The 116,476-nt window shown below is 47.8% G+C and overlaps 3 protein-coding genes across 4 annotated transcripts; 2 read left to right on the top strand and 1 right to left on the bottom strand.

Moving 5' to 3' along the window:
• The first annotated feature begins 200 nt into the window (after window positions 1–200).
• Kiaa1614 (KIAA1614 ortholog) lies at window positions 201–34,345 on the top strand. The gene is made up of 10 exons (XM_076873161.2): window positions 201–298; window positions 1,960–2,903; window positions 3,853–3,916; window positions 13,452–13,595; window positions 19,184–20,637; window positions 21,974–22,127; window positions 23,632–23,890; window positions 27,205–27,332; window positions 28,039–28,223; window positions 33,118–34,345. The coding sequence occupies exons 1-10, from the start codon at window positions 249–251 to the stop codon at window positions 33,309–33,311; spliced, it is 3,576 nt and encodes a 1,191-aa protein (XP_076729276.2). The 5' UTR covers window positions 201–248; the 3' UTR covers window positions 33,312–34,345.
• Window positions 34,346–39,468: 5,123 nt separating this feature from the next.
• Window positions 39,469–81,316, bottom strand: Stx6 (syntaxin 6). 2 transcript variants are annotated; one of them, XM_076831641.2, is made up of 8 exons: window positions 81,071–81,316; window positions 72,490–72,659; window positions 69,372–69,466; window positions 62,502–62,564; window positions 59,070–59,195; window positions 57,526–57,632; window positions 53,023–53,117; window positions 39,469–45,165 (listed from the first exon to the last, which is right to left on the bottom strand). In XM_076831641.2, exons 1-8 carry the CDS (start codon window positions 81,103–81,105, stop codon window positions 45,089–45,091), a joined length of 768 nt encoding a protein of 255 aa, XP_076687756.1. In that variant the 5' UTR covers window positions 81,106–81,316; the 3' UTR covers window positions 39,469–45,088. The 2 variants fall into 2 exon arrangements, with proteins under 2 accessions (XP_076687756.1, XP_076687757.1); XM_076831642.2 differs by having other exon boundaries at window positions 81,216–81,316.
• Window positions 81,317–94,554: 13,238 nt separating this feature from the next.
• Window positions 94,555–112,869, top strand: LOC143412223 (major histocompatibility complex class I-related protein 1). Its single transcript, XM_076873060.2, is given in 7 exon segments — window positions 94,555–94,692; window positions 105,943–106,203; window positions 106,866–107,141; window positions 109,736–109,894; window positions 109,897–110,010; window positions 110,659–110,763; window positions 111,994–112,869. Coding segments are annotated over 7 exon segments (1,029 nt in total). The 5' UTR covers window positions 94,555–94,637; the 3' UTR covers window positions 112,053–112,869.
• The last annotated feature ends 3,607 nt before the right edge of the window (window positions 112,870–116,476 follow it).

Raw genomic sequence — 116,476 nt, 5'->3', positions numbered from 1 at the left:
TCCTGGACCCAGGCCGCGGCCCGCGGGGCGGCTGCTCCGGCCCGACCCACCGGGCCCGGGGCTCCCGCGGAGCCGGGGAGAGGCCCGGCCTCGTCCTCCGGGGCCCGGGGTCGTGCGCGCCCCGAGGGGCGAGGCCTGCGGGCCGCGCTCCCGCCCGCCGCTCGGATTCGGGGCTGGAAGTCCCTCCCGAGTTCTGCAGCGGGCCTGGGAGGGAGAGAGGGCTGAGGAGGGCCTCGCCTCTCCGAGGGATGGAGGGGATGGAGGCGGCGGCGGCCAGACCTGCCAGCGGCAGCCCTCAGTGAGTATGGAGGAGGTGAGGCGCGGGAGGGGCGGGGGGCCGCCGAGTGGGGACCCGGCCGCCGCCGCCACCACGGAGCGCGCACCGAGGCCCTTCACGTCCATCTTCATTTAAGCTTCGCTGAGTTAGAGCAAATGCAAGGCTTGGGTCATAGAATCAGACGGCTGCGGCAGAACCATCTTCCCGGAAGGCTGCCCAGGTGCCTCAAGGCGAGGGCCCCTTCTTTAAGCCTAGTCTCCGGACAAGGATCATCTAGAAGGCTGTTCGAAAAGCTCTTTTAATTTAACCGAAACTGCTTGTATTAGACTCTAATCCCGTTTTCTGGATTGACTCATAGAAGAGAGGAAGAGGAGCCTGGGCCGGAGAGAGAAGCATTCTAGATTAACTGGTACAGCAAATGGTTTCTGTCCTAAAGACCGTCCCCAAACTTCACTGGCTTAAAAATAATACGAGAGTTTGCATTCTATATGTCTTTTGCTGTACAAAGCACACATTCCTGAGACGTTGTATATATGCTGAATTGTAATAAGCCACTATAGAGGGAATTGCTACTTCAGAGTATTTTGTGGCGAATTTTTAGTCCATGTGTGAAGGGAATAATTTCCTCCTAATTTGTAGTTTATGCACATAGGGATTTTCATAAATGAAGTTTACTTCAAGTGGGACACACTAGATGTATGTTGAGTAGCATTTTCAATAAAGAGCAGAGCAACTAGTAAGACTTCGTGGCATGTTTGCACACAGGTAACACTTTGAATAAAATCCTGGTGCATGTTTTCTTTCCCTGTGAAGCAGTTAACATTAGCCGTGCCACTGAGGAGCAGTGTAATGCTGGCAACTCACTTAACCTTTGTGGACTGAAGGTCTCATCTGCAGAATAACTGGAGGAGGTCGTGTGATCACTAAGTGTTTTTGAAGAGTCCTGGGCTTGGAATGAGAAACTTTTGCATTCCAAACTGGGCAGGCCCCTCTTAGCACATGTGTGATGTGATCTGTGCCTCAGTTTCCCACCTCTGTACAAGTGAGGGTCATGACATCATTCTGGCAGCATTCTGTCCAAATTATTTGAGAGAGTGCTATGAAAAGCACTCGAAAGGATTCTGCCTAGCATAGGGCAGATGCCCCCATAGGAGTTCAAGGTTGATCAAGGTCTCCCTTTGAGCACAGCCTCATCAATCCAATGCTGTGGTCTGAGGCTTGCGGGTGGGTGGTTTGGAAGGCAGCTCTTCCTGCTGGAGGGTCAACTCCAGCCTGTCATCTCCCTGAGCTCCCTCATCCACAAGGAAGAGCCTGTTGGCCATTAGCAGGCACTGATGTTCTGCACTGAGGCTACCTTTCAGAGAAGCAGGAAGGCCAGGGATTGGGGACTCACCCTGGGTTTCCCTCTGATTCACATTCGGCATAGGGTTAATTGCTGTTTGAAGCTTCATTTTGTCCACTTGTAGAATGGGGATAGAAATACTAGAATACTACTCAGACTTGAAAGTATAACCTCCCATGATTTACACTTTTCAAAGTGCTCTCACAGTGTCCAGAGGCCACCCTGCTCTGACTCCAGCTTACTTGGTGTGGATAGGACTCTAGACAAGACACTGGGGGGAGGGGGTGTTGGAGCCAGTCTGTTGCTGAATCTCAGGCTCTCTGTCTATTTTCTCCTCCAGAGGGTCCAAGACAGGAAGCAGAACAGCCAACGCCATGCAGGTGACCTCGGCTGGGGAGAGAAATGGTCCTGAGCCACAACCAGACAATGGACCTCTCCTGAGACCCTGGCCTAACCCTTGGGAAGACAGAACACCTAGCCTGATGGCCCCCAAGCCTCCCAGCACATGGAGGGTGCGGGTCCAAGGCCCCTCTGTGCTGGAGTCCAAGGTGAGGGCTTTGAAGGAGAAGATGACAGCAAGTAAACAAGGGGCCAGCTCCTGCCCCACCTCCCATGAGCAGTCATCCCCGCCCAAATCCAAATGCCAACGAGTCAAAGCTGGAGGAATTCAGGCCCCACCAGAGGGCTGTTCCCTGCCAGAGGGCATGGTGGCCTCCCATGCTCAGAACCCATCCAAGGAGCCCCTGGACAGCAGTGTCAATGAGGGGGAACCTTCCAGAAATGGGGGATCCAGGCCTCCCTGGTCACCTGCCCTTGGGCTTGAGTGCTGGAATGGGCAGAGCCTGTGGTCTCCAGAAGCAGCATGGATGTTGCCTCATGGTGAGAAGGGTCTGCCACCAGAGCCTGGCTCTTTGCAAGAGAGCCTCTCCCATGGAATTACTCCTGGCCGCCTGGGGGGCCCTGGTCCTTGTAAAGTCACCCACATGCCCAGCCTGAAGAAAGGAAGGCCATGTGCCCTTCAGGATGGTCTGGTCGAAGTGGGAGACTTGGACAGCACTCCTCTGACCTCTGAGGAGAACTATGTCCCCAGGGCAGCCCTGCTGCCAGGGCTCTGGAGACCTGGAGACCTGGAGGCTCTGGGCACTGGGAGCAGTGTCTTGTCCCTGTCTGACCGAGTGGAAAGGAATCGCCTGCTGCTGCAGGAGATGCTAAAGGTCTCAGGACAGAGCCCTCCCAAGGTGGAGACTCCAGCCTGGACTCCATCCTGGGATACAGCTGCACCAGGTGAGGCTCATTCTGCAGGTCTGGGTGGGGCGGCCGAAGGGAGTCCAGTGCGAGGGAAAAGGAAGGGGTGCTTGGTTGGGAGCAGAGAAGGAAGGAGAGCACAGTTGTCTGTCACCAAAATCATAAATGTCCTCTTGGCTTTGACATAGGTTCTTTTTTTTTTTTTTTCTTTTTTAAAATTTTTTGGTGGTTGTAGACGGACAGGATGCCTTTATTTTATTTATTTTTTATATGGTGCTGAGGATCAAATCCAGTGCCTCACATGTGCTAAGCAAGTGCTCTGCCAGTGAGCCACAGCCCTTGACATAGGTTCTTTACCAGCTCACAGGCAACCCTGCCTGGTAAAACCCCCCCTGACCCTCCAGATCAATGAGAAGCCACCCCCTGGGCTTAGGGGTAGAAGCTACTATGACTTCTTCCCTGTGTCTTTACCCCTTCTCATGGTGGCCTTTTGAACTTGCTCCAGTGACATGCCTTACCCCCTGGTGGACCACATCACCCCTCTGGGGCAAGCAGAAATGTGTATCTCACAGTTCTGGAGGCTGGGAGTCCAAGATCAAAGAACCATAGACGTCAGATTCTCACCGTGTTCTCACGTGGTAGAAGACCTTCCCAGCAAAGAGGCTGAGCGTCCTACCCGTGGGGCCCAGCTCCTGCAGTGGAGCTGCAGGGAGGTGCTAGGGTTCTGACCTAGCAGACGGCCTTCTTCATAAGCTCATGTGTCACCCCCACCTGAGGGCACATGTGGTCCTCTCAGCCCACGCCAAGCCTACCTACAGTCATCATGAAGACTGTGCCTGCATTTCTTTGACTGAGACACAGGCAAGCTGTTGGGTTTATCTGGGGCTAAATTACTGGAGAAATCTCTCTCCTTGGTGTCAGTTAGAGGCAGCTGAGAGCCCCATTTCTGCTTCTGTTCTCTTATCTCTGCTTCTATTCTGGGCCCTAGAGCGACCCTCGGGGGACGGGGACCGGGACTCGGGCATCTCTCTGCAGGACTCAGACCAGAACAGGTAAGAGTTCAGAGCCTGCATTTCTCTCCCTCCTTCTTCACTGTTGTCCCTCCATCTCCTCTGCAGCAGGACACTAGGAGACTGTGCAAAGCCAGACAGCAAACCCCATGCTGGTGGACAGTGGGTCACTGGATCATCAGCCCTGAGACCCCATAAAAAGCGTCAATTGCTCCCAGTGCCCCAGGCTGCTGCCTACCTGCTAGTTAGGCAAAACCACCAGGCACAGAGGTGTGCAAAGAGCTTTGCCTGCTGTGTGTCCTGGGGCCATTTCCCCTGCCCAGGCCTGTCTCTTTATCAGTGAAATGGGAGAATTGTAGTTGTTGGGTTACTTCATAGGATTATGATGAGACTAAAAAATGCGATAATGGCTGTGGCAATCTTAGGGAAAGTACATGAATGCAAAGCTTTCACTCCACCTGTTCTTTTCCTAATCAAGGGCATATGCAAGGGTCAAGGTCTTCACCTCCAACCTCACTATGATGCCTACAGACTTTTTTCCTAGCCTCTCCACCAGTGTTCCGTGGATTTGGATGTGCTGGAGTGTGATGGGGGAATTGGGGACACCTGTCCTTCACAGGCAGTGTCCTGAGCCAGGCAGGGTGAGAAGAGTGTGCACAAGGTGGGGCAGGGGCCACCGTAGGCCTGAGCTGCTGCTGTGCCTGTGCAGAGGTTGGCCTCAGCCTCCATCTTTGCTGGACTCTTGGTACATGAGGCTGAGAGAGGCCCTGGGGCTGGGAATGGATCCCTTTTCCCCAGCTGCACAGTGACGTCAGCTTCTCCAGGGTCTTGTGGTTTCTGCTGAGAGCAGAGGTCAGCATTGTTGCTGCCCCATGAGCGGCCGCTCCCTGCATGAGTTCTGTTAGTTTGACCAGCCCTTCAGAAAATGTGGGCAGGGCCTCTCTTAGTCCATTTGTCTTAGTCCAAATGTCTTAGTCCATTTGGGCCACTGTAACAAAATGCCATCAGCTGCATGGCTTACAACAACAGAAATGTGTATCTCACAGTTCTGGAGGCGGAAGTCCAAGATCAAAGAGCCAACAGATTCAGTGTCTGGTGAAGGCAGGTCTCCTGGCTCATAGATGTCACTTTCTCACTATATTTTCACATGATAGGAGGAGGCCAGAATGCTCTCTGGGGTCCCTTTACAAGGGCACTAATCACCTCCCAAAGGCCTCCCTTCCTAATCGCATCATACTGGGGATTGGGATTCAACATATGAATCTGGGGGGACCAGAGCAACCCCTGGCCCTGCACTCTGTTGTAACAAAGCAGGGGCTGCCCAGTCAGGTGATTTGGCTTCTGCTTGCTGAAGGGTCTGGTGGAGAGAGGGATGTCTGGCCCCTCAGTCTTCTCTCACCTCTGAGGCCATTGTTGTCAGCCTCTTGTCTCCTCCTTACCTGACCCTGCCAGCAATGAGGAGTGTGACTGCAGGAAGGACTGTGGTCCTCAGGGATGCTCTGCTCCCCCGCCCTCCTTCTGTCCTCGCCCCACCTTCCCTGTGGAGCCCTCAGAGGAGGTGACCTGGGCAGGTGCACCTGGGTCCTATGGAGAGGGCACCCCTTTCCCTGCAGCTGCTCCTCCACCCCCACCCGCCGCCCTTGATGGAGAAAGTCCCTGGGGAAGGTGCAAAGGTGCAGCCACTGGAGTTTCACTCAGAGGTGACGGTTGAAAAGAGAAGCCAGTGCTCCTGACTTGCACGTTGGATCATAGCTACTAAAGTCCTCTCCTTTTGAAGGAGGACCTTGACCATGTAGGGAGGGACTTTCCCTCAGGCCTGTGAGGAGGTGGTGTTGGTTTAGAACCCTCAGGACAGGGGCTCCTGACTATGGTCTAACCTGCCAGGCCATCTGCAGCCATGGGCTGCATTTTAGAGTTTGCGTAGGGTTGTGCACATGTGTATTGTATGATTTGTGTGTGTGTGTATGATGGGCGGTGCAAGTGCGTCAGGGATCGGGGAGGAGAGGTGACTTAGTGAACTTTAGGACCCATTCCAACACTAACAAAATGTCCCTTTAAAATGCCTAGCAGAGGGGCTGGGATTGTGGATCAGTGGTAGAGTGCTCGCCTAGCATGCTTGAGGCCCTGAGTTTGATCCTCAACACCATATAAGTGTAAAATAAAGATGTGTCCACTTAAAACTAAAAAATAAATATTTTTTTAAAAAAATGCCTAGCAGAAAGGGACACAACAAGTTGGCATGAGGGTCATGTCCCACCTAGGCAGATACCCAGGTGAAGGGCCAGGAAACATGGCCAGATTCAGGGAGGGAGAAGTACCTGCCATACCATGGCATACCCTCTGAGAGGCTCCTTATCTGGCTCCATTCTTGAGCCTTCTGGGTGGACATGAAAGTGTCCCCAAGACACCACAGGTCTCCATATCCCCCTTATGTGGTTTGCTGATGTCACTTCTATAGAGCCAGACTTCACAAGAGATCTTTGTGGTAAGGCATGCTTCCCTCAGCTCTGTATCCTGGAGGACCACAAGGTCAGGGTCCTGGACTTAGTGTCCATACTAAGTGGTTTAGGACCCCTTGCAGAGAAGTGCTCTGAGAATGGCTGATTGTCCTGGACATTCAAGGACATGCAAAAGGCAGGGCCTTTTCAGGGAGGAGTGAGAGCCTCAGCTCCTCTCAGGGTCGAGGAATGAGCAGCCCTGCCTCACACCTCCTCAAGCTCCGCATTCATGCAGCTTCTTGCTCCACTCAGAGCCATTACGACCAGGCAGCCCACCATGGACTTCATTATGTCCATACTTCCTACTACTCTATAAGGTAATGAGACAAGAAGCTCATGAAATGAGGATGACTACAAAGCCCAAATTAGCACTTGGGGTGGGGGCTGGCCCTGTTTGCTGGGGGGTAGTCCTAGGGAATCAGCCGCTGAGATGAGCCTCCAAAGATCCAGGATCTTCAATGCCAAGGGTCAGATGCAGAGGAGACCTCCATCCCCCACTTCAGTGTTGTCTTATTCTACTAAGAGGCAAGAGAAGACTCAGCCCCAGAGGACTGGACCATCCCAGTGGCCAGTCCAAAGGCCAGGCCCACAGCTGCTCTTCTCCAGCCTTATGCACAGGTGCTGTGCTAAGTTCCTGCACTTCCACTTTATCCCAGTGACAGACCTTATGTGCTGCTCCTGGGTCACTGACAGAGACCACTACATTTCAGGGCCACAAACTGTCCTTCCCATCCCTCCCCAGGCCATCCTTGGGCTAGGGGTCTGGGGATCCTGTGTGTCTCCCAGCCTGAATCTCCTCAGGTGTGGGCACTGAGGTATAGGAGACTCCATGGAATAAGCTTGTTGTCTCTCGAGTGTCCCCGAGGTGTTCAGGCTTGGAGTCTTGATGGGGGGGAGCGGATGCAGGGAGACGTGGGGCCTCAGAGAGTGTAAAGGGCTCACTGGAGAGAGGTGGGAGAGCAGGGAATGGGTGCTGTGCTTGGGGAGCCTCTGCCATCATCCACACCCGGCAGCCGATGGCTGTGCTCTCACTTGCATCCAAGGGCTTAGATCCAAAATGTTCTTCTCTATAAAATGGCCACAGCCATCTCCATCTGTCCCTTCCTGGAGGCTCTGAGAGACATAATGGGATTACAGAATGCCTGAGGATCCCACATGAATCAGCATGAATGGAATTGGTGAAACCAGAGGAGCAGCAGTCCATGCAGGGCTGGCTTCAGACCCCAGGCCACAAGGCGTCTGGCTGATGCAAGTGCCTGGGTGGCCCCAGGCCTGGGGGCCCTCCCCAACAGGCAGTCTCCACTGAGAGGCATGCTGCATGCCCAGGCTGCCCTGGTTCAAGTCTGGACCGTGTGTGTGTGTGTGTGTGTGTGTGTGTGTGTGTGTGTGTGTGTGTGTGTATGTGAAAGAGAGAGAGAGAGTGTGTCTGCAGGGGCTCTAATGATTGATCTGCCCAGTGGGAGGTGGGGAGGAGGCGGCTCTGGGTCAGGCTGTTTTCCTGCTAGAGCGCTGGAGGGGAAGAATTCCTAGGTGCCCACCTCCCCTCCCCAGGGGAAGAGATGAGTATCTTTGGAAGAGAGGTGCAGGACCAGGTGTTATGTGGGAAGAGGCGCCTTACTTTCACCCCCTCTGGGTACACCACCTGCCAGGAACCTCTGTGCGTTCAGCTGTCCGGAAGTTTTCCAAACCTTGTCCTTTTGGGGTTTGATGGAGGCTTCAGCGTGTAGGCAGGCTTGATCACATCACTGACTGATTGTGATTGGCTCAGCCTTCTCTCCCTCACCCTTTCCCTCCTGGGGACATGGAGGTGGAGCTGCAAGTCCCAACCTTCTAATCCTGCCTAGGTCTCTGTTTGGAAGCCCTCTGCCTGCAAAAGTCAAGTTGATTACTCTGGAGATTCCAAGGGTTGTAGGAGCTGTGTACTGGGAACCAGAGGCAATGACCCAATGTATATTTCTTATATCACAGTATCACAGAGACTCTTGTTTGAGTGGAGCACTGTGTGTGCATGTCAGTGTGATCTCAGGTGGAACTGCCCGTGTTTTGCTCTCACTGCCCACTGCCTGCATCGCTGCAGCCATAGCTCTTACTCTCCTCCTGGAGCTCCTGGGGGCAGAAACTGTGCTGCTTACAGAACAGGGGCTCAGAAAACTGGCAGAGGCAGGCAGGAAGGAGTGAGTGAGGGCTCACTGAGGGCTGGACCTGTGTGGGCTTGCAAGGGTCTGGATGGAAACAGGAGGGGACATTCCAGACGGGTGAGGCCTGCAGAAATGCCTGGGAGCGTCTGAGGTGGAATGTGTGGATGACCCTATTAGGATGTAGGGTGGAGGCCACTTATGGAGAACGCTTGCGATTTTTATTTTAATCAGAATGTGGAGACATTTAAGGATCTTCCTCATGTCGCCCCCCACACCCCTCAGTAGCAGGGTGATCTTAGCTCCTGGAGAGTGGGCTGGCACAGTGTCCTGGGGTCTGGTGCTGTGTCAGAGAGCCTGGTGAGGGGGTTTGAAGATCATTCTGTCAGGTTCCAGATCTTCCGGGCCCTAGTATCAGGGAGTCATAATGAATCCTGGGGTGAGCATGGGAGAAGAGACACTCCTGCCCTACCCAGGATTCCTGGTATAACTAAGGACCCCCCAGGGCAAGGGTGTCACTAAAAGAGTGGCTGAGCCCTGCCTGTCCTGCTTACATAGCCCCCAGCCATTCCTGTGCTGCCCCATGGTCTCAGACAGGTTGGCACAAAGGAGAATCCATTACCATACAGTCCCACCAAGACTAAAACGAAAAGGAAAAATAATTAGGTTTAACAGCTCAACAGTTTTTTACTACAAAACCTGCTCCCTTGGTGTCTGGTACCCACACAGCTGCGGTCAGGGAAGCTGACCCTGGAGCCCCGTACGTACAAGGCCAGCGCCACCTGGAATGCTCAGATGCAGGCTTGCCACGTGCTCACCACACACACATCAAAGCCGATCTTTACCAGAGGAAGTTCATTTACCTAAGGCCGCTCATCTGGTGGGGAGCAAGGCTGAAATTCAAGAAAAAAAGCCCTCCCCTGGCCTTCCAGAGCCTAGCAGGGGGGTGTCTCAGATACCTGATGCCATTTTGGGCCTTGTATGTCCCATCCTGAGCCCAGGCAGTGCTGACTGCAGGGGCGCCCTGGAATTCATTGGGACAGTGAGCAGGGCCGCTCTGCTCTCCCCAGAAGTGACAGTCTTGAGGAAATAGTGCAGGCCTCCACCAAGGTCTCAAAAAGATGCTAAATGAAGTGGCTCTGTCCAGCAGCCTATCTTGAGGATCCACTCTCGCTTCTGTGTTGAGAGAAGAGCTTTCCCCTCTGGGCACCGGGGTCCTTCTGCTGCTTCTGATTTCCCCTGTTCCCTGTTGCATAGATATCACCTTTCCAAGCTGCTCTGTCAAAGGCTTTCGAAGATCCAGAGCAAAACCACAATGCCCTCTCCAGGTGCAAGATATCTGTTGCTTCCACACATGCCTTTCCTCTGCAGGTGATCTTGGTGGCAGGTGACTTTAGTTCATGTTCAGGGATTCCATTGCTTAGGGAGGGGTGAGAGCAATCTATAAACAGTGGTGCTAGGGTAGAAGTGATGGTCTTCATAGCTGAGCCCTTATTTAGCAAGTGAGCAAAGTGGGGCTTCACCCTGAAGTTGCCTGCCAGGGTGGCACAGGTAGGGGGTAATCGTCCAGAGCTTGGAACTCAGGCAGTTACCCCTGGGCCACACTCTCAATCACTACTCTGGGCTCTGTCCTGTCAGGGTCCTGCATACCTGGGAGGAAGTCACCTGTGCCACTAAGCATGGCATTGTGAGTTCAAGACAAGGACTCTGGTCTTATGGAACATGCCATCCCGAATCCATTCGCTGCACGCCTGATCATCTTGCACAAAATGACAGTAGGAAAGCTCTGTCCTTGGTCATCAAAAGCTTTAAAATATACAAAAGTGGAACACACACCAAGAAAAATGTTAATCTCTGTCTGTGCACACATGAACTGGCTGCACCCTGGAATCTGGCAAGTGTGTGCTCTTTCTAGTTCCTATTATTTCCAGATTCACATGCCTGAGATGGAAGGGTTAAACCCAGACTCACTGGAACTTCTTATTTTAATCCAGGATTATGGTGGCTGTAGAAAAAGGCTGCTCTGGCCCCTTGACCTCTTTGGCTGGGAGAGGAGTGGTGGTTCTCCTGCCCACCTGGCTGCAAGGGGAGGTAAAGGCAGGGCTAAGCCTGTCCCTCCAGGAACCTGGCCTAGACCAGAAACCAGAGCTGGGGAGACATGCTGCCCTTGTCCTGGAGACACAGGAGGGCAGAGGGAGGGCTCTGGACACTAGAGGAACTCCAGTTTCCCCCCAGCAATTAGCTCTTTGTAGACTTGCTGAGGCCCAAACTCTGTGGCATGAGCACCCCAGAAGAGGATCCTCCCACCACAAACAGTAGGCAACAAGATCAAAGATCCAGACTCACAGGCTTGCAGTGAGCGCCCCCTCCCATCTCTAATCCCCTTGGTTACAGAGGAAAAACTGAGGCCCGGGAAGAACAACTCTCAGCCACCTTGTTCCCATGCCCTGTGCAGAGCTAATGGGCTCAGAAGTCTCGGCTCTCAAGACAGCAACAAAAGCTGCCTATTCTTGGGTGGGAATTGACTTTGCCTGGCCACACTGTGACTGCCCCACTCTTCAGGAGATTGCCAGGGGAACTGTGAGAGCTGGGATTGATTGTGTCCTCTAGTCCATAATAGAAGGGCTTGGCTTGGCAGCTGTGTGCCCTGGGCAGAGGCCAGGGTCAGAAAATGGAGAACTGAATGTGGCTTCCTGCAGGGTTGGTGTTCCTTTGATGTGACCGTGGGAGGTGGGCAGTTAGGGACAGGCTCTGCACCCCACAACACCACACCCACTTGCTCCCTGCTTCTCAGATGAAGACCACCTTCTCTCACCAGGGTGCACGGTGGCTGGGAGTTGCCTGCTCTGCTGACCTTGGCTTCAGTCTGAAGGTGGCTGCCGCTCTCGTCCCTGCTCAGTGTGTTACTGCATGATGCCTCCGGGCGCCTAGAAAGCCTGCTTTTCTAATCAGTGGAGAAGCCAGCTTTGTCAGCCAGACACTGCAGCTGAGCAGCTGAGGGGGGCGGGGTGGGCGAACCCAGCTTCAAATGGAGGAGCAGCACGGAAACAGCAAAGCTGGAAAATGGCTTAAAAACCTGGGGGCAAGGCTGATCCCGGCAGCATCTGGCCAGCTGCCGAGGGGCCCTCCTGCCTGCCCACCAGACCTTGTGACAAATGCCCTCCGACAGCCGGGGAACCACAGCTGTCACCGGAAGGTTCCCAGTGTGCGGGCGGGCAGCCAGAGGCCCGTGGCTGCAGGGGCACCTCTCTGGGCTGGTAGCCTCATTATCTCTGCCGTGGAGCAGGAGCCCCAGGGAGCACAGCTGCTCTCAGCCGAGTTGGAGGAGCAGCCGCCTGTTCTGGAAGCTGCGCAGGGGAGGCCTCTCCTGCCAAAGGAAGCCTCCTGGGGCAGCGGGCCTGGAGATTTACTTTCACATCGCTTCTGTGACGCCCTCCTCCTTCCAAAGCTGTGCCTGGGCCCCGCTGGGGTTCTCAAGCACTGACAGTGCCTTTGTGCCACCACTCTCTCCCCCTACGGCCCCAAAGCAGGGTTAGATGCAAAAAAAAAAAAAAAAAAAAAGGAGAAGAGAAGGAAAAGAAATTCGTGGTCTGCCTGAGCTTGCCAAGAATGGCCTGAGCAGCACCTCTCCCTGGAGGCCAGAGTCGTGCCTTTGTTCCTACACGTCTGTCATCAGGAAACTGCCTGGTTCCATCCCCCAGTCAGGATGAGGACCCTTTACCCACATGGCATATGGGGCGGGTGTGTGGGCCACAGGCCTGTCTGAGCCTCCGGCTGCCTGAGTTCTTGCTCTGTGAACCCCTCCCTGTGAGGACAGCCGGGCATATGTGACAGAATGCTGAAATTAACATCAAAGAGTGTGTCTGACTTCAGCCACTTCTCCTGGGACTCAAGGAGGGGAGAGGACAGGATGCAGGAAGGACGCGGGAGGCAGAGGGGCTGCTGTCCTCTGTTCTGCTCTGCTTGCTCTCAGTTGATGCTCGACCTTGAGCAATGTGCCAGCGTCCTCTCTGTGCTGGACACCCTCATCTGTCAAGCAGGGAGGACACCTGCCCTTGGCCAGCCTGCCTCGGGGAATGGGCTTTGCGGAGAAAACAGTCTTATCAGGAGGAGGCTGTGGGCTGCGGTTATTGCTGTCACCCCGCACAGGTGGTATGTCACCGCCTGGGAGACAGCTTTGGAAAAGGGCAGCTGTCATTTCTGCAGCTCTGGACTGGCCCGGGCAGCAGCACATCTGGTAGGTTGTGCTGCCAGAGGACCCTTATTATTATGGAAACGGAGCCATTTGCCGACTTGGTCTGAGTCCAGCTGAACCCCTCTCAGCTCAGAGCCTGTGAGCCCTGGGCTGATGTGGTGCAGGTTTGAATTAGGTCGAAGGCAAGGAAATAGCAGGATTCGTGAAAATGTCACTACCCCAAAGGACCAGAACTAGGATGGGCGATGCCTGAGTCCCGAGTCTGCGGTGGGAGCTGGCGGAGCTGTGTGTGCTTGAGTGGGTGTGCATGTGTGCACCGAGGCCAAGAGGAGACAGGAGGTGGTGCATGTCAGGACCATCTGTCTGGGCACAGGCCCAGCCCCCAACCCCAGGTCCTTTCCTCCCTCCTCCCCCAGACAGCTCCTGCTGTCTGCCCAGGGAAGGAACAATAGAATAATCTGGAGACTCCCCTACCCTTTTCTAGATCCTCCTGGGTCTTTGCCTCCAGCCCCTGAACAGATGTGCAAGACTGGGCCAACTCCCCACCCCTCATCTGGAGCTGCTCAGGGCCATTCCCTAGGCCCCAGGCCCCAGGCTGGGTTCCCCCTGGGCAGGAGCTGGAGGGAAAGGCGCACATGCAGGGCTTTTTCTGGCTGAGCTGGTGCTTGACACTGTTAAAACCCTCCTAATCTGTGTTATTTTCTTCTAATCCCTCCTCCGCCTGCCCTGGCCTATGTGCCACCCTGCAGGACCTTTGGTCCCAAGCCGGAGCCCATGCTGAGTGCCAGGCATGAGGAAGCCAAACATCTGCTGCATCGTGCCCGCATGAAGGCCAGGACCCAGCCCCTCCGTGCCAACCATGACATCGTGCCCACCATTGCTCAGGGCAGCCGGTGAGTGGGGCTGGAGCCAGGCTGGCCTGGGAGGACCGTGGCGGGGAAGCCTCCTCCCTTCTCTGTGTGTGTTTTCTACATCAGGCACTTGTGGGGATCATTTGGCCAGTCAACACCCCTTTACTGAGGGCTTAGAGTGTCATGAATTGAAACACAAAGATGAATGACCATGACCTGCGCTCCCTGGGGGCGTGGAGGTTAAGGTCTCCAGGGAGAAAGACTGCCAAACAGAGGCTCTGCTCTGTGGACTATGGTGTAGGGGAGAAAAAATGTGTGTGCCCAGCTGGAAACCTGTAACCCCACCTAGAAAGGACAGGTGAGGTTCTGAGAAGAGGTGGCTTCTCAGGACCTGAAAGAGGTCCAGATGTTCACTGGGCAGATGAGGGAGGCAGGGGTGATCATCCTAAGGGCAGAAGCCACATGCTCAGGAATTCAGCTAGACTGGAGCAGGGACACTCGCGATGCCTGGTGGGGAGGCCAGAGAGCTCACAAAGTCTAGTAGTAAGGCTGCCAGGCCTAATAAACAACTTGGATTCTCCTCTAATATCCAGGAGCCACTGAAGGACTTTGAGCAGGTGGAGAGCATGGTCATATTTGCATCTCAGTAATGCATGCTGGCTGCAGGGATGTGTTGGATCTGGTGGACGAGGGCCAACAGGAGGCTGTTAACATGATCCTGGTAGGAGGTACAGAGGAGGAGAGTGTGCAAGCCTCACAGAAATCCTCAAAAACCAGAGTGAGCCAGCTAAATAAGGCAGCAGAGAAGAGGTAACATCAGAACCAGATTAGCCAGGTTTGAATTTTGGCTCTGACTTATTAGCTGTGTGCCTTTGGGGAAGTCTGTTTGCCTTTGGGGAAGTCTCTGTTCCTTGGTTTCCTTAAGAAGGGGTTATGATAGTGCCTGTCTTTATGAGGGTCATCATGAGGAGTATATGAGCTAAAATACAAAATGTGCTTACAACAGAGCCTGGCATGCAGTGAGTGCCAGAAGACTGTTAGCTCTGACTGCCAATCATTTGATTACCTGGGGGTGGAAGGCATTCAGGACATGGCCCAGAATCTGACTTGCATCCAGGCATTTGGTGAGATCCAGCCAGGTTGATGCCCAGGTGCAGGGTTAGGCTTGGGAGGACAGGTCCTAGAGCCTCTGCTGACTACGTCCACCAGGCAGTTGCATACAGGATACTTAGAGGAGAAACTTGAGTATTTTCCCTCATTTCATGATGCTGGAGCCATGAACAGGACCTCATGTGGGATGAACAGATGGAAGAAGAGCAGGTTCTGGAACTTTCAGACATAAGTGTCTGTCCCCTGAGCAACACGCCCCACCTCCATCACTGGACCTGTTTTGTGTATGGAGCATCTTATAGAACTGCTCATACCTCAAGGAGTTCTCCAGCACCCAGTACCAGCCCTGGCAGGGCTCCTGAGCCTCCTATGGGCCATGCCAGATCTTGCCAGGCTAAGCAGGACCACCGAACCACCAGGCATGTGACTTCAATGGCATGGTGGGCACGCTGGGTCTGTCTCCATTATCATGTGACATCAGAGCGAGTGAGGACTCTAGTGAAACTGGGCCATGTATTCTTTCTTTTAAATATACTTTTTAAGATATTGATGAACCTTTGTTTTATTCATTTATTTATATGCAGTGCTGAGGATTGAACCCAGTGCCTCACAGATGCCAGGCAAGCGTTCTACCACTGAGCTACCACCCCAGCCCTGGACCATGTATTCTTTGACAGGGTGCTGAACCTGCTTAGTAGAGGCTAAGGACCAGCTGGGTGCTGTGGCATACGCCTGTAATTGCAGCGACTTGGGAGGCTGAGGCAGGAGGATCCCAAGTTCAAGGCCTCAGAAATTTAGCAAGATACTGTTTCAAAAATAAAATAAAAAGGTTGGAAATGTAGCTGTGGTAGAATGCTTCTGGGTTCAATCCCCAGTACCACCACCAAAAAATAAAAACAAGAATAAGGACCTTCAAGGACCATTGATCACTGGGAGCAGATCCTCTGTGTTTAGTGTCATTGTGTCACTGTGGCTCCTAGGAGAAGGGCTCAGGAGGCCCTAAATCCTGATAAGATGTGCCCAACAGATTACCCTTTTGTTTCCACATTTTATGCCTTTTCCTCTGGCCAGGGGGTACTTAGCATGGCTTCCTTGAGGCATCCTGTTCTTCACATATGTGTAGGGAGAAGCCTGTGACTTCCAAGGACCTCTCCTGTCCTGCTTTCCCCAGGTATTAGACTGGATGGGAAAGCCACAGAAGAGACTATCTGTAAAGCAGACTTCCTGCGCACATATCCTCCTGGGCACTCCCTCTTCTCCAGATGACTCCAGCCACTCACGATGACCCCAGTCCTAACCTAAAGTAGGCTCCCTTTTCCCCAGCCCTGGAAATGCTATAGAAATGCAAGGTGACCCACTTTAGCAGCTGCTGCATCCAAAAAAGAATGATTGTGACTTGGCAGCACTGGGGAATCCTCCCAGGGTATAGCTGCAAACTCCGAGCCAGATGGCTTGCCACGGCTGCTGCTAAAGGTTACGCTCTGTCAGAGGGCCCTGGAGGGCCAGCAGAGTCAACACTGGATGCTGCACAGACCCCAGGCCTCAGCTAGAGGTAGCAGGCCCTGGCCCCGGCCCCGGCGCATTGCTGTTTCCCCGAGCAGCTTGGCGAGAATTGCTGGAAGAGGAGGGGTGCCCAGAGCATCTCCAGGAGGCCTTTATCCTGGGTCTGGCTGGAAGCACAGGGCGATCCTGAGCACACGAGCTTTTCTGGGAGGTGAAGACGGGGAAGCAGCTACATTTTTTAGAAGTAAATTGACATAGAAATTAAGCAGCCCCTGGAAGCAAAAACTCTTGCCATTCTTGGAAGAGGCACCTAGATTGGTGTTCTTAATCCCAAAAGGGCAGCACATGTCGGCAGAAGGCACACTGGGTAGTGGCACTGTGCTGTCCTGTAAATGGTGGCTACATAAGACTCTGTAGAGCTTGACACAACACATCGCTCATGTGGCTAGGACAGCATCATTATAGCAATTGCCCCAGAGGGTCTCCTCACAGAGGCCACACAACTCCAGGGTTACAGCAGAGGCACAGAGCTCAGACCAGAAGCCTGTTCTGGAGGGATGGCTGCTGGGGTCTCTGCCAGCCTCGTCTTGGGATGGCAGCTGCCATGGGATTTGCTTGCTGTGTGCCTATGCTATCTGCACTTAAAGGCCTCTCCCTACGTTTTCACACTGTTGCTACCACTGCGTTGGGGTGGGGGACTCTGGGTTTGAAAAACACCTCACATGACTCAACTCGCCTCACTCCTCCTTTTAAAACAAAAATGTTTCTCCCTCAGTTTGCCATCTTGTATGTAGAAGTTAAGGACCCTGATGGGGGGCTCCCTTGTTGGGTTAGGACTGTGCTGCCTTGAAAGCTGGGGTCTTATTTTGTTTTTGCCAGAGTTTACAGCCCACATCCCTTCAGCAGAGCAGGGCCTTGGCCCTGGGGTCTTTACAGGGGTGGTTTCCCAAGCCATGCCCAGGATCCCCACCATTTACAGGACAGCACAGTGTTGCCTGTGTTGGGTGGACTGGCTGGGGAGGGTGTCCACCTGTGTCCTGGGGGTAGGGTGACTCTTCTCTCTAGAGGCTGAGGTTGCTGTTTCTCAGTGGTCACTCTCAGCCTCAGCATCTTCTCAGTCTGTGGGGGAAGATGAGTGGTGCAGGTGTTCGGGGAAGGGAGACACCAGTATGGGGTGTCTCTAATCAGGGTTCTCCAGAGAAACATAACCAACGGGACAAACCATACAGAGAGGGTTATTTTAAGGAATTGGCCTCCCTGTGGGGGAGCCTGCAAAACCTGCAGGGGATGCCAGCAGGCTGGAGACCAGGGCAATGCTATGTCTGTGTCCAGAGGCAGCCGGCAGAATCCTCTTGCTCAGGGGAAGTTGGTCTTTGTTTTCTTAAGGCCCTTTGTTGGGTGAGGCCCACCCACACTATGGAGAGTTACTGCTTTATTTAAAGTCCTTTGATTTAAACGTTAGTCTTCTCAGAAACATGGAGGATAGTGTTTGGCCAGGTGTCTGGGCACTGTGGCCCAGCCAGACTGACACATTGAATTAACCATCACACATGGTTTGTATGCAGAGAGAAATGTAGAAAGGTAGGAGCCAAACGCGAGCTAAGAAGGACGACTCCAGGGTCGATGGCAGGAGGATTGTGGGGGTGAAGGGGCAGGAGCCTGGAGGCCCTGCCAGTGGGAGGGGGCCATTGAACTGGAGAAGAAGGCGGGGAGGAAGAGGAGGACCATATTTTCACCTCAAAGACCATCAGCTGGAACCTGTGTCCTACTGTGGTGTGTGAAGAAAGCTGGGCTCTGAGGGCCACAGACAGGAGGCAGGTGGAGAGTCCAGAGGTGGCCACTAAGGTGTGAGAAGTGGTACGTGAGAGACGCAGGGTGGCTCCCACACACTCAGCGGTGGATTGGCGGGAGGGTGGGAAGGGAAGGGAGAGTGTGGCCCTCACAGGTGCCTCTGATAGGAGAAAAGCCAGGGGTCTGGGCCCACTTGCACAGTGGCCTGAAACTCGGGCTACCTGGCTCCTGGGGCCTGGTGTGAGACAGGGAGGGCCGTTTCTGTTGCTGAGCAGGACCCGACCCCAAGCCAAAGCTGATGGCTGTGACGACTCTCCCCAGCACTTAAAACACCCTTTCCCCATAAGGGCTTCACCACATGTGCCGTGAATGTACCCTTGGGGTGTCCATGGGGGACTGGCTCCAGGACCTCCCGCAGATACCAAAACCTCGATGCTCAAGCCCCTGATGTAAAATGGCATAGCATTTGGATATAATCTAGGGCTGGGATGTTGCTCAGTGGTGGGGCACTTAGCTGGTATGCAGGAGGTCCTGGTTTGATCCCCAGCACCACACACACACACACACACACACACACACACACCCCACATATAACTTGTGCACATACTCCTTCCAACCATCTGTTGGTTGCTTATAACACTTAATACAATGTGAAAAGTCATTGGGGGTTGTCTAGGGGGTTGTGACAAGAAAAAAGATCTCTACGTGTGCGGTAGAGATGCAGGTGTTCTTTCCAAATGCTTTTGATATGCAGCTGGTTGATCCACAGACTCGAGCCTGTGAATATAGAGGACTGGTTGTCCATATTTCCACAGCTCACCACTACCAGAAACGCACGATGACCACTTCCTCTCCCGAACACACACACACACACACACACACGCGCACGCACACACACACCTCACACAGAAGGACTTTGGTGTCTTCCTTCCATGAGTTTAATGACATTTCCTCTCAGCTCAGGCCCAACCAGGCCACAGAGGGAACATGGGGCTTCTGTTTGGTGCTGGGCATCAGAATCAGAATGGGCCTGTGATACAGTGCTTCGCCTTGAAGCCCCAGGAAGCTGATTTGGGGTAACTTTGTGGGTTACAGAAATCCCAGAGCATCGTGGAGACTGTTCCCCTGGTTGTGTGGTGAGGGTCGGGCCAGGGTGTACCCAGGGAGGGACCATCTTCCCCACACCCACCCTTCTACCTGTGACCTCTCTCCTGTCTCTTCTTTAGAGATGGCCAGAGAGGCCCAGCCCCAGACCCCAGGATGACCTTTGCCTGCAGAGACAGTCTCCAGAATGGGAACGTGAGTGCCTCCTCCAGTGGGGAGTCCAGCAGCGGGCAGTGGCCTAAGCAGGGCGCGTCCCCTTCGCATGTTCGCTTTCAGGACGAGACTGCCCGTGAGGCTGAGTCCCGCTACCTGGAGCGGCTGCAGCAGCGCCAGCGCCAGGTGCTGAGCACAGTGCTACCAGCCTCAGGCCAGGGGCCACTGCGCTCCAAGCCCCATGTCACCCACTACATTAACCGGGACATGGGCGAGGGCACGTTCCCCAGGCCCCTGGGTGGCCTAGACCGCAGGGGCCTCCTGGCACCCCCAGCGCCATGGGGCAGTGAGGGGAAGTGCAGAGCCTGTGGCCACTGTCTTCAGGACGGACGCCCTGCTGAGGGGAAGGTGCCTCCCAGCCCTGGGGTCGCCCAGGGACTCGTGGCTGCTTGTGGAGTGGAGGGGGTGATGCTGGAGCCCCAAACCTCCTGTGGCCCCAGCTCCCCACTCCAGCTCTTCCCTGCTGAGCCAGGGCTCCACTCAGAATGGGTCCGGGAAACACACATTGGAGACACCACCATGTGCCCTGAGGAGGGGGACTCTGCCCTGGACAGCACGGACACCTCAGACAGCTGCCGGACAGACAGTGAGGAACCTGGGGCCTCTCAGCCCAGAAGGACAGGCGGGCGGCCCCGAGGCAGCAGCCTCCGACAGCGAGGCTCCAGGCCTCAAGGAGGCCACAGGTGGTCCAAGAAAGCTGAGATGGAGTCGTCCTGGGCCCCTGAGGCCCAGGATGGGGTTCATGATGTGGAGGAGGGAGATGAGGTGAAGGAAGGCAGGGGACATACACCTGATGGGACTCTGTTTCTGAGAGAAGATGCTGTCCCTAAGCCTCCTGCCCTGGAATCTGAGAGGTCTTCCCTGGGGTCCGAGAAACAACCTGAACAAGAACTGAAAAGTCACTGGGACCCTGTGGACTCCTGGGCTCCTTGCAGGACAGCCTATGTCACAACATCCTCCACAAAGCTTGGGCCCTCGGGGCCAGGCAGAACAGACCAAGTTATAGAAGGCCACGAGTCTCCCGAAATTGTCTGCACTTCCTCCCTGCAACAGAGCCATGCAGAGCCCTCTGCTCACGGCCCAGCCCGGCAGCCAGATGCTTCTCTCTCCCCTGAAGGCTGGGTGCCAACACCTCCCACTTCAAGGAAAACCACCTCCCCTGTGCCTCACAGGAAGGCAGCGCTGGCTCGGCCCTGCAGTCCCCAAGTCAGGCACCCACTGTTGGCCCTGTCCACCAACAACTGCAACAACTGTTCCCCCCTGGGGCTGCAGGAGCCCTGGGGAGCAGCTATCCACAACGGCAGGGCAGACAGGGGTCCCTGTGGCCAGGAGCCGGATCTGCCCCTGGAGAGCAGCGGAGACGGTAAGGACTGCCCTTGCTCAGACTCAGCCTCAGGCCAGGTCGGTGACACTCTGGGCGTTCAGTCTTCACTTGCTTTTCTTCTCAGTGGTCAGGTAACACAGCCACACACTCCCAGCAGCCTTTCAGAGTGACGAGAGGTGTCAGGGGAGCTGGTGGCCTGTGGGTTGGAGGCAGGCTTCGGCTTAGCCCAGAGTGGAGGCAGAACCATGGGAAGGCCGTGGTTCCCAGCAGCAAGCTCCATGGCTGCGGGCAGCAGGCAGCCTGGGCTTTGTGGGAATCAGGCTCCCATAAAGCAGGAAGAGGCAGCAGCTCCAGGATCTGCTATTGGAATCCCAGGGCAGAAACCTTCCATGTCACGTACTCACTGGCTCTGTCACTCAATGGTGTTGAGCACTGTGCTAGGGGCTGTGGGGAACATGTAAGTGAGCTGCTTCAACAAGAGACCTGCCCTTGTGACTTTCTGTAGCCAGGCAGACCTGCTTCCCAGGGGGCACAGTGACCAGCAGGCAGAGCTCCTGTAGGGTGTGGTAGGGCTGCCCTCTGGCCCTGCTGGGCTGGCTGGTGGTTTCAGCGGGCAGGCTGCTGAAGTGGGTAGGTAGCACCTCTTTGTCCTTGGGAGGGGTCCCCCCCCTCCGGGGCAGATCCTGGGTGTTGCAGTCTCTTCCCTCAGGGGGCTCTAAGCTATCGGCTGGTTTGCCCCTGACCACTTCCCATGGGGCTTCTATCTTGAGCCCTTTCTGGGCATCCTTCAAGGGCTGGAGCAGAGAGCCAGGGGAGGCCTTCGCTGTAAGACCTGGGCAAGTCACCTACTCCCCCATGCTCCAGGCTCCTCTGTAAAGGACAATAATGGAACCTCCCAGGAACCCCCTGGGGGCTCAGCAGGGGGATTTAACTCACTGCCTATTGCATACAGATGCTCCCCAAATGGCGGCAGTTGTCAAAGCTGTGAGAAATCGTAGATGACAAATTGTTTTCTATCCCAGGAATATAAAATGTCCCCATTTCCAACTATGTCCCATGATATAGAAGGGGCATGACTTATCACAAGCAACACCGTCACTTAAACACTTATTAATCATCTACTGTGTACCAGCTGCTGGCCTGGGTGATGAACTTATAGCAGGCCTCAAGACCCCGTCCATGACTCCCCTGGCCCATCCTCCGAGAGCCGCCCCCTCCATCTGCTGCTCCCTCCGCTGCCTCCACTGCTCTGCTGAGGCTCCCACCCCTCTTCCGCCCTCCTGCTCTCCAGCCTCTGAGGCTGGGCCTGTCCTCTCCCCACCTTGGCCTGGGGAATGGTCAGCCTGATACAGGAGGGATGCTATGGCCTTTGCAGGAGGATTCCAGGGCTCTCTCAGCTTGGCAGACACCGTCGTCAACTCCATGGGCATTACCCTCTCCCTGGCCTCAGAGGAGCTGGAGTCCAGCCAGGACCTGGAAGAAGGTCTGCAGAGGACAGAGTCCAGTTCTGGAGGGCACATGCCACCTGGGTAAGTGGCAGGAGTAGGAGCCCTGATTGCAGGAGAGGGTGCTGGGTGGGAAGGAGACTCCCAGGATGGTAGCATGACTGGCCTCATTGCCCCCAGATCCTTGGAGTCCCTAGACCATGCCCTAGCCTGGCGGCCCTGACACTCCTTTTCAGTTCTTTTTAGTCTGATGTACCTTGTTGTTCATTTGCTAAACATCCCCTGAATGGCCTCCAGCCCCAGCCACTGAGCTGGTCACAGACCCAGCTGACAGAGTCCCAGCCCTCTGGGTACTGTCTGGAAGGACTTGCTCCTGACCCAGGGCTTGGATGCTGAGGAAAACTGTTTCTCTACTCTTCTTCAGCTGTGGGTCTGAGTCATTGCCTGGGGCACCTCTGTGGACTGACCTCAAAGCTGTGGTGAGCCTAGTGCTCTGGCCAGGGCCCTCTGTCCCGTGCCACACACACACACCTTGCCTGGTGACTGCATGCAACTCCAGGCCTCCCACATACCCGGAGCCAGCTCCCCGTCTCCGGCCCTCTGTGCACTCCAGAACTCAGCCTGTCTGGCCAGTCCCAAGAACTCAACATCCAGTGCCTACTACCATGCTGCCTGCCCCACCGTGCTCAAGCCCTAAATCTGCTCTACCGGCAGCAAGTCTTCCCCCTCCAACATCCCCCTGGCCGTTTCTCCTGGTCTCAGCTGTGGGATCTCCTTTTTGTGAACCTACAGGAGCCCTGGCCTGCTCCACCTTCTCTCTTGTTCCTTCTGGTTCCTTCTTCACACGTGATAGTCAGAAGCATCTTTTAAAAACCGTAATTAAATGGCATTATTTTACCATTTAAAAACCTAAAATGGCTATTTCTCCTACTTGGAACAGAATTCAGACCCCTCACCATGGCCGGCTGTGCTCCAGGTCATCCTCCTGGGCCTGCCTGCCTGACCTCACCTGGCCTCTCTGCCCGCCTCCCATTCCCTGCACCCACACCCTGTGTCCTGGACTCTGTGGTTCCTGAGCCCACGCCTCTTCCCGTCTTGGCCCAGGCACCTCCAGCATGGCAGCCTGGTTCCTGCTTGGCATTCAGATTGCAGTGTAAAGACCATCTTCTCAAAAAGACTTTCCCTGGCCACTATTTCAACCAAACACCTGGTCACTCTGCTGCACTCAGCAGTCACTCATGGTTTTCCTCTTGGCTTAGTGGTCCGCTGTTGATAAGCTCTGAGAGAAGGACCTTGTTTGTCTTATACACCACATAGCCAGGGTCTGGAAGAGGCCTACACAAAGGAAGTCCTCAGAAATAAGGAATGGACGAGGGGCTGAACCCTAGCTGCCTTTTGTGTGTGTGTGTGGGGGGCTCGCCTAAGCTCCTCCCCCGGGGCAGAGCACCCAGCACAGTCTACTTTCTCAACTCATTGCCAGTTCCCCTCATGAGGCATTGGTGCTGTGGCCTGGGACCCTAAGGTGCGGCCTGCCTTGCCTCCACCCCAGGTCTCTGCAGCCCGCCTCATCTCCACTCTTGTGTTTCAGAGCATCACCAGAGGCCAGTGCAGGGCCCAGGGTGCCCCCAGCTGCTACTTCTGAAGCCAACAAGAAAAGGAGCAGCGGCCTGGCCTCCACCCTGGGGCTGAAGAAGCTCCTCTCGGTTCTCGGCCAGACTTCCCGGCCCAAGTTGAGCAAGTCCCGTAGCTACAGTGTGGAGCAGCTGCAGCCTGCTGTGCCTAGCCCAGCTTCACACACCAGCACCTCCAAAGTGAAGAGAGCCCCGTCGCTACAGTCCCTGCATCTGGTGAGTCCATGGCCCCAGCGGGGGTTGTGAGGCTGGTGGTGGAATGAAGGATGAAAGGAGAAAGATGTGCCCAGTGGAGCCCACAGTGGAGAAAGGGGAGCCACTGGCTTCCCACAGCCTATCCGGGCACAGGACAGGTAGGCATCACCCCAAAGTTCTGTTCTTCTGCCCAGGCCTAGGCTCATCCTAGACTTCTCCTTCTCCCTCAACTTTGCTAACTCTGACAAGTCTTTGGAAGTGCATGGGCTGGTTATTCTGGAACCTTCTCTGTGGCCACAATGACTCTCTTAATCCAGGCACAAATCACTCCTGGATTCCTTTACGCCTCTTGACTGGCCTCCTTGCTGTGGCCCTTCTCCACATGGCTTCCAAAAATGATCTTTCAGATGTGCAAATTGGAAAGACAGCACCACCCCCTTTGAACATCTGTCCTTCATCACTTATGCCCAAGATAAAGTAGAGACAGCTCTGTGTCACTGGAGGGTTTCTGTGATCTGTCTGCTTTCGTCTCTTATCACACTCAACCCCAGTTACAATGGGGTGTGTTATGCTAGACCTCCTTGCACTTCTGTGGTAAGATCACACACGGAGGGATTGAGTCTTCACCTAAACTGAGGCTCCCCTTCTCCACCTGCTGACGCAGCTCACCCATCAGTACTTCAGGCCCATCTCCCAGGAAGCCATTACGGTTAATCCTCTGGCGGAGCAGGGCCTCTGCTGGGTGCTGCCACCTTCATGGCTGTTCTGCTTTCTCCCCTCACTCCCCTCGCTGAGTGCACTGAGGAAACACCATTTGATCTTTGCACTGCCAAGGCCTCTCGTGATGGTGAACACAGCTCAGCCCTCAGCGCGTGCTGAGGGCGTGGACTCAGGTGGCTAACGGCAGCCTTCCCCCATGCCACAATCTTAGCATGCCAAGCGCGGCTCACTAGCTCCCGACCAGGCTCTGGAAGCCCAGCCCTGTTCCTAGCAGTGTCCAGTGTTGTTTCTCCTCTTACCTCTACCTCTCCTGGACAGACTGCGGTAGGTGGCTTGGTCATGGCATGGGAGCCTTTCATTTCTCAGGCTGCAGGGGAAGAGGATGCCAGCTGAATGGAAATTCCACCCGGTTTCTTTCACCAAGGACAGTACTAGGTACGCGGTTGGCACTCAGAAGATATCTTCTGGCCAAGTGACTGGAAGGCAGAGAATCAGAGGCAGAGAGGGCAAGCAGGGGAGAGGGCCACCGCAGGGCCCTTGTGCTTGAGAAACTCATTTGTGGGACCAGATTAGCGGCCATCAGAGCTTCCATCTCTGTAAAGTCCTCAAGGGAAATGATGAACCATTAGTGAAATAGAGGGGTTTAAGCCGAACCCACAAACAGAAAGCAGCCTGGCCGGGACAGAGCAGGCTGACGTGCAGGAGGACAGTGCAGGAGAAAGCTACATTCCAGAAAAGAAAAAAAGGAGATAAAAGAGGAGTCTGTCTCACCCAGAAGTATTTATGACATGTCTCAGGGAAGACACCGCCAGTTAGCATGTTGGGCCGGCTCACTCGTGTTCGGTGGTCGGGTGGTGGCTGCTTCTCTGTGTGGTGCTGGGGATGGAACCCAGGGCACTGCACACGCTGGGCAAGTGCTCCCACTAAGCTACCTCCCAGCCTCTTGTTTTTTGAGACAGAGTCTGCCCAAGTTGCTGAGGCTGGTCTTGAACTTGTAATTCTCTTGCCTCAGAGTGGACAGCCGCCTGCCCTCATACCTAAACACACCAGCTGCTTCCACCCCTCCGATGGACTGTGGCTCCTCTCAGGGCCCTTGGAGCTAGTGTCTGGAAACTTTCCCTTCCTCCTCCCTGTTCCCTAGGAAATGTCTGCTTGTCCTCCCAGGAGGACTTGAGCCTGCCTCTTAGGCGTCTTGATAATAGGTCTGCCATCTTTAGATCACTTAGTCCATTCAGCCTGCTCCAACAAATCCCATAGACCAGGCTGTTGATACCACAGAAATGTGTTTCTTGCAGTTCTGGAGGCTGGGAGTCTGAGGTCAAGGCTGAGGCCCAGTGGGTGACGAGGAGAGCTGCTTTCTCAGATGACTATAAACTCCCCTATAAAGCCCAAAGGCTGTCTGGGGGCCCACCAGGTTCTGCCTTCACAACCCAGGCACCTCCCTAAGGCCTCCTTCCAAGTGAATGGAGGGAGCACAGACATTCAGATCCTAGCAACATAGATTCCAAATGTAATAAATGTGTGACATTCACTTAAAAGGCTGCTTCTCTGCTGGCTCCATCAGCCCAGCCCCACCCCCACCTTCAGAAGGGTCTCCTCATTGTGTCACTTTCTTTTTGTTGTATTTTTTTTTTTGTTTTGGGGGGTACTGAGAATGTAACTCAGGGGTGTTTTATCACTGGGCCACATCCCCATCCCTTTTTATTTTTATTTGGGACAAGATCTTGCTAAATCGCTTAAGGCCTTAAATTGCTGAGGCTGGTCTTGAACTTACCATCCTCCTGCCTCAGCCTCCTGAGTCGCTGGGATTGCAGGTATGCCCCACTGTGCTGGGCCTCACTGGGTCATTTTCTAGAATGCAGATCTGATCTCCTTCTAATTAACATCATGCTGCCATTCCTTAGCAGCGTGTTCTGGCCCATCTCCTACAAACTCTGTGGCCTCCCCTCCCAGACCACACATATGTTCTAGAACCCGCCAAGCTTTCTCACGTCTGTCCATGTCTTCACTCATGCTATTTTTCTTCTTTCTGGGGCTTTCAGTCCTTTCTCTACGTAGACAGCTCTTGCTTCCCAGCTCCCCCAGCGACCCCAGACCCCTAAGATGAAGCCCTCTTGACTCCCTACACATCACCCTTGCTTTGCACCCAGCACTCACTACACACCCAGAGCTTCCAACCTGTCTCATCCCCACTCCCAACATTTTGTGGGCTCTTGAGGGATCATTGCCTTGTTTTACTGTAAATAAAGAGCAAATTTTTGAACAAAAGTGATCATAAAAGGGATACTAAAGAATTGTAAAATATTTGGCTTTAACTCTTAAAATATGATTTAATTGTATTGTTAAACTTTCCCTTTGTTGCTAATCAGTGAGAAAATTAGATTGTCTTAATGAGATAACTAATGGTATAAAACTGAATTGTTATTTCAGTTGTTATATCCAACCTTGATGCTTCAGTGTAGGCCCATCTGCAGGAGTGAGTTCTGGTGGGTCCTACTGAGCACTTGGAAGTAGAGAGCAAAGTTTGCACATCACTTTCTTAAGAGGACCTCAATCCTCTGTCAACCCATGCCCAAGTGGTTTTCTCACCTGCAATATTGGGCCTTCTCCACCAGGTGTCACCCTCCCACCAACATCGGAAAGCTTCCTCCTTTCAGAACCTCCATTCTTTGCTGAGTGGCAAGGGGGACCGGTCCAGCCTGTACCTGGTAGAGGGGCCAGGAGATTCCAGTGCACGAGGCAGGTAAGCGTGGACACAGATGGTCTAGAGAGTAAACTCAGAGATGGCCAGTGGAGCTGTAAGCTCAATTCCTTCCTGCCTCAGCATCACGGTCCCTTTAAGAGGCTGCCAGTGCCTCCCCGTTAACAAACCCTGTATGGAGAGGCCAGGTGGAGCAATAGCACCTCTACCTTCATCCTGTGCAGGGGGCGCTGAGAAGGTGTGAGATTCCAGAAGGGGTAAGCTGCCAGGTTAGATTCCTCTCTCCTTCTGCTGTCTGACAACATCTTGGAATCAGATGTTCTAGAGTTTTCTTAGCCTAGCAAAGATCTGACTAAACCTCCAGAGACAGGGGCCCCCAGAGAGGCCCTTGGCCCACACGTACCTCTTTGCCGAGGCCCTGTAGGCTAGGTGCTCTCACCCAGTGCCCGCTCTGTTAACTCCTAGAAATGTCATATGAAATTACAGCTTTCGTTGGCTTCTCGGCTTCTCAGAAGTCTCTACCTAAAAGTCCAGACATCACCGCTGGGTGGGGAAGCTTTTTGGTTCTGCAGAGGCACTGAGAGCCCGGGGCAGGTGTGGTCTCCACCCCAGGCTGCTCTTTCTGCCCTTGTGGTCAGTGGGGCCCCAGCCTTCAGTCCCGGACTCTGAAGTCTGAGACGCCTTGGTCAACTTAAAGCCAGGGAAGGGCTGGGCCCTTGTCCTCACTGTGTCTCTGGTTCCCTCGCAGGCTGGCCAAAGCCCCTCCCCGGCGGGCCCTCAGTGTGGAACATGTGGGTGCCCCCAGCCTGCCTCGCACCGTGGGCCGCGTGGTGGAGGTGTTCCCAGATGGCACAAACCAGCTGCAGCTGCAGCGCTCCTCAGAGGGCACTTTTGGCTTCTTTGTGGCCTCTGGGAATGGGCGCCGGGACTCAGGTATGCCTCTCCCCTTCCTCAGCAAACCCAGTCTTGCCTCTTGGCTCCTGTTGGGTTGCTTCTGGCCTTTGGCTGAGCAGCGGAGCTTTGCAGATTCAAAATCTGCAGGACTGGAGTTCGCAGGAGTCCGCACCTGCAGACCCTGCCGGCAGCTGTGCAGCCCTGAGGGGTGAAGTGCCCAGGGGTGGGGCTGCCAGGTTTGACTCGCTGTCCCTGCTGCTACCTAATGACATCTTGAAATCAGAATCTTGAAGGACATCTTTTCATAGGAGAGCGGAGGAAATCGTCCGTGCTTGCCAGGTTCCAGCTATCCCTTTGATGTGGTTGATGTGTTTCAGCAGCTCCCTTCTCCCTCCGGGTCTGTCTGGGCATGTGGAGCCTGCCCGCCTGCCCGCCTGCCTGCCCGCCTGCCTGCCCGCCTGCCCGTGCCACTCTCCAGGTTCCTCCCTTAGGGCTGGCTTCTGTGGGTCATGGTCAGGTGGACCCTGGCTCCAGACTCCTCCTGGCTGGGGCCTGCTGGGTCTTGATTCCACACTGGCCATCGGGAGACCTGGCCCTCACCTTCCCCTGGCCATTGCTCAGTACCAGCCATCCATGAGTCTTTCAGAGCAACTCAATTCGTGTGGGCCTTTGCCCAAGGTCTGTGGTCCAGAATGCTGCCAAGGCAAGGGAAAGCTCAAAGCTCTTCCCCAGGTGAGGTGAGGAGGGAAGGAGGACAGGTACACGGAGGAAGGGGAAGGAGGGGAGGGAAAGGGAGCAATGACCCAGAAAGACATTCTCAGGGCCTGTGTCGTGGGGCCCTGCCAGGGAGGGTTAGTGCTTGCTTTATCTCAAAGTTGTTTAGCCTGGAAAAAAATCTGCCTGCTCCCAAGTCTGCACGAGCCCCGGCACCTGTCCCATCCTTCATTATTTCAGCAGCTACATATTGAACACCTGCCAGGGCGGGTTCCAGCAGTACGTGGAGCAGACAGAACCCGACCTCTGAGCTCACATCCCAGTGAGGGAGTTGGGCTGTGTTCACAAAAGGTCTGCCTTGTGAATCACGGATGTGGGATGTGTATGTGTGTGACCTTACAGGCCTCACGTACCTTAGTGAAAAATGTAAGAGACAAACACAAACAAAGCTAGCGTAGACACGCTTTATAAAGAGGACACTGGAGCAGAGACAGGAGCAGCACACTGGTGTCAGGGGAGAAGCCTTCGAGGCAGAGAGAACAGCAAGTGCCAAGTCCTCAGGAGGGGGAGTGTGGGCTGCTGGAGGAGCTGCCAGGGGGTCAGGCTGGGGCCCAGCTCCGAAAGGTGGCGGCTGTGCTGCCCTAAGTGACTTTGGCTCTCCCACTGCGTGAGACGGGAGCCACTGGAGGGCTTCAAGCAGAAGGGCAAAATTCTCAGGTTTGCCCTTGAGTAGGGCCTAGAGCCTCTGTGTTGAGAATAGAGCCTGGTGGGACAAAGGCTGTCCTGGAGACCAGTTTCAGAGATGGTGGTGGCCCGGACTGGGGTGACACCAGACGGAGAGGGTTACAAGAGGTGGATTCTGGGAGACCTGCAGGTAGTTTTGACTAAGTTCACTGATGGATTGGACGTGAGCATGAGGACAAGTCCTCCCTACTCTAGACCTGGGGGGGGGGGTGCCAGTCCTCACGGGGCGATGGCATTTGTGAGCACAGACTGAGCCTCATCCAGCCCTCTCCAAGCCCTCGGCTGCTCCACCTTCCTTGTACCCCCTCTCCTTAGATGAACCCAGCAAGGCTCCCAGCAGGCCCTGCGGAGCCAGAGAGTCCTGGCCTGGGTGTACTTCAGGGCCCCTGCTGGGAGGTGACCTGGAGCAAGCAACCTTCCCCTCTGAGCTCAGGTCTCTAACTTGGGGATGAGGATAACAGAACCAATCTGGAAGAGTCCGAGGGGCATTCAGTAAGGCTGGGAGGAAAGTGTCTCTCACTCTTCTTCTCTTCCCTCTGCAGAAAGAGAAGGTATATTTGGAGAACAGAACCCCAGACAGGGACCAGCATGCTCTGCATTCAGGTGTCAATGTGCCCACGGTAAACACAGTGGGCACGGTGGCTCTCGGCAATCCCAGCCCCTCAGGGGGCTATGGCAGGGGGATTTTAAGTTCAAGACCAGATGGGGCAACTGAGGGAGATCCTGTCTCAAAATTAAAAAAAAAAAAAATTAATAAAAAGGACTGGAATGTGGCTCAGTGATAGGGCACCCCTAGGCTCGATCCCCAGCACCAAACATGAAACAGAGAGCCCACAAAAGGGCATGCCCCCCTACCCCCTCCAAAGTCTCTTTGGCCCCTTTGTAGGTGGAGAGAGCCCTTCCCCCACTTCCTGTCCTTGAGCGGTGATGGGCAGGGTCTGTAACCACCAAGGGCTCCTTGGGCTCCTCCTGGCCCGCTCCCCTTACCACACTAGTCCTCCCAGGTGTGCCCTGCTCCTGCTGCTCAGTTGGCCCCTGGTGTCACACAGGGATCCCTGAGCACAGGGAACGTGGCAGGTCTGGTGCTCCTGGCCTTCTCCAGCAGCAGTTACTTCCCTCAGAGGGCCGTGAGCTGGGGCTGGTCTGGCTCCTTGCTAAAAATGTCAGGATGCCGATGTTAACTTGCTGGCTGTCACCTCCCATTCTACACCAGCCCGTGAGGACAGCTGGCTTTGCCTCTGCTTATTACTGCTGTAACAGAGACCCGCATCCTCAACAAAAGCCACCTCCAGCAGACAACAAATGCCTACAAGGGCGGCCTCTGTCACGTTGGTTATGACTGAGTTGGGACACCTACCCGTCTCCCCCAAATGCCAGAGTACGGTCAGCATTCTTCTGGGGTCTATCCTTACTCCCCACCTGCTTCTCCCACTGCGCATCAGACGCTTCCCCAGAGTCACTGGGGTTCCCTCCTATCCCTCCCCCATGACACAGGTGTGGAGAAGAGCAAGCAAGCTGCTCAGATGCCATAGAGAGGAAGCAAAGAGAGGGCAAGGCTGCAGCCAGGAGGGCAGACGTGCTTTGAGGAGGGGTGACGGAGCCTTGCTGGGAAGGTTCAGCCTGTCCAAGAAGCAACCAAAGGGAGCGCCAGACCCCAGGCCGGGGAACGTGTGCAGAGCCCTGTGTGCGGAGCAGAGCCCAGACCCCCCGTGCTGCGAGCAGGAGCAGGGGCAGGGGCTCCTGCAGACCCCAGGCTCAGAGGCCGGCTCTGAAAAGCCAGACTGAGGCCGAGCTGGACCCGGCTCCTCCAGGCCACTAATCCAAGGGGCCATAGATGGTTTCAAACCAGACCCTGAAGAACGAGCCAGATGCCCCTTCGGGTTCTTGCTGTGCACCTGGTTCTAGAAGAGGAAATGGAGACGGCCGTGTGTGGGCAGCTGTTCACGTCTCCCATGTGCAGCCAGCTGGGCAGGGCTGGCAGTGGGAGGGGTGGAGGCTGCACTAGGCTGCCCAGGGAATTCCAGTGTGGTCAGCTCCACAAATGTTGTCCCCTAAGGTCATCTCCTGTAGTCCTCCAGCAGGTTGGGCTAGGCCCTTAGACCCCTGTGGTCACTCAGTACAGAAAATGGGTAGTGGGATCCAGCTTTCCCTGAAAAAGCTGTGCCTCATTTAATCTCAGATGGAGCAGCTGATGGTAAATTTGAGAGGGTGTCCAGCCCTCAGCTGGATGCTTTTGTGCCACTTGGCCAGCAGAGGACAGGGGAAGCCAGCCCAAGTCTTGCAGGCCTGCCTCAGCAACATGGGCTCCCTGAGAATCCGCGGCAGAGAATAGGCAGAGAAGCACGGTCCCCTGTGCTTGCTGGGCACCTTCTAGACACAGGCAATAATCATGCTGGCCAGGCGGGGCCTCTTCACATGGAGGGGAAGGGAGGGGGTGTGTGAAACAGAAGAGTAAGCCATCAAGGCTTCTGAAGTATTTTTCCTGGGCTTTTGCCCAGATGCCTCCAAATCCCAAGTGAGGAACTGTATGTGAGTAGGACAGAGGCTGGGTCAGTCCCGGAGGTACCATGTGGCAAACAACTGGGCCTCAGCTATTTCCACTAACACCCTGGCCATTGTGCTGGTCCTGTGCCACTCAGGGTAGCAACTGGATCTATTTATGAGTCCCACTGAGTTCCAAGAACCCAGTAGGCATTTTAAAAAAATTATTTTCTTCTTTATTTTACATCTTGGAAAAAGATAAGATTAATTCAGTCACACTGGGATGTGGATGAACAACACCATCCTTGCCGCAGTCTCTGGCTGGGCACAAATCACGAGTCTCCACACAGCTTGTAGATTCAAACAGCAATTCTTTATTCCCGAACTCACACCGGCCGTCTACAAACACGTTCTGGGGGAATCCATGTTCTCTGCCCAAATCCACACTCTGCCCAAATCCCTACTCCTGGGCTTCTGTCTCCCAAAATATACTGTCTGACCCTAAGAACTCAAGAGGAACTCAGCAGCAGGATACGCCCTATTCTAAAGGGGGAACACCCTAATCTCCTATTATGCTAAACTGCCCTATTCTAAAGGGGGAACACCCTAAACACGGATCCTGCCCTGGTCCTTGAGCAAGGTCACCTTTCAGAAGTCCTTCCACTAGACAGCATGGGAGTAAGCTGGCAAGGAGATTGTCATACCTACTTGGCTGATGGCTCCCAGCAATCCTCAAGTGTTTTCACTTTGAAAGAGACGTAGAAATGGGCTTATGCCGTGGGCTTATATTTCAGTATAAAGCCAGTTGTTGCAAGATAGAAGCAGGTGTGTGTGCATGTGTGTGCATGCGTGTGTGTGCACGCGCTTGTGCGTGCGCGTGCGTGCACGTGGCCGTGCCCCACACCAGCCCTCTCCCCCCTGCACTTGGACAGTACCTGCAGCGCTGCCAGCTCTGATGCAGGTCTCACTTGCTGCATTCTGCCTTGTTTTGCAGGGCTCTACGTGCAGGAGATGGCTGACCTGGACACTGCCAAGCTGTACTCAGGGCTGCTCGGGGTCGGGGACGAGATCCTTGAGGTGAATGGGGCCAAGGTTGCTGGGCTGGGCCTGGCTCACGTCCAGGAGCTTCTGGCCCACTCAGAGAGTTTGTCACTACGTGTCCTGCGGCAGAGGCCTGTCCCACGGTGACCCAGAAGTGCAGCTGGAAGCTCTGAACTGCCCGGAGATTGAATGGCTGGAATGCACTGCAGAGATACTCTGTGGACCGTTTTAAACCACAGATGATGGTGACATGTAGCCCCTCGGGCCATGGCAGGGCTTCTGTGATTGACTCCCCTAGGGCCAGAAATCTGTTCAAAATCATTAATTTATGCAGAACTGGGGAAAGAAAATCCTGATGTCCTTTTATGCTTGAGGTGATGGCAACATTGACTTGCCCCATGTTGGGGCATATTGGAGAGATTCCATGGGTCCTTTATTGGCCCTTGAGAATTGGTCCCATTCCCCTTCAAAGGTGCCCCTAGTCCCCAACACTGCAGAACCAAAGATGGAGGCCATATCAGCCGTGTCTCTCCTGGCTCCCACTCGCCACCTTTGCTCCTCATCCAGAAAGGGACACAGCATCCTGGAGTAATAGCCAGCCAGCCAGCAGATACCCCAAGCCAAACCCCCAAACCTGTGGCCTGATGAAGTACTCCACCCCCCGTCAGGGTGTGAGAGTATTTGGAAGACGTTATCTGGTACCCAGAACATTAAGAATTTCTAGGAATTTTTTTTTTAATGATATGTAAGAGGATATGTAGGGGGAAAAGTGAAATCAAGGCCAAGTTCAGGGAAGTACAGCTGAGGTGGGCAGAAGCTGGCCCATGGGTCCGCCCCGCCCCCCGCCTCTGCTTCAGTTGCTGCAGCCAGGCCGGGAAGGCCGCCGGCTTTGTTCTCCTGTCCAGCGTGCAGCGTGCAGACAGGGCTGCAGCTGGTGTCCCACTGCCCCCAGCTGCAAGCTCCCTATCCAGACCTCCCTGGTGGCAGCCGTGGGTGGGCAGGCAGGCAGCAGGGAGGCTGCAGAGAACAGGGGTGGCCATTCCACCTGGGTGCTTCCTACACTGGGATTGTATACGGCCAGAAGGGTTGGGGTTCTGCCCGTGTGTGGCCATGCGTCAGTCTTAAATTATTAAAATGCAAGCTGAAACTTCTCTGGGCTCACTCGGCTTTCACTAGCCCTTGGAGGCCTGGGACTGGGCAGAGGCAGGAGGGCACAGGGGTGGCCAGTGAGCATGCCAGAGGCGAAGGCGGGGTAGGCCCCCAGGGTTAAAGTCACAGACAATGTAGATGCAGAAGCCTCCGGGGAGAGGCCTAGGGCTGGAAGAGGAGCCCTGGGTAAGGTTGAAGATGGGGAGAGACAGCCCAGGGGTGTGGCTAGGTGCCGCTGGGGAGTGGGCTAGGCAGCCTAGAGCCATTTTGGAACTTGCCTGGTGTTAACTGTGGTAAATAATAATAATAATAATAATAACACAAAACCACACACCATCAGCAGGCTGAAGTGAGTGTCCCAGGCAGCTTTCAGGGGCACAGGGAGGCTAAAGAAGACTGTGAGTGAGGAAGGGCCCTGGTGTGGGGAAGCAAGCCTGAGGGGTGATGACAGGTGGCCCAGGGCCTCAGCAGCAGAGCCAGTTAAAGTCCCTCTCACAGTGGCCTGGAGGCTGGGGCTGAGATTCCACCAGAGCACACAGGCTCAGGGAAGGGGTGAGGGAGGAAGAGCAACAAGCTTTAGGGGCTGGGGCACCTCGAGACAAACTAGGCCCCCTCCCCACCCAAAACAGCCCCACAGTCGGAAACTACAGCCGAGGAAACCCTGGCAGCTCTGGCACCCCCCAGGGTCATGAAGCAGGAGAAATTTCACCTTGAAAAGGACTTCAGGGCTGGGGTGAGCTGGTGGTAGGGTGCTTGCCTAGCATATGCAAGGCCCTGGGTTCCATCCGAGCATGGCAAAGGGCAGGGGAGGGTCTCAGGGTCCAGAAGCACCCTGGGTCTTCTGGATGGGAAGGGCCACCTGCCATCCTGCCCGAGGAGCTACGGTGGCTTTGGGAGGAGACGGGGAAAGTCTCTGGGGAGGAGCTCCTGCAGCGGCCACCCACCAGGGGCGGGCCAGGCCTTGCCATGTTACCCAGTCTTTATTACTATTATTACTTTTACAGTATTGGAGATGGAATCCACGGTGCTTTACTACTGGGCTAAATCTCCAGTCCTTTTTATTTTTTTTATTTTGAGACGAGGTCCTACGTTGTTGAGTCTGGCCTTGAACCTGCAATCCTTCTGCCTCAGCCTCCGGGGTGGCTGGGATTACAAGTGTGTGCCACCATGCCTGGCTTAGTCTCTAAGATAATTCTGCCAGGTAGGTCTTACTTACTGCCTTCATTTCACAGGGATGGAGAACCAAGTTCAGGGGCAATGGCCAGGCTCTCCTCCCCTACCCCTGTAATTTGGGACCTATTCTTCCCACTGCTGTGCCCCCTCCCCATTGCCAGAATAGCCTAGAAGGAAGGGGAAAGGCACCCAGGACAGTGGGTGGGAGGCACCAACTTTGCTTCAGTGACCCCTCAGGGTGAAATAATGCCTGGCCTGATTGTATGCCGGGAGGGACTCGGGTTCTTCCAACCTCCCGTCTGCCGCCGCCATTTGCTCTGCTTGGGGAGCTGCTGAGGCGGAGGCCCAAGGCCTCCTCACAAACAGGACCATCAGAACCTTCCTGGTTTATCACCAGGAGCCAGGCCTGGTGCCAGGCGAGAATGGGGCCCTGCCAAAGACACCCAGTCAAGCACAACATGGCCACACAGCCTGGGCTGGCAGCAGAGGTCCTGGCGCCCTGTGGCCCTGAGGGAGGGCCTGCAAAGGGCAGGTGGTTTGGGGGGTGGTGCGGGTCTTGTGAGGGGAGTGGGAACTTACCTGCAAGGACAAGGCCTCAGGACAGAAAATCCAGAGCCTGTGTGAAATTGTGGTTTCCCCACATAGGGAGACCCATGTCCCCAGAGGCTCACAGGATGCACCTGATATTGGGACTACACAGAACAGAGAGGCACCAACGTTAGCCTCAGACCTGTCAGTCTTCGGATGTGAGCGATGGGAAGGAAGCAGTTCAAAAGCCACCAGGAGAAGCCGCCTGTGTCTCCTGGCACCGGGTACAGCGGGAGGGAGGAGGGAGTTCTGCTGAGGCCTTGCTACCAGGAGGGGACTGTACAGGAGGGGACTGTACAGGCGGCAGCAATCCCATCCTCCCTCCCGAGGCAACTGTGAGTCACATTGGCACAGCAGTGTTGCCATGAGCCTGGGCAGGACGAAGGACGCAGGACGCACCGCCGCCTCCAGCCTTTGTCCACACCACGCTCAGCAACTTCGCCTCTAGCGGGTGGCAGAGAATGCCGTGGCCTTTGTGACAAGGCCACTTCCTTGAGGCGGCATCTGGGCACAGGCTAGCTTGAGCCGCTGAAGTCGCAGAGGGCGGGCTCTCGTGGGTTTTGCACGCCCTTGATCACCAGCAGCACTGCGGATGCCCAGGCCCGGATGAAGAGGACCCCCCTTTGTCCTGGAGGAAGGCACAGCTGGGGGCAAGAAAGGGACAGACGACCCCAGCACGGTGCCTGGGTATTGCTGAAAAGCACTGGAGCCAGGCGCAGAGCCAGGCTGGGAGGACGCAGCTGGCCTGGGATGGGAAGGTTAATGGGGCGACCTCAGGCCCTATGTTTGTGTGGCAGGAGCCCGGGGACCCAAGAATGAGCTTTAGTGCATGCAGTGTCCCCATATTTCAGGCAAGAGAGGGAGCCACAGGCATGGCTTGAATTTTGGAAACCAAACTAAACCTGGGAATCCAGGGATTGTGCAGTCGCCGCCCACCCCACCCACTGCCTGCCAGCCTGCTTCAGGCTGCTGGGACACAGCCCTGAATCCCTAGGGCAACTCTGGGGGTGAGGGCAATACAGTACTTACCTTGGAGTTAGTCTGAAGAAGGAATCTGAGACACAAAGGTTAAATCACTACGCAAGATCCAAGATCCACAGCAAATAATTGCGGAGGCAAGATTCAAACCCAGTGGATTGCACCTCAACGGGAGGATCGCAGAACACTGCCTCCCTCCACCTCCTTAGCCTGACAAACCCACGTGTGGATGGGCCATAAGAGCAATGCTGGAGGAGACTAGCATTTGACCAAAAGAAAAAAAAGGGTGGACACAGGCTGCAGAACAGAGCAGCTGGCCTAAGGCAAGGGCAGGTTCCACCCACTCTGGTTGAGCTGCTGGGGAGCTGAGGAAACCTCCCAGGCCTGGTTCCTAGGGAAAGACAGCCTTGATTCCCATCACCAAGAAGAGGTGAGGGACTCAGGAGTGGTGCAATGTCATGCCTGTGGACTTCCTAGTCCTCTGAGTGGGCCCAGGTTGGGGATTACCAAGTGGGCATTTGGGGGCAGGGCTTCATCTCACCGCACCTTCATTCACTTACTGTTCCCTTAAATGCTTATTGGGGGGGGGGGGTCTTTGCTGGGGTGTCCTTCCCCTTGTCTACCCACCACAACCTGGCAGCCTTCAAAGAGATTATGCTTCCTGTCTCGGGGAGCACCCAAGCATGCCGACTCTGGACCCCTCTCATTAATTTCCATAAAATCTTGCCCAGGGCTCTGTATGGTGACTCTCTTTAGGTCAAACTTACCTGCCAACACCTGGACTTCCCTGGTCCATCGGCCCAACCCATTTTCACCGCTCCCCCAATCCCCAGGAGAATTCTAGAGCTATTCAAAAGGCCCCGCTGTCATTGAATCCCCTTCCCTCCCTTTCCCCTCCATCCTCCGTGAAGCTTCTTTCCCACAGAGCCAGAGCACCTGCTTAGAAATGGCACCGCCTTCCCTGGCAAGCAGCTCTGCTCAGCTCTCTCAGGCTGTGGGTTTGGCCAGGTCGGAGTGCGGCCCCTGAGGAAGGGGCTGCTGGAACTGGCTCGGATACTCAGCCTGTAAAGCCAGGGCTTAACAGCTGCCTGCCAGTCCTGGAGGGTACTGCCGGCTGTCCTGTGGATGCCTGGCCACCCGCTGAGCCTGCCTTTGTCTCAGCCTTCTGCAACCTGGGCTCAGGCCCCTACTCACAATGTGGAACTGCCCTGAGGGCTCTGGCCAGGTGCCAGGCCTGGGGAGCGGACTGCTTTGCTCTGGGGTGCCCCCATCCCTAGCTACAGCTACAGCTGTGAGAAAAAGGCAAGCCGGCATGCCCCGGGCCACAATGGAGGAGGCCTCACTCTACTGGGGACAGAAAGGCTTCCCTGAAGAGCCAGCTCTACGCCCTGTGGCCCCCAAGCTCACCAGCCTCCACCCGCTCCAGAGTTAACTAGGAACAAGGAATGCTGGCAGGAGCCGAGCTTCTGGCAGCCTTCAGATGCCAGTTTTGGTTCTCATCCTGGGCACCCAAGACGTCTCTAGGCTTTTCTGGGTTTATACAATAGTTTGGCTCACTTATTTTGCTTAATTCTAGCCAAATAAATAAAAGCTTCAAAATGTGTTATCAGGATGACCTGCCCAAGATCCTGGACCAGGTCAGCAGATTTCTTGACTCTACAATGGACTTAAAAAAATTGAGACATGGTCAAGTCCAAGGCAACCGGTATCCATGCTATATCCCGGCACTGCTGAGTTCAACACCTTAATCCTCCACTAATGTGCACAGTGTCTTTGATGCCTCCTCCCTCTCGGCTCTGTGCAACCACTGCTCAAGTTAGAAGGATGGCTGAGAACCGCCCCCCACCACTGAAATCAGTCTCAAGGTCTGACCTGGGTTCCAAGTCTCTCTTGTGCTTTCTGTTGTTTCTTAGTAGTTACTTCACACCTTACTTTTCAGGTGTAAAACAGGTCTCAACAGTGTGTACCTCATAGGTTGTGAGAATTAAGGGGAAACTATAGCCTTGCTGAAAAGACCTGCCAGGTCACCAAGTGCCACCCAGAAGTACTAGCTCTTTAGATAGAAAATCTGAGAAACTAGCTCCTAAAAAAGACTGACGAGCTCTTCCCAGAGGCCAGCACTCCAGTAAGGGGGAAAGGGGACCTGAGTCTCTTTTGTTCTAGTCTCTGTGCTCCCCACACTTTGTCCTACAGAAACCCCATTCTGGCACATCCTGAATGTGTGGTGTGGCTGGAGTCCCAAGCTTGGCCAGAGGAAGTTCCTACTTCCCATCTTCCTGCAGCCATCCACTGCCTGCCCCCGCAGCACAAGTGGGTGTTCATCAATGGGGGCTGGAGAACAGAGGCCTGTGCTTGGATATGAAAAAAAAAACTAAGAACAAAAATGAGAAATAACGACAGAACACCTGAGACAAAGTTTAAGGTCTCTCCATTTCTCTTTAATACTGAACAGTATTTTTCATACAGTTGTAACATGATCTCAAGAGAAGTAAGAAATATTACCGATAGACTTCGGGATGTAAAAATATCACTCTTAAGGGTGGCTAGCTGAGTTTTTGTTTTACCCAAGTATATTTTTTCAAGTTTTCCAAGTTTGCAGTGTCATAAATTTTAGGATTACAATCAAAGCTGTAGATGATGTTTTATTTTGCAGGGATGCTTTCCTGTAGCCCGAAGTCCGAGATGCTGTGGCAGTGGTTCTCAAACTCAAGCATGCATTGGAACCCTCTGGACAGCTTGTTAAGACAGTACTGACCTCCAGACTTGCCGACTGCGCAGGTCAGAGAGGGGTCTGGGAATGTGCATTTCTAACAAGTTCCTGGGTGATGCTGTAGCCACCCTGGTCCCATACCACCTCGGAGGGCCACATATAAAGGAAACAAATCTAGCTGTGGTCGAGGCTGGGTAAACTTCCAGCCTCTGGCTCTGGCCCCTTCTCACCATCTCAAGGGAAGCTGCTCAGGTGTCTGTAGTTCTAACCTGACCCCCCATTCCCTTAGTGTGCACCTTCTAGTTACTTAAAACTAAAATGCTGCAAGGTTATTTATGTGTGGATAATATATAATGATTGATTTCTGCTGAGCTTTGCCTAGCTCTAAATCATACTTACTTCTAATAACAAATAAGCCAAGGAAAAGCCCATTTCCACTTACAAACTTGGAACCCATCATCATTTAGGGCTGGGGTCCCTTGGTCCTCCCCTCAGTGGCTTCTCGGCCCCCTCACCCTGGGTACTCTCTCAAGTCTGTCCGTGGAGAGCTGGGCCCACTCTTGGCCAGTTATGAAGTCATCGCAGGAGCTTAAAAGCAGTTCCAAAAGCTTCTCTGGGGTCCTGGTTGTCCTCTCCTCATCCCAGAGGACAGGACAAGCACTGTTTGCTGGGGATAGAGACATCGGCCTCTCCCAAGCTGGACCTCAGCTCGGGGACACACCTCCCACTCACAAACGGCGTCTCGGCGGGATCTACGTTCTGTGGAGCTGGGCGAACAGCCCTGAGCTTGATCCCACCCCAGGGCTGCAGCTGCCACCAAGGCAAAGGAGCAGGGCCTGAGAGCAAATGAGGAAGCTGACTGGCCTTATTTTAACATCCCCTGAATAACCAAGTGGCTCTGAGTTTGACAGCTCATGTCCTTAAAAGAAAACCTGATACCATGCACTGTTCTCAGGAAGGTCTGGCTACAGTTGGCAAACCAGGGCCATGAGACGTTCACGTGAAGCCCAAGCAACAGGCAGGTGTTCAGGACAACACGGTCTCAGCACAGTGAACATCTACACAGCACAGGGAGGGCATCTCTGGACAAAGGTCACATCCAGAGGAAAAGAGCACCACATGTTAGTTTATGGCAGAGGGAAACAAGGATTTTTCCTCTCCAACCACTTCCCCAACAGCTGAATTAGTGAAGAGACTGCAGTATACAAAGAGCTCCCAAATATGTCTAGGTCACTACAACCTGGCCTAGGTGCACTGGAACTTTCAGAGCTTCTGTATTCAAAAGGAAAAAAAAAAAAAATCACATAGTCTACAGCGAAGTGTTGTGCACAAGTCAGTATCCAATGACCTCTGTCACCGAAGTCAGCCTCAAGTGCCGTAACTTGTTCCACAAGCTGTGCGGGCGCCTGGGGGCCAAGTCCAGAATGCAGTGCACCCCCATGCACACTGGGGTGAGCTGTTATTGTTCATCTGCAACAAGATCACACTCAGTGATCCCAGGTCCCTCTGAGTTGACCCTCTAGAGGGTACAAGGCAGGTCTGCTCTGTTGGCATTTCTCTGCCTGAGTCACCAAGCACCAGGCACAAGGCTCACTCAGGGCTGCCTGGGGCTGAGGGGCAGCTCTACTCCCTATAAAACTCTTGCTTTTTGGATCCAACACCAGAAGCAATTCCCAGTGAGCATTACCAAGAAAACAGGCGACAGTGGCACCCATGTTTACAAACAGCTGACCAATGTGGCCACACCAGAATCAGACCATTTAAGCATATTTTCTGAAGACTAGGAGTTAGGGCAACTGGACATTAAAAGGAAGACCACCTCCTCTTACCAGGCTATCCGGGGACTCAACTTGCCCGACTGGGAAGGAAGGCCCAGGAGGAGCAAGGTGCCTAGCAAGGCCTCTCATCGGGTCCCATCTTTAGTGCTCTCTCCACGGCAATGGAGGGGGAGATACATCTGAGAAGCCTTTGGTTCACCTTCTCTCTAGGCAAAGAACATTCCTTTGGGAAAAAAATATTCTTGAAAACTTGGGAGGGAAAGAAATGCCGGTGAGAAAAAGAGAACTATAGGCTGCACATTCCATGTTTTAGCGCGTGGTTTCCAGACAGCCACTTGTTTTGCTTACAAATTCACCTTGTGGTACCAGGTGGAGCTGAACAGTGCACCATCCACACAGCTGAAATGCAACTCACAGTCGTCATTTGATTTCTTGATCTTCATATGCTCCAAATTCTTCAAAAAAGTAACAGGCAATAGATGTCCCTCTGGTCTCACTTTATAGCCAGGGAAATTACCAAAAGAAAAATCTTGGCTCCACCACTTTTACTTACAGAAGGTAAAATACTTAACAGAGACAGATTTCTGTTGGAGTTAGACTCGATTTCTTTTCACAGCCCTTAATCTCACGAGGTGAGAAGGCATGGAAGTTGCCAAGTTGTTGGCTACCAGACCCATCAGTCTGTTTAACTCTGGCTAAGAGCAGAGAATAATGGGCAAGTTACCAAGTTTCCCCCCTTCAGCTCTGGTGTGAATTCTGAGTTGTGCAAGATCCTCATGTAACACACACATACACACACACACACACACACACACACACCCCACTGCAATTCCATTTGCCACACAGTCCAAAGCAAACGTAGCATTGTGATTTTCACAGTCCTCACAAAGACAGGAACACAAATTAGAGGACTAGAAACTGAAGGTGTTTGGTATTCCAGCTGACTCCCACTCGGGCCAACTCTCGGTGGTCCATTCGCACCTGGCCTCCAGATCGGTCATGTAAATGTTCTTCTCACAAACATAGATGTTTATGAGCTCTTTGAGCTCCTTCTCTCTGATCCACTGCATTCTGCCAGTTCTTTAAAAATGACGACTGAGCCTCAGTGTGGAGGCTGAAGGGAAAGAGCCCGGGCTGCCAGCAGGCGGCACTCACAAGCAGCAAGGGTGTCCCTATCGCCTCCCCCTCCCCCTGACTCTGGGTGAAGGGAACACTTGGGTTATCTCCATCTCTGGGGAAGAAATATTTGTCCTTGAAAATAAATGTAGGCCCCTGGCCTCTGCACTTCACTGCCAGTTTAGGAGTCTGTGTGGAGGCCCTTCCAAGGAAGGCTGTTCTGCGGTGACTCTCAGCCGGCATAGCAGGGTCAGGCTGGCTCTAGGTCAGTCTGAGGTGGGAGTGGGAGTGCCTTGCAGGGGGAACCTGTATTTAAGTTGATTCTCCCTCTCAACGTTCCCTACTCAGATTCACCCCATCACATGTCAGCCACTGTTCAGCAATCACCTTCCAACAGTGAGGTCAAAATGCCAATGCAAAAGAACGGAACATGCTGCCCGGGGCCACCACACTTGGCCCTAAACTAACGGGAGTGTCTTACTCATTAAATGACCAGGCGTGTTCGACACAGGCCTTACTGTACTGACCAGGGTCTGGTGACAGCAGGAGAATAGCAAGGCTTTTGAACAGGGGACCTTGTCATTCTCTGAGGTGCTACTTCTCATAATGAGGAGTGAGCAGAACGGCGCTTAGACAAGGTCCCACTTATTTTTAACAAAAGACTTCTTAATGCAAACCTAAGGACCATCCCTGGTCTAAGTTTATAGAAGACTATCTGAATAAGTCTTAAAACTTTTAAAACATAAATAACCTGATATCCTACCTTTGAAGCCCTTTGTAACAGTCTCTTTTTTTCCTAATTTAAAAAGAAATAACTTATTTATATATCAAAATTTGAGTTGAGTGTAAACATGGATGCCAACCACCCTTTCAGTTTTATAAATTTGCTTTTAGCTTTCATTAACAGGCAGATTTCCTTACCTACCATGCTGCTAAACAAGATAGAATATCCTTCTTTAAAAATTGTTACAAATATTTATTAAAAAGTGCAATTCAAAAGTTAGCTGGGCAAGCGCACTTGTTGCAAAAAATCACAAAAAAGGGGAACCTCCCCCCACCCAAACCAATCCACAAGAAATATAAACAAAACAAGAAAAGTAAGAAAAAAGTTAGGGTGCCGAGGAAAGCACGAAAAGACAAGGAAAGGAGGAGGCCAGGCTTCGACTCTGCTCTTTCCAAGTGCAAAGGCAGTGGCGCCCAGAGGCCAGCAGCCCCCAGGGCCCAGCTGTGGCTCTGGGTCCAGCTGCTACTCTAACATCAGCTTATGCATCGGGGAAGCTATAAAAAATATCCTATATACATGTGCGCATTTGAGGCCTTTAAAGCCATCAGAAGCTTGAAGTGTAGTGTCTCAGCAGCTTCAGCTACTTAAGCTCAATTAAAGCATCTATCATTACATCTGGATTGGCTCAGTTATTAGAATGGATGATCCAGTCAAGCTGACATCTTCAGGAAGAAAAGAGTCAGGTTCACTTACCCGTCTTGCCATTACTCACAGGGTAAGGGAAATCGGGCCCAGAAGTAGCCTTTTTGGGTCAAGATGGTTTCTGCGTAAATGTAATAAATGTACTAACCACTCCAACCCCATCCCCCAATGGAGAGTGCCACCAGAATAAAATAAGTGTCAGTGAGGACAAGCCAGCATCCTAATCCATTTGAGTGCGCTTCTGCACTGTTCAGCAATGATGTATTCAAGGGTTCCCCTAAAAATGTAAGTTGCACCTCTGGGAAAGAAGCCCCGGGACAGCAGCGTGCGAAGAGCAGGTCTGGCCCCCCCTCTGGAGACACCATCACCCCTTCCCTGGGCGGCGCCAGAGCAGGTCCTGCTGAGCCTTTTAATTGCTCTTGTCCATTAAAGCCAAAGGCTGTTAGCCACCCCAAGCCCCAGGGTGTCTCACTGTTTCTATTAGTTTTCCCACCACACAAAAAAAGCACCTGGAAAAGCAATTTTATCTCAGCTCTGATCCCTGAAAAATGAAATACGGCATTTGCAGTCACAAACTGCTTCTGAGCCTTCTGTCCTAGTCAACAACCAGCTCTCGGGGAGTGAGAAATGCTCTAGCGATGGGAAACGGCCCGCCCAGGCTGCCTCCTGGCCCAGGCCGCCTCCTCGACAGGGATCTTTTGATGGACAGCAGAAGAAAGGAGCTGCCAGAGACGGGCGAAACGGGCTCTGCCGACCCTTCCGGGCGACTCAGTCCCTCCTCAGGGAGTGGGGTCCAGCAAGGCAAAGCAGTGGCTAGTGGCCCCCAAACAGGACGGGCAGCAGGGGTGTCGTCCGACAGGAGTGCAGTCCCTCTTCCTCTTCTCGCCAGTCCTGCCAGCGCGGGAGGGAGGGGCGTCTGGCGGTGGAGTCGGGAGGAGTGTGTGCCCAGGGCACTGCCCCTGCCCCGGCTCCCGTGCAGGAGGAACCCGGGCCACGGGCGCCACCGTCACAGCACCAAGAAGAGGACCAGCACAACCAGCAGGATGGCGAAGAGGACAGCGATGGCACACCACTGGCGCCGATCTGAAAGGCAGGGCAGGAAGATTAGCCCTCCTGGGGCTGTGTGTCCCCAGACACGGGTGCAGGGATTAAGGCAACGGGGCAGAGGACCTGGACCCTGCCTGGGTGCCTGGGATGCTAACAGTGCTCTGGCCTCGGGCTGCACTTAAGGCTCGTCCACAGCTCTGCCAGTCCCCTGAACATGGGCCTGGTAATAAGTACGTGCTCTGAGTCCAAGTCTTCAATTAAAATCCGTGGCTCTTAGCTTTTTTCTGGGGGTTAGTGTGTCCCTGGAAAAGGTGCTGGATTGGCATTACAGATCAAAGCCTGTCTGCTTTAATCTCCCACCAAAGTCAAGTCATTTAATTCAACAATGATCATGCTCTTTTCTCAATGAGAGGGTGGAAGGGAGATGAAAGCTACTGCTGGTCACTTCAGGAAATGGACAGCTGAAAAAGCTGCTCTCCAGTGAGAGAGTAGGATTGATTTCACACCATACCAGTCAAGGAAGACGTAAGATTACTTGCCAGTAACTGTGATAAAGTAATTTATATGGCTCATCTGCAAGGGCAAGTGGAATGCCTTTTCTGAAACCTTCTACACTGCCAATAGGTTAGAACTGCAGGCACAGAACATGGACCCGAGTCCCTCTCAATGGCCGAGAGCAGGGAGGGCAGCAGGTCAGAAGAACCCGGGCAGGTCTAGGGAGGCAGCAGTGCCGCTTGTGGTCCATAACCCCCACCAGCTGTAGCTACAAGGGGACAGTCACACAGTGCGCAAGCATGGAACACAGGAGATGCCATCATCATCAGGAGGCTTCCTTACCAGGGGAGAACCAGCTGGCCCTCCCAGGTGAGCCCTGCTATCTTCTACAAAGGGTCTGAATGATGGAGAAGAATTTCACTAGGCCATGAAGAGGCAGCTCAACCACAGGAATAAGAGTTCCAGCTGAACAGCAGGATAAGGTACACGGATTCAGTAAGTTTACTGGGAAGCCTACAGGCCTTAGCACACCAGAGACCTAGGCTGTGATGAGGGCTGGATCTAGGAAAACAGAGGGCAAATGGCAAACATCGCCACAAAGCAAAACATGCACTTAAAGTCATTTTAAATGTCATAGATATAAAAGTCTTAGAACTGGCCAAGAGAACTGCCAAAGACACTAGGTAAACACTAGAAAGACACTGGTATTGTCTTAGTGTGCAAACCCTGTCTACCTCAGCCGCGCCAGGACCCACTAAGTAACCCTGGGATCAGGACCAAGATCCCAGGTCACCCACGTCTGTGCTGAAGTCATGCTGCTCCAAAGGATGCGGGAGCAGGTTCGGCCTCCCACAGCCTGTCAATGTGCTCAACTAACACATCCATGGTCAGGAAGGCTTGTGTATTCACTTACTTTCTTCTCTCTAAAGAGTTGAACTTCCAGTTTCCAGTCCAGCATGGAGGGAGCTTAGAAGTTAGCACTTTTTGTCCCATCAAGTAAAAAGCTGAACTGAAAACTGAGTAACTTCTTAGATCCATCAGACAAATAAGGTCACAGGGTAGAAGGCTGCCTCCAACACTGAGAAATCTATGGTAAACACACAAAATCACAACAGAACAGAAATCCACCAGCAGCAGCCTCCACTGGAAGCGGTGCCCCGAGGGAAAGCTGGGGCATGGTCATCACTAGAAGCTCGGGGTGGCTAAGTCGCAGATGGAGGAGCCCCAGGGAGTCTCCTGAAAAGGACCCCCGCACTCCTCTGAGTTTTACCTCCTGAAGCTCAACCAGATTCTCACAGAAAATGTGGAGTTGCTTCTGAAAGATGAAGGGGTGAAAAACCATTTTGCAATAAGCCAGAGAATTCTGTGCTTCACAGGACCATTCCATTTTTTTCTGCATAAACTGTTTTACCAGAGCCTAACCTGTTGGGGTTTATCAGAATCTAATTACCAGGGAGATGGGAAATGACCAACTCCAATTCTAACCTAGGCTTTCTCAGAGCCTAACTATAATTTTCCTGAGGCACCTGGATAACCCCAAGTGTGGAAATGAGTTAAGATACAACAGCAAAGAATGCTATCCAAGAAAGAAAGAATTGATACGGGACTTCACTAAAATTAAAAACTTCTGCTCTGCGAAAGACACTGTCAAGAGAATGAGACAAGCCACAGACTTGGGATAAAAAGTTTGCATAAGACACATCTGGTAAAGGATTGTTATCCAAAATGCACAAAGAGGGCTGGGGTTGTGGCTCAGCAGTAGAGCACTCAGCTAGCACATGTGAGGCCCTGGGTTCGATCCTTAGCACCACATAAAAATAAATAAATAAAATAAAGGTGCTGTGTCCAACTACATCTAAAAAATTTAAAAATGCACAAAGAACTTCTAAAAGTCAACAATAAGGAAACAGTGTGGTTAAAAAAAAAAAGCAATAGACCTCAACAGGCACTTCACCAAAGAAGATAACTGGATGTCTTTTCATTCAACATCAGCTGTTATAAGGCAACATGGCAAATCTAGACAACAATGAGAAACCGCAACCCCATGTCAGAATGGCCAAAACCAAAACATGAGAATACCAAATGCTGGTGAGGCTGCAGAGCAACAGGAGTGCCTGGTGGAAACGCAAACTCAGGCTGCCACTCTGGAAGACTGTTCACTGACTTCCCACAAAACCAAACATACTCCTGCCATAACCATGAAGCAGTGATGCTCCCCATTATTTACTCAATGAACTACAAGTCCCTACAAAAATCTGCACATGGATATGGCAGCTTTATTCATAACTGCCAAACTTGGAAGTAAGCAAGACGTCCTACAGCAGGTGATGCCTAAGTCAAATTAGTGCCCCATTATCCATAGTTTTGCTTTCCACAAATTCAGTTACCTCAAGTCAACTGTGGCCTGACAACCTTAAATGGAAAATCAAAGACATGAATAATTCATAAGTTTTAAACTACTGCCAGGTACAGTGGCACACTCCTGTAATATCCCAAGGACTCGGGAGGCTGAGGCAAAACGATTCCAAGTTTGAGGGTAGCCACAGCAATTTAGTGAGACCCCAACTCAAAATAAAAAATAAAAAGGACTAAGGACACAACTCAGTGATAAAGCAAAGAGTTCAATCTCTAGTACCAAAAACAAAAACAAAACAAACCAGTTTTAAATTCCACTGTTCTGATTTCGTGATGAAACCTCATGCCATCCTGCTGTATCTCTTGCCCAGGGAAGTGCCTTATTCCTTTGTCCATCATATCCACACTGTATATGCTACCCTCCTTTAGTCACGTAATAGCCATTTTGGTTATCAGAACTGTAGTATCTCAGTACTTGTGTTCAAATAACCCTCCTCGTAGCAGCCTCATGTTGTGTCACCTCACTTCATCGATCACATAGGCCTGTATCATCTCACATCACTGTAAAAATGGTGAAAACCATACAGAAAATTTTAAGAGACCACAGTCATACAAGTATCATTATAGTATATTTTGTAATGATTCTACTTTATTATTGATTATTGCTGTTAATCTCTCCAGTGCTTGATTTGTAAATTGAACTTCATCACAAATGTTACATACAAGGGCAAACAGTGTATATGGGGGTTAGTACTATCCACGGTTAGAGGACCCCTGGGGGTCTGGGAATCTATTAAGGCAGGAATGACCTGTAAACTGTGGTATATCCAGACAACAGAAAACTATTCAGTGCTAAAAGAGAAATGAACTATGAAGCCATGAAAAGGCATAGAGAAAACTTAAATGCTATTACTAAGAGTGAGAAGCTGATCTGAAAACGCTCTGCACATCTGTCTCCAACTGTATGCACATCTGACTCCAACTGTATGCACACTGGAAAAGGCAAAACCATGAAGACACTAAAAGGATCAGTGATTGCCAGGGGTTAAGGAGGAGGGAAGGATGAACAGGAATCAAAAATCAAAACCACAATGAGCTTCCACCTCACCAATGACAATGGCTATTATAAAAGAGACAACTATGACAAACGCTGGCAAGGAGAAAAGGGGAGCACTCACCCACTGCAGGGAATGTGAATCAGCACAGCAAATGTGCAAATGGGAAGAGTTTCCTCAAAAAAATTGAAAATAGAGCTACCTTGCAACCCCGCAGCCTCCCCTCTGGGTCTATGCCCAAAGGAGATGAAATCACCATGTTGAAAACACACCCGCACGCCCAGGGCACTGCAGCGCTATCCACAACAGCCAGATGGAGAATCAACCTAAACGTCCATCAACAAAGAGAGATAAAGAAGATGTGGTTCACCTGTGAGATCCAACACCCTTCAGCATGAGATCCTGCCTCTCTGGACCTGAAGGACATGATGTTGACTGAATAAGTTAGGTTCAGAAAAGTAAACACTACATCATCTCACTCATATGTGAAATCTAAAAAAGATCTCATCACAGTGGAGAGCAGAACAGTGGTTACCAGAGAAGAGTGGGAGATGGGAGAGGTTGGCCAACAGGGACAAGGTTGTACTGTTTGGCAGAACTAAGTTCTGGGGTTCTACAGCATGGAGGGTGAATAGAACTAACCACAGTGCATCACACAGCTCAAGAGAGTCAGGAGAGAGGATTGTGAATGTACCCACCATAAAGAAATGACCCAACTTCAAGGTGGTGGACTGCTAAGCACTGAGTGGGGACTCACTGCCCCAGGCCTATGACAATCGAGACATCCCACTGCACCTTGAAATACGCACAAATATCATGTATCAATCAAAAGTTAAAGGAAAAAAGAAATTTTAGGGTACTGAAACTTCTGTATATGATAGTGGATACAAGTCATATTTCTGTCAAAATCTGCAGATTGAACACCAAAAGTCACCCTAATGTAAACTATGGATTCTGGGGGTGATGATGACATCTCAATGTAGGTTCGTGGATTTTAAGCAATGTACCACTGTGGTATCAGAAGTCAAGAGAAGCTTGGTGGAGGGAGGAGGGGTTATAGGGGAAATCTTTGTATTTTCCTTTTCATTTTGCTGTGAACATAAAATTGCTCTAAAATATAAAGCTTATTGATTAAAAAAGAGAAACAAATATTTTCAACAATTTAAAACCACTCACACTAAATGGTTAGTTCATACTCTCTGGGCAAAAACACAGAAGGTAACTGCTTCCCCTGCCCCAACCTCCACACACCTCCTGTGTGCGCGGGGTGGGTGGGCAGCACCAGGCCATCCTTGGTGTGTGATTCCCAGAACCAACTCAGATTCCCAGTTTCTGGCTTCGCATTAGCCTCTAGCCAGATTCCTACCCTCCCCAGGCACTTTCTTTTCTACAACCGCATTAAAAAGGGGTTTTCCTCAAGTGAAAACACACAGCACAAGAGCTAGCACAGCCAGGCCTGCTCTTTTAAAGCCATTTTCCTTTGAAGTGGTTAAGCTGCTTCTCTGAGTCATGAACTAGATAACTCCAGGGAGCTGCTGCCCTGGCGGGACCCCTCCCAGTGCTTCTTGCAAGGCTTCAAGCACAGAAGGAAGGGGCAGAAACCACAGGGGCTTTTGTTTCCTCAAGTGAAAAGTTTAACCTGTGTTTTCTTCTTTCTTCTTCTGTTTTTTTTTTTTTTTTTTTGTTGTTGTTGTTCATGCTATGCCCACACCCACACTGTACCCCTGAACTCTACCTCAATCGCCTTGCAAGCATAGGGCCTGGTAGACAAAGGAGAATGAAGGGAAGGGAGGGGAGACGGGACAGGGAAAGACAGCAGAGTGAATGGGACATCACTTTCCCGTGTTCATATGTGAATACACGACCAGTGAAACTCCACATCATGTACAACCACAGGAATGGGAAGTCATGCTCCGTGTGTGTAATATGTCAGAATTCACCCTACTGTCACGTGTAACTAAAAAGAACAAATTAAAAATTTAAAAAAAAAATTAAGAGGGGAACGAAGGGAACTCCAAAGGTAGTTGTTCTGACTCTGGTGTGTAGATTTGATTTAAAAGCAGTGAGCGTCATCAAAAGTTAGGAGGGGAATAGAGGCAGGTACAAACTGCCTGCTCCACAAATTGGAGCAGACCCACCCGCAGGAGGCGGCCCTGGGGTGTTTCTCTTGGTAGTGAGCAAAGGTGAAAGGAAAACAGGGGCGACCCATCCAAAGGGAAGAGCTTTCAGGACAACTGCTGTTTCCGGGCTCTTTTTCTTGTGCAAATATAACCAAAGTTCTGCTCTGCTTCCCAAACTTCCCCTTTGGAAGAAGACAGAATCAAGCACAAGCAAGACCAGTGCTGTTGTACCCACAGAGGCACTGACCACGGGGCGCTATTCAGACCAGGAACGCTGGGGACAAAGACAGTGCATCTTTGTTCACTTGCCCTTCCCAACAGAGCTGGCGCTGAAGTAGCTACTTGACTTCACAACTAACACATACACTGGTGAGGGGCCGCTGTTTAATCTGCTTGTATAATACTTCATTAAAACTTTTTTTTGTTTGTTTTAAGTGGAGGGTGGGAGAGGAGAGAACAGAGGGAATAAAAAAGAAGATGCTGCCAGCCTTTCTCTAGGCATGTGACCGATGCACGAAGCTGGTCCTGCTGCCATTTATACACAGCTGCAGACAAGGAAGAGCCTGCTCTAAGCAGAAAAATACTTGCCCCTGGAGAGAAAGAAGGAAATAACTAGATTCCCCTTTGTTTTGGATTTGACAGGTCCTCTGCTTCCTAGGACCATCTGGTGCCTTAGATAATTTTTTGACTTTTCCTAAATGGTTCCTAAGTACTAATATGTAGTAGACAATGTTAAACACTTCTATATTATTAAATTTCATTTAATCCTCACAAGTACTTAAGAGGTAGGAATGAACCCTTTTTGGGGTGGGGGGCAGGCTGCTGAGAATCAAACCCGGGGCCTCACACATGCTAGTCAAGTGCTCTGCCGCTCAGCTGCATCCCCTGCCCTCAGCCTATTTTCAAAGATAAAAACTGAGCCCAGAGAGCCATTATGTAACCTGGCTATGCCTTAAACTGCTACAAAGTAAATGCGCATGTGTACTTAGGGCTTATGTGTCACATGTACCTCATAGCAAGAAATTAACAGAACAATGAGGTGTCAAGAAACAGGAGCTCCAGGCTGGGGATATAGCTCAGGTGGCAGAGTGCTTGCCTTGTAAGCACAAGGCCCTGGGTTGGATCCCCAGCACCACAAAGGAAAAAAAAAGAAAGAAAAAGTAACAGGAGCTTCTAATGGGTTCTGTGGTCCACAAACACTAAAATTACCTCAGGGAGTCTCTCCAACCACCAACCCACCTCTACCAGATAAAGATGATGTTGGAGATTTTTATTGTTTGTTTGTTAAATATTACTTCCCAGATAATAGGGGAGGTAGTTTCTAGTAGTCAAAAAATATAAAGCATCATTGAAATATATCTTCCTACCCAGTAACCGATTTGAAAACTGTTACTCCTTCATCCTCATCCTCTGGTATAAATTTGCTAGGACATTTCATTGTGAATTTAAATACAACAATTTAAATTAAATCTACAAGGCCATCTTACTCTGACAAAGTAGACATTTTTCTATCAGTGAAAGAAAGTTCCTAGAAAATAATTGGCTTATTTATTGCTTTAAGTAAGTTCCCTATTTTGGCAAGGAAATAGGAAAAAAAAAAAAAAAAAAAAGGATTTCGTAATTACAAAGAAAGTTGCCCGGCTAACAGAAAAATCGCCAAACGTTGTAGGGAGGGTCACAAGGCCCTTTTCCCAAGTTAGGGGTACAAGCAGAAGCTGAGGCCTCTGTATTCTTGTCTTTTATTCTCTGATCCTAAGGCACCTCAAACAAATGCTCCACAGGAAAGGGGTCTGCGTGGACATACCTGTGAGGGGACCCCAGAGCACTTCAGAATTAAATACGAACTCATGAGATTTAAACATACATACCACTGGTCATGTGAGATACTTTTGCAAGTTTCTTCATCACATTGTCTAGCCGAGACTGAGTGCTCTCCAACTCGTGAGAGAAATCATCCAACATGCTAGAAAGAGGAGGCAGAAGGTTGGTGATACGCACAAAACTCAGCAAGGCACAGACCATGGAATTACGTCAGGATCTAGGTTCCATTTCAGCCAACTTAAAACAGGCCACATTGGGATTCAGTACCAGTCTATTATTCAAAAATCCTTGGGACAAGATATGCTACTTTTGATTTTGGAATTCTGGGAGTTTATAAAAAGATAAGTTATATATGCTACTATTAGTCAACATCCCTAGCCTGGTCTGAGGCATGCCCCCCACCCCCATAATCAACACATTTCTTTTTTTTTCTTTTTCATTTTTTTGTAGTTGTAGATGGACAGCATGCCTTTATTTATTTATTTTACGTGGTGTGAGGATCAGATCCAGTGCCCTACACAAGGCAGGCAAGCACTCTGCCACTGAGCTACAGCCCCAGCCAACACATTTATACTCTGTGGAGAAAACTATGAAAATTCACAGGTGCAGTCAGTTCAGACGAGGTTTTCTGTAAGATGAGCATGCTGCATATTAAAAAAGAGAAGCTTGATTTTTAGAGTTTTAGATTTCAGAACTGCAGATACGGCAGCGTGGACCTGACTGCACAACACTACAAACTTACTGGCGGGGCCACAGGGCAGAATGCGACTCTGAGAAGTCAGATAGCCAGGCTCTGTCCTTCCACCTTGGACAAGGTACCCTACAACTTTGGGGGGACTGTTTTCTCACTTGTAAAATGGGGTGATCCTACCAGCCCCATTCCCCTCATGGGTACTTGTGAAAACCACATAAAATACAAAAGCGCTGTGTGTCAACAAGGGTTAAGGAACGTCCTTTAATGAGATATATTCTCCCTTAAATCCCTCTTTGCTTGATCATAATCGGAAAGCCTTGGCACCAACATCCCTGAGGGGCATCACCACCTCCCCTATTCGGGGAGCCACAGTTTCCTCCAGGAGACACTTTCCCTATTTGCTGGCCAATGTGTAGCAGGGAAAGCAAACACCAAAATCCGGTCCTCCTACTCCAGCAGTGCTTCCTTCATCAATCACCACGCGTTCCAGAGCTTTCAGCTGTTGATTAGCCCATGATTATTCTGAGGCTAGAATTAACACACCAATTAGTACCAGGGGCCTGACTACAAAGGCCTTCTTAACTCTGACAGTGTCACTGGCAGCTAGAAACTGTTGGTCTTGGTGTGTGCCCAGAAAGGACACATGACAGTCCTGCAGGATTTGGGACCATCAACTCCTCATTAAGTCAATTACTAAATAAACTCCACATTAACAACTAAATAAATTTGTGTTCCTTACCTGAATTCTCAAACTACAACATTTTTAGCTCCTCTTAGAGCCTGGCAGCACTGCAGCCCTGCAGCTGGAGGCCTCTGTGGGCAGGGCCCAATGCTGAAAAACAAGAGCTACCTTTGTGTGCTGGGTACGACTTCTCTTACTGAGACAAAGCAGGCACGTCGTTAACCTTTAGCCAAGGACACCCACGGGCCAAGCGTCCAGTCCTGCTCTAACTCAACGCCCGCCAGCCGAAGGGTACTATGGCACACATGACATTTTACAATTTCCAGGAGCCATGTTTAAAAAATAAAAACTGCTGAAATTAAGGGGCTGGGGTTGTGGTTCAGAGATAGAGCACTCGCCTAGCATGCACAAGGCACTGGATTTGATCATCAGCACCATATAAAGTGAAATAAAAATATTGTGTCCACCTAAAACTAAAATATAAATTTTAAAAAAACTGCTGAAATTAACTAATAATCTTCTCTATTCCAATGTGTAAAATATTACCATTTCAACATATCATTAATGCAAAAATTACTAATAAATTATTTTATACTTTTTTCACCTCAAAATCCACTGTGCACTTGACTCCTAGAGACACCTCCATCTGACTGCTCACACTTCACCTGCTCAACAACAAGTGTGACTCGTGCTATTTTACTGGCACCATCAGCCAAGATTCATGTTTTTTCCTTTTAATTTACTTATTTTTACCAGAGTTACATACATACCTAGTTTAAAGAGAGATAAATGGTCCAAAAGCCTTTTTACAAACACCAAGGTTGTTTTCTGTTCCCCAGGGCAGGTGCTTCCACCCCTCACAGTCTTCTTTTGGTACATTCTCCATTTTTGGAAGTAACATCCTTGTACCCCAGGACCTTGACTTTCATTTTTATCTTCAGACTTTACCTGTTGGCTCAGCACTACCATAGAATTTAGCTCTCTTCCTATCTGATCTCACCTCTGCATCCTCCCCACTTCGCTCTGATTGTACAGTCACAGTTTGATTAGATCAATATTCAGCATTTACATTAGGACTACTGAATAAATGCTACCCATGGCTGGGGGCTGTGTGGTGGGACTCGGAGCTCAGATGTGGTCACCTCTGGCTGAGGGTTCACCCTTCTCTGGCCTGCCAAGTCTATAACCAGCCTCTGCCTGCTTTCTAGGATCTAAACTGTTATGACTGTTTTATTTCATATTTTATGACCCCAATAAGTTTTAAGCCTTAAAAGAATCCCTTTGCTATTGTTCTAGTAGATTTAGTGAGAATAGAGAGAGGGGTGTGCTCAATTCACATCTTTAACTGGGAGTCTCAGGTTTTCTCTATTGTCTGTTTGCTTCACCAACAGACTACCTCAGGTCATTAATTCCTTCCCATCTCAACAAAGGAATTTAGAGTCTAATCTGTGTTTGACAGGAAGCAAAGTATAGATTCCTGCTATTCCAACTGCCTAGCTGGTCTCCCTGCCTGGATCCACCCTGGGACACCACCTAAATCACACAGCAGCTAAGCCTCTCCAATACTTGATCCCACCTCACTCCCAAAGCCACCTCTCTGGTCTCCCAGCAAGCCCAACCCAAGAAGTCCTGCCTCCTTACCACCCAGACCAGGCCTTTCCTGCTCCTGTCTGCCTCCCTATCTGGACTTCGGTCACTCCCTCTGATGCCCATGCTACAGACACGGAACCTCTCACTCCATTCACTCTTCTGCCTCCAGATCTTTAGAGGTAGGTGTTCTTTCTTCCTCCTGGTGCATGCCCCCTCACTGCCTTCTGGCACAAGCGCGAGTCCCACCTCACCCGGCTATCTTCTACCCAGTCTGCAGGTTTCAATTAAACCCTTCTTTCTCAGAGAATTTCGGCTAAGTCAGAGCACTCTAGGCAGCAGCGCTAGACCAGTCACGGGGAACTTCCTACTTCACTGTCAACATTTACCATACTGACTTCATTTAAACAATGTCCATTTCACTCAGAAAGTGGCCAACTCTCTGAATGGCAGACACAGTGTCTCTTCTGTTTGTGCTATGTACCCAGGGCCTCCCAGAGGGCCTAGCGTAGAACAGGTGTCCAGTAAGAATCTATAATGGATGCTTGCGTAATCTAAGACTGAGATAGGAGAGTTTTGAAATATCCTGATGGACTGTCTTGTTTCCCAGAAGAAAATTTGTAAAATGGTAAAAGTACTGCGTGGTGGCATTTAAGAAGGTTGTTTTCGCTGGTCATGGTGGCACACACCTTTAATCCGAGTGACTTGGAAGGCTGAGATAGGAGGATTATAAATTCCTAGGCCAGTCTTGGCTACTAAGCAAGACCCTGTCACAAAATAAAACTTAAAAGGGCTAGGATATAGCACAGCCGTAAAGTTTGCTTGAAGTCAATCCCCAGTTAAAAAAAAATTTTTTTTTTTTTTTGCTATCATACTTTATAATGTAAAAGAGATTGGCCATTTAAAAAGTTATGTTTCCTTGGTCTGGGGCTACAGCTCAGTGGCAGAGTGCTTGTCTCTCATGTGTGAGGCACTGGGTTTGATCCTTAGCACCGTATTAAAAAAACTACCAAATGAAAGCATGCTGTCCATCTACAACTAGAAAAAAATAAAACTAAAAAAAAGTTATGTTTCCTTGATTTTTTGTTTTGTTTCTGAGAGGAAAATTTCCTTGCTAAATATAGAGTTAAATTTCTTAGTTTTTCTATTAAGTTATGATTTAAGCTTAAAGCAAAGTCCTGTCAATGCAGCAGCAGCCACGAGAAGACGGAGTGGCAGAGCTTCTAATGCCACCTGCACAGGCCTCCCTTCACACTGTCCATCCCCTTTGGAACAAAAATCTCCAGAGGTTACATTCCCTGTTCATATTTGCATTCATAATCATGCTTCAAACATTTGCTCAGAGAAATCTGTATCTGCTTTTGGAGGTGTTTAAAAATAATAACTATGCCCAAACCCTGCTGTAGATTTTATCTAAAGAGTTGCTTCTTTAGGGGAGGCTAGTCTACAACAGAATAAAAATGCAGCTATAAATAAAACAGCTTTTGGTTTTACAGTCACATAACTGCCAGGCCTTTCGGAGGTCTGTCCTATGAGATGGCTTTTTCTTCGGTCTCACTACAATGACAGGGGTGCCTCAATACTCACACTGCCTGTTCCTCCAGCTCCCCTCCAATGCGCTGGGACATGTTCTTCAGCACCCCAATGCTGCCAGAGACCAGCTCCAACTGCTCATCCTGCTGTTCCACAATCAACTGGTGCCAGAGAAACGGGAAATAAGCAATTAAAATCCATCTTACCTGGTTCCAAGCCCAGCACTCTAGCAGCTGCTAGTTTCTCTGCCAGCTTGGGACAATTCACATTCAGAAGCAAAGCCCAGAAATCAAAGGACCAGACCGTCGCCTCTGAGAACACGCTGCTCAAAAGGCTGGATTGTCAAGCTACTGATATCTCCTGCTGATCCAACTTGTGAACAGTCAGCAGGGCTTGAAACCACCAAGAGAGATTTACTCTGGTTGGCTGAAGTCCAATAAAGGAACAGACAATGGCTGAAAACACAAATGCAGATGACCACTGAGTCACGGGTATGTTTGGGAAGAGGAAGTCCACTGCCAGGATCAAGGTCTCCAACCACAACATACTGCCAGCTTAAATGCAAGAGAGACTGTCAAATCTCGGGAGGTGGGAAAACTACAGTGTTTTTCTTCCTCCTCAAACAAAATCTAGAGGAAGCCGTATGGAAATGTTATCTCAAGGACAACTACTGAATGACAAATTAATGTTGACTTTTAATTGTGCTTTATACCCTCTCTTTCTATTAAAAAATGGCTGCTTGGAGGGAAGATACAGCTCAGTTGGTAGAGTGCTTGCCTCGCATGCACGAGGCCTTGGGTTCAATCCCCAGCACCACAAAACAAAACAAAACAAAAACAGTTTACGTCTGGCTAAAAAATGGTTGCTTGGTTAACAGCAACTTGAGTAAACTACTAGTCAAGGAGACATACTAATGGAAACAAAAGAACACATAACCTACACATACACAAAAAACACAGAATTTAAGAGCCAATAGTTTTAATAGACCTGATCGTCCAACTCCTAGATAGCTTTCTTTTAATAATCACAAATTAGAAGCACAACATACATATAGTCAATTTCATTTTCTTTCTCCTCCTCAACTTCCATCAAAGCAATTATTTTTCCATGTAGTAGAACACATTAATAATTTTCAGTGAAAAAACACAAACTCAATCTTTCTGGAAGTGTCTTCATTGACATGAACAAAAAAATGAGTGTATAAATAAGAGGTTGGGGAAAAGGTTTCATTTTATTTTTAAAAATCCTTGGCCTTATCTTCCAGGGTTTTGTTTGAAGTGCTGGAAGTTGAACTCAGGGCCTTGCGTGTACTAGGCAAGTGTTCTAGCCACCAAGCTGCACCCAGCCCCTGTCTTTCAGTTTTCATGTCTGTCTGCTTTCTATGAGACCTAATCAAGCGTGGTTCTCTGAATACTGTGCTCTAAAGGCTTTAAAACCCCTCGTGTATGTGAACATTACACAGTGGCACAGTCAACCGCGGGGCAAGCTCTGCTCAAACCTGCCTATCAGTAAGCAGTGTGGCCCCCATGGCTGGCGGAGGAACCAGGGGAGGTATCCCGCCTGCCACCTCCCCTCCTGGCCGGCTGTTCTCAGGGTACCTGCTGCTGCGCCTGCTGCTCCTCGATGAAATGGGAATTGGCTAAGTGCAGCTCTCGATCCAGGCGCCCATACTGATCTGTCGTTCCTGTGCTCCAGGTCTGGCTGCCACTGTCTCCTAGCAGTGCCTGTGTGAATGGGGATGATCAGAGTGAGGAACAACAAACAGGGACCATCTCTGAACAGTGAGGCATCAGGGTGACATAAAGAGTTCTCACTTTTCTCACTACCTGGGCCACACTTCTATGGGTGCCTGTGTAGTACAACTTAGGGACTGCCCTGAAGGGCAATCTGTCTTCAAGCCTTCCCTAGGTCTGTCCCATTAAAATGCAAATAAGTGTCCACACTAACCCAACAAACAAATCTGTACATTGTAAATTGCCTCACAATTTAGCAGCACTCAGTCCCTTATGGCAGCTCTTCCAAGGACCCAGAGTTTCCAGTCAAACTGGTTTACAAATCTGGAGTCTGTTATTGAAGGACAGATCCAGGAAGCTTGGGGGCCTTGGGGGATGGGGATCTCCCCAGGATGGCGAGAAAGTAAAAGCCCCTCATACACAGAAGGCACAGAACCATCCACATCTGCTTAACTCAGTCTCTGAATAAAACCCGACACCTTCACTGGAACTGAAAGCTAGACTCCCAGAGGATGCGGGGTTGCTCCCCCAGGCAGCAGGACCACAAGGAGTCCTTGACACGGTGTTCTCCTCCAGGGTTTCTGGAGGCCAGGGGTAGCTTTCCCCAGGATGAACTCAAAGGAGTTTATAGCCAGAAATGGTTAAGTTTGAGGATATCTCGCTTACGTGAGAGGTCAAGAGGGAATGTGAGACCCCTTCCGACTGCTCACACCAGGAGTGCCCTAAGACTCAGAAGATGCTGGTGACGCAAATCATTCCTCCTGTGGAGTGGCCAAAGTTTTGTACTAGGTACTTTTTACCTCTGGCACTACTAAAAGCCTAACCAGTTATTGATTCTCTCTCTGAAAGCCCCACCCACGCCTCACTCATTGGACACTGACCTCCTCCTGACTTTCAGAGGTAAAGTCTACTAACAGTCAGGATACAGGGGCCAGGAGTGGGCAAGTTCGGGACGCAGAACACCAACCTCTGAGGCTGTTATCAGAGGAGCGCCTGAGATACTTACTATGGAAGTTCTTGTTGAGATCTTAGAGGCTCAGGGTATCAGTCCAGTCAAGAGGCTGGATGTGACTGTCTCTGGAGTAAAGCAGACCTATGGCCTTTGGTGGTGGCTCTGCCCTGACCTGTTCTTAGGGATGTCAAGATTTAAAAGATCCGGCTCATTCTAATCCCAAACTCTGAGGACCTCTGTGGAGGACACTGGGGTCTCATGATAATTTTTTCAGTGTCAGAAAAAGGGTAGAGTGCACCACTGAGCTTTAGGCAGGGACCTGGGGCTCCGTTGGGCTGTGTACCACAGCCAGGGCTATGTTGTCCTACAGTGTCCATGGTCTACCCTTAGTGAGACATACGTCATGTTGTTCAGAGTCATGTAGGTTTTATCGTGAAATAGCTTGGAGTTCATCAGTCTGATCCCCGGGAGTCTCATTCAATGGGAAAGAAGAAGGAGGAGGCTGCAGCACTGAGCGATGAGCTTGCAGAGAGTAGTGCTGGTGAGGCTTCGAGTGGCACAGCACCTGGTACCTGGCACAAAGACTGACTGCCCACATGATGCCTGGAGAACCCTGGCCCTGCTGTTCCTCGAAAATAGGAGGCCCTGTGACCTGCCACTCAGACTAAAACAAAATTCCAAGTAGTGCTTGGAAAGGAATGTATGAATTCTCACTTCATTCACATTACTTCCCCTAAACTATCCAGAGAATAAAACACGTTAAAAGTAACAGAGGACAGGCATTACCTACCTCACTGTCACGACTACTTCAGGTATCGTCATTTACTTTCCTATATGCTCATGTGCAAATGACAAGGGAATTCCCAAACTAGCCAGCTGTGGTCATTTATTAGCTTCTTTCTAGAGTTAGAGCCAGGTACAATGAGCTAGCTAATGACTTTTCCTGCCTGTACTATTAAAAAAAAAAAAAAAAAGAAGAAGAAGAAGAAAGAAGGAAAAAAAGGGAGGTAGATAAAAACAAATCAAAACCCCCCAAACAAACAAGACTTCAAACAGGAGGTCAGGTGATACTTGTTTTCAAAATTAAGAGTCTCAGCAAACACTTACTAGGTATAGAGATTTATGTTATAAACTACCAATTCCTAATTAGTAATAACAGTGAGGTAACCCCAAGCTACAAGACTTCTAAATGGATTACTGGTAACTTTATGGACTCTGATCAGTCATTCAAAGCAAATAATATCACTCTGAACAACCTTGTGATTTTCCATGAAATCTTTCTTACTCCTAAAGCAAAACAGATATTCACAGAATTTATAAAAACAATTTGTCAATAAAAATCATCTACCAGCTTACCAACAGGTTAAGGAACATTCTATCCACCAAAGGAATCCAAATCAAACCTGAATTTAAGTTCTAGGTGATGACTGTATATTTTTAAAAGGATCATATTTTAACAATTGGAAATGAGTTTCTTTCATACACCATGAGTAATTTCTTATCACCACTTAAAGAGATATTTAACTTCACACACATTTAAAGTTCTTCAAACGTCTTTCCATTAAATCATTAAGTGTCCAGTGAGTTCTATGGGTAGGCAGGTAGTAGCAGCTAGAGATAAAAAACTCAAAACAACAATTTTCATCTCAAGGAGATTGGGGTCCAGCAGAAAGAAAGAGAAAAGTAACTGAGGTCCTTAGAGGAAGCCTGGTATAGGGTGTGTTCAACAGGTGCAGAATACACCCCTGAAAAAGAGCTCTGGGGTGAGTGCTGAAGGCGGATAAGCAGAGGAGAGGAGAGAAGAGGAGAGGAGCGGGGCTGGAGGTGGGAAGCCAACAGCCATGTTGGAGCAGCTGACTGGATGCCATGGTTAGACCATGAGTTAAACTCATGGTCCCCAGGCCCCTGGCACTGCTGGGAAGTGGCAGAACCTTTAAGAGGTGACCCTAGTGGCAGGTCTTCTGGTCATTGGGGAAATGCCCTTGAAGAGGATAGTGGAGCCCTACCCCCTTCTCCTCTTTCATGTCCCAACCATGAGATGAACAGACATGGCATGCTGCCACCATGGCTGCCTCACCACAGGCCCAAAACCAAGGGGGTCAATGATCATAGACTCAAATTCCAAAACTGTGAGACAGAACAGACCTTTTCTCTTTATAAGCTGATCATCTCAGACATTTGTTATAGTAACAGAATACAGACTGATACACTAGACTTCCCCAAAATCTCCCCGTGTCACTCCAGGGTCTTGCTCTTTGTTATGTGATATAGAGACTGTTCGCATTTAAAACTCCTATGTCTAATCGTGTATTTTCTTTGACACTTAGATTTTGATGTCTTCTCACCTGCCTATTTTTCCTTTCAGCTAACGCCTGCACAGATGAAGTTGACATCTGATCCTTCATGTCCTAATGAGATAAAGAGAAGAACAAAAAGTGAATAAAAAATATCTTTAGCAAAATACATAAAGTTTATTAATGTTTTTTTTTAACAAAAACCTTTTATTTTTAGCCTCAACAATAAAGGAAATAAAGAGACATTCCCTTAAAAAGAGGTAACCTGAAAAATAAACTTAAACAGGAGCAAAGAGGAAGGGAACTAACTTTCACTGGATTCCTACAACAGGCCAGAAACAGCTCTCACTGAATTTTCTCAACAACCCTGTGAAGCAGGTGTCATCACCACTTTCAGGTTGAGGAGACCCAGATCTAGAAAGACATGTGCAACTCTGAAAAGCTGCACAGCCAGTGAATGGTGTCCCTGAGGCACACAAACACCTGTGCTCAAGGACTAGCATCCTTTTAAAAAAAAACATAAAAAAATCATGAATAATATTTATTGTTTTCAAACACAGAACATATTCATATTCTCATTTCTTTTCTTTCTTTTTTTGGTCCCGGGGACTGAATGCAGGAGCATTCACCACTAGGGAGATAATACAAGCTTTTAAAAATGTGCTCAATGCATTGTACCATAACTTTCTAAAAAAAATGTGTGTGTAAAAAGTAGTATCTCAGCCTCTGAACACCGCATATGGAATGTACTCTTGCTGTCAGAGATCAGGATGGCAAGGGGAGGTGGCGACGGTACTGCAGCACCAGGCAGCTGCCGGGTGCTGGCAGCCCTGAAACGCTCTGGGTACTGCTCAACAAATTCACCAAGCTGTACACTTAGGTACCTGAAATTTTCCTGTTATATTTTAATTAAAATGTCTTTTTAAAACATACTGCTCCCAAACAATGACGGTAAACGGGTCCAACTCTTTAAAAATAAAAATTTTCACTTTGTTTGAAGAGCCTCAAAACAGTCACTGCCTTAACTCACAAATTCCACTAACAGCAACTTACTTTAAGGAAATAACATCAAATATATACCAAAAGAGACGTGCAAAAACGTGTGATGCTATGTTATTTATGATATAGAGCTAGAACAAAGCAGCATATCCAAATAAGGGAACAGCAACTTATACTATATAGTATTATATACTAGACAGTATGCTTATGAAGAGTCCTGGAATGAGACAGCACACAAATGACCAAACATAAGAAAAGACTCTAACCACTTCTAATCTAAGGGCAACCAGAGATACGTTCCCTAATTCCACGAGGAAAGAAGAAAAAGCCTAGTAATACTTAGTGTTGGTGAAATATGGAAGCTGGGGGCAGGGGCACATGCCTGTAATCCCAGTAGTTCAGGAGGCTGACGCAGGAGGATCACGAATCCAAAGCCAGCCTCAGCAAAAGCAAGGCACTAAGTAACTCTGTGAGACCCTGTCTCTGAATACAATACAAACTAGGGCTTGGAATGTGGCTCAGGGGTCGAGTGCCCCTGAGTGCCCCAATACCCCGGCCCAAAAAAAGGAAAAATGGAGCTAGGCATAGTGGCCAGTAATCCCAGCCGCTCAGGAGGCTGAGGCAGGAGAATCACAAATTTAAAGCCAGTCTTAGGAACTCAGCGAGACCCTGTCTCAAAATAGAAATAAAAAGGGCTAGGGATGTGGCTCAGTGGTATAGTACCCCTGGATTCAATCCCCAGTACCTCAAAATAAATAAATAAAGTCTTCTGAATTGGGAGTGTAGCTCAGTGCTTGCTCTGCATGCACAAGGCCTGAGGTTCATCCCCCCCTTCCATGAAGTCTTACTGTAGATACCAAGGAAATACTAACCAATATTTAAAATGTGTCTTCTCACTGAATTCCTTACTACTTAAACAAATATCTAGGTTATGCTCACAGAGATAGTTACTGAAGTATGGTTTGCAACCACTAAAGATTAACAATTAAAGTATCTACTGGTGCGTCAATAGTTAAATAAATCATAACAAAACCAGATTAGAGAAGAGGTTAGCAGCAGGGTCTTTCATGCCAAAAACTTAGGTTCAAAAACTGGTAATGCAGAGAATATCATGCTAAGTGAAATAAGCCTAAAACCAAGAGCCAAATGTGTTCTCTGATAAGTGGATGCTGGTCCATAGTGTGTGTGTGGGGGGTGATAGGGAAGAATAAAGGTGCCGCAGTCTGGCTGGGCACAAATCACGAGCCACTCACAGCTTTGTAGATTCAAACAGCAATTCTTTATTCCCGATCTCACTCCGGCCCTCTACAAACACGTTCTGGGGAAATCCACGTTCTCTGCCAAGTTCCACGTTCTGGATCCCAAATACTCTCTGAATCCTTTGAGAACTCAAGGAACTCCAGGAGCGGGCACGCCTGAGGCAGCAGGACATGCCCTATTCCCAGCAGGGTACACTTTAAACTTGGAACCACCCTAAACCCAAGGAGAGCCCTAAACCCTGATCCGCCCTGGTCCTTGAGCAAGGTCACCTTTCTCAAACATACATGCAATGTCACTGCAAATGTCCAAGGCAAGTCCATTTCCACGAGTCCTTCCTCTAAGCAACATGGGGTATGCTGGCAAGAAAATTGTCATACCTACTTGGCTAATGGCTCTCAGCATAAAGGGACTTTGGTTTGTGTAGAAGGGAGTCAGGGGACGGGTGGGGTGTGGGGACGGGAAGAACAGTAGAAAGACACACATTATTACCCTATATACATGGATGATTACACTAGTGGAGTGACTGAACCATGTACAGCCAAGGAAATTGAAATCGTGCTCTATTTGCATACTATATGTCAAAATGCATTCTATTATAAACAAATTAATTTTTAAATAAAGATAATAGCTGTGCTAAATTGGGCAAATTTCTCAATTTCTCTCTTTTCCATTTATGGAATAATATCCTTTTATACAATCACTGTGGGAATTAATAAAGACATGAAGAATGATTAACAGTGGTCAAAAATCTAGTAAACACTCAAGTAAATACTATCATGTAAAAGGAAACAACCATGAAAAGGGGTTATCTAAATCTGCAGCCACTGAGCCCTGAAATGGAGTCAGTAAAATTGAGAAATTAAAATGAATTTATTTTAATTAACTAGAACTTAAATTCAGTTACTGGAAAACTATTCATGTTTGGAAAAAACTGGGTTTGTGACTCTCACTGTAAATTTTATAGATGCTCTCTACAGATGAAGTTCTCCCAATGAAAATCTCACATCTGAATTGACATGTGCTTAAGTGTAAGTTACACACCAGATTAAGCAGTCTTGGTATAAAAAGTTTAAAGACTTCAATCTCTCATTAATGTTTCTTAAGATTGATTACATGTGTTTCAAATGATAACCTTCTTGATAATAGGTTAAGTAAAATATACTTAATTTACTTGTTTCTTTTCCTTTTTTTCATGTGGCTACTAGAAATGAAAATGCTTAACACTGAATAATAAGGTCACAACTATGAGAAACACTGCCAGTCGGCACTGAGGAAAGTGACTGACGTGCTGTTAGTTATCATTTCACATTTCAGTTTCTTTTTCTATTTTATCCTCTTGCAAAATTGTTCTAATTCTTTAATGAACATGCATTACTTTAAAGAAATACATATTTTAAAGGTGCAGTTCTAAAGTTTTCTGCTTAATAAAAAACTGTGATTGTGTATGTGTGTGTGTGTGTGTGTGTGGCCACAGCTGCCGGTAAAGGGCTAAGTTTTAAGGACAGCACTTTATCTATGTAGGTTAGAGTCGCCAGATACCACATTACGGATCACCTTCGCACTGGGATGTGGAATTCTCAGCTCTGTTACTAAACAGTTTTCAACATTCTGTAACAACCTATCATGCCAAAAACATAATCACTCATCTTCTTCCTAACACATGAAGTTAGAACCAGCAGTCAAAAGCAGTTAGTCCCAATAAAATATGCTTCATTTGCCAAAAGAACAACAAACGTCCTGATCACATTCCTGCTTCCCTCCACGCTGTCTTCCAAGCGGAACCAGAGGCCGCATGAGCCCAGTGCTCCCCACTCCTGGGCCTCCCGTCCCAACATCATGTGCACACAGACATCTTATGCTTTCTGATTAACCACTGTCACTTCTTCTTGACTTACAACTGTAAACTAAACATTTCTTGGGTTGGAATAGATTTTTGGGAGGGAGGTGGAAAGAGCAGGGCAATCTTAAGATTGATTACATGTTCAAATGATAACTTTTTGATAATAGGTTAAGTAAAATATACTTAATCTACTTGTTTCTTTTCCTTTTTCATGTGGCTACTAGAAATGAAAATGCTTAACACTGAATAATAAGGTCAAAACTACGAGAAAGTTAAAGTTGGAGAAATTAGTGAAGCTCATTTCATTATTAAAACTGAGATCCAAAGAGACTGATTTACTCTGTTTAAAATTTATTAACGTCACAACTTAACCTAGAACTTAGATTCCCTGACCACTTATTCATTATTGTTCTGCCACGTACTGCAAAATTCACTACTAAACTGGAGTCAATTCTGGAATATATTTTCAAAACACAAAAATTTCACATGTGAAATCTCTGATATATAGATGACTCCACAAATAAAAAATGATTATATCAAATATATAAAGCCTATTTACATAAAACTAGAATATTTTTCTTTCTTCTTTTTTATTTCTATTTTTTATGTGGCACTGGGGAGTGAACCCAGGGCCTTTGCATATGCTAGGCAAGTACTCTATCACTAAACTACAGCCCCAGCCCAAGTACTTTATTTTCTTCAGTAAAAGCTGCCACCAAAATTTAATAAAGACTTCACAACAGGCTGGGGTTGTGGCTCAGGGGTAGAGTGCTTGCCTAGCATGCATGAGGCACTGGGTTTAATCCTCAGCACCACATAAATGTAAAATAAAGATATTGTGTCCACCTAAAACTTAAGAATAAGTGTTAAAAAAAAAATTCACAATCTTAAATGATGTGTGGAAGAACATTCGCAACAAGACTTTTTAAACAAACACTGTTTAGCTGAGTGTGTTTCTTGTTTTTGTTTTTACTCCCATGAGCATTGTTGCTGCTTCCTTTTCCTACAGATTTTCAAAATCAAATATTGACTTTAAAATCAAATCAGCAGAAGCTCAGTTAGGTACTGTTACCCCACCACTGGCAAATACTGACAGCTTCAGCCAGGCACTGTGGCACGCAGCTGTAATCTCAGCTACTCGGGAGGCTGAGACAAGAGGAGTGCAAACTCAAGGCCAACTTGGACAATTCAGTGAGAGCCTTCCGCAGGATAAATTTTCTGCTTTTTTTTTTTTTTTTTTTTTAAGGGCTGGGATATAGCTCAGAGGCAAAATGCTCCTGGGTTCAATGGGTGGGGGGCGGCGGAAATCCAAACTAATAGCTTCTCCAAAATTAAAATTAAGTTTAATAAATTAAAACAAGAACCACTAAAAACCTAAAGCAGTCAGTTAGATCACATAGTTGAGGGTGGTTTAGATCTCAACTCCAGAAGGACAGCAACATTTTGAAGTACTTATGTGATTTATAAGACTAAGATTATACTTTTAAAAAACTTCAAATATTAGAAAATGAACGTTGGATTCTACTTCCAATTATACCAACTACCTTAACTTTCAAAATATGTACCAATGAATTCCAATTTTCAAAATTCACAGTAATATCTCTCAGAAATAAAAATATAATATCCAAGTAAAGATCATACACTTCATTGCGAGGCACCATTTAATATTACAGCTGTGGTCTATGGAAAACAGAAAAGAAGACAAAAAGAAAGAAAAGAATGCTGTATTTATTTTTAAAAACTGAGGAACTGTATAAAAAGATATGTCACTTAACAACAGGGCTTCCTTATCAGAATATTATTTCAAACTGGCTAGAAATTAGGAGTGTCTAATCCAAACCTTCATTCTCTAAAGGAGGCACCTGAAGTCCAGACACACTTCTGCCCCTTTAAAATATGGACTTGTTTACAAGCAATTTAGGTTTAAGAATATAGAAAGACAACTACTGAATAAAACAAAGAACAATATCCAAAGTTCAGTGATAACCTCCCATCTGATAACATGAAGAGGAAATCACGTGGCAGAGGGTCCTTGGCAAACGTGTACCAGGTTCTTGCCATATGTTAGCACTGGTCTGATCCCAAGTCTTTTTATTCAAGGAAGCTGCTTTCTAGGACATATGTTAAAGACAGCTGGTTCTCTTACATCTAGTTATGCTAATCAAATGGCTTAGCCATATAGTTTCAAGATACAAAACCTATCTTAATGATGCAAGACTTAAACCACATTCTCTTATAGATTCTTTAATAATGGGTATTATTCTTAATAATTTGGGGATAAATTTGACCACTTGACTGGTTCTTTTTACATATTGAGACACTTGCTTGCCCTGGATAGCTCTGGGAAGACTGTCAAGCAGTGTGTAAGGTAATGTCAATAACATGGGTTCCAAGAGTTCCAGAAGTAATTCGGACAGTGGGAGAGGCTGCCACTCAAACCCAGGAAGAACCACTCTTGAGCAATGCAAACCAATGCTGTTGAGGCAAGAAACCAAACGGCTTGGGCAAAAGTAATTCTTCCTTTTGTCCAGAAAGAATGTACAAAGAAATAGAAAGGAAAAATTAAAGGTGCAAACTATAGGATCACACTATTAATCTTTTCAAAGCCAGCAGCTTATTGTTTCATTTTTGCTCTAATAACCATGACAATATTAAAAACAGAATTTTTTTTCTTTATTCAAAGACGCTATATGTGAGAAACTGGCATTTAAGTCCTACTAAAAAAGTAGTCCAGAGTCAACGTTAGTTTACAATTAATGGAAACATTTCTACAGTTTAGCTGTTTCTTACAAAGATAGCAACAGTAAGAACATACTCCTTACCCTGACAACTTGCCGAGTACTTGTAATGAAGGCTTTTCTTATACTCAACTCGGTAGCATCAAGGTTGAATTTTCTAGGATTTGCTTCAACTATGCGTGGGTCAAAAAGTTAAGGTAAAGCCATTTCACCATCGAAAACCTAACAAACAACATTTTGTTAAACCACAGAATCCCTCACATATAAGCAATAAAACCCAGCCCAAGCCTTCTGTAAACAGTCAACTTGATGCTAAGCATTTTCAAACTTTCTCTGCCTACAGCTATACAAATGCCCTTCTGCTCCAGGATGACCTGCCAGATCAATCCCTGCTAATTGGGTTCACTGAAAATCCATGGCCATCTTGACCACAGCTGGGCCTTGCTCCCAGCCAGCCTGTCTCTGTCCACCTCTTCCCACTGTCACTGTGTCCTCCATGCCGTGGTATTGTGTGACCCCCAAAGCGTTCTTCTCTGCCCTTGGGACCCTGGAGTATCACCCCAGGGTCCCAGGTCCAGGCCCAGAGATGCCCACTCCCCACAGTGCCCAGCATGGCTGCTGGTGGGCATCGGGCAGAATCTTCTTGTTGCTTACCAACACTTTTGCCCCTCCTTTTTTGACTTCTGATTTCTTTTCCCATGACAGCTTTTACAAGCCTTTCTCAATGTGCCATTCCAAACCACTTCCCCTTATGCCAAGATTCTAAACCACCCTCTTAATTTAGCAGGATCAAGCCTTCAGGGAAGCTGCCCTTGACTCCTAGCCCTCCAGCCTGGTACAAATGCATAAGGTCAGACACTGGGATAGCTCGGTACTTCTTTCTCAGAGCCTGCCGTTATATATTTGTGCTGTTATTTGATTAATATATGTTTCACGGGCACTCTTAAGTTCCATGAGGGCTGGTACACTGGCTTACTTATTAATCCAATCTCAGTAACCAATGAAATGCCTGGTCCAGAGTATACTCAAGAAATGTTTCCTGAGCTGGGGACGGAGCTCAGTGGTACAGCACTTGCCTAGGGCCCCGGATTCAATCCTCAGCACCTGCCAAAATAAAAGTCTGCTGAATGAATGACGAAAATCTTTCAAAACTTGTCCTCTTTATCTCACAATTTATCTCCTTCAATCTTTTTTCCTTTCCTTCGGTCTCAAGGAAAGAGTATCTCCCTGTATCTATGGTTTTGATTCTGTCCCCTCCCATTTTATTTTAGGGAACATACTTGACTTTTTTTTTTTTTTTTTGTAGTTGTACACAATAACTTTTATTTATTTTTATGTGGTGCTGAGGATTGAACCCAGGGCCTTGCTCATGCGAGGCGAGTACTCTACCGCTGGGCCATGACCCCAGGCCCCATATTTGACTTTTAATAATTTAAATGGTATCCAGGGTCATTATTACAGAAATCATGCACTGAACATTTTAACTACACATGAACCTGTGCTAACTAGTGAGTGATTTTTTTTTACAAAAGCTAGTTTCCTTGATGTTTTTAATCTTGCTTAAAACTCAGAAATGCAACTGGCAGATCTTCTATCTAAAGTTTTCATAAACAGGATTTCCAATTTAAGAAAGCCACATAATTCAGTTTCACCAGTTCTCTAGGTTGTCAGCCAGATCAGTGGACTTAATAAACATCAATGGCATTAAATCAGTATAACTAGATCTGTTTTTACTAAACTCAATTTCATGGTACAAGATAACTCTCCAATGGACAGTGGCATTTTAACATCACTTCTTAAATAGGAAGAAGTCTACAAGAAGATTTTCTTTTAATAACACTAGTCTGTATACACTTCTCTGTAACAGGAACTACTAATACTCTTTTTTACAATACTGGGGACTCAACCCAGGTTCCTGCATGCTAAGCAAGAACTCTTACCACTGACCTACACCTCCAGACCAACCACCAATACCGTCTAGATGCTGACTATGTGCCAGGCCCCATTCTAAGCTCTTTTCACGGGTAATCTTCTTGACAATCCTATGAGCTCGGTGCTCTTGTTATCCTTTCTACTGAAGAGAAAACTGAAGCACTGAGAAGTTTTACAACATGCCCAAAGTGCCCAAGCCACTGTGAGTAAGTGCTTGTGATACTATAATATAATAAGTGTGTACTGGTCTCTGCTCCTGGTATACAGCTCCTAAAACCCTTGGGATCTCTGGAGTAATAAAGGTCATTGTGTATGTTAATAAGGTGACTGATAACTGGGAGCTCCTAGATAACCTTAGGAAGAGGGCTGGTCACCAGGGAACAAACTGATCAGAGGGTAGGAACTTTCAGCGCTACCGTCCGTCCCCCACCACCTCTGGGAAGTGGAAAAGAGCTAAAGATTGAGTTGATCTCCAATGATCAATGATGTCATCAATCTTTGTAATGAAGCTTCCACAAACTCCACACGGCCAGGGTTTGGGAGCTTCCAGGTAGCTGGACGTGTGGAGATTCCTAGAGGGCAGTGCCTCTACACACTTCACCCTACAAATTTCTTCCACCTCACTATTCATCTATGTATTTTTAAATATCCTTTATAATAAATGGGTGAACATAAAGTGTTTTCCTGAGTTCTGTGATCCGCTCTGGAAAATTAACTGAATCTCTGTGGAAGTGGGGATTAGAAGCACAGGTCAGAACCTGGGGCTTGTGGGTGGCACCTAAGGCAGGGACAGTCTTGGGGGCAGAACTCTTGATCTGTGGGATCTGATGCAGTCTGCAGGTCAACAGTGTTGGAGCTCAAATGAAGTGCAGTAACCCTGCTGGTGTGTTCTGGCTCAGGGTGCTGGGAAAAACTCCCATCTGTGTGATGACAGAAATATTTTACTGACTGTGAAAGTGGAAAGAAAAAACTGTTTCCACTTTTACACTGGTAGAGCCACAGCCGGAACAACCGCGTCTCACTCCAGGGTCCAAAAGTCACAACCACTGCACTATGCTGCCTTTATATTGCGGAATTTGTCATGTGCTGTAGAATAGGGCTGCTTACTTGGCTGACCGGGCAATTATTTTAAATGTGTCATACTACAAATAAGAGCCACATCAACAATTATAACAGGAAACGTCTCATCGAGGTACTTGAGACATCTGGATAAAAACCTGCCCGTTTGTCGGTTCACTGCCAACAGCACAGACACCACAGAAAAGGATATTGATGGTCTCGTCAAGGTCCTCCAGATCCCACTCTATGCTCCGGAGGTTGTTTCTCAGCTCGTTGGTGGTCCAGTCGATCTCTTCCCTGGTTGCTGCAGAGGGATCCTGCAGAAGCTCTGTCCATCTCTGAAACAATCCCTGGGCAGTGTTGACTGCTTTCTGTACCTCTCTGTAATCAAGATGAAGGGAAAGGAAAAGTCACAAACAACGTGTGGCATGAAGAAGCTCCCGGGTGTCTGAAGTCAGCATGGAGCACCAAAGGCCACCCTCGGCAACCACCATTCCCACAGAAGGAGGCTCTTCAGACGCAAATACCAAAGTTGAGTCACACAAGCTCTGTATTATGTTCTCAGCTGATGCTCAGAATAAAATAGCCATTATTTAAGCAGCTACAATTCCAAGTTGTTTGAGAGGGACACATTTAATTTTTCTCTGAAAAGATTACACTTAAAAGTCACACAAAGATGCAATCCTGCCAATGAACTAAAGGGTCACTAATATCCCCACACGCTTCCATGTGGGTGACAGTAATTTATATTCAGATGAAAAAGTCCTTGTACAGGCTTTCTTCTATTGGGGTGGGAAGTGGGGGAGGAAGGTCTCTCTTGACGGCTTATGTTGTAGAGGTTAACTATTTTAGTCTGAGACATTTTTAAACCAAAGATTTCATGAGAAGATTTCCAAATATTATTAGCTTTAAATATATCTGTTTTCCTGGATTAAGAAATGTTACATAACAGATTAGCATTTTTCTTATTTGGAATGTGAGACGAGCCTAGGAAGTGCTCTATCTAAATACTTTTAGGTTAGATTTCGTTGCAAGATTTTAAGAACTATCCTCCCCATGGGCCAGTACCCACCATTTAAATGTTATATTCTAACACTACCGCATTAAAAACCTAAGAGAATCATTTTAGAATCTCATGGTCTCTCATGCACAATCATTATAATCTCACTGCTTCCAAACCAAGAGAACTGCTTTGATCCTCCCACAACTTCTCCACCAATTCTTCTGGAACAAACAGCACAAAAATGTGTTCTAGCTGATCAGGGTGTCTGTTGTCTATGGCTTTACAACAGAATTTGCATACATCCTCTTCCCTCTGACATTTCAAACACCGGAAAAATCAAAGCACTCATAAAAATAAAGAAAAGCATCTTATAATATTTAGGTCTGTAGGGTACTTATGAGAGCTGAAAGGCTGAACATTAAAGAAGAGCTAGTGGACCTGGACAGAGTAAATCAGTGCACCCACCAAGGAGGTCCACATCTAGTTCATGGGCTAGGCAGTCCTATCAATTGTTCCTCTCATGTCAGCCTACAGACTTTCAGTACTAACGATAAACTCCATATAAGATAAAATCAGAGAGAATTAAGTAAGATGTAAATCTGCTATCTTTACTCTTCATTAAAGTCTCTGGTCAATTTGGAAGAAAATGAGGATGGTATCCTATATGTAAAGTAGTTGGCTTATTTTTAAGTATTTAGTATTATCTATGATAATGAAAAACAAAGAGTTAAAAAGTATCTATAAAGACATCTCATTTTAAAGAATATAAAATTTCTCAATTCTGTAAATATGAATTCCTTTTTAAGAACTAGAAGCCTCAAACCAAGAAACCTTGCTGGGCGTCCCATACTCTCCATGCCAGCAGGCAATTTATGACAATGCTGGAATTAAACTCCAAGTCGCAGTGTCCTGAGGCTTGGCCCTGATGCTCATCAGCACTCACAGGTTCAAAGCACTTCCTTTAGGCTGATGACTATCTGACCACATTTCTACCCTAACCCCCCTCACCCAGGATTAATTCCTGTATTTCCATTCCATTAGGAACATTCTATTTGTCTTAAATCAAACTAATCACAGCCTGCCTACAAAAAAATCAGGTATTTAAACAAGCAAACAAAGCCAAAATTAAAAACAAGAGGGAAATCTGCTTCCCTTTCTACCAGTACCATTTCCCAAGTCTCAAAACTCATTTAGACCAAAGCTGCTTTGCCTCCTCCTTCCACTTCTCATCTTGCACAACCTCCACTTGAGTTCAATCACTAGATTTTTAGATCTGGAAGGAACTTTCAAGATAATCTAGTCTGGACTCACTGAACAAATAAGAGAGCTAGGGCTCAGACAGCTTGGCTGCTTGCCTCAAGTTCTTCTGACCCTGAGTGTGAGACACATTCCACTATTAAGGCCTATTTAATCCCATTTTGCAAAGCCTCCAGACAAATCTATTTTCTTTGTGGAATCAGAGGATCTGGGTCTGAGTCCTTGAAAGGAGCCTGTAAGCCAAACACCTGCCTCCAGCAGGGCAGAGCTGCGAACGCCTGGGACTCTGAGTCAGCTGCCAGGTCTTCCTCCCATCCCCTCCTTGCTCACTGTGGCTCTGGCCTGCTCAGACGCTTCCCCAGCCTAGGAGAAAGCAAATGAAAAGCAGACACTCCCTTAAAGGCCCAGTTTGAGGCCTAATTCCTTTATTAAAGTATCTTTCCCCAACATTTCCCCAAAAAGGCCTTTCCTTTTTTCAACTATTCCAGAATCTTGCACACAATATATCTTTCACATATCCTGGCACAGTGTTCTCCGAACTGGACTACTTATTATAGTAAGTGCCTGAAAAGTTGTTTCTACAATAAAACATCTGATTCTACTGGACCAATTCTGTCAATACAAGTTTTCTTAACAGTGAATGAATTGCACGATGCTTGCCCTCATGTGGCTTATAATTCAGCATTAGGAAAGCAAGATATTCAGAAAAGAGAGACAATACAACATACACCATCTTGCTTAACTGCTTATTTACATCATTATTTCATCACCAGTCCACAGCTAAGAACCCAGAAACAATACTATCCTTGTCAGGAACACAAAACCCCCAAAGCAGCAAAATGTCAAGGAGCCACACAATTTTTAATATTTCTAGTTGTAGATAAACACAACACCTATATTTTATTTATTTATTTATATGCGGTGCTGAGGATCAAACCCAGTGCCTCACACTTGCAAGGCAAGCTCTACTACTAAGTCACCATCCCAGCCCACATCGGTACCTTTTACCAAAAGGACAGACTCACTGGGCATAACACACCGTCATGTACCCATACGATACTCTGGATTAAGAACAGATGACACATGTGACAGTGGTCCTGCAATCATGGCCTGGTGATGTCACAGACACCTTGGTTTACTGAAGTACATCTATGATGTCTGCACAACAGTGAGCCATTTCTCAGAATGAATCCCCATTGTGAAGCAACTCACGGCTTAGCTCTTGTGTCTGAACAAGCTCAATTATGTGGTTTTTCTTAGTGGCTTGTTATTAGAAATTGCAAATTCTCAAAGGCTAAATGTTAAAAAGTTACAAGACCAAAAACTCATCAAACACTGAATAATTCTTACTGAACATAAGGACTCTTAGTAAACATAAAGATGAAAACAAAATTCAAATATGGTATTTTTCACTCATCAGTTTCTTTAAAAAGAAATTCTTAAGTACAGATTTATTAAAAATGAGAATCTGGGGCTGGGGTTGTGGCTCAGAGGAAGAGCGCTTGCCTAGCATGTGTGAGGCACTGGGTTCAATCCTCAGCAGCACATAAAAATAAAATAAGGGTATTGTGTCCACGTAAATAAATATTTAAAAAAAAATGAGAACCCTTGTACTGGCAAAGAATTAAGGGAAACAGTCCCCTTTAACAGTATGAGGGGGAAGGGAGGTGTATTTCAGATGGCAATTTGGAGATATGCATCTCAAGTTTTGTTCTGTATACCCTCTGAATGAGCAATTATACTCTAGGAAAATAGATTATGAAAATAATCCGAAGCAGCAATAAAGACCTATAACAAATGGATCACCACCATATTAATTGTTAATAATGAAAAATTACAAGCAAAAATGTCCATACTAAGAGATAAATTATATTTATGTCAAAATATAACACAGTAGTTAAAAGTCCCCTCCAAGATTGTCTAAGGATATAAAGAAATACAAATGAAAAGCTCGTGAAGGGATATATAATGTATAATCCCAATTTCTAAACTATTAGTAACACACACACACACACACACACACACACATATCCTGGCCTTTCTACTTAAATGCTTATAAACTTGAAGAAGTTATTATTTTTTTTTTTACTAAGTGTAACTTTCCCCATTATAAAATGATAATAGTAATAGTACCCATATCATAAGGATGATAAAGCAATACTGACTCAAGAATGGAGCTCAATAGTAGAGTACATGCCTGGCATGTGTGAGGCCCTAAGCTAGATTTCCAGACACCACACACACACACACACACACACACACACACACACAACACCAATCCCTATTTTGAGATTTTGCTCTGAACAAGGCATTGAAAATGTCAAAACCTCTCAAAAGGAGCTTTAAACACTCAGGCGCTAATCGCTGCACATTTAAATTACAGCTATCTCCTTTTCCATTTTCCCAATTTTATATTCTTAAAACCCTAATTTCATGTCATTTCCCTACTCCAAAAATCTCTACTGGCCTCAAGATGAGGTTCTCCTCAGGACAACATAGCTTGGCCCTATTCTAACTGTACTGTGAAGTTATTAACAGTTTGAGTGGAATTGGGCTACTCATATGTGACTCCTAGGTCCACTTAGCTGTGTGACCCAGGGCCAACAAGCTAACTCCAGTACGCTTTCTCAGCCAGCTCCTCCTCTCTAAAACGGTGCGAGTATCCTAACAAAGTGAAAACCCACACAAAGTGCTTCTTTCGCACACAATGCCTGGCCCAGAGATGCAGCCTTTAAACCTTAGATATTATTCTTACTTTTCCCCAAAAAAATGCATACTGCACTGGGCCGCCCCTCATGGCCTCTGCTGGTGGTGTCCCCACCCATGAAGCACTACTCCTTCACCACCACCACAGACAAAGAGTACACACTCAACACTATACAGTCAAGGTGCCAGGCTGGAAATACAGGAAAAGCAAACAGTCCCAATGCTCAGAGCTCACAGTCTAATAATGAAAGACAGCCAAAGAGAGGTGCAATGTGTCGCGGGTGCCAAGGGAAGCCCTTCCTGGAGGCAGTGGAGATACGCTGAATCCTGAAAGCTGAGTGGGTGAATCAGGCAGTGGGTGCGTGTGGAGTAAGAGCACCCAGCATGGCAGGCACAGTCACTGATCGGAGCCAGGCACTGCTGGAACACCAAGGTTGAGAGCAGGCAGAACGAGTGGGGGCTGGAGAAGAGGTGGCTTCAGGAAAGTCACTGCACATTCTTCTGTAGGCAACAGGCTGCCACTAAATAACATTAAGTAGGGTGTGGCTGCTTGGGCTGAGAAGGCTACTTTGTGCTGTCCAACACTGAAGCCACAAAATAATGACTGATTAAAAAGTAGCTGGCGAGACTGAGGAACTAAAATTTAATTCTAATCTATTTAAATTTAAAAACTGACATGCAATTCAGTTGGTAGAAAACTACGGTGTATGTTTGGAACAATTAGGGAATATGAATTTACTTTTCAACTGTAACTAATGAACGCTAAATACAGATCAAGTTTTTTGGGGTTTGTTTGTTTGGTACCAGGGATTGAACCCAGGGGCACTTAACCACTGAATCACATCCCCAGCCCTTTTTTTACTTTTTATTTAGAGACAGAGTTTCCTCTAAGTTACTTAGGGCCTTGCTAAAGTTCCTGAGGCTGACTTTGAACTTGTGATCCTCCGGCCTCAGCCTCCTGCACTGTTGGAATTACAGGCATATGCCACCATGCCAGGCCAGATCAAGTATTTCTGATGAAAATTTAACATCCAAACTGAAATGAGATGTAAATGTACAGTAACACAACAGATTTCAAAGAGAGTATAAAAAGTAAAATATTTCATTAATAATCTTATACTAATCATATGTTGAAATAATATTTTGAAAATATTAAAGAAGACATTAACATTAATTTCACCTGTTTCTTTTTACTTTTTTTTTTCCCCCTTAAAAATTCCTGCCCATATTGGGCAGGAATTAAACAATCCTTGTGTGTCAGGCTCTTGAGGGGCTGGAATTACAAACACACTCTTTTTTTTTTTTTTTTTGTAGTTGTAGTTGAACAGCATGCCTTTATTTTATTTGTTTATTTTTATGTGGTACTGAGGATGAACCCAGTGCCTCACAAGTGTTAGGCAAGCGCTCTGCCACTGAGCTATGGCCCCAGCCCCTTCTTTTTACTCTTTAATGTAGCTACTAGAAAATGTAAAATGACACATAGCTTGCATTATATTTCTACTAGACAAGACTGATCAAATAGATCCAAGGGGCTCAGCACAGTGGCACAAGCCTGTAATCCCACTGGCTCAGGAGGCTGAAGCAGGAGGATCACAAATTCAAAGCCAGTCTCAGCAACTTAGCTCAAAACAAAAACAGGCTGGGGATGTGGTTCAGTGGTTGAGCACCCCTGGGTTCATCCTTGGTACAAAAAATTTTTTTAAAATCCAAAGGCAGAGGAAAGAGACTCGAAGCAGGAAGACCAATAATAAACCCTTTCATGAGTGTCCAGGTAAGAAAAACAAACCTGAGTTACCTAAATTCTACCCACCTTCAAAACCTAACTCAAGACCTACTACAATTCCAAAAGTGCCTCCCATCATAACCATTCCTAAGGAGCTGCCTTTCTCTGAATTCTTGGGATGTTTATCATCTGTAGTATTCACTACTTCCTTAATCATCTACCACCTGACATTTTTACCTAATTTTGGGGTGATCTATTTCTCAGATTAGACTAGAAGCTCCTAGTTCAAGGACCATAATTTAGATATCATTAATATCTCCACATTGTGTAAAGCATTTCAATACATTTCTTAAACAGAAGCAGCACAGGGCTCCCCAAAAATGCTATCACACAAACATCTGAAGACAACCTTGTGACTGACTTCACCTTCCCACAACAGAAAATAGTGAGAATCTCTTTTCCTTCAGGCATTTTAAGATGATATAAATGTCAACCAAAAAACCAAGCCTGTGTTCCACTAAAGCAGTGATGTCTAATAAGCATTGATCGACTATATCAGATACTATTAGGAAACTGTCAAGATGACAGTGCAATTAGGGTTTTCACAAATTGCAAAGTCAAAAAACAAAAATTCTGATTGTCTTCAATCTCAATCTCTACCGCCAAAGATAACCTTTGCATCCTAAGCATTAAGAACTTTCAACACTCATCTTTAAATTTTAAAACTTAACCCCCAAACCAGTTCTAATAAATAACACTTCCCAGGGAGGGTACAACATATTACTAGTAAATCTACATCTTGCCATTTTCCCATATAAATTAAAGTAAGGTGAAGGGGGGAAAAAATATGTTTTAGTGAAATGTTAAGAAATAGTTGGAATATATTTTACTGTATCATGAGTAATAAAGTATTTCATCTATAGTACCACTGAAATTTTGGGGAATCCTTAAATACAAAACATATTTGACAGCATACAACTTAATTGGTCAGATTTTACCAGTACAGATATAGGAAGCTAGTAGCAACTAGTTGAAAACGAGGGACACTTTATGGTTATTAGTAATCCCCTTCTTGGATTGTAACAACTTTGCAGCTGTCAGGTTTTTTAAGTTTGTTTGCCATTCAAAACACAAAGCTGAAGAGTTATTATTAGAAATAAGACATGAGAACCGATCTTTCTTGAATTTGTTTAATGGCTACAAAGTTGTTACAACCAAGTGCAACTGAAGTTTCTATCTCCAAACAACCCTGCAATCAAAGATGGAGTCAGGACAGCTCCCAGGGAAAAATAAGGTTGTTCAATCCCGTAAAGCAGAATAAGAGGTGGGGGAAACCTGTCAAATGGTCTGGACAAAATCAAGGAGTTAAAATGAAACACTCATTTCCTTTAGCACTGTGGGAAAATCCCGGTTGCTCATAGAAAGCTGAGGAAAGTTTAGTTTGGCTGGTGTCATTTTGTTTTCCTTCCAACATCAGCACCGAGTCTGCAGGACTGCTTTCCTCCCCTCACATTACTCAGGGAAAACTCCCCCACTGAACTGAGCCGTCTTCCGGTGCAGTGCTCCCCAGTCTCCCCGATCAACACCCGCCCCCGCCGGGCTCCCAGCAAACGTGCTCAGACGCCTCTGGGCACGTTGTGGTCTCGCCGGTCTGCGGGCGAACGCTCCAAACTCAATGGACAATGGAGCTCACCTCCGTCCACGCGAACTACAAAGCTCGGGAGGGCCATTTCCCTTTTCCTGCCCAGATGCTGTTTTCCCTCCTTCGAAGCTGGATCCGGGCTCGACGACAGTCCCCAGTCCTCTTTCCACACCTGCAGAGCTCCACAATCTCTCGATCCCCAAATAAGTTACACCGCCGCGCACAGCCCCAAAGGGGACCCCCTGGGTGCTTGGTTGGGGACTCGGGTTCCACAATCCAGGTAGGACGGGAAGGGGATGTCTCTGGACGCTTGGTCGTGGCCTTCAAGGCTACCCTTCCCTGTCCCCTCTCCAGCCTCAACTTATCACCCCTCTCCCTACAGCAAGAAGACCGGGGAGGCACGGGTGGCCAGCACCTCCACCGCCACCGCCTCCTCCAGTGGAGCCCTCGCCAACACTCACCCTTTCACCACAAAGAAGGGGTCCTCCATGGACATGGCGTCCCGGCCCCCTCCGCCACTCCACGCACAGGGCGCCCGCGCCCTTCTGGCCTCCCTCCGCCCACCCACGGGCCTCCAGGAGTTGTCGGCGCCTCGGCCTGGGGTACCCTGAGCAGCCGGCGCGCGCGCAGAGCCTGGGGTGCCCGGACCGTCGCTGGTCCAGCCCTGGATCTGCACGGCGGGTCGAATCCCGGACTCCGGCGCCAGCCCCCGCTGCAGCCTCCTCCCCCGGCTCCTCCCGGCTTGTCTGTAGGCCTGACCCCGCCCCTAGACCTTTAGCCGCAGCCAATCACGAACGCGGCCCCAGCTCCACTTCCGCACCCGCGCTCACGTGACCAACGCAGGCCCGGCCCCCAGTCGGCGGGCCCGAGGCAAGCGTCACGCGGTCCTGGGGGCGGGGATCGAGGGTAGTGGGGCGGTCTTCTCCCGGCTCCCTGCTCCAGCTTCAGCGAGTAGGCTCTGCCCGATCCCTCAGACTGAGGCGTTCCGGTTTTCTGGAAAGCCTTTGCTGTGCCTGATTTGCATAATCCTTTTGCCTTTCCTCAGTTTCTAGTACTTGATTTAGATCGTATGTGATTTATAAGTCCATGTCACCCTCGTCTTCTAATAAAGCACTCTAACACACACTGTCTGACCATGATAAGGCTGCACAACTCTTATGTAGGGTCGGGCAGTGTGCTGGAAGGTTTTATATGCATCATCTCAATACTCTGTGGGGAAGGTATTATTATTTTCATTTTGCAGGTGTGAAAGTAAGTTCAGAGAGGTTTCAAGATCTGTGGTCACACAGGATCACAGAGTCTGTGCATTTTCCACCAGATGAGGTATGTGTTCTTTGCAGTGTGTTACAGCTTGAGTAACTTTTTCATACAGCCTGTGGTATTTCCCAGGAGAGAGCACCTTTGAGAGACAAAGAAGGGTATAGTAGCTGCCTCTCAGCTATGAGTCAAGGCCTTCTAGAAAGCATTTTGTCCAAAATGATAAGCCAATTCATATGTTAGATGTGAATTTGTGGGTGGGGGGATGGGAACTTGAATTGCTGAAAATCACCAAGCACTTTACGTGTGGTGCATTTGGCAGGGTTCTAAGTGTTATTCTGTTACTCTCACCATGAGGTAATTATTGTTATTTATTATCTGCATTTTTATGAATGAGGAATTTGAGACTGGAAGATTAAGTGACTTGCCCAAGGTCAGCAATCTCATTGGAGCTGACAGAATAATCAGAATCACACAAACAGCATTGAGACCTGCACTCTATTGCTCAATTCCTCATCTTTAAAATGTAACAATAATAGATGGCTCATTGATTATAACAAAGGTTCAATTTAAAATGCATGTAAATGTCAAGGTCCTAGAGGAGGAAGGTAGTGAAGTCAAGGACACCAGTCCAGAAGCTGCGGTGGTCATTTGGCCTGAAATGATAAGGGTCAGACCAGGATGATAGCAGATGAGAATGGAGGAAAAGGAGTGAATCTGAAATATGTTTCCAAAGAAAAACAAAACAAAGCACCTAGACATGATGAAGGAATGAAGAGTTGGGGAGTAAAGAAAAGAAAAGAGATGAAAGTCAAAGAGTTTAGGTTTCTTTAAGACCTTGGAGGAGCAGGGGAGGGTCGATGTGGGCAAAGGAAGCTCTTGGAAAAGAATTGCTTAATTTGGCTATGGATATAGGGAGGGGTGAAAAGGGGTGATATTCATTCAATAAACACATGAACATTGAGGGACAGATGAGTACAGAGATTAAGAGTCCACTTGGAACCTGGTGGTTTGAATTTAAATCCCAGTTCTGCCGTTTCCTGTTATGTCTTGGGAAAGCTGCTTAATCTCTCGCTTACCTGGACAGTGAAATGGACACCCACAGTCACAACACCTTCCCCATAGGCGGTCATGTGTTGTGCTCCTACACTGTTCCAGGCACTGAGGACACAGAAATGAGTAAGGCTAGGTCCCTGACTTTAAGGGACTCTCAGACCATCGGGAGAGACCATAGTTAAGCACAATGAGAGAAGGGCACTGTTGCCATAGAAACAAAACCACAGATACTGGGATGCAAGAGACAAGGTACACGTTTATTTGGCATGTATAAAGGCTGAGGGGTTCCTAAACAGTGGCTAGAAGAAGCCAGGAGAAAGGGTTCATGATGCAGGAGAGCTGTGGCAGAGGGCATTGCCGGAGTAAATGGAATGGGCAGCCAGAACTAAGGCTGGGAGGTAGGCAAGGTCAGAGTTCTGGGATCCTTTGTGATGTGAGGCACTGGGGGCACACTCCTGTATATCATGTGGACTGAGGGAATTGGCTGGGTCAGACTGTGGCAGCTGGAAGGTCATGGTCCAGAGGAAGGATGAAAGTGTCCTGAACCAGGTTCACAGCAACTAAGATGGAGAGGAGGGGTGCATTAGAGAACTTTGATAGAAGCAAGATCTGTAGAATTGATTTATTGGTCCAATGTGCACCGAGGTTAGTGAAGGAAGAAAGAAGGCTTGCAGGGTTCTGTGGTTGCAATGGGGTAGTTGGGTTCTAGTCACCAAGAAAGGAATCACAGCGGGGAGATTTGATTTGGGTGGCTCTGACTTAATTGCTAACATGTTGGTCTTCCCACCAAACTTAACTCCCAGAGGGACTAGATACAATGTTAGTACTATCTGCACCTCAAGGCCTAGCACAGCCTCTTATAATCTGATCCATGAACTTATTAATTGGACCACAAGTAAGAGGTCAGTTTTATAAGCAGAAACGGAGAGTAGAGGACAGGGGCTTGAGAAATTCTCATAATTGGAGACTTGGGAAAAGAACCAACAATAGGGAGGTAGTAGAAAACTCAGATATGAAATATGTGGGGGTCTGGGAGTGTGCCTTTATGAAATGTGTCATTTTCCTTCACCCTCTCTCAGACTAGACCTCGCCCTGCCCTGTCCGAGGAAAGGGAAGCTTTAGCTAAAATGCAAGGAGAAACAAAGGAAGTTATTTGTTGTTTTAATTTCCCCATTTAATAGGTCCCAGGTCCCAGCATAAACAATGGTTTAAGTGAATACTCAGCAAAAAGCCATCTCCCCACACCCCTACCCTCACCCATCAGATTTCTGATGGAGTAAAATATCTAAGTAGTGGTTGTCTTGAGGAGGAGAGTATTGACTGGGAAGGCAGACCTTCTGGGGAGATAGAAATGCTCTGCATCTTGACAGGGTGTGGGTCACACCGGTACACACTTGCCAGAACTCATCCAACCTTGACATTGAAATTCTGTTCATGTTGCTGAAGGAGGCTGAGGTGCCAACTCTGACTTTTCTGTTGAGTCCTGAGAGGGCATCTAGTACCTCTGATACCTGAGTGAGTCTCCAAATGAGATAGAAATTTGAGAATAAAGATAGAGATACTGAAGTTCAAAGGGAGTGACCGTAAATCACTGTAATGCAGGAAAAACACCCATGAACCATTGAAATGCAAAAAGCAAACATGAACAATTGCAGTCTTGACCTATGCCCTTGTAAAATGAGGGCAGTGTGCAAGGGCATTCATAAAGGAGAAGTGAGTCAATCAAGTGGTCACATGTCAAAAAGAACATAGAAGTTTTAAATCCTTTTTGGAATAAGGCAAGTTAGGTATAAGGTCCTTGCTTAGTATCTGGATGGCCATCTTAAGTGACACTTTTTAGGAAAAAGTTTTGCTTTCCCATCCAAGGGCCTTTCTGAGAAAGGCTTACCACTCCCTCATACCAACCCAAACCCTAACCATGCACATTAGGACCCGCCCAGCTCTGATTCCTGAGCCTGCCCCATAGAAGTCCCAGAATCCAAGCCTGTTTTGCCTCTCTCCACTATAGAGAGATGGCCTTTATTTGTCAGCTCTGACAAATAAACTCTCATGTGTATCTTTGCCATCTTTCTCACTTACCTGTCTCTCCTTCCTCGCTTTCCCTTCATTTTGGTGCTGAAATTTAGGAACAGGTTCCCCGGAGTGCCCTCTCCCCTCTTCAAGGGTCACTGAGCATCCCTGGGCTCCAAACTGAACTCTATCGTGGGACCAGGCCCTCCATTCTGCTGAACACCCTCTCTGCACCCACCACTGGATATTCCAGGTAAGACCCCTGTCTCCAGTTGACCTAAACGACCTACAGGTCCTGAGAAATGTTCAGCACTCCTAGGGTCACCGCATGGTCAGAGGCACCCCCAGCCACAGCTTTCACAACTATGGCTGATCCCTATCAACTGGGTCTATAGATGGTCTTTTATTTGGGTCCTGGGTTTTGAGAAAAAAACACTGAGTTGATTGGGAGTTGTTCCTGGTGAGACCACGGCCTTGGATTAATCTCTATGGGTTTCTGCCCCTTCTATAGGTTTCTGCCTCTACTACTAGTTCTGGCCAAATGTCCAAGTACCTCTATGGGCTTCTGCCCCAATACTTACCCAGAGGTGATGAGCCCCTGAACATAACCATCCTTTCAACTAGGAGATATTAGAGACTGGGGGATGCCCTACCTCTAAACTCAACTCGTACATCTCACCATGGGCGGCTCCTCATCCATCCCTCCCATAGTCCCCTAGGCTGCCTCCTGGCTAACACAGGGTCTCTCTCACCCCAGACCTAACCCCACCCCCAAAACATATCTGCTTGTGCAATCAGATCTGACCTCAATATTCTTTGGATAACAACGCTAAACGGCCACTTAACGGCACTCTAGATCCCAATACTATCAGGGGTCTTTTCAACTATAGTGTTCCAGAAAATGGAAAGAGATATCATACGTTCAGGCCTTCTCATCTCTACAACTTCTCCTCTCTGCAACTCTTGTTCTCCTGCACAAGTCCTCTTAGCTCTCACCTCCCCTATACCTGCTTCCAAAGGGACAGACAATCCTACCTAGGACTCCTTCTCCTTCGACCCAGTGGATGAGCCTCCGCCATACATAATTCTCTTTCTAATGAAGCCTGCTCAGCAGCTGTCCCCTCGGCCGCTCAGCCCTTCTCTCCTCCTGCCACACTCTCACAGGCTGTTGCTGTCCAACCTGCATCTCTGTGTCCTCTACATGAGGTGGCTGGGTAGATGATGTAAGCCAGGGTCATGTGCCTTTCTCTTTGTCAGATCTTTCACAGATAGAAAAGCGGCTTGGGTCCTGCACTTCAAGTCCCACCACATATATCAAAGAGCTTCAATATCTGACTCCATTAAATGATTTGACCTTCCACGATATTCATATGATCTTGTCTAACACGCTCCTGCCCCAGGAGTGAAGGCGAGTTTGGGAGCAAGCTAGAAATCATGCTGATAAGGTACCTCCCCTGCCCACCCGATTGGCACTGAAGCAGTCCCTGATTGGGACCCCAATTGGGATTACAATTCGCCTAGAGGAGTAACCTGTAGAAACCAATTCATTAATTGCTTCATGGCAGGACTTAGAAAGGCAGCCCATAAGGCTATCAATTATGAAAGGCTCCAGGAAGTCTTCCAAGGTAAGAATGAAAACCCTTCAACATTTTTAGACTGCGTGACCAAGGCTTTATTAAAATGTACTAACCTGGACCCTGAGACTCCAGATGGAAGACAACTACTAATGGTCTACTTTTTCCTCCCAGAGTTTCCTCGATATTAAGGCCAAACTAAGGTGCCCTGAGAGGGGGCCCCTAACTCCCCAAGCTGAGGTTCTGGGAGTGGCCTTTAAGGTGTATAACAGGAGACACGAGAGGGGAAGCAGAAATATCAGATGCTCACTCATCCAGCCTCAGCATCTGTCCCTGGTTCCACTGGCCCGTGGAAGGGTCCCTCAGAACTGCCTGGACCCTGTTTTAAATGTGGTCAGATGGGTCACTGGGCTCCTACATGTTCCAAGCCTTGCAAACCTCCATGTCCTTGTCCTAAATGCCATCAGGAAGGACACTGGGCCATCGACTGTCCCTAAGCTCATAGTGGTCCCCTGGACATCTGGCCCTTCTGGTTCCCCTTTCCAACTATTCAGACTGGCTGCAGAGGACCGAGGAGGCCCAGGTCCCCACCACCCGACCACTACCATCACTCCACGGGGACCCAGGGTAACTCTGCAGATTTCAGGTAGGCCTGTCTCCTTCCTCCTAGACACCAGGGCTACATACTCAGTCCTCAAGGAGTTCTGGGGCCTTCTTCTTGTTCTGTGACCTCTATTGTCGGGGTAGAGGGTGAACATTACCAGCCCTTACAGACACCTAGCCTTGTTTGTGCTTTTGGCTCTCTAATTTTTACCCACTCCTTTTTGGTCATTCCACAGTGCCCTGCTCCCCTTCTGGGAAGGGACATCCTCACAAAGTTGGGGGCTATGCTTTCCTTCTCCCCTCATATACGCTTCCATCCAGACTCGCCTGCTGCTCCCCTGATCCTCCTTAGGACCATCCTTACCTTAGGACCATCCCCTATTCCGTCTGCCAGTGCCTTTCCATTACCCACTTCCAAGGTGGACCCTACTGTCTGGGATGTTTCAAGTCCTTTTATCACCTCACACCACAAGCCCATCCACATCTGTCTCAAAGACCCCCTCCATTTTCTGGCCCAATCACAATACCTGACAGAAACTCCTAGGCTCACAGCCTATCATTCAAGACCTCTTGTGAAAGGGATTCCTTAGACTCTAAATATGCTTTCCATATTCTTCTCTCCCACTCTGCTATTGGAAGGAGCGCGGAGTCCTTACCACCAAGGGAACCTCAATTACTAATGCCCCCTTTATCTCCGATCTCCTTCAGGCCTCAAAGCTTCCCCCTGCCGTTGGAATCTCACATTGTAAATCCCACCAGACAGACACTGCCTTTGTGACACTTGGCAACAACAAGGCAGACTCTGAGGCGAAGGCCACCACCCTCCCACAGCCTCCTCCACCTGCGGTCCTCTGCCTTGCTAGTCTCCCGAGGGACTCTTCCCCACCTGACACTCAACAGATGCTTACCTTCCTCACAACCTCTTTCACCCTAACACCACATCTTTAAAACAATTTCTCACTTCCCACCTTAAACTCTCTCCAGAGGACCTACAATTTCTCTCTACCCTCTCTGCCTCCTGTGAAATCTGCCAAAAAACCAATCCTACCTCCACTCTCCACCCACCTGCCTTCCCTTTACACCCTGCAAGAGGACATCTCTCTTGCTCTGATTGGCAGCTGGATTTCACCCATATGCCCCTGGTCAAGCGATACTAATTTCTCTTGGTACTCATCGACACCTTCCCAGAGTGGGTTGAGGCTTTTCCTACCACCAATAAATGTGCCCCCACGGTAGCCAGCAACATCGCTGAACACATTCTTCCCCAATTTGGCCTCCCCTCCTCGCTCCAGTCTGATAATGGTCCTGAATTTACTTCCCATGTTTCACGGTCTGTAGCTAAGGCTCTCAACATCTCCTGGCATTTTCGTACCCCCTACCAACCCCAGTCCTCTGGCCAGGTGGAACATACCAACAGGACCTTGAAGAACATTCTCATTAATTATCCCTTGAATTACATTTAGATTGCATTAAATTCCTTCCCTTGGCTCTTCTTAAGTTATGAGCCCTCCCAAAAAAGCCACTCAACATCTCCCCTTTTGAGCTTTATATGGACAGCCTATCTCCCTGCTCAGCTCACCACTCTCTGGTTATCCACTACCCCTTGCTCCTCATCTTTTCTGGCCCCTACTAGCATATATTAGATGGTCATTCTTACCACTCCCTAGGCACCCTGCCTTGAGGGCATCCCATATTGGGTTCATAACTCCCATGTAAAATTTTTTTCTCCACCCATTAGAGAGAAATGATGGGAGGGGAGGGAGGGGAGGGAGGGGAGGGAGGGGAAGGGGGGAAAGGAAGGACAGCAGAATAAAATAGACATTATTATTGCTGTATGTATATACGTGACTGTATGACCAATGTGATTCTGCAACTTGTACACTCAGAAAAATGAGAAATTATACTCCATCTGATTCAAATATATATGTCAAGATCATTGTACTGTTATGTGTAACTAATTAGAACAAATTTTAAAAAATAAAATAAAATTATTTTCTCCACCCTTTTATACAGTAACACCCACAGGCCCTCTCAAGCTGTGTTTCTCCAAGGCCAACACCACCACTCCCCATCTTCCTTCGGTCTCAGAGGACCACGAGGACACTGCAGAATCATGAGCACCATCCTTCCCCTTTTCAATTTTGCCCTCCTCCCTTATTCTGCACTCACCTCCCAGGGGTACTATTACCAGAAATTGCCATTCCAATTTCTAGGAGACTTACAGCAACTTGCTTAAACCATACTAATTATACAATCCCAGCTTGATTCTTTAGCTGCTGTGGTTCTGCAGAATTGAAGGGGCCTTGAGTCTTCTAACAGCTGAAAAAGGCGGACTTTGTACCTATAGGAGGAATGCTATTTTTATGTCAGTCAATCTGGTGGGCTGGAGTTATGGCTCAGTGGTAGAGCCCTCGCCTAGTACATGCGAGGCCCTGGGTTCGATCCTCAGTACCACATAAAAAAATAAATAAATAAAATAAAGGTGTTAGGTCCAACTACAAATAAAAAATAAATATTAAAAAAATCAATCTGGCATAGTAAAGGACAAGGTAAAACAACTCCAAAAGGACCTTGAACATCAAAAACAACAGTTCTCCTCTGCTGAAGGATGGGAGCTAAGGAACCCCCTTCTCCAGTGGGCACTTCCTTTCCTGACCCTGTTGATCCCTGACGCAAAAAAAAAAAAACACCACCGACCCCAATTTTAAATCAAATTAAAGCAAGCTTGTATTGTGTACATAAAAAATAGCTGGTCTGAGGCTGTCTCTACCAATCCAGGCTAGAGATCAGCACCCCAGCTCTCTAGGAACAAGGTTTTATAGCACAAAAAAAGTTGCAAAGGGGGGTGTCTTGAGAACTCACAGATAACAGGATTTTCACAAACATAATACAAAGGTAGATAGTAGGTAAATGATCTACATGGCATGATATTTCAAGGAGGGAGTAAATTCAGATCCCAATATCAGAATTTATGAGGAGCCTCGGAGGTTTCAGAGAGGTTTGTTATCTGGTCAGGGAAAGTGAGGCATAGGTGAGTTCAAGGCACGGGCAGGAATTCCCAACAAGTTTAGAAAGCACAGTAATTTATAGTAAAACAGAAATTAATTTCTCATGACTCAGTGATGAGACAGATCCCAATCTTAAGATGGAATTAGGCTGGGTTCATCAACCCCTCTCCTTGTCATGGGCCTTCTGTTAATGCTTGTCCCCACGTCATTAGATTGGTTCAAGATCAGATCCAAAAAATCTCTAACCAAACTGTAAACCAGCTTTTGATACAGAAATACAAATCCCTCACAAAAATTGGGCCACGGGGCACAGCGTCCCACCACCACTCAACCTCCATCATCTTTCCAGTGACATCCCGCACCCATAATGAGGGACGCAGGAAGCAGTTACAGAAGACTGACCTACATCCCTGTTCCCTAAGGGCCCCAATAAAAAACAAAAAAAGGGAAAGAACATAAGGTCCTTGCTTAGCATCTGGAAGGCCATCTTAAGTGACAGCCACCATTTTTAGGAAAAAGTTTCGCTTTCCCACCCAAAGAACCCACTGTAGAGAGATGGCCTCTCTCCACTATAGAGAGATGGCCCTTATTTGTCAGCTCTGACAAATAAACTCTCATGTGTATCTCTGCCTGGTCTCCGTCTTTCATTTCTCACCCATCTCTCGTTCCCCACTTTTCCTTCATTAGGAATAATGACTGAATTGATTGATATTGGTGAGTATTAAAAAGTAAAAATGTGCTTTTGGAATTCAGTGTCTTCCTCGACATGACAGTGGATTTGAACATTTGCAGGAAGGGGAGTTATAGCCTTGACCTTGACAACCTTTATGAATTTGTCCATTCAGAAGAAAGGAAAACCACAACTCAATACTTGAATAACACAGTAATTCTGATGCTGGCATTTCATTTCTAGCAGTGGGCATTCTAAGCACTAAGTGATGCATTTGCATTATCTTCAAAAGTGGCTCCAGAATTTCCAGGTGGAGTAGGTTCTAGATTGTAATTTGGTTGCACAGCAGGGCTGGGGGCTTGGATTGAAGTTGCAGACAGAACCACTGGTTTTTCTTAGATTATAGGTTTATTTAGTATGGCTCCAGAGAACTGACCACAATTATTTCTGTGTAGTAGTCGGCTCTAAAGACCCAACAGGTGACAAGTCTTCTCTTGGTTCCACCACAACTGATTTCCTTGAATCTTCATGATAACCTTGTCAGGGAGATACTGTTACTTCCCCATTGTCTACAGGAGAAATCCAAATGCAAGGTTAATAGCTTGCCTGCAGTCACATAGGTGGAAAGTGGCAGAGCCTCGTTTGAATAAAAGCTTGTCTAACACCTGAGCCCATGTGCTTGGATACAGCATTCCATTGCCTGTTTCTACAAGGCTGTCCTGGCCTTGGCTAAAAACTGGCAAAGGGATTTTACCTACACACAGAGAATGGCATGAATCAAACTTCACACACAGACTTCTAGTTATTTTTAATACTATATAACCAAGAGGAAACTACTTATTGAATGTGGTAAGTTACATTATATTGAAAACGACATTATTTAACAAGTATGATCCACTTACTAACTCAATACCTTTGTCTTCTGTTTTTGGAGGAGTTTTCCCTTTTGCAAGTGAGAGTGATGCCTCAGAAGGCTTTAAAATGTATATAACAAATCAGGTATTAAAAAGCTAAAGACAGCTGGGGTTGTAGCTCAGGGGCAGAGCACTTGCCTGGCAAGTGTGAGGCCCTGGGTTCAATCTTCAGGACCACATGTAAATAAATAGGTAAGTAAAAATTTTGAAAAAGATCTACTGACAACTAAAGAATATTTAAAAAAAAAAAAAGCCAAAGACATAAAGGGATTTGTAGTTAATAAGGTAAGACAGGCTGCTTTGAAAAGTGCAGCCTAGAATTCAAGGACAGAGGTAGGGCTTGTTTTTCCCAGAGGATGCCAAGGACGCTAACTGCCCCCCCTCCGCCCCCCGCCAGGCTCCCAGCTTAGTGAGGCAGTCTTGTCCTTTAAGATCTTGGTCCTAATTAAATCCTTTTTTTTTTTTTTTTTTTTTTTAAGTGAGAGGGAGGGAGAGAGAGAGAGAGAGAGAGAGAGGGAATTTTAATATTTATTTTTTAGTTATCGGCGTACACAACATCTTTGTTTTGTATGTGGTGCTGAGGATCGAACCCAGGCCACAAGCATGCCAGGCGAGCACGCTACCGCTTGAGCCACATCCCCAACCCCTGATTAAATCTATTTATTTAAAATATTTAAGGAAGAGTAAAGCTATACCATAAAACACATATTCATACTAGAAAATATCAATTTGAAAAAGAATTTACAAAATAGTATTATTATTTGAAACCCCTCTTTGGGAATAATGAACTCCAAAATTTGTGCATATATATTCACAGCAAAAGCACTGAAAAGACACACACTAAAACATACCAACAATGGATTTATCTGAGCGACTGACTCTACTCTGATTTTTTTTGGTGTATTTTCCAGATTTAATTTATTAATTAGAAATTAGAATAAAATGACTAAATGAAAGACATAATCACCATACCTTTTTCTTTCTTTCTTTCTTTCTTTCTTTTTTTTTTTTTTTTTGCAATACTGGGGACTGAACCCTGGGCTGCATGCATGCTAGACAAGTGCTGTACCACTGAGTTACGTCCCCAGGGCCCATATCTTCTTTTAAATAGTACAATATGCATTGGGGGGGACAAGATATTAACAGAAATTGAAAGGGAAAATAGACTTGCATAGAACTCCAGCCCTATGGAGAGACATCTGGAGGTCTCTCAAAGGGGCACATGGGTGCCCATATGTGTGAGGGAGGCACAAAGGAAGACAGAAATACTGATGGAGGGGAAGTGCAAGGGGGTAGTTAGAGGATGCCAAATGTTAACTTCATTATTATGGTTTCTTTTTGTCTTTTGGAAAAAGGAAGACTCTAGTTTCCTCTTACTGCTATTTAAAAAAAAAAAAATCACCACGAAATAGTGACCTAAAAGAACACATTTACTTTTTAAAAAAAAAAAAAAAAAAAAAACTTTATTTTATTTGTTTATTTTTTTATGTGGTGCTGAGATCAAACCCAGTGCCTCACACTCAGGAGCTCTACTCCTGAGCCACACCCCCAGCCCCACATTTACTCTTTTACAGTTCTGGAAGCCAGAGTTCTGCAACTGCATCTTACGGGCTAAAATTGAAGTGTTGGCGGCTGCATTCCCACTGAGGCTCCTGAGGAGAATCTTTTCCTTGTGATGTCCAGTTCTCCAGGCCGGCTGCATTGCTTGGTTCACGCCCCCGTTTCAGTAATGGCATCCCTCCAACCTCTGCTTCCATCCTCACATATCCTCTGACTGACCCTCTTGCCTCCCTCCCTTGTGGTTACACCAGGGCCCCCAGATAATCCAGGTTAATCTCCCCATCCCAAGATCCTTAATTTAATCACAGCTGCAAAGTCCCTTTTGCCATGTAAGGGAGCACATTCACAGGTTCTGGGACTAGGGTGGGAACATCTTTGGAGCAGTGTATCACTCAGCCTGCAGAAGGGATCTGCTGTGTGCGGTTCCACTACTTCTCAAGTACACTGCAAACAGAACCATCCTGTGAAATACATGCTGGGATTTGCTTTTCAAGTTGAAGACACCAAGCAATTTGGGATACTGCCCCAAATCCAAGAGCTGGAATGCAAACCCGGGTCCCCGAGCCCTAGCTCGAGTCTGGCCTGCCTCATGGCCTTGCCTCCATTCTTCCCTCCCATTCACCTCTACTTCCTCTTTCCAGTCTGGGCCTGTCCCCCAGCTTCTTGGACAAGCTCCAGCTGTTGTTTTCCGACTTGTCATGTGCTCCTGATGACAGTGTAGTCACAGCTTGATCTTGGGGGTGGCTGATGGAGCAAGCTGAGTGGCCGCCCTTAGGAGTCTTCTCTAAGGCCTTTTTCTTGCCCTTTTCAAAAAGGATTTCCGGGGCCTACTGTGCCTGGTACAACAGCATCAGGGAACACAGCCTTAAGCTAAAAACTACAGGACACTTTGAGTGGCACATGCTTTCTCAGACACATGGACTATAGCATTGCAGGCAGTTAGAGAAGGAGTCCCAAACTCTGGGAACTTGTGACTTTCTCACTGGTACAATTTAAACTCCAGGGAAGTGGCAAAGGCAGCAACTTGAGCTCCCTGAGTAACCTTGTATTATTAATCTTTGTTTCCTAGGCCTTGGGCAAACCTGGGCTTAATAAATATTTAAAAGTTGGGAAGAAGGTGAAGACCGGCATGCCACAGGAGCAGCGTCTCAAACACACAAAGGGTTAAAAGTCATTGCATTGACTTGCCTGCGTCTATTCTACCTAGCAGCTGATGATGCTCTGTGTTTTCCCCTGTTGTTATTGGAAGAGAACCCTGTGTCCTGCCCCTGTTGCTAAATTACTCAACACAGGCTGCAGTTTAGGTTCTCAAAAAGATCAACAGGGACCCGAATCAATCGAATCAATCGGAAAGCAAAGGACTTTACTGGGGGCTGATGGTGCTCCTGGTACCTCTAATCACTGTGTTCATGGTGAAGCTCAGTCATGCCCGTGAGTACCCAAGTCCTCTGAGAGGGGTGAGGAACAGCAGCTTTGCTTCCTAAAACTTGTGGTGAAAAATGAAACCAGGGGCAGAAACGAGGGTGCATTTCACTCAGGACTTGAAGGGGCAGTGGATGAGCTGGACAGTTGTCTGGCAAACGTTTTAGGGTTTTGAGGTCACCACCTCCTGAGGGGTTGGCAGCCCTTCTGGAAAGACCTTCCTGGTAGCTTCCTCCTCCCTTTCTGGGAGCGGCGTCCTTTCTTTTCTGCTCACATCCTTGCCCTTAACTTTGTTTCTCCTCTTCTCTAACTTAGCAAATCTCACGGGGTTGCAGTCGCCTTCCAGGGGCACTGGTCAGTGGACAGGACCCATTGTCCACAGGTATTGTGTTTCGTCCTCACCACAAGCCCTGCCTGTAACTAGAGATCCAAGACAGATAAAAACCGGGCTCTGGGCTTGTTTACAGGACATAAGAAACTTTAATCCACTAATCGAGTAGTAGGAAGAGGTTTTCATTGTTTAGGGGGCTCATGTCACTGGGAAGCAGAAGCCTTCTGTTGCCCCCAGCACAGGAGAGGCCCTTGGGGGACAGGAAGCACCAGCCTTCCTCTGCCCTAAGCAACCACTCTCCAGGCTGAGGGGGGTACTTCCGGGGGAGGGAGGCGGAAGGGGAGCCAGAACTCAGACGTGGTCCTACCCCAGCTAGTGACTGATGAACATGTCAGGAAGGAGCTCTTTCAAGTCATCTGTGTATGACTTCTACAAATACTGATTGATGGCCTACTGTGCGCTAGGCACACAGTAGGATATGACAGCGAATAAGATAGACAGTATCTGCTTCTGTGAAAATGTAACCCAGGAAATCTTATCATTTAAGTCAGAAATGGGAAACATTGGGGATAAGGGTAAGAGGCAGAAGATGGGAAGAGGAAGGGAGAAGGGAGTTAAAAGGTAATATTTCTAGAAATTAAGAAGTTGATACATTACCTATGTTCGCTCCTCAAGGAACTTTCCAATAACAGAGAACAATGTTCCTTAAACTTATTATCCAATGTTCTCGTGTGTCCTTTTGGTACTCTAAGAAAATATTCCCCATTTAAAGATAAGGGCCTGGTGCTGTGGTGCCTGCTTCCCAGCTACTTGGGAGGCTGAGGCAGAAGGACTCACAAGTTCAAGGACGACCTGGGCAACTTAGCCAAAGGGAGGAAAAAAGGTCTTGTTTTTTCTGTAGGCCTGGAGAGATGGACTAAACTTACGGAGTGAGCAGTCTGAATTGTAGGCAGGTCTTCTTTCAGTCCAGAGCTTTCCCAAAATGCTATGGTGCCCCTGGATGTGAATACGTGGCCCTCGGGTATTTGGTGGAAAGGGAATGAAACAAGTGAGTTATGAAGCGTGGGGAGGTCCCTTTGTGCTGCTTAGTCTCCTTTTGACTCCTTAGATTCCTTCCTTCCCTGTCCTGCTGTGTCCCCAAGGCCCATTGCTACAGACTGCATGGTCACCCAGGCTCTCTTACAGCTGATTTCGGGGTGGGGAGGGTCACCCAGTGCAAGATTCAGAGAGGAGAGATGAGAGAGTGGGAGGAAAGAGAGGGCGAGATACGTCTTTCTCACACCTCCCTTTCTGCACCGACTCTGGCTGTAGCCGGGACCCTCCCCAGCGCAGTTGGCCTGAATAGCCCTTCTTAAGGGTTCTCACTCCCACTGGGCTGAGGTAACTCTGTTACCTGTTCGGATTTCTTCAACTCCAGGGGTGATAATGGCTTCCCATTGCTGCTGACCTCTGGGTGCCCTGCATTCTTGTTTGTTCCCTAGCCTTGCCCCTACCTATGCAAGGTGTCCCTTCATTAAGGACCCTGGGTGGGATCTGTCTGGGGTGAAGGCCATTTCCTGCCAGGGCCCTGGCTGAACATTCCTGAGCCTTAAGTGTTATTAACAGGGAGAGACATGGGGTTACGAGAAGGGACCTGGTTCACCTGACATTTGTGTCTACTGCTGGCCCTGGAAAATGCTACTATACCATGATAGACAGGAAACAAAAGGAGAAGACACCACAGTGTGTGGGGTCACAACTCCAGGAAGGGTCAAAACAACTCCATTATCACTTCAGTGTTACTCTTAGCAACTCCACAGCCTTCGGGTGACCATTTCTTGCTTTATGTTTTTCTAGCTCCTGTTCCCAGTTCTATGATTTTTCTATTTCTAAACTCTCCCTTGTGAGGCTGTCCGTAAAGCAGCAAGAGAGAGCCTCACTTTTCTCTTATTCCCCTGGCCCTACCTAATGTCCAGTAGACACTTAATAAATGCTTCCAGAGTGAATTTATGTTAAAAAAATAAAAGTCCCTAAGAAATTTGAAGTTATCTGACTGAGCCGTAGAGAGGTTGGGCAGCAATAATGACTGCAAATTCAAACCAGTGGTTTGCTGTGTTTGCAGAATTGGTATTTTAGAAAGCTATTTCAGCCAGGCATGGTGGTGCATGCCTGTAATCCTAGTGGTTCGGGAGGCTGAGGCAGGAGGATCTCAAGTTCAAAGCCAGCCTCAGCAAAAGTGAGGCACTAAGCTACTCAGTGAGACCCTGTCTCTAAATAAAATACAAAACAGGGCTGGGGCTGGGGCTCAGTGGCTGAGTGCCCCTGAGTTCAATCCCCAGTACTTCCCTCCCACCAAAAAAGGTATTTCATGCTTTTAAAATTCATCTTGTTCTTCTTTTCAGCCTGTGTGAAACTGTGAACTGGTGGCGATGTGGGTGGACATAATCAGGCTGGGGACATGTACAAGATTTCTCTTGTGTAGCCATATGTGGTTTGTGTGTTTCATCTTGACATAACCAATGTCGGCCTCTTGATATTACTCAAAAATTTATGGATGTATTAATCTACTATGTCCATGCATTTCATGAATGATGGAGTCCTTCAGATACGAGGACTGATAATGGAGAAGCCCCCTAAGCTGCCAACTGGGCTAGAGTCAGAAGACAGGCTTGCAGATTATCTGCTTAGAAATGACCTTGAGTTCAAAGAGTTAACATGAGAAAATATGGGCATTTGCTATAGACTTTATTAGACTTCAGTCTGTTTCCATGGAGCTGTTGCCAAGGTACATGCAATAGAAATGTCTCCAAGACAATACTTCACTCCCCTAAGGCCCTCTTCTTGGTTGAAATTGAATCTATCTAAATCTGAGAAATTTGACTAATTCACAGATTTTTCCTTTTCACTGGTTGAAATATCTATTTATTCTCACTTGACCTCAATCCTCTTATTCCAGGCGATTGCCAAGAACTAGAGGAGGGAACCTAGATGAAAGGTCAAACATACAACTCTTTAAACACTTCTCTCTTATGAAGCCTAAAGTGAGACAGATTACAACGTGCATTCTTTCTGACACCTGAATTTATATTTATTAGGGAAAACTTTTCAAGAGCATACACAACAAATCACATTCTGTTACAACTTCAATGGATCACTTAAAAAGCATGAGGTTCATAAAATTGGGATTCTTTTGGGAAATAGGAGATGTATGGTCATCATCATAGCCAGAGGATACAGAAAAAACCACCAGAGCTCATTCATTTATTCCCCAAAGCTCTACGGGACCCCACAGTGCCCCCCCAATGTGCAAAGCACACACCTTCCTCAAGGACTTGGCTTACTGTGCTGTCTGGAAGGTTCCTCTTGCATGGCTCCCTCCTTCACTCTATGCACATATCTGCTCAGATATTACCTGCTCAGAGAGGCCTCTCCCGGTCTTCTATCTAAGCTATCAACCTTCCCCGAACTCTCTTGTCTGCTTTATTTTCTTTCGAGTTTTTATCACCACCTGACCTTATATTCTATATTTGTATATTTCCAATATCCTTTGTAGAAATTAGCTCAGAGGGCTGGGACTTTGATTTGTTCATTGCTGTGTCCTTAGCAGCCAGACCTGTATTTCCCAGAAATTCAGAAAATAATAAAATGATGTGCTGGTAACCTTCAAAAGAGTAGCCGCAGGCCAGGCATGGGGGAGCACGCCTGCAATCGCAGCTCCTGGGAGGCTGGAGCAGGAGGATCGTGAGTTCAAGGCCAGCCTGGGCAACTAAGTGAGACTCTGTCTCAAAATAAAAACACAGAAGAGCTGGGGGTATAATCCAGTAGTGATAGAGCACCGGAGGCCCTGGGTTTGCTCCCCAGTTCTAAAAAAATAAAGACCAAACCAACAACAGTAGCCTCCAAAGAGTAACTAAGAAGCCAAGCTGTCACATTTAGCACTTAGAACATCCCATTAAATTCCTGTCATTAGACAAGTTGTTAGGAGAGGGGACTGGCAGTTCCTGCTGCATGGAGAGCCATCCACATGGCTGCATTAACTCGAGAAGTGTCCAGAGGTTCTCTTAACTAAAAATATCGCCTTCCACTTCTCCCCCTCATTCCCGCGATGCCTGAAATTCCAGCATAGTTCCCAGGAATCATAATCATTTTGACCTTATTAAGGCATTGGTCTACTTGGGAGGGATAACAAATAAATTGAGTCAGGACCACCTACAGGAAAGCCTGGAGCCTGGGCCCCAGGGACTGGGAGATCAGAGACAGTGAGTCCTCCTTGACACCAGGAGGCGGGAGAGAGCAGTTGACGCTTCAGGGACAGAAGCCCGAAGGAGGCTGGGTTGGGGAAACACCCCTCCTCTGATGAGGGTTAGGCGGCCTAAGGTAGAGAGATCAGATGGTGATTTCCTGTTCCTTCATTTATGGACTCTGAGGATGATCTCGGGCAGTTTACTGAATCTCTCTGCACATATTTTCCATCTGTGGAATGGAGTCTTAACCTCAAAAGGTCATGGTAAAGGTTATGGTAAAGGTTATGGTAAAGGTTATGGTAAAGGTCATGGTAAAGAGTCAATACAACCCATGCTCATCGAGGACCTGGAATGCTACCTGACACGTGGTACTTGCTCAATAAATAAATCGAGTTCTGATGGTTATGATTAGGATGCGGCTGCCCTTGGTGACTCATTGAAGACCCCTGATCTGCCACCTCCTCCTGGGACATTTCCCTGTGGTCATAGGAGAGCAGGGTCTCTGCCCTCTGAGCCGTGGGAGCACTCCAAGGTACCTCTCTGTGCTGTGTGTTTTACCGCACTGCGTTTATTTATGTTACACGTGTAGTTCCCCAACAATACCACGAATTCCTGGAGGAAAGAGCTGGTATCTGATTTGTTTTCACACGCCTCACCTGGTAGATAGTCAATAAGTGTAAATTGCCCCTGGGGACAAATACCTGATAACACATAATCAGTTACCTTATAATCCAGTGATTTTTGCACAGATATTTGTAAAAATGGCCCAATTGGCTAATGTGCAAATTCAAGGGACATAATTTAGGAGTATAAATTGGAGTCGCACCTGCTGTGGGAGCTGTTTGGTTGTGTGGGTCCGGCTCTCTAGGAATGTCTATCAGAGGCTAATGGGACAGGGCAGCAAATGCCCTTTGAAAAGCGACTTGGCTGGCCTGGATGGAAGACCAAACTAAATCAGAGATGTTAGCCCATATGTAGGGTGATGCTAATAATATGCTCATGAAAAGGGAGCGATAAACCCAATTTCCTAAGTATCCCATCAAGAAGAGAGAATCAGAAGATTAGACCTAATTGTATGAAATTGCCATTTCTGTGGGGTCATATTAGTCTGTTCAAGTGATTCAACCTTAATAGTGATGTTAGAAATTTGAACATCCGGGCAACGTGTCCTAGTAGGATGTCAATTATCACAAGGCCTAAGATACAGGGAGTGAGAGGGTACCATGGACTTACCCCTATTTTTTTCTGCTCTGGGTTGATGACTTCACATCTGTCAACTGACATCACAGCACGGCAAACATTTTGGAATTCAACTAAGAGCAAGCGTGACTTGTACCTGTGGCGCCACCAGATGGTAACAGGGCCCATGACTGTGATATCCTAGAGCAGCGTCACACAGGTTGCATGAGAGAGATGGACAGGCAGCCAGGCAGATGGAATCCAGCCTTTAGGGGCTGAGCAGCCTTTGAAGTCAAGGCTGGCTGGTGGAGAACAACTGCTCCCAAACCAGGAATTGAACTGAGATTGGGGCTGAAAAAGGTTGGTGTGGTGAACTTACTTCTATCTGCCTCGTTTAATTCTATATCATGCAAACATTTATGAATTTATATTTTTATAAGAAACTAAGTGTGGGCTGGGGTTGTGGTTCAGCAGTAGAGCACTCGCCTAGCACATGTGAGGCCCTGGGTTCAATCCTCAGCACCACATAAAATTAAATAAGTAAAGGTATTGTGTCAACTAAAAAATTAAATAAATATACATAAAAAAAGAAGAAACTAAGTGCTATAGTTTGGATCCCGAATGTCCCCCCCAACACCCATTTGTTAAAGACTTGGTCTCCAGTGCTAGTGGAAGACAGAGGAACTTTTAAGAGCTTCGATCTAGTGGGAGGTCTTCATGTCATTGAGGACATCCCCCCAAAAGGGGATTGTGGGACCCCAGTCTTTTCCTCACTTTTTGTTCCTTGGCTGTTGATGTAAGCAGGTTTTCTTTAGGAACTCCTTCCACGATATAATGCCTCCTCCCAGGCCCAAAACAACAGCATAATATGCCATGGACTGAAACCTCCCAAACTGTGACCCAATTAAGCCTTTTTCTCTTTATAAGTTATCTCAGGTATTTTGTTATAGTAATGGAAAGCTGACTAACATAGTAAAATTATTTAAATTGTAAATATTGTATTGGGAGAAGAAGTTCGGAGACCTAGAATAAATCTTCCCATCATGAAAATAATGCCCCAAGTTGTTAGTACTTCTTTTTTGCTTATTGGCATCTTCCAGGAATGTAGACCCAGATATCATTATGGGAATTCCAGAGTCCAGGAGAAGTCCTACAATAGTCCAACTGAGCTTGGTAACACAGCTTTTAAAAATTTTTTTCTTCCTTCTTCCTTCTCCTTTCTCCATTCTTTCCCTGTAATCTGCTTTCCCTGAAGGTTTTTCTTATGAATAACTGTGGAAATGATTCCTTCCTCTTTCTTTCCCCTTCAATGTCTCAGCTTTAACCATAGCTTTCTTCCTGATCCCAGAACAGGCCAGGTTGCTCTTTCCTCAGGTCCTTTGATGGTCCCTCCTGCCTGGACTGCTGTTTCCAGATACCAGGCAGCTTTCCTCATTCCCTGAGGGCATGCTCAGAAGTCACCTTTTGAGGAGAACTTCCTGTCTCAAATTGTGTTGCCCATTCTCTCTCTCTCTCTCTCTCTCTATATATATATATATATAGAGAGAGAGAGAGAGAGAGAGATTTATATTTATATATATATTTATTTATATTTGAATCTGTCTATCTATCTTTCAGTTATATTGTCTGTCTTTCTTCTCTTCCACCCACCAGAGTGTAGACTCTAGGCAGGCTGACATTTTCTAGCTCTTGTGTTGCTCAGCGCTAGAAGAGTTGCCAGGCACTCCCTTGTCTGCTGAATATATAAATGGATGTTAAGAAAGGGTAGAGCTAATGCTCATGACTTGTTCTCTCTCTGGTCTCCAACTTGGAACAGTCGCGCCTCCAGAATAACCACAGACCCTTTCCAGATATGGAGAACAGAGCTGTTCAAAAGCAGTAGCAGGCCCCAGCATATCCACCCTTGGCAGATTCTAGATCAGATGTAAACTGGATTTTGACTGTTCCCTATGTGCCAGGCTTCTCTTGAATGAAAAGTATTTTGAAACTGTAAGTTCCAGGATAAATAGATTCCTATTAATTTTTGCATACTTCATTATTCCAAGGCAGAAAAATCAAGTGCTTCACCGACAATTTGATCCTCCAAGTGTTTACCAGCTTCCTACTTTGTGCCAAGCTCCCTGCGCTAGATCCTGCAGGAAATGCAAAGGAAAAGAGCTAAGTCCCAGTTCTTAAGCGCCTTGGGATAGAGAAGTAGGCATAAGATAAGCAAAGGTAAGCAGCATAGGGGCCGACTACGGTAACTGTTGGTTCTGTGATAGAACTCATGCTTCTGCTTCAATCTCTGGCTCTGGTTCTTTAAGAGCCAACATTTTTATGTGAGAGCCTAGAGGTTTCTACTGTATTCCCTCCCAACCCCAGCCCTATCCACCACAGGAGGAGAAAGGGGGAAGTAAGAGGTCAAACAGTATAAAGGGTCACTGGAGCTCTTATGCTGCCCAAGCCTTGGGGAAGACCAGCTTCCATCTTGCTCAGAACTGCTGCTGACCTGCAGGACTGAGGCCTTTGGGGAGGGAGATCAAGCAATTGGTCCACCAAATAGCTACCAACTGCCCATTTCAGCTCGAATAGCAGAGAGAGAGAGAGAGAGAGAGAGAGAGAGAGAGAGACTGCCTTTATAGAACTGACACAATCAGGCAGAAGGACCCGGGGAAGGAGCCTCCCCACTCTAGGTAAAGGTGCTCTTGCCTGTGGTTTGTTGGTGCTCAGACTTGATATGCACATTATAAATTCTTTCATAAACAGAGTGTTGGTCAGCTTTCCTTCACTATGACAAAAGCCTTAGGTAATCAATTTATAAAGATAAAAGGTTTATTGTGTCAAGTGTCCCAACATCTCCTTCAAGGACGTGCCCCCCAATGATCTAAGACCTCCCACTAGACCCCACCTCTTAAAAACATCCTGGGGACCAACCCTTTAATGCAGGGGTCTTTTAGGAACATGTTAGATCCAGACTATAGCAGGCAGTTGAGAGAAAACAAAATTAAAAACCAAATTGCTCACATAGAAATGAACCCAACCATTTTGGGAGCTGATTTTTTTTAAAGTCTGATTTTTTTTTTCTTAACAATGTGCTTATAAATGAAGAAAAAGGAATGAGCATTGTTAGGTGTCGTCAGCCTGGGGACTAGGAGGCTGACCTTGCAGCAGGTTCTCTGCATGAGGAAGACCCCATCAGAAGACCCGAGTGAGTTCCCAAAGCAGCTGGCAAGTTGGGGTTGAGCAATCTGGAAAGACTCTGGGGAAGTGGTGTCTAGTGCAGCCATCGGACACAGGCTGCGGGGAGCTGCTACCCCCCATCTGTGCCCCTCCCTCCAGGCACACTCCGTGCACCCAAAACCTAGAGTTCCCGTCTGGTCACTCAGGGCTGTGTGGCCTCCTCACTTGTCCATCGCCTGAAGGGTGGAGTGTGCTGCTTGGGAGGCCCTGCTGGACCTGAGGGGTGACCAGAAGGCTGCATTTGTGGACAGCCTGAGCAGGAGTTCAGGGGTATTTAAACATGTGCACAGGCCCTTGGCAGGCCCAGAAGTGGGAAGAAAGGAGGTGGGTCCCAGGTCAAGGGCCAGGGGCTGAAGGACACAGGTCAACTTTCTCTGTCTGTGTCGCTACATTCAGGTCTAGAACTTCACTAAGTCTGAGATTTTAAAATTTGGATTTGTCCGTCAGGGTCACACGGAGAGCTATCCCTAAATGTCAGAGTATAGGACGTCTTCAACAGTTTGCTGGATTTAGTCTTCTTACGTCTGTGGATCTCCATTCATCCTTTCCATTTAGCCATGTACTTGTCAGAGCTGGTTCCAAGAGTGTCTTTGGAGATGGGTTTTGATCCTGGGAAGGATTTATTTATTTTATCTTACTTTTTTTTTTTTTTTTTTTTGGTATCAGGGATGAACCCAAATGAATAGGAACCACTGAGCCATATTCCCAGCCCTTTAAAAGGTATATTTATTTAGCTGTAGTGAACACACAGTATCTTTATTTATTCTTATGTGGTGCTGAGGATTGAACCCAGTACCTCACACCTGCGAGGTAAGTGCTGTAAGTAGTAAAGCTACAGCCTCAGCCCCGCCCAGCCCTTTTTATTTTTTATTTTGAGACAGGGTCTTGCTGAGTTGCTGAGGGCCTCACTAAGTTGCTGAGGGTGGCTTTGAACTCTTGTTCCTCCTGCCTCAGCTTCCCTAGCCACTGGGATTACAGGGGTGTGCCACCGTGCCCGGCTCTGGGAAGGACTTAGATGGGGCAGAATGGCAGGAGGTAGCAAGAGGAAAGGCTGAGGTGGTGTTTCCTGACAACAGCAAGCAGAGCTACGTGCCCTCTGCCTGCCAGCTCTTTAGCATGGCACGGCACGGAGGGCCCAGGCCTTCTCAGCCTGGGCTCTGCGTACCTCCCAGGTGTCATCGTCCCAGTCCCCTCTGTGAGGCTGTGCACAGCTGTCTGAGGCTATCTGACTCCCAGAGCACAGCTCTCAGATTTCCTGGCACACGCATGGCTTCCCCTGCTCCCACTGTTTTCCCTCCTGTCCCCTCCCTGTCCCTTCGCCTGCTCACCTCCTACCTGTCCCAAGATATCCCTTAAGACGGTGACTTCTCTGGAAAGTCTCCCCTGAGGTTGCAGGCCAGCAGGTACCGTGCCACTTTGAAGCCACCTTGTCTGACTCCACTAGACCCTGAGCTGAGGTGAGTGGGAGTGACAGAGACCAAACCCTTGCTTCATTTCAGTTGACTTTTAGCCCTTAGTCATAATTGCAATCCTTATAGTGATATTTATCCAGAAGAAAAACTAGAAAAAAAAAATAAGAAAGTGGATAATGAGGGTGGTTTGGTATAAAACCAGGAAAAGCACATTGTTTTATTATTATTTTTTTTCCCTCAGAAGGCCTAAGTCCTTATGGAGGTTTTCACTCTGCCTGACCTGATGTGTGAGTGTGTGTGGGGGGGGGGGCACGCGCATGTGTGTGTATGTGGAGTGGGGGGGTCTTTGTCTATCCACCTGGGGCTTGGTTGGTAAAACGAGGGAATTGGGGTATCATGGTTTTCTGACCTTCTTGGAGCTCCCTCAAGCGCAGCCCTGGGAACCCCAATGAGTGGTTTAGGGCCTTCCCCCCCAAGGCTAGAGCAGCATGTTATACTTTGCTTACAAGTTTAGCTTACTTAGAAAACTTCACCCTAGGGGCTGGGGTGGTGGCTCAGTGGTAGAGCGCTCACCTAGAATGTGTGAGGCCCTGGGTTCGATCCTCAGCACCACATAAAAATAAGTAAAATAAAGATTAAAAAAAACAACAAAAAAAAAACCATTTCACCTTAAGATTCAGACATGAAAAGAAAAGTTCCCAAGTCGTGGCTAGAGCCCTAAAGGGCTTTCCAGGTTCTAATTCCCAGAGTTCTAGAATTCTGTAAGAGGAAATAGCATCTGGGGCCCATAAGTCACAGTGCCGCTGAGTGCGGAGCCCGGTGGGGAGTCATTGAAACCAGTGTGGCTTGGCGCCGTCTGGGACTCTCACTGTCTCCCTTCTTGCCTCCTGCCCAGGAACACACTCTCTGAGATACTTCCGCCTGGGCGTTTCGGATCCTGGCCACGGGGTTCCTGAATTTATCTCAGTTGGGTATGTGGACTCCCACCCCATCACCACATACGACAGTGTCACTCGGCAGAAGGAGCCGCGGGCCGCGTGGATGGCGGAGAACCTGGCGCCCGATCATTGGGAGAGGTACACTCAGCTGCTCAGGGGCTGGCAGCAGATGTTCAAGGTGGAGCTGAGGCGCCTGCAGAGGCACTACAATCACTCAGGTGTGACTGCGAGGGGATGAACGAGCTCCCTCATGGTCCCTTTCTAGCAGAGTCCCTGGGCTGAAGGTGGCCAATGTGAGCATTCGCTGACTTGCATTCTCCATGGCTTTTGGCAAATCTGCTTGATGGAGTTCAATGCCTACCATCTGTCTATGCACCTTCCAAATTGTCCTTCTCTTCCCCAGCAACCTTTTGTCATCTGACCCCCCCCATCCCCATCTCATTGCCTTGTCGCCTTCTGATGTGTGTCTCCCTTCTAAATTTGCCCACTGGGTCTCATTTCCTGGTGGCCAGGCTTAGCCATGTGCTTGCTTATGCATGACTGACTACATTAACTTTCCAGGGGACATTTCTGGCTCCTGCATCTCTTTCTCCTCCACTGCACTCATAATAGCCACAAAGTTTATCAATTAATCGCTCCCGAGACAGGCTAACTTTCCAGGGCAAGAGTTATCACATTGCTTGGGCATGCAGTAGGTATTCCCCAAATATCTGTTGATGGGTGGGCTTCTGTAACAGCAACCTCCTGAAGACCCAGCAGTGTCTTGCAGGCCTGTGGGGTCCCAAAAACTACAGCAGAGGATGCTTCCAGCCATGCCCCGGTCATGTCACCTGAGAGCCCCCTCTGCCCTGCGCCTGCCCTTTCATGCTTCTGTGTCCAGGGCTTCACACTTACCAGAGAATGATTGGCTGTGAATTGCTGGAGGATGGAAGCACCACGGGATTTCTCCAATATGCATATGACGGACAGGATTTCATCGTCTTCAATAAAGACACCCTGTCCTGGATGGCAGTAAATAATGTGGCCCACATCACCAAACGGGCATGGGAAGCCAATCAGCATGAGTTACAATATCAAAAGAATTGGCTGGAAGAAGAATGCATTGCCTGGCTAAAGAGATTCCTAGAGTACGGCAAAGATACCCTGCTAAGAACAGGTAACAAGAGAGAATTCCCAGCAAAATTGGTTTTATATATAACTTCTTCCTGTGTAGGTGACATTCACCCTGTGCTGAGATCCGTCACCAGAGCTGCACTGTTGAGATTTGGAACTCCCTCAGATAACTTTCCCTGGTTATTTTTTTAGCAGCAATTTGACAAAATTTAGCAGTTCCATTTGTCATGACAGACTGGAGTACCTCCAAGGACACCTTGACTTGGGGGATCCAGTGAGGCAAATCTTTCCATCTCCTGTCATGGATAAGTTGGAAGATACTTTCGGAGGTAGGATGATTTTTACAAATTGTTCAAGAGCTAAGGGCTCCGACAATCCCATTTTGAGTAAAAATATCTGGGTTTATGAAGAAGACAAACTGAAGGTCTTTGCTTCGCTGGCAGATGAATGCTGTAATTCCATCGGTTGGCTTCTAGTTAATACAGAATTTTTCATGTATGAGCTTATTCAAGGTAAATCGCATCAGAACGGTGCTGCAGGAAACTCCTAGACACAATGCACTCACTCCCACAGGAGTAATCTCCAGTGGACCAGCTTTCCTGGAGTCCCAAGGAGGAGTGTCTAGGTCACAGTTAGGAATCAGTGCTTCTGTCTAAAAGCACAGGTCTTGGAGGTGGACGAGGGGGGTTTGACTTTGACTCTCCCCTTCGTAAGCTGAGTGACAAACTTATTCAAAGTGGCTCAAAGAGGGAAGCTATCTGAAGGCAGGAATCAGGAGTCAGAACCGATGAATGGCCTTCTCCACGGAGGTGGGCCAGCCAGTGCACAGCTCATATCCCCATGGCTTCACCATTTCAGAAGTTCTAACCGGCCACTCTCTCTCAGCATTAGCTACTTAAATAAATAGACAGACAAAGCAAAGGAGCACTTCGAGGCCCCTGGTGCACTGGGCAGGGGCCGGGTCAGAACCAGCAAAGAGAAACTGACCAGTACCTGCAGTTTAGACAATGCTGGGGAGGGAATTTAATTTGGCACTTGCTGGAGGAGTGTGCAATCATCTTCCAAAATATGTTGTTGTTTAGCGGCTCATAATGTCAGAAAAGGGATGAGGCTAATCGATGCCAGACCAACAAAGCAATAATTTTGAGTAAAATAAAGAGCATAATTCTGTATACCTCACAGAAACGGGTGTGGAATAATGTATATGAAACACTTTGTAAGCTGTGGAGCTCTGTTCACATACTCAGTGTTGTTATTGTTGCCTGACTGAAGACTGTCTGACAGCTTAGGATGTGGTTGACATCTGTGGCCACCTTGGGGTTATACAGGATGCTTCATCACTAAGATGTTTTCTGCTGAGCCTAGGCAGTAGGAAGAGGGGCAATGTGGGACACTTCCTGACCTTGATCTGTGACCTTCTTAGCCTTTGTCTGCAAACACAGAGAACCTTCACTTGCCAGGCCTGCTACACTGTGGAAAAGGTGGGGGAAGCCTGAGTACAGTTGCTATGAATTGGGATGCTTCATCCTAACCCTGTTGATTCTGTCTGATACGAGGAGCTCCTTGGAGACGCAAGGGGGGCGCTGGGTGGCGTAGAAAGTTCAACCTCAAGGAACTGCTTCCCACTCCAAGCCTCCTCTCAGTCTACTATCGATGTCCTAATGAGGTCTCAACCCATATGGTCAGTGCCTAGGAAAGGATTTCAGATTAATTTCTTACAGGCACTGTCAATAAGAATTCCTCCTGATGGCATTTATATTTTATTTCTAATGTTTGAAAGCCTTTTTCTACATAATGTCACGCCTAAATGTCACGCCTCAGGAAAGACAAGGAAGGCGTTGTTGAGGTGAAGGCTCTCCCCTGTATCAGTGATGGCAGATAGTAAGTTGTGAATGAGGAGGTGAATTTTGGAGTTGAGCAGCAAATGGGTCCTCCAGTTGGTATGGGTGGTCTCTATATGGATCTACGACCCCATTTCAGCCAGAAATGTTAAGGACAGAACCATCTGGAAAATTAAAAAGTCGTTACAAGAAAGCAAAGTCACAAATGGACAATTCCTTGTTGTCACTGACGAAGCCCTTCTAAGATATGAATTTCTGTAGCCCTTTTGGGGACACAACTATGACATAATCTAATACATATGTTTATATCTGATAATAAGTCATCAAGGTGTCAACCTGAGCACACAGGCATTCTGGAGCCAGAATTGAGCTGAAATGCTGTGTCATTCATTGCCATCAAATATGGAATTGAGATCAAGGAATACTGAGTTCTAATCTCCAATCTCTCACAGAATTTTTTATCAGAAATAATCACCCATATTATGGCTCAGTTTTTCTTGATACATAAAGGTATTCCAAAGGTTAACTGTAAATAATCCCAACAATTTTCCAAATACTCAAAGCTGTGTAGACAGACTATGGCTTAAACTCCACCTTTTTCATTCCCTAGCACACCACCCTAGTAGAAGTATACAACAGATAACTTTGTTATTGATGAACCTGGGTTCTGGGTCATTCTTGGTTTTAGATGTTTCCTGCAATGAAGAAAATTATTTGGAAAACCCAGTTGCCAAGTTTTAATGTTGTTTGCTCAGTATCCAAGACATGTCTATTAAACTGTAGTTCTTCCTCCTAGAGCCCCCACTGGTCAGAATAAGTCGCAAAGAATTTTTTCCGGGGATTACAACACTCTTCTGCAGAGCTCATGGATTTTACCCTCCAGAAATTTCCATGATATGGAAGAAAAATGGGGAAGAACTTGTCCAAGAAGTGGATTATGGAGACATCCTTCCCAGCGGGATGGAACCTATCAGATGTGGGTGTCAGTTGAACTGGATCCACAGAGCAGGGACATTTACTCCTGCCACGTGGAGCATTGTGGCCTCCACGTGGTTCTTCAGGGCCATCAGGGTAAGGATTACGTGGTGGCTACCTGGAGAGTGAGAATGAGAAAGAAGATGAGCAGGAAGCTATGCCAGCCGTCAAGGAGGGGAGGGTGGATCACTGCCCAACTCAGTGTGCTTTAGAATGGGTCTTTCAAGTCAGTGGTTCTCACACTGTTTGGTCCCAAAGCTCTTTTTTACTCTTACAAATCATTGCAGACCCCAGAGCTTTATTTATGTGGACCATACCTATTGCTATTTACTACTACAAATTAAAACTTTTTTTTTAAATGAAACACCAGAAAACACACACACATAGTCTATTAACCATTATATTGATGAGAAATGACTGTAAGAAAAGTAGTGTTGGGCAGGGCATAGTGGTGCACGCCTGTAGTCCCAGCAACCTGAGAGGCTGAGCAGGAGGATCACAGGTTCAAAGCCAGCCTCGGCAACTTAGTGGGACTGTCTTGAGATGAAAAACAGAAAGGGTTGGGGATATAGCTCCGTGGTAGAGTGCTCCTGTACTGTACTGTACAATCCCCAGTACCATAAAAAAAAGAAGAAGAAGAAGAAAAATAGTGTTGGATTTCCTGATGATTACAGGGAAAATAGTCCCTGAAGTTAACAGGAGGGAAAGGACACTTGTGGATTTTCTTCATCTGTTTGCTTCCAGAATCGGAATCCATCCTTCTGGTTATGAAAGCTGTCTTTGGGGCCATTGCCCTCACCATTGTCCTCACTGGAGTTGGATTTCTGGCCTGGAGAAGAAGGCCCCGAGGTGAGAGGTGTAGGGAAGAATTCTAGGGAGCTGGAGATAGCCTCTTGCCTTTAGCTCCTGAGGATTTTGTTTTCTGTATCTGCCACTCTGAGCTCCGTGTAGAAATGGGTCCACCCTAGTTTTGGGGATTGTAGAGGACCTGGGGCAACTCTCCACTACAAAGGGAATGCTCACTATAAATAACGCTTGCAAGGGGAGTGGTCTGTTTTTCTAAGTCAATGATCTGGTGATCTTGATCTGCCTTTTGCCAGGCCATATCCTTGTGAGTAATTACCATGGACTTCTGTGGGAACATTGCACTTTGTTTCAAAACTACAGTCATTTGTAGTTTTGACTTTGACAGTGATTTCTCTTTCCCAATCATATGAAAATCCTTTTCCTTCTAAATTCGTTTTTCAAAACATGAAATGTGTAAGAGTGGATACCTTTGGAAAATGGGATGTGGGATAAAGAAAGGGGGAAGAAGGAAAAGGCGATATGTAGGACCTTGACATTGTGGAAAAAATACACTCATTCCTTGAATATGCATGAAGTTCCTGCTGTGTTCAAGGAACTGAACTGGCAGCTGGGAGAGACAATGAAAAAAGACAGATCCCTGCTGTCATCCAGCCTCCACCAAAACTCACAAGAAGGGCACCTCCATACGTCACAAAATGGCCTTTCTTGTTCATCTTCTTCTATGAGAGTGATTATCATGTCTCGTAAGGTCATTTGCTGCCTCGGGTTTTACTAGTTGCTACAGTGGACCACAGCCAATCTTGATCAAACCTCGATCATGACTTAGAACCCAGGTGGGTCAAGAGCTTGGCTTTGCTTCATAGCCTCAAACTTGAACCCGATTGAGGTGTTGCTGTATAAAAGTATGTTAGTAGATCTAGTGCAACCAACCCCTTTACTAGAAAATCAACTCAGAATTAGTGGGTCATTACTATTTCCTTTATAAATAAAGTACAGCACGAATCTCAATAAATGATAGTTGCTGAAGAAAAAACGTTTTTTATTAACAATTACATACCTCTATCAGGAATGATGCAGACTGAGTTCCTGTCTTTTATCTTGTGGACTTTATGAATTTGAGTTAAAATTTATGAAGTACTAAGAGAATCTTAACTAAGCAGGCTATATAAACTGTCTATGCCTGCTTCTCAGGTTTTGCTCAACATTGTATACTTTATTTTTGAGTGTGAGGAAATATATGTGTATCTGAACAAAAACTTCTTTTCCTTTCAGAGCAAAATGGAGTCATTTACCCTTCCACACGCATCCATGAATGCAGTTCTCCCTCCTAGGAATCACACAGTCTCTTCTGTTTTTCCTGCTCTCAAGTCCAGTGATTGAGGATCATGACCACAGCTACAGCATGCCTTGGCATTATAGGATTGAGTAATTATGGCAGAAAGATGGGAACCACTACATTTTCTTTGCTCTTTGGCTCCACAAGGACTGTCAGCATTCAGTCTCTTTTGATGGACTCCTTTATCACATGTGGCTTTAAGTACAGCTTCTCTCACGACATGGCACTTTCCTACATCCCATTTCTCAGTGATGATTCTCCAACATTGGAGAATCTTAGAGCTGGAAGGAACCTTTTCATCCAGGACAGGAAATGTCTTTAACAATGCTTTAGACTCCAGCATCTGTTCTCCACTTAAACACCATGTGATGGGCACCTCAATATATCACAAAATTCCCATTCTTGTCCCTCTTCTTTTGTGAGAATTTTCACTGTGCGAGAACATTGAATATTATGGGCACCTTGATTGTGACCTTACCATAGGTAATACAACCTCATGAGTGGCCAGAAGTTTTTACAAGAGCCTGTGAATGGCCTGATCATTTTACACATAGCCTAGCCTGAGAGAAAGCAAAAGTCCCCTGTTCTTCATGGCTTCTCTGCCTGGTAGTTTGGAATCTTAAAAATATGGCCTGGGGGGCTGGGGATGTGTCTCAAGTGGTAGTGCGCTACTCTGGCATGCGGGCGGCCCGGGTTCGATCCTCAGCACCACATACCAACAAAGATGTTGTGTCCGCCGATAACTAAAAAATAAATATTAAAAAAAAAAATTCTCTCTCTCTCTCTCTCTCTTAAAAAAGTTTAAAAATGTTTAAACATGGTTGGTTTTATATATATATATATATATATATATATATATATATATATATATATAGCCTGGTTGAATCTGTGGAGGTGGCTTCACCTTTCCTGTCTTTTGGAAATTAAAACCAATACTTATCAAATATATTGTCACCTCCAGTGGAACTATGGAGATCTAGACCTAACTGTAATGTTTAAATGTAAAATGAAAGTATGTGTATGCCTCAGAAGAAGGTTCAAAACTTTCTTTTATCCTTTTTTTTTTTTCATGCTGAGGATCAAACTCAGGACCTTGCACATGCTAGGCATGCACTATTGAGCCTATACCCTTATCTCCAGATAAGGGTATAGGCTCAATACTGATTTATTATAACTGGGCTTGACTCACCTTCATACATATGTGCTGGGAATAAAGGGAAGTCCCTTGTGAGAATTAATCATTGATTCTCCTTACTCTTCCCAACTCCCAAAGTCCTCACCTTATTTACCTCCTGTCCTGCTGTGTGAGGCCACTTGCTCAGGAATTGCCAGTCACATACTTGTCTGTCCTACTTCTCTGACCCTGTTCAACTGCATGTGTCAGACCTGATACTTATTATCATGGCCCCAACTTTGACACGTGGCTTTGAACATGCACCTTAGGCTTCATCCCTGCTCTCCATTGGCCCGGACTGTAACTTCAAGCGTCAGAGCCAGAGATAAAAACACTCAGTGTGGCAGCCTCTACTGTCCCCACCTAATTCCATGGATTAACCTCCCACTGTACATTGCTCTTTCCCAGTGCCTGTTGAGTTGTATATGAGGACAGTTGTGTTTGTTTTGTTTTTAGTGTTGCCATGGGCAATTTCCATACCATCTTTTAGCCTTACACTTGCACTGAAAAGAGAATATATATGAGTTTATTTCGGGAAGAATGTAAGAAGTTTCTTACAATCTGATTAGTTAGGATGTAGTATGTTTTTCGTTGGGCACTTAAAGTGATACAGGTGACATTACTGTGTAGCTGTCTGACTCTCCAGCTTCATGGTGCTCTCAACAAAGACAGAGTATCTGAAAGCCTCTTTGTCTACCCCAGGCTGTGCCCTAGGTCTAAAACAATAATAGACCCAAATGGATGAAGGGGTGGGGGGCAAAAAGAATGTCTGCAGTTGCAGCATTTCTGTGTCTCCCCAGGGGATTTTATAACACAAAAAGCTGTAAAGAGGTGACTTTTTTTTTCAGTATTTGAGAGCAAATCCAGGGCCTCACACATGCCAGGCAAGTGGCCTATCATTCAGCACATCCCCAGACCTATAAAGAGGTGATTTTGTTAAATGTCTAAAATTTAGGGCTGGGATGTAGCTTAGCAGTAAAATACTTGCCTATCTAGGCCCCAGATTTGATCCTCAGCACTGCAAAAAAACAAAAACAAAAACAGACCCAAAAAACTAAAATTTTAAAACATCTTACTATCAATGGTTCAAATTATACTACTTCTTAATAACTTTAGACTTGCCACTTCATTAGTTCATATTTGCTGATTGTAGGTGCTCAGTAATCAGAATATATAAAATATTTGGTATCATAATTTAAATATGAGAAAATGAAGAACTATGTTATCATCACACTCTGTCTTTACTGAGTATTTTTGATCAAGAACATTAGATGAAGAACTTGTTTACGTCTGTTCTTTCTTTTTTAAAAACTACAATATATTCACTGTTTTCTTTTTAAACATACAAGACCACAAGACCAAAACAGCGTGTACTGAGTGGCAGATGTTACCAGGCAGGGAGGGAAAGTGGTTGGAAGAGCAGCTTGAAGCCAGGCCAGGTTCTCCCGGCCACACTCCCCCGGCCTCTGCTTCTGTCTTGTTCCCACAACTTCCACGTTCGGACTCTCTCCTTACTTCTGAGGAACTTCTTGGTTTTTCCTCTTCTATTTTTGGTCAGGCGAGAGTGTTTGCACTTGTGGTCGTGAGAAACAGCCATCCACTGGGGAGGCCAGTTGGCCATTTTCTGGCAGAGTCTGACAGAGTGGTCACACCTTATTTTGATCTCCACTGTCTGGGGTCTTTGTCCTCCTGTGTTCAGGTCAAGCGCCCCCTTAGGTGATCAGATGGATACAGAAAGTGGAGTGCCAATGTATTAATGTGCTGTCAGGAAAACAACTGCCCAGTGGGCCAAGTGGGATTTGTGCCAGCGGGGGACAGTCTACCTAAGAAACACCGACTCGCAGCTGGAAGAGTGCTTGGTGACCCCGGAATTGGGGCAGGGGGATACATTTTTGCTTTGTAGTTCCTTTTTTCTGGGGTTTGCTATTTTTTTCACACACAGTTTATCCGTTCACAGACTGTAATCCAGGGAGGAGAAGGGATTTTTCCCAAAGTCACACGCAATGGGCAGCAAAGCTGGAGGGGGCAAAGGTCACCCATCTCTAGCCAGGTATTTTCCAGATGACCACATTGCCATTCTTAGAGGATGATTCTCCACCATCCTTTCTGAAATGCCTTCACCTCCTTTCTTTCTTAGGACATTCAATCATTTGCCCGTATCTCTCTGCATCTCCCTTTCACTCTGGGCTCCCTTTCTCTAACACCCTTCTAGCCTCTGCTTGTCCCAAGGCCTACTGACTGTGTAACAAATCCCCAAACACAGTGATTTCAATAATCATTTTATTATCTTTCACAGTTTCTGCAGGTCAGGAATCTGAGTAGGGCTTGGGTAGACAATGCTGGCTTGTGGCCTGTCAGTGGATTTGCAGGCAAAGAGGTGGCCGGAAGGAAAATAGTACAGGACTAGAGCAGCTGAGGTCCAGGCGTCTCTCTCCATATTCAGTCTCTCTCTGTAGGTTCCTTTGGGCTTCCTTACATCATGGTGGCCTCAGGACAGTCAGACTGCTTATAAGGCATCCAGCTTCCTCAGAGCCAGTTTCCCAAGAAATCAAAGCAGAAGTGCATAGCACTCACAGAGTGTCACTCCTGCCGTCTCTAATTGGTCAAGGAAATCACATTCGGCTCAGCTTCAAGAGGACTGTTGAAGTTTCAATGGGAAAGATTGCTGAAGTTACACTGTGAGAAGAGTTGTAGATGGGAGCCCCTCTTTGCCCCCTTAGCTCTTCCTCTGGAGCCCAGGACTTCTCCAATAAGAAGGTCAAGTTCCACCAGAGGGCAGATGCTGATGTCTTTCAGCTCAGACCCTGGGGTCCTGAGGTGCCCTAGACGGAAGACGGGTGGAAAGACTGAGGGCGAAGCCTAAACTGTGGCTCCAGGGGCGTCGCTGAGGCTTTCACTGTGGCCTCCTTCTTCAATAAGGTCCCTCTTGCTTCCCCACAGCTGGTGTGGCTGAATAAAAAGAATACTAAATATGGCCACTTACCCGAGGGGCTTACCATATAGAAAGATGAAGCCATAGGGTACCACTAAATGGATCTTCTTTGTGAATCTTGTTTGATTACAATATTAAATTCTGACCATTTATTTTGTTTCTAGCTTGTGAACCAACCGAGGGCATGAGCAGGGGCACAGCTAATCCCTGAAGGACATTTGTGGGTGAATATGGTCCCAGGCCAGGTCACATAGCTTGGCCAGTAGCACATAGAGTGAATATTGACCATGGTTGCCCCCTCAGTGGGTTATGG

The sequence above is a fragment of the Callospermophilus lateralis genome, chromosome 13, assembly GCF_048772815.1.
Source record: "Callospermophilus lateralis isolate mCalLat2 chromosome 13, mCalLat2.hap1, whole genome shotgun sequence".
Classification (NCBI taxonomy): domain Eukaryota; kingdom Metazoa; phylum Chordata; class Mammalia; order Rodentia; family Sciuridae; genus Callospermophilus; species Callospermophilus lateralis.
This window is presented reverse-complemented; position numbering and strand designations above follow the sequence as displayed.

Bases quoted from the DNA above. Each gene is read 5' to 3' on its own strand.
- Kiaa1614 (XM_076873161.2), top strand. From the start codon at position 249: ATGGAGGGGATGGAGGCGGCGGCGGCCAGACCTGCCAGCGGCAGCCCT. The intron at 13,596-19,183 runs GTGAGTGGGGCT...TCTCTTCTTTAG, and splicing joins ACCATTGCTCAGGGCAGCCG to AGATGGCCAGAGAGGCCCAG. The intron at 28,224-33,117 runs GTATGCCTCTCC...CTTGTTTTGCAG, and splicing joins GAATGGGCGCCGGGACTCAG to GGCTCTACGTGCAGGAGATG.
- Stx6 (XM_076831641.2), bottom strand. From the start codon at position 81,105: ATGTCCATGGAGGACCCCTTCTTTGTGGTGAAAGG. The intron at 59,196-62,501 runs GTGAGAAGACAT...CCATTCACACAG, and splicing joins CTGAAAGGAAAAATAGGCAG to GCACTGCTAGGAGACAGTGG. The intron at 45,166-53,022 runs GTATGTATGTTT...CCTGCCTTTCAG, and splicing joins AGTATCTCACATGACCAGTG to ATCGGCGCCAGTGGTGTGCC.